Source organism: Notechis scutatus, unplaced genomic scaffold (assembly GCF_049901735.1).
Source record: "Notechis scutatus isolate UNSWTSFEM ecotype Mainland unplaced genomic scaffold, rNotScu1.2 NSCUCTG33, whole genome shotgun sequence".
Lineage (NCBI taxonomy): Eukaryota > Metazoa > Chordata > Lepidosauria > Squamata > Elapidae > Notechis > Notechis scutatus.
The window spans coordinates 29,856-174,034 of NW_028263113.1; the positions used below are offsets into that span (position 1 = coordinate 29,856).

General features: G+C 36.9%; 4 protein-coding genes across 5 annotated transcripts; all 4 read left to right on the forward strand.

The window, feature by feature from the left end:
* Positions 1-24,097: 24,097 nt before the first annotated feature.
* Positions 24,098-55,184, forward strand: LOC113427481 (vomeronasal type-2 receptor 26-like). 2 transcript variants are annotated; one of them, XM_087948655.1, is made up of 4 exons: positions 24,098-24,188; positions 27,276-27,391; positions 52,522-52,648; positions 54,153-55,184. In XM_087948655.1, the coding sequence occupies exons 2-4, from the start codon at positions 27,278-27,280 to the stop codon at positions 55,049-55,051; spliced, it is 1,140 nt and encodes a 379-aa protein (XP_087804781.1). In that variant the 5' UTR covers positions 24,098-24,188; positions 27,276-27,277; the 3' UTR covers positions 55,052-55,184. The 2 variants fall into 2 exon arrangements, with proteins under 2 accessions (XP_087804781.1, XP_026545787.2); XM_026690002.2 differs by lacking the exons at positions 24,098-24,188; positions 27,276-27,391 and adding an exon at positions 51,185-51,329.
* A 10,266-nt stretch (positions 55,185-65,450) lies between these two features.
* On the forward strand, positions 65,451-83,387 carry LOC113427482 (vomeronasal type-2 receptor 26-like). The gene is made up of 5 exons (XM_026690003.2): positions 65,451-65,626; positions 70,575-70,800; positions 79,020-79,244; positions 80,516-80,642; positions 82,483-83,387. The coding sequence occupies exons 1-5, from the start codon at positions 65,451-65,453 to the stop codon at positions 83,385-83,387; spliced, it is 1,659 nt and encodes a 552-aa protein (XP_026545788.2).
* Positions 83,388-104,243: 20,856 nt separating this feature from the next.
* Positions 104,244-113,079, forward strand: LOC148128655 (vomeronasal type-2 receptor 26-like). Its single transcript, XM_087948652.1, has 6 exons — positions 104,244-104,591; positions 105,692-105,866; positions 106,486-107,331; positions 108,340-108,567; positions 110,541-110,667; positions 112,178-113,079. Exons 1-6 carry the CDS (start codon positions 104,380-104,382, stop codon positions 113,077-113,079), a joined length of 2,490 nt encoding a protein of 829 aa, XP_087804778.1. The 5' UTR covers positions 104,244-104,379.
* A 6,364-nt stretch (positions 113,080-119,443) lies between these two features.
* On the forward strand, positions 119,444-125,517 carry LOC113429995 (vomeronasal type-2 receptor 26-like). The gene is made up of 5 exons (XM_087948653.1): positions 119,444-119,471; positions 119,571-119,914; positions 120,826-121,053; positions 122,551-122,677; positions 124,616-125,517. Exons 1-5 carry the CDS (start codon positions 119,444-119,446, stop codon positions 125,515-125,517), a joined length of 1,629 nt encoding a protein of 542 aa, XP_087804779.1.
* Positions 125,518-144,179: the final 18,662 nt, after the last annotated feature.

Consider the following 144,179-nt stretch of genomic DNA (forward strand, 5'->3'; position numbering starts at 1 on the left):
TTTAGCTGATAATTTTACTAAAGCCCAAGGTGCCAGTAAGCACCAGGAGAGTTGTGAAAACTATGGGATTAGATTGTAAAGGTATTATATATTTATATCACCCAAAAGGGGAGTATGTTAGGTATAACATTGATACCAAATATAGTTTGGGTGAATAAATATATAAAACTTAGATATCATGGTTTAAGTGCTTATCACTTTAAGCACAATGCTGAAGGCAATTTGCCAATTAAGGGTGCGGTTACAAGTTACAATATAAGGAAGCACCAGAAGCTGGAAAGCTTACTGCGACTAACTGTGTCTTACTGCGACTGCCTCTGTGTTACTGTGACTGTGCCTGTGACTGAGATGTTCCTGTCTGCTACTGTTTGCTGATTTACTGCATAATTCTACTGTTCTACTGTTTGAACTTCTTGCTGAATATCCAGCGTTTGTTCCTCTGGAGAGAGGCACCGGAGGAGGAGAAGATATCTTTATCGGCTGATAAAGATATTGCAAGGACTCTTAACTTGGACTATACTAGTGAGTCTTACTGGATGGAAATACTGTGAATGACTTAATGGACTGAATGACAATGCTTTAAACTCTAAATGGATTAAAAACTATTTAAACTACAAACAGTGTTTGTGTTCAGTGTGTGTATACTCTGGGGCCCTTCCACTCTCGTTTGGCTGCCTGGCTTGACTACTGCTGCAATACTCTGCTAGGGGTTAATCCCCAAACACTAACAATGTTTGCTTCTCTAGTGGCACACTTAACATGCTGATAGAATTTAGGGAGCACTGCTTTTAAATCAGCTTGATTAAAGTCCCCTGCTATGATATGCACAGCATCAGGATACTTATTCTGCTGATTACTGACAATGTTATACAAAATCTCAAAGCTATGGTAGTATTGGCATCAGGTAGAAGCATTTGTTTAAACCTCTAGTAAATTCATCACTGAATTTGAAAAGATGAAAATGTTTGGGTGAGTTTTCAATGTAGGAGTAAAACCCAGTCAAATATTTAACTAAAAATCTGAGATATTATGAGGCCATGATTCTTTTTAAGTTTGCAAATTGGAATTTGAGGATCTATTGATTTGATTCATCCTATTGAAATAATTCAGACTTAATTTGAAAACACACACACATGGACAGAATATAAGCTCAAGCTAACAAACTTTACAAATCTTTTCCATAGGAAAGTATAAAAATGCCTAATTCTGCAACATTTTTTGAACGATGGGATTTTTTAAAAAGACAAAAAAGCAGAATAACCTCTAATACTAACCCTGACAGGTTCCACATAAACAGCTTCAATACTAAGAAACATATCTGAAGCATTAACTAGTTATTCTAGGAATGATGGATTAGACATCACCAATTTGACCTGAAATGAACTGTCATTGTATTCAATAGATGTAGCATCCTTCTAATGCCAAGTTTAATTTAATTAATATGCCTGCATATATAACACTATCCAGAAACCAGAGAGTTAAGTAAACTGTAATGGTGATGTAGCTTCTTATTTTGATGGAATGGGATGGGATGGGATTGGAATGGGATTCTTAGATTATTTTAACATGCTCTATGTGGGGCAGACCTAATGAGCATCCCAAAATCATATCTGGTCCAAAAAATGGCTGGATGAGCAATTTTGAGTTTCACATAGTTGGTTCATATTACACTGTGGCTATATCAGCTATACTGGCTTGCAGTTTCTTTCTCGATACAAGTCAAGGTTGCTAGTTATCACCACATTTCTTCCCCAAGGGTATCTGCCTATTATACTGCCAGAGTAGATCACTTTATGTTTCATTGCTTAAATATCATCATGAAGCACATTGGCTTCAAGCCTCTCAATGGCATCCTCATTCTTTGGAATACCCTTTCATGAGAATTAGCAATCCCTAAACCTGGGTTTTCTAGAAAGCTGAATGACCTAACTATTTCCGTAAGCCTTGAGATAGTATGAAACTGGAACTCTGTGAAGTTCCGAACTCAGATCATTCAGCTTTCTGGAAGACCCAGGTTTAAAGGACTGCTAAATCTCATGGAAGGTTATCCCAAAGAATGAGGCTTGACCTTCCCAAAACAGGAAAGGATATAACTGGTGTACAACTCATACTTGTACAAAGGCTGTTCTGGGAACAACTGTCTCCTGTTCCTCAAGAAGGAGAATGCCCTCATGTCGCACCATGTCTGTCTGGGCAATGCAACCCCATTCACAACCAATGATAATAATTCTCCAGGAACCAAATGCCTGAACCTAAAACAGTTAAGTCTTGCTGGAATTCAGTTTTAATCTGTGGTCTGCATACAAATCTCAATTGCTTTTGGACACCAAGAAAAGATAGTTGTGACAGGGCTTAACGCACATGGACAGAGATGTAGAATAGAAGATAATCAGCATACAAATGATAGCTCATTCCTTGGTGATGGATGATTTCACCCAATGGCTTCTTGCAGATGTTTAACAGCAGAGAGAAAGCACTGTGGGATCTTGCATAGCAGGATTGAAAGCCCTATATTTAGATCTGAATCCCAGTTGAAAAGGATACAGATAATTTATCCTGGAATTGCAGCATGACCATCTCCTGAACAGCCTTCCCAGAACAGGAAGGTTGGAGACAGAATGACAACCCAGTAATGTATTCTTAAGGAGGGGCATAGCATAGCATCAATATTATATTCTGCTCACTTTTCAATCCTATCCAGACAAGTGAAACTGTTGAGCAGAGGTGGTATTCAGCAGGTTCTGACCAGTTCTGCAGAACCGGTAGCAGAAATTTGGGGTAATTCGGAGAACCGGTGGTAACCTTCCCCCAGGAGTGGGGTGGGAATGGAGATTTTACAGTATCCTTCCGCTGCCATGGCCACCAAGCCACGGCCACAGAATTGGTAGTAAAAAAAATTGAATCCCATCATTGCTGTTGAGGTCTTGTTGCAATGCCTGGAGGCTCTATGACTGGGAAAAAAAACAACCCCTGGCTCAAAACTAATGAGGCTCTGACTCATGATTGTGGACACTGGGCACTCTCCCCTACATCTGAGGACTTTTCATCCACAATCTTGGTTTAGGTTGCATTTCTCAATTCAAGAGGACCCCCCACAAACTGGGGGTCCTCTTGGATTCACAAGTATTGGTCAAGGAGCAGATGGTAACTGTGATTAGGGAATGGGAGTAGTGTGTTCCATCTGTTGTGCCAATTGCATCCTTTCTTGAATTGAGAGGTCTTTCTGTTGGGCACTCATGGCCCTAAGTGTTGTTTTTTTAAACAAGTTTTATTTTTTTAAGACAGACTTACACAAACAAGACATAAAACATAAAACCATCATCAAATTACGTACATATGGTATTTTGTGCTTCCTCTCTGTAGTCATCACTTATCATTTGTATAAATTCTCATATTATCAATCTACTATATATGTGTACATTATTATCAATTATTAATCACTTATTTGACTAAACTGTTGTTCACTCATTTTATACGAGATGTTCTATATTTGCTATAAATTTATAGTATGCATTTTTCCAATGGTTATACATTTTTATACATATATTCTGTCTCATTCTATTACCTTTAAGGCTTTCTAATATATTTCATTTCCATGTTTTTTTATCTAACCATTGATAAAATAGATCCCATGTCTTATAAAATTGTTTATCTTCTTGTTCTCTAATTTCAAATGTCAATTTATTCATTTCAGCACATTCCATAATTTTCTTAATGACTTTCTCCTGCATTGGCGTTTTTTCATTTTTCCAATTTTTCGCAAATACAATTCTAGCCGCTGTTAATACATTAACAATCAAGTATTTCAGTTCTTTATTGTATATTTCTGGTATGATTCCCAATAAAAATATCTCTGGTTTAAAGTCTATGTATTGTTTTATCATTTTTTCTACCCATGTGTGGATTTTAGTCCAATATCTTTTTGCATCTGAACATGTCCACCACATATGGTGATATGAACCCAGTGTCTGATGACATTTCTAACATTCTTGCAATTCTTGTTGGGGGTAGATCCCATCTGTAAAACATCTTATACAAATTTTCTTTATATGCAGTTGACATTGTCATTTTATAATTTTGAGATCACAATTTTTGCCATTTCTCTAGTTCTATCCCATATCCAAAATTTCCCCCCAGCAATCATCATTTCTTTAACTTGCTCTTCCTCTAATTTAAACTCTAATAAATGTCCATAAAGTTTTTAAATCACTTTTTCATCAGTACTGGTCAAAATTTTATCTAGGTCAGTCAACTTATCATAAAAACCTTCTGGTTTGATATCTTTATCAAATCTAGAATGTATTTGCGCATATGAAAACCAATTCATCCTTATACCTTGCTCTTCCAATTCTTGCATAGATTTCAGTTAACCCTTTCCATTCAGTATCTCCCCATATCTAACTGTTTGTTCCTTTTTATATATTATTGGATATGAAAAAGCTTCAATGGTAGATAACCAAAGTGGAATTTTTAAGTAATGTTGCTTTTTAGTCTTCTCCCAGTTTAGTAACAATGCTTCTTGGATATAATGTCTTCTAAAATACCCCTGTGTATTGGTTCCCTTGTACCAGAGGAAAGCATGCCATCCCTACAGCAAATCATGTCCTTCTAAAGTCAATAATCTACTGTTCCTTAGCATTATTCATTCCTTTACCCACATCAACTTTGTCGCCAGATAATATAATTCCCAATTAGGCAAGCCAAACCCTCCTTGTATTCTTGCATCTTGCAACAGTTTAAGTTTTATTCTTGCTTTCTTTCCCTGTCAAATATATTTCAACACTGTTTTATTTAAATCTTCAAAATACTCTTTCCCTAACCTGATTGTCTGGAATAAATATAAAATTCTAGTTAATATATTCATCTTAATTGTTGATATCCTCCCAATTAATGATAATTGTAATTTTTCCCATTTTACCAAGTCTGTCACGATCTGTTGTTTGAGTTTAAGATAATTATCCTCTTTAAGTGTACTACATCTTGCTGTTATATGTATCCTTAAATACTTAACCTTATTTGTGACCTGGATTCTCAGAGCTTCAGCCAATTCCTCCTTTTGTCTTACTAACATGTTCTTTGTTAATATATTTGTTTTATCTTTATTTATTTTTAAACCTGCTACCTTTCCATACTCTTCTATCTCTTCTATCAATTTGGGTGTTGTTTCTAGTGGATCCTCTAATATAAAAATCAGGTCATCTGCAAATGCTTGTAATTTATATTTTTTCTTTTTAATTTTCATTCCTTTTATTTATTTTTTTCTTCTCGAATGTTCCTATTCAACACTTCTAATGTTAACACAAAGGCCCTAATTGTTAAGACAGTCCTGTGAGATACCTTGAGAAGTCTGATATTGAAATAAAATAATATCAGCTACTGTTACTGGTCAGCATCAAGACATAACAGTATTTTTAAAATGAATGTAAAAGTTATAAATTGGGCCTGGCTTTAGAGTCGAGCACATATTCATTGGTAATTTCTGTTCCTCATTTTTCATCTCATGTATTGTGCAATATTTGAGGACTGTTCTCATGTCTCAGTCCTGTTGTTTGATTAATAGATGGAATTGCTAATACTGTGTTCAGAATAGAGAAGCATATTCTTAATTCTACAGAGTAATGGCAATTTCAATGTTGCACTTTTCTTCACCCCCCCTTATAATTAGCAAAAAGATTATTATTAACCTTGTTGCTTCTTAAAGTTCTCAAAGATTGACAGTTTAATTATTTCATATGTTTTGAAAAGCATTTATTTAGAGTTTGGGGACAGGTAAGGTCATTACTGGAATGTTGTCTCAGAATAATTTTTATTCTAATGTTCAGAACCAATTGGAAGTTATGTGAGAAATAGACAAATTTATTTATTGTCTATTCTTGGAAGTTCTCAAGTATTACATGAAATGATAGAAAGCTTGTAAACTAGACCATGGTGATATTGATTCTTTTGCTATTATTGCCATATATGTCTTGCAAACCTCAAACAATCACATGCAGAATCCAAGCCACTATCCCAATGGTTCATAAATATTTGCAAGCAGGTGACCTCATCACTGGTGGTATTACTTCATTCATCTTCATAAGTAAAGTTGTAGAACACTTTGAGGAGGTTCCTAAGAATTCTGCTGTTGGTGAACCATTGTAAGACATTATTATTATTGGTAGTGGCTTGTTGCACAGTCAATCAAATGTTCAGACTGGATTTGGCATTTTTGTATGCCTGTCAAGTCATTCCCAAGGACCTGAGATAGACAGATATTTGATGGTGTTGGAAGCATTGCTTCAAAATGCAAATGGTTACGAGTAAAGCTGCCTTTTTATAATTATTACTATTGTTATTTTCTTTGTATTGTTATACCAATGTATATCAAATTCTTTTATACACTTATTCTGTGTGTTATAGTTAATTCCAATGTTGCATGTATACATTTTAAAATTTAAATGAAGTAATACTTTTCAACCCACATATTTTCATTGTGCTTTTTAAAGGAAACCAATAGTGAGACTCTGTGTTCCTTTAAAAAAAATGGGGGGTTTTCCAAAGTAATTATTTAGTCTTTCATGACTAAAAGATTTTACATATTTCTGTGGATTACACATTAGGTTCTCAAAGAAAGAAAAAATATAATTAGCTATTGGAATAATACTGTTAAGTCAGAGGTGCAGTGTATTTTACCCTAATAAATAAAACACCAATAAATAAATTTGCTTGTTTGATCATGCATTGAAGTTTTTTGGGAGTTGGGAGATGAGAAATATATGGCTTGGGATAATTTGATTAGTAAAAATCTAATTTGCTTTTGTAATGTTTTTAGAAATCCTGATTTCAACATTATATGAAGTTCTTACAGCTAAACTAATAATGGTAATACATCATTTTGCTAAAATTATTTTTAAGATAGAGAAACCTTTGGATTTTGCTTAAATTGGCTTTTGCATATTATGGGATTTTAAAGTGCTTATTAAATTACTTACTATAGATATAGTATAATGAGCTGCAACCTATTTTGTACCTGATAATATGTTGCTGCTAAAAGAATAATAATTTTTGTAGATTATGGAACAAGGACTTAGATATTCTCCTAAGAAAAGGTAAAAGAAATCAAAGCCAAAATCAAAATTGTTTAACAAATACTCTAATGAAAAGCCATCAATGATTCTATTGAAAATTGAATAGTAATTAATTAATCAGTTAACATTATTCTTATGGAATTTCACTGCCTCTTTTCAACACAATACTTTATTTGACCCAGCATCTAATTGCCATTGCAGAGTTCTGATCAAGTTTTATCAGCATATTTTGAGCTTGATATTTGCTGTGAAGAAGATCAATGAAGACCTTCAGCTCTTACCTAACATCACCTTGGGCTTCAGAATATATGATAGTTATGGTGGAGAGTATTCATATCATGCCACAATGGAACTTTTTTCCAGTCAGAACCAATTAATTCCTAACTACAAATGTGGCATCCTGAACAAACTCATATCTGTTATTGGAACTCTTGATCCAGAATATTCTTTTACTATTGAAGACATTTTAGGCATTTACAAGGTTCCACAGGTAAGATTCACTAATAGTAAGTTTCCCATACATTGTTTTATATTTTCAGATGTATTGATTGCAAGACATTAAGATATATTTAATTTAGTATACGTTTAACTAGGAAGTATATTTAAGAAAATGTATTCATCAAAGCAGAACGTAAAGTGAATTTAATTTCAGAATTTGATATGATAGGTCAATTTCAAAAATTAATAATTAATAATAATTAAACATTCCCTGTTATGTAAGAGCATTGGATCTCCTCCCAAGGAATTTGCTAATATGATGAACACAAAAAAAAGATGTAAAGTTTCTGGACTGTGTTTATTTATGTTGTTAGTCTCAGATGCATTCAGATGTTCATGGAGTTACACGTAGTATTTCTTCTATATTTCTCTCCAACTACCAGTGTGAAAGACCATGAAGTGCCCAAACTTTCACAGGGAACTCCTTTAACTAACAATAAACTTCATCTGCCCATAATCACTGCTCTATCTTTCTTTCACTCTTTCCATGATTGACATAGACTTGAACCTGGGTCTTTCCACTCCTCATCTACCCCTTATTCACTGTATTTTTTGCAGCAAGGCTCATAAAACAAGAAGTGGGATAGATAGCACCACCACCAGATGGATTTGCAACTGGCTGGCAAACCATACTTAATGATTTAATGGGTCTAAGTCTACATGGAGGGAAGCAAGCAGTGGGGTACCAAAGGTTCCATCTTAGGCCCAGTACTCTCCAATATCTTAATGACTTTGATGAGGGAATAGAAGGGAAACTTACCAAATTTGCAGATGATACTAAGCTAACACCCAAGAAGATAACCTCAAGATCCAGATGAATCTTGACAGACCAGAATCCTGGGCCATATCTAACAAAATGAAATTCAATAAAAAGAAAAGTGAAGTCCTACACTTAGGCAAGAAAAATCAAAAGTACACATATAGATTGGGTGAAACCAGGCTCAATAGCAGTAACTGTGAGAGGGATCTTGGAGTCTTTGTGGACAACCACTAAAAAAGATGTTGAAACTCTAGAAAAAGTACAGAGAAGAGCAACCAGGATGATTATTGGACTGGAGACTAAAACATATGAAGAACGATTCCAGGAACTGGGCATGGCTAGTCTAGTGAAGAGAAGGAGGAGGGGAGACATGAGAGAAGTATTCCATGATAGCAATATTTGAGGGGCTGCCATAGAGAGGAAGGGGTTAAGCTATTTCTAAAGCACCTGTAGGCTAGACAAGGAACAATGGATGGAAACCAGGGGTGGGATTCAAATTTTTCAACAACCAGTTCTATGGGCGTGGCCTAGGTGGTGGGCATGGCTTGGTGGTCATGTGACTGGGTGGACATGGCTTGGGGGTCATGTTATTGGCTGGGTGTGGCCAACTCAATATCACTCACATCAAGGCACGCATCTCCTCGCCTGGCCTCTCATAACTGTAGGGATGTTGCAACAGTCGTAAGTGTGAAAAATGGTCATAAGTCACTTTTTTCAGTGCCATTGTAACTTTGAATGGTCACTCCACACAAGCAAAGTACCAGCAAAGGAGGGGAAAAAACTCCAGAGACATTCCTGAGACAGGAAGTCTAGTCCTGCCAAGAATGTAATATGGGTTAACGCAGAGGCAGTTTCTGTAAGCAACACCAGAATGTTTCCTTCCTGCCTTCCTTACAGGATTAAGCCAGTAATTTCTTCTAACAGCCAGTTCTCCGAACTGCTTAGAATGTTAACAACTGGTTCTAGCGAATAGGTGCGAACTGGTAGAATCCCACCCCTGATGGAAACTGAACAAGGAGAGATTTAGCCTGTCAGAAAGTAAGAACAATCAACCAATGCAATAGCTTGCCCTCGGAAGTTCTGGGAGCATCATCACTTGAGACTTTCAAGAAAAAAATCTTTATATATATATATATATATATATATATATATTTCTTAAGTTTTCACGGGTACTTACATGTATGGCATTCAGCTTTGTTCGGGTATTTTCCCACGTCATTGTAGTTGTTCTTTTAAAGTTGTAGCAACGTTTCAGCAGAATCTCATCTGCCATCATCAGGCTTCTGTATAGTGTTCATCTGTGAGTCAGACTTTTACAGTGGTTTCAGATTTAAATTTGGGGCAGCCTATTGCTGTGCCAGAATGGTTTTGTCTTCATCCTGATTGGTTGGGAGTCTTGGTCTGTGTTTATTGGTCTTGGAGTTTGCTGTGTTCTGCTTGATTGGTGTTTCTAATATCTTCTGTCTGTTTTTTCGCTCTTTTTGTATCTTGATTGGCTGGCAACATTGTGTTACTTTATTGGAGGCCTTTAGTGCAGCTTGGCTCCGGGTAAATATATATTGGCAGCACAAGATGCTTACAATGTTCTATGCTTCTACAACTATATGAACCACATTCAAGGACAAAGTTATTTTTATTGTTGAAGAAGAAGAAGTAACGTAGAAGTTCAATAGAAAGGGGATGGAGAAAACATTCAGTTGGACAGATGAAAGGGAACTCTACAATCATTTACTGCAAACCTACTCTTACAAATATTTCATACACATACATAGTTTGAAACATATCCTGAAATATTTTAATTTGCAGAAGATGCATATCAGTTTTGTCAATCATTTTTGTCTATTTTAATGTTCCTATAGTTCCTTTATGGTCCTCCTCCAAGTATAGATGGTAAAACTGATATCCCCATCTATTACCACATGGTTCCAGGTGAAGACTTCAATTTTAGGGGAATTCTTCATCTACTTGTCCATTTCAAGTGGACCTGGGTTGGGATTTTAGTGAAAGGAGAAATTGGAGCAAAATTTGAACAACTGATTTTTTCATGGTTTTCTCTTCATGGTATCTGCATTGCTTTCTTAGAGCAGCTCAGGACAATTTATATCAGTAATATGGATGATGGTCTGAAATGGTTTGTGGAGATATTTCACCATTTCATTAACAGCAAAGCTAATGTTATAATAATCAACGATAAATATGTTTTATATTTGAGGTGGTTGTTATATCTATCTGAAATGGAAATGGTTTCTATAAAGCCAAAAGGTACAGTATGGATTGTGCCTTCCCAAATCAGTATCGCATCATTCTTTTACCAGAAAAGCTGGGACATACAGGTTCTCCATGGTACACTGTCTTTGGCAGCTTATTCAAATGAAGTTGAAGGATTCCAACATTTTCTTCAGACAAGAAACCATTTCTCATTCTTTCCCCAAGATGGTTTCATTAAAGATGTATGGGAACATGCATTTGGCTGTGTATTTCCAGACTCATCTGTAAATGTGGAAACTGAGAGTATCTGCACTGGAAAGGAAAAACTGGACAGCCTTCCTGGGGCTTTTTTTGAAATGAGGATGACCAGTCCCAGTTACAGCATATACAATGCAGTGTATGCTGTGGCACATGCTTTACATGCCATACAAGAGGCTCAACAACCACATAGGGGATCGTTGAGTGGCAGAAAACCTAATCTTCAGGATGTACAGCCATGGCAGGTAATTTTCTCAAGTGTTAAATAATAATTAGGGGATTGGAGGCTAAAACATACAATGAACAGTTGCAGGAACTGGACTTGGCTAGTCTAGTAAAGAGAAGGACCAGGGGAGACATGATAGCAGTCTTCCAATATTTGAGGGACTGCCACAGGGAGGAAGGGGTCAAGCTATTTTCTAAAGCGCCTGTAGGCCAGACAAGGAAAAATGGATGGAAACTGAACAAGGAGAGATTTAACTAGAAATAAGGAGAAACTTTCTGACAGTGAGAACAATCAACCAATGGAACCGCTTGCCCTCGGAAGTTGTGGGAGCGCCATCACTTGAGACTTTCAAGAAGAGATTGGACTGCCATTTGTCAGAAATGGTGTAGGATCTCCTGCTTGGGGGGAGGGGGTTTGGACTAGATGACCTACAAAGTCCCTTCCAACTCTGATTATCTGTTATCTGAGGGAAATGAGACATGCATTTTAAATTAGAAGTGCGATTGTTCTGTGAATAGAAAGTCAGAATTTATCTTGTGTTCTTTCTTTAGTATTTTTTTTACTTCTTGGGAAAGTTGCTAACCTCAGAGTAGTTTGCTCCTGCTTTAGTCTTCAAACTTATCTTCTTCTCTAAGTCCTTTCCTGAGCAATTTGATCCTTAGATTCCTATTCTTCAGGAACACCCTTAAATAGCTTCTGTCAAAAACTAAGTTAGCTAAGAAAGTCTTGACAGTGGATATGGAGAGACATTGACAGTCCCCTTGACATAGAGAAAGTCCTCTAATAAGATAATTTTATTTTTTATTTTTTAAATTTCTTTATTTTGTCAAGCATGCATTTGATAATATATATAAGTATAAACATGATTATTAATAAATTAAATAGATACAAATAAAAGGGAACATTTAAGACAGGGATGGTAGGCATGATGGTGTGCTTATGCACGCCCCTTATAGATCTCTTAGGAATGGGGTAAGGTTAACAGTAGAACAGGCTGAGGTTATAATGTTTGGGGTTAGTGGAAGAAGCCACAGAGTCAAGTAGAGTATTCCAAGCACTGACAACTCTGTTGCTGAAGTCGTATTTCCTGAAATCGAGTTTTGTGCAGTTAACCCTGAGTTTGTATCTATTGTGTGCTCGTGTATTGTTCAGGTTGAAGCTGAAGTAGTCATTGACGGATAGGACATTGTAATGGATAATTTTATGTACTATGTTTAGATCAGACCGAAGGCAGCTTAGTCAGGGGTGGGATTCAATTTTTTAACAACCAGTTCTGTAGGCGTGGCTTAGGTGGTGGGCATGGCTTGGTAGTCATGTGACTGGGTGGACATGGCTTGGTGGTCATGTTATTGTCTGGGCATGGCCAACTCAATATCACTCACATCGAGGCACGCATCTCCTTGTCTGGCCTTCCATGACTGTGGGGATGCTGCAACAGTTGTAAATGTGAAAAATGGTCATAAGTCACTTTGAATGGTCACTCCACATAAGCAAAGTACTAGCAAAAGAGGGAAAAAAACTCCAGAGAAGTTTCAGAGACAGGAAGTCTAGTCCTGCCAAGAATGTAATAAGGGTTAACGGAGAGGCAGTTTCTGTAAGCAACACCAGAATGTTTCCTTCCTACCTTCCTTACAGGATTAAGCCAGTAATTTCTTCTAACAACCAGTTCTCCAAACTGCTTAGAATGTTAACAACCAGTTCTAGAGAATAGGTGCAAACTGTAGAATCCCATCCCTGTTCTAAGTTTTCTAAGCCTAAAATTTCAAGTCTGGAGGCATAGGGTATTCTTTTGCAAGTATATGTAAGGAGTGGAGGTCTCTTCTCATGAAATATTTCTGGACTTTCTCAATTGTATTAATGTCTGATATATAGTGCAGATTCCAAACAGATGAGCTGTATTTAAGAATTGGTCTAGCAAATGTTTTGTACACTCTAGTTAGTAGTAAAATATTACTGGAGAAAAGGTTTCGCAGGATTAGGTTAAGAACTCTTAAGACCTTTTTGGCAATATTGTTACAGTGGGCTGTAGCACTTAGATCATCAGAGATGAGAACTCCAAGTTTCTTGACAGAGTGAGGGTCATCTACAAGGTCTTGTCATTCCATCTTGTATTTTATTTTCTGATACCAAAACTTTCTTTTGATTTTTTTATAGAAACCAATTTTCTAGTTCTGCTCCTTCACCATCACTCACCTGAGAAACTTTATTCTAACATCTGATCTATTCCACTTCATTTCATTCCCATACTTTGGGTGCAAATAGCATCCTGGTACCCTACCTTCCACCACTTAGAGACACAATTACAATTCCAGTCATATGCTAATGGAAATCTACCACTCTGTGCAAAAATTACCCTTATAGGTCCTAGTTTGGAAGGTGACTGCTTGACATCTAAGTGACCAGCATTAAGTTACCCTTCTAACTTAGAAATCAGGTTTGTGAGGAAAATGTATTGCTGATAAACTGTTAAAAAACCAATACTTAATGGATTGCATCAATTTGCAGTTGGGACATTATCAGCACTAAAGAGCAAAAGGTGATCTGGAGTCCTAGTCTCTGCGATTCTATAAGCCATATCCATGTCCATCTTCTCATTCAAGTTGTATTGTGTTCATGCAATCTAGCTAGTATACCCTATTGGTAATAAATGCTTCAATGCCCTCGATGAGGCAGAAACTCCAGATCAGATGCATGTGGGATGAATTGGTAACTTAAGTTGCAAATGTATTGGTTGACCTGGGAGAGGTCCTCAATGGGGGATTGGATTCTAATGACCATATCCTCTATGCATGGCACAAATATCTCCTTCCCAGCCCTGAGGCCAAAAAATTCTTATTCACCCATTGTCAAAAATCAGAAATCAATAACTACAAAAGGGTGCCTGGTTACTAACTATGTAATAATCCTAGGAGACCTTATTCCTTTTGCCAATGTTCTAGTAATCACCTCACAATCTTGTTCCATTAAAATGCTTATTCAAAAGACACATGCTGAGGAAACATTTTCTGCCAAGCCAAGTGGACTCCCATCTAAATCAAATGATACCTCAGATCACCTACAGTACTTTCAGTCTGACATAAGCTGAATCTCCTGATGCATTCATGAAAAATTACAACATCCTTACACCAGCAAGTATCCCATAATAATAATGTACTTTGAGACAAGTATTCACAATCCCAAACTATGGTTTCACTAGATTAGAGGTGTTAAACTCGTGTCATCATGGCATCATTATGTGATATATCATTTTTCCCCTTTGGGTGGGCTGTGAGTTGGACAGCCCTGCACTAGATGTCTGTTAATATCAAAAACATCTTTTGCTACCACTTACAAGTTTTAGGTATTTGTTGAACTGGATAGTATCAACAACTGCTTGCATGCAAGATAAGGAAAGTCATAAAAACACTTTCAAGTAGCCAGTTCTAATGACTCAGCCTCATTCACAATTCTGGCATATCACAAAAATACTTGGTACTGTTTTTCTTTTAGGGTTGCTATATTTGTAAAAACTCAGTCAACCATTAGATAGCAGCAAAAAGCCTTTTCTGTGTCTCTCTATTGCCAACAAATGACTAGTTAGATTTTTCAGACATCCAGACATGGAATGCAGCAAGCTACAATTATAGCTGCAATAATTGTGTCTATTATATTATTTGTAGATCTATAATTTTGTATCAGAATCTTCCCTGATTTGCATATCTCTAATAATAGCTGGGAAGAATATTTCTATTTAGTGCTGGCAAAATAATAGTACAATCGTTATCATCTTTATGTGATAAATAACACCTGCCTATCCAATTAAGTATACTTTTGAGAATTAAATTCTCCTAGATGTACTTTAGTAGGGTGGGATGTGGGTGTTAAATTTCTTTTATTACCAAATAGTTGTAAGCTATGGTAAAATATTTTTATCAATAATGCCATATAAGTAAATCTGGTGGACCACAAGAACATTGAACATTATCCCCTTCATTGTTTTGATCTGTCACATAATTCTTTATCTTAACCATGCTTTCTCACTGACTTCTCTTTTTCACAAATATGTTCAATTGTTTCTATATTCAGCTTCACTTTTTTTTGAAAAGAATTGCATTTAACAACAGTGCTGGAGATGAAATTTCCTTTGACAAAAAAGGAGAACTGGTTACAGGACTGGATATTGAGAATTGGGTCACATTCCCCAACCAGTCCTTGCATCGAGTGAAAGTGGGGAAGATGGATCGCTGGGCTGCTGAAGACCAAATGTTCACCATTCATGAGGAAGCCATCAGCTGGCCTAGCAATTTCAACCAAGTAAGTTTTGAATGAAGGTGATTTTGTTTTGATGTCTGGATTAATACTTTCTTACCATTCATAATTAGAGCCAGCAACTTTGTTGCTAAATGATAAAATTACTGCCCTGGCTTACACTAACAGTTCCAACTGTGAACATTAGCAAATCACCCATTGTCATTAAGGGGGGACAATGCGACTTCATGCCAGCTTCCCTATTGACTTTGCCTATCAGAAGCCAGTTGTGAAGTCACCAAGTGACCATGGGGACACTGCAATAGCTAGAGCTTTGAAGATCAATCATTCATATTTGTTCAGGTTCTTCGTAACTTTGAGCAGCCACTAAGAAAATAGTAAGGACTATTTTCCTTGTGTGCATTGACACCTCTATATCTTTTAACAGAGAAAGAAGATAAAAGATTGATTCTTTCAGTTGATATGAATCTGCCTATAACTGAGAAGAATTAAAGGAGTATAAAAATTAGATTTATGAAAATCAGTAAACTTTAATAGTCAGTAGATCTTGTGATAGATCAGATGTGTGTGTGTCAAGTGAAGGTCTTGTGATGGGTCTTGTGATGGGGAGGTCATGTCAGGTGTTGGTCACTGGGATGGGAAATGCTGTTTTTTTGGGGGGGTTGTATGGGTTGGTTGAGGTTCAGTGCCATCACTGGTTGGTTGTGTGATTGATTTGAATTATGAGGGGTTCATAGGCTGACTATAGGTCAATGTTTCTATTGATGGAATTGCTTATGGAGGACCAGACTTTGATGAATTCACACATGTACTGGTGGTAGCATGGACAAAGATTCTGGTCTTAGTCCAAGTGATGCTGTGGGTGTGGGTAGAGATTAAGGATTTCTGATCTTGGTATTTGACTTCCAGCTGATGTTCATGTATTTTGGTTTTTAAGACCATCACAAAACCTTCTCTTGACAAATCCATATCTGATCACTCAGAAGATCTACTGGCCACAGAAAGCCTTTATAAGCAAAAACAAAAACAAAAAAACCCACACAGAGAGAGGCATCCTCTAAATTCTGCTGTGGATGTTACCTAGCATGGTAATAAAACATTGAAGCTCAGAGAATGAGCTCCACCCTCAACAAGAGGTTCTCCTGGGGGATGTAGGAATTGGATGATCATTTAAAGGGCCATTACACCTTGTTAGGTATAACATTGATACCAAATATGGTTTGGGTGAATAAATATATAAAACTTAGATATCATGGTTTAAGTGCTTATCACTTTAAGCACAATGCAGCAGGCAATTAGCCGATTAAGGGTGCGGTTAGAAGTTACTATATAAGGAAGCATTAGAAGCTGGAAAGTTTACTGTGAGTTTACTGTGATTACTGACTGTGAGTGCCTGTGACTGAACTGTTTTTGTTTGCTACTGTTTGCTGAATATCCAGCGTTTGTTTCTCTGGAGAGTGAAACCGGAGGAGGAGAAGATATCTTTATCGGCTGATAAAGATATTGCAAGGACTCTTAACCTGGACTATAATAGTGAGTCTTACTGGATGGAAATACTGTGAATGACTTAATGGACTGAATGACAATGCTTAAACTCTAACTGGATTAAAAACTATTTAAACTACAAACAGTGTTTGTATTCAGTGTGTGTATACTCTGGGGCCCTTCCGCTCTCCTTTGGCTTCCTGGCTTGACTACTGCTGCAATACTCTGCTAGGGGTTAATTCCTCAAACCCTAACATTGGTTATGGGCCCAGCAGCATAGTCTAACTAACCAGGATATAGCAGAGAGAGTTGGTGTGAGTTGCACATTACTGTAAAAACAAACTGTTTTAATTAGTTTAAAATAGTCAAAATATCTGATGAGCAATGGCACAAGTAAATTTGTCACAACTGTCCATGATATCCAGGCTGGATGGAACAAACTATGTTTCATGGTCAATGAAATGTAGTTTACTTCTACGCAGAGAAGGTTTGTGGGACATTATAGCAAACCCACCAGATGTGAGTAGCTGGGATCCTGCTAATGATGATGATAAAGAAAAGTTACAAGACTTTAAACTGAAGAATGAGCAGGCTTTATGCATCATAGGACTGACTCTCTGTGATCAGCAGCTTGTCCATATTCGTGGAGAAGAAAATGCTGCAAACTGCTGGGAGAACCTCAGGAAGATTTATGTTCGGGACAGTGTAGGAGCACATATAAATCTTACACGGAAGCTTTTCGAGCGCATCTTCAGAGGAATGGAGATATGTTAGTTCATTTAAACTGTATGAAGAGCATTTTTCAAGAATTGCAAGAAAAAGAGCTTATATTTAATGAACTGCAACAAGTCTACATAATATTATCTTCATTAGATCAAAGCTATGATGACTATGTGACTTCGTTAGAAGTATTGCCAAAAAAAAGCCTCTCATTAACCGAGATTACAGGCAGGCTACTAGAAGAAGCCAGAAGAAGGCGTGGCGTGACGAGCTGAGAGAAGATAAGAAAGAAAAGAAATTATCTTCAAAGCTTGAAAGAAACCAGCAAAGCAAAGTAAAGCACCTGGAAGAAGAGAATTTATCTTCAACAGCATACACAATTAAAAAGTGTTTTAATTGTGGAGGCAGAGGACATTTGGCAAGGTTCTGCAAAAAGAGAAAAAGCCAGAATGTAAAAAAGCCAAAGAAAGCATTTGAACTAGCCACGTTTGGCAACTCTGATGTGAAGAATAATTTATGGGTGGTTGACAGTGGCGCATCCCACTGCATCACAAGAGATAAGACAAAATTTATAAAAATGTCTACAAGCTCTCAACATATATCTCTTGCCAACGGCTGGAACCTGAAAGCGAAAGGTCAAGGTTTTGCACGTTGTCCGTACATAAACCAGGATATAAAAATGTTGTATGTACCACAACTAAAGTTTAATTTGCTTTCAGTAAGGGTATTAGATAAATTAGGTTATGTAATTACTTTTAAGGATAATAATTGCATAATTGAAAAAGATAACAAAAGGGTAACTGCAGCTTTAAATGGAACATTATATGTCTTAGATAATAGTAAGAAAGGGGAGGCTCAAACTGTATTTAATAATATAAAGCCTCATGATGAATGTATCCATTTATTGCATAGGCGTTTGGGGCATGTAAATTTTAAAATGCTAAAACGTACAGTTGAGTTATCTGAAGGAATAAGGTTAAAATCTTGTGATAAATATTTGCGTTGTAATGTTTGCTGTGAAGATAAGAGCAAAGTATTGCCTGCAAATAGGCTAAATGGTTTCAAAACAAAAGAACCTTTAGAAGTGGTATTTGCAGACATAATAGGTCCAAAGAAACCCAGTATGGGAGGTGCTAGATATATACTGAGCATTATGGATCATTATTCTAGATATGGGTTTTGCTATTTAATGAAAAGCAAAACTGAAACATATCAACATTTTTTCAATTGGCTTAGGTTTGCTGAAAGAAAGTCTAAACGACAACTGATAACCCTGGTGACAGATAATGGTACGGAATTTATTAATAACAAATTCCAGAACAGACTTAAGGTAGCTGGAATAGAGCATAAGAAGTCTGCTCCATACAGGCCAGAACATAACGCTTTTATTGAAAGAAGAGGCCAAACACTACAGGCAATGGTTAGAACAATGTTAAATGATTCTGGGTTACCTGATTCTTTGTGGGGGAGGCTACAATGTGTGCTAATAACATATTGAACAACGTTGTTAATACAACAACAGGTGAAATACCATTTACCAGGTGGCATGGCAGGAAACCTGACCTAAGTTACCTGCACACATTTGGTGCACCAGCATGGGTGCATATTCCTGCACAACTCAGAAAAAAAAGGGCAACATAGAGCTAAAAGATTTTTCTTCGTTGGTTATCAGGCAAACCATAGGGCATATAGATTTTGGGAGAAAGGCACATCTAAAGTGTTATGTAGTGCTAGTGCCCAATTTCTAGAACATGAAGGATGGGAGAAATTAGAACAGGATGCCAATAAAGATGTAATTATTGAATCCTATAGAAATCCCATTAGTTATCCCTGTAACTTTAAAAATAAAGTAAAGAGACAAATACAGGATGAAATAGTGCCCATAAAGGAAGAAACAGATTCAATAGCTGAACAGGATGAGGAAGATGAACAGGTAGTAGTTCAACAAAGTCCTCCTGTAAGCCCTGTAATTCCCAGAAGAACTACCGTGTATCTAGACCGCCTGATAGGTACCAGGCTAACACAGTGTGCCAGATTAATCAAGTTCCTAATTCTGTAGAAGAAATTAAAAGTATCCTACTAAGGAAAAAGAAAGATGGTATGCAGCAATGAATAAGGAACTGAAATCATTAAGTGATATGAAGGTGTATGAGAATGCCAAATTACCTGTAGGAAAGAAATCCATTGGCTGCAAATGGATATTTAAGGTAAAAACAGATAAAGATGGTAATTTAATCCATAAGGCAAGGTTAGTAGCCCAAGGTTTTAGGCAGAATGCTAATGACTACGATGAGGTGTTTGCACCTAGTCTTAAGGCAGCAACCTTGAGGGCAGCTTTAGTGTGGGCAGCTAGTAAAAACTATATAGTTAACCATTTAGATGTGGAAACTGCTTACTTGCACGCCCCATTAAAACATATTATTTATATGAAAAAACCTGTTGGTATTAAAAGTGAAAGTAAGAATAATAATGATTGTTGGTTGTTAAAGAAAAGCCTCTATGGTCTTAAACAATCAGGCTATGAATGGAACCAGTATATTGTAAAGGAACTAGACAATATAGGATTTAAAGCTGGTTTAGCCGATCCATGTCTGTTTAAGAGGGAGACAAATGGGAAAGTATCATTATTATTACTATTCACAGATGATATTGCATTGATTACTGAAACTAATGATGAAGCAAATAAAATAATAGCATCATTAGGAAAGAGAATAAAGATCAAGCAATTAGGGGAGATAAAGAAGTATCTCGGTTTGAATATAAAGAAAACAAGGAAAGGTTTTAAGATATCTCAGGAAGATAAGATAAGCAAATTGCTAAAAGATTACAAGATGGAGCTTTGTAAGCCAGCTAAGACTCCAATGAGTCAGGAGTTTAGCAACACTGATGAACAAAGCCCGGAGTTTGATAAGGTGATTTATCAATCTTTAATTGGTAGTTTGAGTTATATTAGTAATTGGTCTAGACCAGATATATCGTACTGCGTGAATCAGTTGGCTAGATTCAATTCTGCACCATGTGAAAGACACTGGATTGCAGCTAAGAGGATATTAAGATATCTTAAAAGACAATGAATTATTCATTGTATTTAGAACCAAAGGGTGATTTAATTTTGAGTGCTTATGCAGATGCTAGCTTTGCATCAGAAAGAGACACTAGAAAGTCGACTTCAGGAACAGCCATAATGCTGGGTAATACATTAATAGGCTGGAAGTCAATAAGACAACAGCATATAAGTTTGTCTACTATGGAGGCAGAATTCTCCTGTTTATCATTGTTATGTACAGAGTTAATAATGTATAAACAAATGTTAATTGATATAGGTATAACTGTAGATTATCCTATAATTATACATGAAGATAATCAGGCAGCAATTCAAATGGCCACAAATATTGGAGTAAAAACAAGGAGCAAGCATACAGATCTAAGATATCTAAACGTGAGACAATCTGTAAGAAGTAAGATGATTCAGCTAGAGTACTGTATGTCGGAGGACAATTTAGCTGATAATTTTACTAAAGCCCAAGGTGCCAGTAAGCACCAGGAGAGTTGTGAAAAATATGGGATAAGATTGTAAAGGAATTATATATTTATTTCACCCAAAAGGGGAGTATGTTAGGTATAACATTGATACCAAATATGGTTTGGGTGAATAAATATATAAAACTTAGATATCATGGTTTAAGTGCTTATCACTTTAAGCACAATGCAGCAGGCAATTAGCCGATTAAGGGTGCGGTTAGAAGTTACTATATAAGGAAGCATTAGAAGCTGGAAAGTTTACTGTGAGTTTACTGTGATTACTGACTGTGAGTGCCTGTGACTGAACTGTTTTTGTTTGCTACTGTTTGCTGAATATCCAGCGTTTGTTTCTCTGGAGAGTGAAACCGGAGGAGGAGAAGATATCTTTATCGGCTGATAAAGATATTGCAAGGACTCTTAACCTGGACTATAATAGTGAGTCTTACTGGATGGAAATACTGTGAATGACTTAATGGACTGAATGACAATGCTTAAACTCTAACTGGATTAAAAACTATTTAAACTACAAACAGTGTTTGTATTCAGTGTGTGTATACTCTGGGGCCCTTCCGCTCTCCTTTGGCTTCCTGGCTTGACTACTGCTGCAATACTCTGCTAGGGGTTAATTCCTCAAACCCTAACACACCTGATGGATAAAGTCACTCAAATCTATTCTCAAATTGAGTACAGGCATGGATCAGGACCATTAAAGATGTCCATGGAATGGACTCACCTGATTTTCTGGGAACAGATTTTCAGATTAACAGAATTGGAAGGGTCCTTGTAGGTCGTCTAGTCAAACCCCCCACTGAAGCAGGATCCCATATGTATGCACAGTTTCTATCCAGGCTTCTACTTCTCCCTCTTAGAGATGGTGTAGAAAAATGGTTCCATTTGAACTCCTAAATATCCTGGATAAAACAGATTATCACTTGGGTTTCGGGTTTGATGTAATGGAAAGAGCATTGGTCAAGCTTGTGGATAATCTTTGATAAGAATGGAATAAGGATAGTGCATCCATACTTGTGTCAGTGCTGCAGGTAATGCACCCATTGAAAAATACTACTCCAAAACAGGTAGATTCCTCAAAGAACAATTTATTGAATAGGTCATTTTGGCACAACTGGTGAAAACCAACTCTGAAAGTTCCCATAGTTTTCACCTGATTAAAAAAAATGAAAGTTTTCCCCTTCTCCCAAGTCATCAGTCACATTGTCCAGTTGAGGTGCTGGCCAGTTGTTTGGTTACTTCACTCCTCCTCTCCCAAACACCTGGAATGACCTTGGTTCCCAAAGGAAAACTTTTTGTTTTTACTGCAAAGCCCCAGTTAACTATATCCCCTCCCTGTCCTCTCTTTCTGCCTTATGGCAATCTTGAAGCCACAAAGATGGCCTCAGTCCAGTCCATTTCAAGGTTGACACCTTGCTCCCTTTGACCTCTCAATGGGTTTCTGTATAATGACTATGGTATCCTTTTGGGCCAACAGCAGGATTTGGCACTCAGTGGTGCAGTACTTCACTGATTTGACTTCTTTCTCCAAGGCCATTTATAGCCAATGTTAATATGAAGGGATGTCCAGTCTACAACTATTACTTTGCAAGGTGGCATAGAGCTAGGTATTCTCTCCACTGCTTTAAAACATCTTCATAAACATTTGGCACCAAGGATGAGATATCATAGTATGCAGATGATACTCAGCTTTACATCTCTATTGCTGGTGATATAATAATGTAATGGTTCACCTTTAGAGAGGCCTGGATACTGTAGGGGTCCGGATATGGCTTCAGCTGAACTTTCATAAGATGAAGTAGCTGTGGATTGAGGAGACTTCAAGATCCTTTTGTTTATCCTCTTTAGTTATGGATGGTGTTGCACTTCCTTAAATTTACCTGGTGCACACACTTGATGTTCAAAGAGCAGGTGGCAATCTTGGTTAGTAGGACCTTTGTGCTACTTCATGTTGTACAACCCTTATGTCATTATATGGATTGTGAGGCCCTTCACATATTCACTTATGCCCTGGTCATATCTCATTTGGATTACTGGATTGTACTCTATATAGTGGTATCCTTGAAGAGTACTTTGAATTTACGTTGGTACGAAATGCAGTAATCCACAGTTTTGGGGCGCCTAGGGTGGTACACATAATACCACTGTTGTGCAAGTTGAATTGGTTACCAGTTTACTTCTGGGTCCAATAAAAGATGCTATTACATTTAAAGCCTTATGTAGCATGGTTCCAGGATATCTGAAACTAACCCACCCCACTTATTCCGGCAGAAGGGGTTTGCTGTGTATCCCATGTGCTAAGGAATTTTGATAGGTTTGGTGAAGGAGAAGAGCTTTTTTTATTTAGAACCATGGCAATGTGGAATGCTCTATTACCAAAGGTAGGAACTAATCTCATTTTGTTGGCCTTCTGGATGAATATCAGAACTTGGTTCTGCTGGTTGTCCTGGGGCTCCAAGAAGAGTGCTCACTGCTGGAGATGGTTAATGGGGGCAAAACAAACTTCTCTCCTGCCTTCCATTCCTTGGTTTTGGTGTCCTTATACTTTTTAAAATTTTAACTGATTTTATATTTGTCTTTTATTCTTTGTAAGCCACATAGTCACCCTATCAGTGAGATGGGTGGCACATAAATTAATAAAAAAGAAATATTAAACAATCATGATTTTTAAAATCTTTTTTTCAAACACCAGAGTGAATACTAATATTTCCCTTCTTATTTTACTTATTGAGTAGACACTGCCTATTTCAGTGTGTACTGAGAGCTGCTCCCCTGGTAATTTCAAAAGAAAGCAGGAGGCAAAGCCGTTTTGCTGCTATGATTGTCATCCATGTCCCAAAGAGAAAATATCAAGCCAGAAAGGTAAGTGGCAACATGAACCAAATTGCATTACAGCTCTACAGAAAGCTGAGTTATATTATTTTGTTTGTTGAGAGACTATGCTATCCTCAAAACTTGGGAGAACCAGTATTGATAATTTGGCATGGGTCGCCAAACAGGTAGTGACTTCTGGCTGGCCACGCCCCCGAACCAGTTCCCGGTCACAGCTTGCTCACTTACCCTGCCCTAGGCTCACCCTGCCCAGTCACTCCTCACTCCACACTGGGTCCTCATGGCTTAACCTGCTTTCCCATATGGTGCCTGGCCCTATGTCCCAACTGAGCAGCTCTGATCTTCCTGCTGAAAGGTAAGCCTGCAAGTTGTGCTAGCCCTCCCCAGCATCCCCAGAGCTTTTCCTTCCCTACCATCCCCTGAGCTTGCCAAGGCCCCCCCCACCATTCCTGGGCCTGCTTGGCTTGCTTCGTTGCTGGCGTGGCCTAGCTAGCATGTGTGTGTGTGTGAGTGTGTGTATGTGTGTGTGTGTGCGAGAGAGAGGGGGCTGGAGTGAGGGGGCGCCACCCATTTCTTCCTTTTCCCTCACCCGCTGCTGACTGGAGATCATCCCAGACCAGCCAGGTGTGTGTGTGTGTGTGCGCGCGCGCACGCACGCTTGTGTGTGTGTGTAACAATGCTATCATGTTTCCCCCTAGTTCTTCTCTCTGCTGGTAGATGTTTCTTTTCTTCTTTGGGGGAAAAAATATTACGGTTCCTTTCCCTACAAACTATGGAAATTGGATGGTAAAAAATAAATAAATCAGGATGATGGCTTTATCTTTGTGAGTGTGTTTGCATTTCTGCATTTGTATGAAGGTGAAAGAAATCCCTCCTCTCATTCTGTTGCAACTCCTTTCTACAGCTCCTTTCATCGCCTCAGTCTGTCCCTGATAAACAAGCTGGCTGGTTAGAGCGTTCCCACCCCTTCTCTTCTAAACTATTCAGACTCTAAACTACTCGGTTGACATTGATGACATTTTTGTTTTGATGAGGCTATCTCTTCCGTCTGCAATCACACTGCTGTCGAGCAAGGATTCCACTGAGCCCGACAGTTTCATTATTTATCATATGTTAATATTTTACACTGTCCCTACACTACATCTAGAGTGATTTTACTGCCTTTTTTTGCCCAGAGCTACCACATATTTTTCAGGTATTTATATCAATGTCTAGTTCAGAGCATAAATATGTGTGTGTTTATTTTGCACATCACGTTGCATAATTCCAGCTTAATATGCTATTTCTCATATGTGATATTTTGTATACATACAGAGAAAGAAGCACTCTTATGATCTTTGACTTAGGCTTGCTGTCAAACATCAGCCATAATAATTACTGTTTTGAACAATATTCAGGTTGTATTACATGAATGGCTATTTTAAATGTGGAATTATGAAATAAATTTGAGTAGAGATCCTGGGAAAGTGTCAGAATAACAGAATAACACTTAGAGGGACCTTGCGAGAAACCTATACCAGTGGTCCCCAACCACCGGGCCCCGGACCGGTACCGGTCCGTGGATCATTTTGTACTGGGCCGCCTACTTTGCTTGGCCGCCGCCATCTTGTTTCGACGGCGCTTGAGAAAGTGCTTCCGGGTGAGCTTGTCGGTCGTCGGTTGGATGGAAAGCGGCATTTGGGTGCTGAAGGAATCCTCGCGCCTTAGTTTCGTCGAAGGGGGGGGGGCAGCTTCAAATGAAGAGCCATCCCGATGGCAGTGGAGTCTCATGTTACTCAGGAGGAGATTAAGAAAGAGCCCGAAAAGCCCATCGACTGCGAGAAGGTACAAAGGAGGAGTTGAAGATGGCGGGGAGAAGTGGGGGACGGCTGGCTGGCCGGTCGCTCGGCTCACCTTGCCTTGGTCGTGCGTGCTGATGCCAGTACCGGTCCATGGATCATTTTGTGATGCCGGTACTGGGCCATGGTACAAAAAAGGTTGGGGGCCACTGCCCTATACCATTTCAGAGAAATGGCTGTCCAGTCATTTCTGAAAAACTTCCAGTGATTGAGCACCCAGAACTTCTGAAGACAAGCAGGTCCACTGGTTAATTGTTTTCACTGTCAGGAAGTTTCTCCTCAGTTTTTGGTTGCTTCTCTCTTTGTTCAGTTTACATCCATTGCTTCTTGTTTGTGTTCTGCTTCTTTGGAAAATATATTGCCCCCACTTCTTTGTTGCAGCCCTATAAAGCCCGTTGCCTATCACACTCTTGGGCAAAGCATGTGAGCCATTTCCTTCTTTCAGTGGTCCATGAAAGTACATCTATAGTATGTAGATAATAAAGTCAAAAAAAGGTGAATAACATTTTTACAAAACTATAGATATGTTGAGGGTGGGTGTGATAAGGAATGGTTGGGAGAGGAGGGGCCTGGTGAGGCATCCCTTGATGTGAGTGACATTGAGTTGGCCACACCCTCCCAATCACATGATCACTAAGCACACCCACCTAGTCACATGACCACCAAGCCACACCCACCAAATAAGCCATGCCCACAGAACTGGTACTAAATTTTTTTGAATCCAAGCACTGCCTCAGAAGGAAGGATTCTTTTACCAGCTGAAAAGAAGACTTAAAGCAAAGAGTTAAGCATTTAACTATGGCTCTTGTTTAACAAACAGACAAAAAGAAGCAAACAATTAACTGAATAATTAAAATAATATTGAAACTCCCAATTTCCCTTACAGTGGGATTATTTTGTCATTTCTGTAACTGTGTATTATTTGTTCTCCCATAAAATCTTTGCCACATGAATGCATTGAAGATATCTGGAAAAGAGTCATATCTTTAACTCTTTTCCTTGAATGTTACTTGCATTTATGGATATGAACGCACATTTTATCCCACAGGAACGTACAAAATGAACAAAATTCAGTATAAATGAAGTGATAGAAGCACATTCCTATTATGTTTATTTTTATTTATATTATTCACAGTAATATTCAGTAAGCACTTAGACCATTTTACAAAGCTTTTCAGCCCTGTCTAAGCAGTTTACAGAGTCAGCCTATTGCTCCCAACAATCTGGATCCTCATTTTACCCACCTCAGAAGGATGGAAGGCTGAATCAATACCGTTAAAAAGATATTGTAGCAGGTTGCTTCCAATAAAGAAAAGATGCAATTGTACAACCATACAAATATATAGTTAATGTGTACAATAGATAAGAAGTAGTAATAATATTAGAAATATTAACTAGAATCCTATGGAGATAATTGCCTTGTTAAAATCCAAATATAAAATCCAAATATATGAGTAATGTCAGTGCTATTTTTGCTGTTAAGAAAAACAATTTAATATGCTACAATAATATTCATAGAATAATCACAAAACACAAGCAGAATTTTTGATATATGCACAAATGCATGTATGTTTATATATGATACATGTATATTTTAATTCCAGACATGGATGACTGTTCCAAATGTCCAGATGATCAATATACAAATAAGAACCAAGATTCATGTCTTTCCAAGAGAATTTCTTTCTTATCCTTTAAAGAGCCAATGGGAATATGTCTAGTGAGTCTGGCAATGTTCTTTTTTCTCTGCACAGTTGTGGTTCTGGCAACATTTTTGAAATATCACCATACTCCCATTGTCAAGGCTAATAACCGAAATCTCAGCTATGTTCTTCTCACCTCCCTCCTCCTCTGCTTTCTTTGCTCACTGCAGTTTCTTGTTGCACCAGGTGATATAATATGTCTCCTCCGACAAATTAGCTTTGGCATCATCTTCTCAGTGGCTGTGTCTTCTGTACTGGCAAAAACTATTATTGTGGTTCTGGCTTTCATGGCCACCAAGCCAGGATCCAAGCTGAGGAACTGGATGGGAAGAGGATTGGCCATGTTCATTGTTCTTTCTTGTTCCCTGATTCAAACAGGCATCTGTACAGTGTGGCTGTTCACATTTCCCCCTTTCCCTGATATTGACACTCATTCAGAAATTGAGGAAATTATATTGCTTTGCAATGAAGGCTCATCTGCCATGTTCTATTGTGTCCTGGGCTACATGGGCTTTCTAGCATCTGCCAGTTTCACAGTAGCGTTTTTCTCAAGGAATCTCCCCAGCAGTTTTAATGAGGCCAAATGCCTCACATTTAGTATGCTGATCTTCTGCAGTGTGTGGATCTCTTTTGTTCCATCGTACCTGAGCACCAAAGGCAAATACATGGTGGCTGTGGAGGTTTTCTCCATTTTGGCCTCCAGTGCAGGTTTGCTTGTCTGCATCTATTTTCCCAAATGTTACATAATTATCTGTAGACCAGAGCTAAACATTAGGGAGCAGCTCATTAAAAGAAAAGGTTCATAAAATACTAACCAAACTTTCCTATAATGATTTCTCTATTTTAGAAGCATTTGTTTAAATCTCTAGTAAATTCAACACTGAATTTGAAAATGTTTAATGAGTTTTCAATGTAGGAGTAAAACCCAGTCAAAATACCACTCATTTAACTAAAAATATGCGATATTAAGAGGCCACAATTCTCTTTAAGTTTGCAAATTGGAATTTGAGGACCTATTGATTAGATTCATGCTATTGAAATAATTCAGACTTAATTTGAAAACACACACACGGAGAAAGAAAATAAGCACAAACTAACAAACTTTACTAATCTTTTCCATAGGAAAATATGAAAATGCCTACCTCTGCAACATTTTTTGAATGATGGGATTTTTTTAAAAGAAAAAAAGCAGAATAACCTCTAATAACTTCTAATACTAACCCTGACAGGTTCCACATCAAGAGCTTTTATACTAAGAAACATATCTGAAGCATTAACCAGTTATTCTAGGAATGATGGATTAGAGATCACCAATTTGGCTTGAATGAACTGTCATTGTATTCAATAGGTGTAGCACCCTTATAATCCACATTTAATTTTAATTTGAAATGATTTGGTGAGTTTTCAATTCAGGAGCAAGGCCTGGTAAAGTTAGCCTTCATTTATTAAAATGGAAGTTGTTTTTACTTGTTCCCTCATCTGTACAGTATGGCTCAACACATTTCCTCCTTTTCCTGACATTGACACTCATTCAGAAATGGAAGAAATCATATTGCAATGCAATGAAGACTCAGCTAGCTTGTTCTACTGTGTTCTTGAGTTTCCTGGGCTTTCTGGCAACTACCAGTGTTGCTTTTTTCTTCTGGAAGCTCCCTAGCAGTTTCAATGAGGCCAAATGTTTCACATTCAGCATTTTGATTTTCTGCAGTGTGTGGATCTCTCCTTTTTTTTTATCTTACCTGAGCATCAAAGGCAAATACATGATGGCTGTGGAGGTTTTCTCCATTTTGGCCTCTAGTGCTGTGTTGCTTTCCCCAAATGTTACATTATCATTGTTTTGCCACAGCTTAACAATAGAGAACAACTAATTAAGAGAAAAAGTTAATATATAACTAAACTCTTCTTTAATTATTTCTGTCTTTTGACAGCCTTTGTTTAAAGCTGTAATAATTTTGCCACTATTTTTGGAGAGATGGAAATTACTAGATGAGTTTTCAGTATGGGAGCAAAGTCTGGTCATATTAGCCCTCATTAAGTTTTAAATGAAATCTCAAAAATTAAAAAAACATGATTATTGTTAAGCTTACAATTTTCATTCTGTAGAGAAATTGATTTGATTCAGATTGCCTAAATGACTAAGACTGAATCTTAACTAGAAAGGACACACTATAAACATATTACTCATAGCCTATAATGTGAAAGCATGAAAGTTCTTTGCTTGGCATCAGTTTTTGGAATGATTGAATTCTTTTAAGACAAAGAAGCGGTTATGACTATGCTGCAATTAACATTTGAAGGGGAAATGATGTTTTGAAACATACATGTTTACAAATATTGCTTATCTTTTTGAAAAAAAGAAACATTGAATGAAGGTATATATAGTAATCAAGTTTTCTTTACAACATTCTCTAAATATGTTTTCTGTATTAAAAAAAAATAGAACAGGATTTATTTTTATTTAAAACCATGACCATAAACTACTGTGTTATAAGTATCACAGATTATAGCTGAGAGTGACTGGCCCAAAGTTCCCTAGTTGTTTTTGTACCTAAGACACGAGTAGAGCTCCTGCAACCGTAAACTGCCCACACTTATCCTATCATAAGATGGGTTGATCTTATAAATCAATAAAAATAAATAAACTCACCATTTCATAGCTTATAAACTGATGCCATAACTGCCATAAATTCCCAGACTGGTAGAAAATTATTTCAATCTATATACCAAATTCCTTTTTTTTTTTTTTTTTGCTAGATTGCTAGGGCATGGAAGTTGCCACACCCACCACCACCCAGATGTCCTCACTTCCCCTAAACATTTATTTGCCTACCTGATTTCCAGCTCCATCACATTTCTCTGTCATGTTTCTCCATAGCGTTTCTTGCTGTTGTGTGCAGGGAAACAAAAGGGATTGTGTGCAAGGACTAAAAAAAAAAGTTCTATCAATCAATTCCAACTTCACAAGATATTTTTTTTTTTGCAAGAAGTTAGAATTGATTGATTCAATTTTTTGGCCTTCCCTGTACACAATGGCAAGAAACACAATGCAGAAATAAGACAGAGCTGGAAATCAGGTAGACAAAGACATGAGGGGAAAAATAAGGGTAGCTAGGTGCCCATCTCTCTCCAGCAGCTGCCTAGGCCCACCAGAGGAAAGGCTGACATCTACCAGCACTTAAACACAGCAGCATTTCAGCTTTGGCCATGAAGGGGCAGCTGGCATGGGTGCTGCGGGCAAGATGACTACTTGCCTCCCTGATCTTCTGATGCTCTGCAGGTGCTTTGGCCCGGGGCTGCTGCCTTATGTGCAGGCCTTGCCTCCACTGCCTGAGACAGTTTTCACCTGAGTGATATGGTTGAAGGTTCCATCGCTCCTCTCTTGGACTTTTGGGGGAGGGTTATTTTTTCTGACTGGAAGGAAGTTGAATAAAAACCAGACATGTTAAAATATTTGAATGTACAGAGATGAAAAAGTGAACATTGGTAATCAAAGAAAAAGAAGAAATGGAATATTATATGATATGGGATTTATTTTATCAATGGAGGGAAAATAGAACAAATTAAAATGAATTAGATGAATATATAAAGAAATAAGTTAAAATTGTTAAATAATAACAGATATATCCAATAATCGCTATAAGAAAATGTGATCATCATTATATTGGTAACAAAAGTACCAATTATAATTGTAAGCACAAAATATATGTACCCAGTTGACACATGGTTTGAAATGAAAGATGGAATTATTATAAGTATAAAATAAAAAACCTTTTCCAAAAAGAAAAAGAAAAAAAAAGAAAACCAGACATGTTCTGGAAAACACAAAGTTTGTGGAACACATCTAGCCCTTTGCAGAAGTCAATAAAAATTTAGGTACCAGTGAACTGGCTGTATCCCACCATTGGTTCCAAGTCCTAAATACAGCTATTCTGTGAAAGAGAAGGAGAAGCTCTACAGGCCTCCCTGGTCCTCGCCTAGCTGTCTCTGGGCTTCCCTGTGGTTCCCGTGCCTCACTCAGCCCTCCCCAGCCCTCCCAAGGCCTCACCCAGCCATCTCCGGGCCTCCCCATGGCTCCTTGGCCCTCACCCAGCCCTCTGCGGGCCTCCCCCATCTTGCATCCATCCTGAGCCTTCTCCCACCTGGCCACCTGCTTCTTGACATGAACAGAGGCTGCTGGTTGGAGCACAGAGAATTGCAGTGCTGGGCTCCCAATTCTAGCTATGCCTCCCAAGGGCATACCTAGAATTAGAAGAGGCTGCGTGCTTTTGGCAGAAAGAACCAGAGCTCCATGATGTGACAGCAACTACCACCTCGCTTGTGCCTGCTCATCAAATATGCCAGGTGTTGCCCCAGTTCTTTCCGCCACAGCCACACAGCCTTTTATTCCAATTCAACTCCAACCAGCAGCTTCTGTCAAGAAGCTGGTGGCCAGGTGGGAGGAGGCCAAGGTGGGCACCGTTTCCAGTCCAGTCCAGCCGGTGGATGGGTGAGCAGGCAGCCTTCAGGGTGATGCAGTGATGGCAGCAGCCAAAGCATGCCATGGCTGTACGCTTTCTCTGCTGTGCTGGGGCTGATCCTGATCCTGAGAGGGGTGGTGGAGGTGCCCCAAAAGGGAGGGCGGGAACTCCTGGGGCTGTTTCCTACCGCTTCTCCCCTCCTGAAAGGGAGGGCGGATGGATGTTCTGGGATTCCTGCTTTTTTCATTCTCCCACCACCCACTGCTCTGGAGGAAGGAAGGAAGGAAGGAAGGAAGGAAGGAAGGAAGGAAGGAAGGAAGGAAGGAAGGAAGGAAGGAAGGAAGGAAGGAAGGAAGGAAGGAAGGAAGGGCAAGAAAGAAAGAGCAAAAAACAGCAAGAAAGAAAGAGGAAGGGAAAGAAATAAAGAGCAAGAAAAAGAAAGAAAAAGAAACAGTAAGAAAAAAGACAAAGGAAGAAAGGAAGGGAGAGAGAAAGAAAGAGAGAAAGAAAGAAAAAGAAAGAAAAACAAATAGGAAGGCAGAAAGAAAGGAAGGAAGGAAGAAAGAAGGAAAGAAAGAAAGAAAGAAAGAAAGAAAGAAAGAAAGAAAGAAAGAAAGAAAGAAAGAAAGAAAGAAAGAAAGGAAGGAAGGAAGGAAGGAAGGAAGGAAGGAAGGAAGGAAGGAAGGAAGGAAGGAAGGAAGGAAGGAAGGAAGGAAGAAAGAGAGAGAGAGAGAGAGAGAGAAAGGGAGAGAAAGAAAGAAAGAAAAACAAAGAGGAAGAAAGAAAGAGGAAGGGAGAAAAAGAAAGAAAGAGAGAGAAAGAAAGAAAGAAAAAAAGAGAGAAAGGAAAGAGGGAGAGAAAGAAAGAGCAAGGAAGGGAGAGGAAGGGAGAGAAAGAAAGAGAGAAAGAAAGAATGAGCAAGAAAGAAAGGAAGGGAGAGAAGAAGAAAGAAAGAAAAAGAAATAGAAAGAAAGAAAGAAAGAAAGAAAGAAAGAAAGAAAGAAAGAAAGAAAGAAAGAAAGAAAGAAAGAAAGAAAGAAAGAAAAGAAAAGAAATAAGAAGGAAAGGGGGAGAGAAAATTCTGTGCTATTATTTTTAATTGTTCCATTATTTATCATATATTAATATTTTACACTGTCCCTATACCTGGAGTGATTTTACTGCCTTTCTTTTGCCCAGGTATTTTTCAGGGTTTACAATATGTGCATTCAATGTCTATAGTCCAGAGCATAAATACATGTGTGTTTAACAGAGTTGAAAGAGATTTTGGAGGTCTTCTAGTCCAACCCCTTGCTCAGGCAGGAAAACTGAGGGTGCCAAACTCTGAGTAGAGATCCTGGGAAAGATGTCAGAATAACAGAATAACACTTAGAAGGGATCTGGGGGGGGGACTCTATACCGTTTCAGAGAAATGGCTGTCCAGTCTTTTCTTAAAAACCTCCAGTGTTGGAGCACCCAGAACTTCTGGTGGCAAGCAGTTTCATTGGTTAATTGTTCTACTGTCAGGAAGTTTCTCTTTAGTTTTAATTTGCTTCTCTCTTTGTTCAGTTTCCATCCATTGCTTCTTGTTTGTCTTCTGGTGCTTTGGAAAATTCATTGCCCCCCCTTCTTTCTGACAGCCCCTTAAAAGTCTGTTGCCTATCACACCCTTGGGCAAAGCATTTGAGCCATGTCCTCCTTTCAGTGGCCTATGAAAGTACATCTATAGCATGTAGTAAAAAAAAAAGTCAAAAAAAGATGAACATTTTTACAGAACTATAGATAAGTTGTGGCTGGGTGTGACAAGGAATGGCTGGGAGGAGAGGGGCCAGGTGAAGCACCCCTTGATGTGAGTGACATTGAGTTGGCCACACCCACCCAGTCACATGACCACCAAGCCACACCCACCCAGTCACATGACCACCAGGCCACACCTACAAATTAGGCCATGCCCACAGAACCGGTTGTTAAGAAATTTGAATCCCACCCCTGCATGGATGGAATAATGTCCATTGATTGACTGAGCACAGATCTATTCGTGAGAGTTGACATAATTTAATCCTCCTAAATACTTGGTTTCACAGAGTACCAGACTGGTTTGCTATTTTGAAATCAATAGCTTCATTTAGTAGGTAGGTAAGGTAAACAGATAAGTAGCATCCTGGAAGCCACAACATCCAGGATTTCCAAAACTGTGTGGAAAATATGTGTTCCCATCTTCAATTCTCAGATTACTCACATTCTCAGTTGCAAGGCTTGGCATGTTATTGTTATTCTTGGCAACCATTTCCTTATATCTATGGCCCAGATGTACACTGCCAAGATGCCCTACGATAAGTTTAAATGCAACCTAAACTTCCAGGGCTTGGGAAGGCTTATTAATCTGTTAATAATGGATTGCTCCTCTGAATAATAGATATTATCCTGTAGTAACATCCCTGAAAGGAGTGCCGGAAGTCTTATAGACTGTGAGGTAAAGGTAGAAGGGGCCCAAAGTGTTGCACATATAGGCAGGGAGTAGGCAGTAAAGAATAAATGTTAATTAATCATGCTGTGAAATTACATGAGAGAGAACATTTGGGCTTACCGGGGAGATAGAGATAAGGTAGGCTAACAATGAACTATGAGTTATTCAGTGGAACAATTCGGCATATTGGCACATAGATGTTGTTAGAGAGTAGAAGACATGGCCAGAAATGTCTGGCCCCAAGACAAATTGCTTAGGTACTGAGCTTCTTTTCTAGGCTTCAGTCACTGAGGACAGGAAAAAGAAGAAAGAAAAACCACATGACTCAAGGGCAGCAGGCATGAGAGTCTAACCTCACTTTTCCAATCACTGCAAAGAGACTTGATAAAAGAGCAAGTGAAATCTGAAAAAAAGAACTGATTTAGCAGGTGTAGGTAATGGACTGCAGGTTCTCCTTCATATGATTTCTTGTTTTCCTCGTGCCAATTCTTTATTGCAACTGTTATTGGAGACTCACAAATCAGGATTGTTAAAGACAGTATTCAGAAAGCAAACTGACACATAAGAAAGTGAGAATCACAATTTTAAAAATACACTATGGAACATAAAAGCATGCAGGTAGACGCATCAAATCTGAGTTTTTACTGGGTGACAAGATACGTTACTTCATCACTTGCTCTGTAAAATAGCTGCTACCATACTGTGACCTTCCCCCCACCCCCGCCCAAAGATTCCACTCTTTGTAAAATGGATAACATCCTTTTAAGTACACATGCACACCCAAAGGAGTGTTATGAATACTGAGCCTCCACATGCATAGCCTTTTCTATGAAATTATCTGGATGGCATTTTGAGTTGATAGTCTCCTTTGGATATTCTGAAATACTCTGGATACTTTATTTATTTTATTTATTTGATTTGCCAATTGTTAACAAGATAATAAGTATAAGTGTATACATAGTTGTGAATACATGAAATGGGTACATATAAGAAAAATAAAAGAAGAATAAGAGAAACAATAGGACAGGGACGGTAGGCACGTTGGTGCGCTTATGCACGCCCCCTACAGACCTCTTAGGAAAGGGGTGAGGTCAATAGTAGACAGTCTAAGGTTAAAGTTTTTGGGGTTTGGGGAAGAAACTACAGAGTTGCCGAGGGTTTCAACTAGGAAGGTGAGGCTCTCTCTCCTGGAGCACTATCACCCTTTAAAGCCACCGCCTGCACCAGAAATCACCTTCAAAGCTACCACCTGCGCCAGAAACCGTGAGTAAACTGGAGCCCACCCCAAAAATAAAAATAAAAACGCTGGATTCCGAAGCCCTGGGCCCTTATCAAGCCAGCGGAGCTCCTGCTAGCAGGGCGCTGAATTCAAAAACGTAACAACACTGAATTCCAGAGCCCTCCCCAGAAGCAGAGCTCCTTCCTCGATCCCTATTAAGCACACCGGTGGAACTCAAGCGAGCTGGAGCCAGTGGAGCACAAACAACGCACCTTCATTTAAATCCCACACAGCTAATCAGAGAATCTTCCATGCCAGACAACGTGTCCCATTTCAAATCCCCCAGACAAGTTTCCCCGGAGCCAGTGGATAGCTGGCAGGGACAAACAAAGAGGGGGAGAGAGAGGCAAAGACTTGAGGAGAAACGGAGAGAGATAAGAGCCTGGACGAGCTGTAATTTATGAGTGTGTGATTCAGACACTTACAGAGAGACTGATTTTGAGCCATTCAATGAGCTGTGACTGGTGGGCAGTGTGATTTTAAGCTGCAGAGAAAGAGCGGAACTGACAGAGGGTGTGATTCTGAACGGCTGTTAATTATGGAGAACTGAGGTCCATTAAATCACCAAAAATCAATCACTTTGAAGCCATTTCAAACAATAAGAAACCACATGCCTTCCACATCTACCTCACCAAGATCAATCCTAGTAGAAAATCACTCCAATTCCTGCAGTGGAATTTTCCTTGGAAAGTCGAACTCTAAGAAGGAAAATAGCTACGATTAACTCTGGCATTACTACCAGATTTAGTTGGAAGTAAATGACAAATCGGATAAGTAAACCCAAGCCACGTGACTGTATTTTCTCCTACTACTCAATTTGAACAGCTTAGGAAAGTTTTTCACTGTTTCAAAAACCCTTTGAGCATCGTATTACAGTCTTGTTTACAGAGTAATAGCAATCTACTATTACAAAGAGCAACAATTTCCTCTCAGTCAACAACAGCATTAACCCTTTCCTTGCAGACTCTTAATACTAGCTCATTACTTTAATCAAACACTGATTAACTCAATACCTCAAAACTTACAACTTTTCTACCTCATCACCTATATCTACGGTTAGATAATCAATTTCTATAAAATATTTTATTAATGGTTCAATTGATTTATGGTCCTAATTGATTAGTGTGACTAGAGTGTTTAGTGCAAATAGTGTTATTACTGACTAGTTGAAAAGATCAATATGCATGTAATTTTAATCGAATAGTAAAATCAATGATTTAGTGAATTTAAATGAACAGTGTGATTAATGATTAGTGTAATTAATTGATTAGTGTTTAGAATATTTAATTGATTAGGCTGATTGTTGCCCAGAAATATTATCTGACTAGAGAGATTACTGCAATTGATGATTGATTGGTGTGATATTGTTCCATTAATTAATTTAATCAACGTACCATCTTAACAAACCTACCATGACAAGAAAAAAATCCTATGCCAAAGCACTACCTACAGAGAACATAATCCCCACCAATGATCCACAAGACTCTGCACATGCCTTAAATGCTACAAAAATCTAAAGGATAATGAAAACTCCATCAAATGTTCTCTGTGTAAGAAATACACTCATCATGACTGCTTGGGATTAACCGAGCAATTTATTCAATACCTGGAATCATCCAATGAGTTTCCATATTACTGCAATTCATGCAAACCCAAACTGGATCTGTTGGAAAGAATTGATACCATTGAAACCATAGTAGCATCCCTGGACGCATGCAAACCCAAACTGGATCTGTTGGAAAGAATTGATACCATTGAAACCATAGTAGCATCCTGGACGCCATAAAAGAAAGAATATCCAACCTTGAAAAAAAAGAAACAACGCAAAAACTTGAACTTCCAATAGCTACAAACCACATCTCTACCCAACAACCACAACCCAATCCAAAACCCAATCCACAAATAAACACAACCCAGACAAATATTGATATCCCAATCCTCATCAGAGAAGCTGTTGAGCGTGAGCGGAAGCGTCCAAGCGCCATCTTATTTGGTCTAGAGGTCACCAATAACAATGATGACATCACAACTGTCGAAACATCATCAGGGATTATCAAGCATCAACCATCTCCGCTGATGAAATACTTGACATTTCACGCATTGGCGAGAGCTCAATAACAGTGACGGCTCTGTAGCCCCACGCCTGTGCAGAGTCATTTGCAAAAATGAAACAAGCAAACGTAAATTCATTTATACTATAAACTCACTCGCCAAAACCAACACCAACCATAAGAACCTCCGTTGCCGCCTGACCTAACCATACAGCAACGTGCCCGCTCCCGTGTACTCCGCATTGAACTCAAAAACCGTCTAGACAATGGAGAGAAGGACCTGTACATTGACTACCATGCTGACTGTATCAAAAGTAAGCCACGCAACCCAATACTCAGCTTTTACCCTCAACCACAACCCTACCTCAACCGATCCACCATCACCCAAGACTAGGCACGCACGCCCCCAACTACCTCAATTCCAACTACTGCCGGCCTTAAATGCAAACTACTCAATGCAAGAAGCCTCGTGAATAAAATACCTGAATTTCTCATCCTCCTAAATATGGCTAACTTTGACATTATATTTGTCTGTGAAACATGGCTCAATGCATCTCTCCCGACTCCATTACCACAGTAAGAGACTATCATGTTTACCGATCAGATCGTGAAAATCGTCGAGGAGGTGGTGTTGCTATCTTCTATAAAAAATCCTTACATCTAAAAAATATCCAAGTTACCCAGGAGCTTGCTCTTCCTGAGACCATCATCTGTGAACTATCCTTAAATATCACAATTCGATTCTTACTATGTTACAGAGCACCTGATTATGACATCGAACATGTAAACAAGCTAAATACATTACTAACATGGGCTGCATCCTGCCCATACCCTTTTATCTTTCTTGGTGATTTCAATCTACCTCATATTGACTGGACCCTAAATGATTGTACAACTGAAATCATACACACAACCTTCTACAATGCTACTACAAATCTGGGACTGGAACAACTAGTAACCAACAACACTAGACTAAACAACTGCCTCGATCTCATCTTCTGCAATAGTTTGAATTTAATTTACGAATACAAACTAAAGAACCCTTTTCCAGTAGCGACCACAATATGATTGACTTTTGTCTCAACATACGTCCACACAAAAATCACCACAATGATGTAATTCCCAATTGTAACTTCAAAAAGGCAACTATGATCTTATACACAACGATCTCTCATCCCTTGATTGGCAATCTCTATTCACTGGATGCAATACTGTTGAAGACCATTACAACATATTTTTACTTGAAGTCAAAAGAGTCATCAAACTATATGTACCAACAACAACTCCCAAAACAAAACAAAAAAGCAGATTACCCATATCAATAAGGAAACTTCAATCCAAAAGAGATCACTCTGGCGGAAAAACAAATCTGGTCACGTTGCCAATTTCAAAAACCGATACAAAAATTTATGCCACCAGATAAAGACCGAATGCACCAATTATCACATTAAACAAGAGGAAAACCTTCTAAGCACCAATTCCACCCGTGCTTTTTACAATTTTGTAAACAACAAACTAAAAGACTCAAGGTCCATCCCTCCCTTGATAGGACCTGATGGTAAAGACTGCAACGACGACACCATTAAAGCCAACATCTTTAACACATTCTTCGGCTCAGTATTTGTAAACAGCAATGGATCATGCCCAGTATTTCCTAGCCGTACCACAGATAACAACAATGATCTAATACATATCGATTTCACAGAAGACAATGTTGAAAAAGCACTACGCAACCTAAAACCATCTCTATCTATTGGACCGGATGGAATATGTGCCTACTTCTTAAGAAAGCTATCCACTGCCATAGCCAAACCTCTAAGCATAATCTTTGAAAAATCTTTCAGAACCAGCTCCTTGCCTAACCTATGGTCACAAGCCACAGTCATCCCCATCTTCAAAAGGAGACCCAAGCCTAGTTGAAAATTACAGGCCAATCTCCTTATGCTGCGTCACCTGTAAAGTCATGGAATCAATTATTAACCAATCCATCATCCTTCACTTAGAGACAAATAACCTACTCTCCAATAAACAATTTGGTTTCAGAAAAAAACTATCCTGTAATCTGCAACTCTTACACTGCAAAAACATATGGACGACACAACTCGACCAGGGCAAAGCAATAGATGCAATCTACATAGACTTCTGTAAAGCCTTTGATTCAGTGGTACACGACAAACTACTCCTAAAAATAAAATCCTATGGTATCTCTGGACAACTGAATAACTGGATAGAAGCATTCCTGTCAAACAGACAACAAATGGTCAAAATCGGGAGCGTACTATCAAATCCAGTACCTGTCAATAGTGGTGTTCCCCAAGGCAGTGTTCTAGGACCAACTCTCTTCATACTCTACATAAACGACCTCTGTGATCATATTAAGAGCAATTGCGTTCTCTTCGCTGATGATGTAAAGCTGTTCAATACCACAGACAATACTGCTACCCTACAAAAGATCTTGACTATGTATCAGAGTGGTCAAACAAATGGCAACTTCAAATCTCAACAAATAAATGCTCTGTCTTACATATTGGCAAAAAAAATCAGAAAATAAAATACAAGCTGAATAGTCAAGATCTTGTTGATGACTCAAGCTCTGTAAAGGACCTTGGAATACTCACCTCTAATGATCTAAGTGCTAGAGCCCACTGCAACTACATAGCCAAAAGGCATTAAGAGTTGTTAACCTAATCCTACGTAGCTTTTTCTCTGGTAATATCACACTACTAACCAGAGCATACAAAACATTTGCTAGACCAATACTCGAATACAGTTCATCAGTCTGGAACCCACACTACGTATCTGATATTAGCACAATTGAGAAAGTCCAGAAATATTTCACAAGAAGAGTTCTCCACTCCTCTACTCGTTGTAGAATACCTTATGCCACCAGACTTGAAATTCTAGAACTTGAAAACCTTGAATTACGCCGTCTTCGGTCTGACTTAAGCATGGTATATAAAATCATACATTGCAATGTCCTACCTGTCAATGAATACTTCAGCTTCAACCATAACAACACAAGAGCACACAATAGATACAAACTCAAAGTAAACCGCACCAAACTTGATTGCAGGAAATACGACTTCAGCAATAGAGTGGTCAATGTCTGGAATACTCTACCCGACTCTGTAGTTTCTTCCCCAAACCCCAAAAACTTTAACCTTAGACTGTCTACTATTGACCTCACCCCTTTCCTAAGAGGTCTGTAGGGGGCGTGCATAAGCGCACCAATGTGCCTACCGTCCCTGTCCTATTGTTTCTCTTATTCTTTTATTTTTCTTATATGTACCCATTTCATGTATTCACAACTATATACATTTATACTTATTATCTTGTAAACAATTGGCAAATCAAATAAATAAATAAATAAATAAATAGAGTCGGGTAGAGTATTCCAGACATTGACCACTCTATTGCTAAAGTCGTATTTCCTGCAATCAAGTTTGGTGCGGTTAACTTTGAGTTTGTATCTATTGTGTGCTCTTGTGTTGTTATGGTTGAAGCTGAAGTATTCATTGACAGGTAGGACATTGCAATGTATGATTTTATATACCATGCTTAAATCAGACCGAAGACGGCGTAATTCAAGGTTTTCTAGTTCTAGAATTTCAAGTCTGGTGGCATAGGTATTCTACAACGAGTAGAGGAGTGGAGAACTCTTCTTGTGAAATATTTCTGGACTTTCTCAATTGTGCTAATATCAGATACGTAATGTGGGTTCCAGACTGATGAACTGTATTCGAGTATTGGTCTAGCAAATGTTTTGTATGCTCTAGTTAGTAGTGTGATATTACCAGAGAAAAAGCTACGTAGGATTAGGTTAACAACTCTTAATGCCTTTTTGGCTATGTAGTTGCAGTGGGCTCTAGCACTTAGATCATTAGAGGTGAGTATTCCAAGGTCCTTTACAGAGCTTGGGTCATCAACAAGATCTTGACTATTCAGCTTGTATTTTATTTTCTGATTTTTTTTTGCCAATATGTAAGACAGAGCATTTATTTGTTGAGATTTGAAGTTGCCATTTGTTTGACCATTCTGATACATAGTCGAGATCTTTTTGTAGGGTAGCAGTATTGTCTGTGGTATTGAACAGCTTTACATCATCAGCTAAGAGAACGCAATTGCTCTTAATATGATCACAGAGGTCGTTTATGTAGAGTATGAAGAGAGTTGGTCCTAGAACACTGCCTTGGGGAACACCACTATTGACAGGTACTGGATTTGATAGTACGCCCCGATTTTGACCATTTGTTGTCTGTTTGCCAGGAATGCTTCTATCCAGTTATTCAGTTGTCCAGAGATACCATAGGATTTTATTTTTAGGAGTAGTTTGTCGTGGTACCACTGAATCAAAGGCTTTACAGAAGTCTATGTAGATTGCGTCTATTGCTTTGCCCTGGTCGAGTTGTGTCGCTCCATATGTTTTTGCAGTGTAAGAGTTGCAGATTACAGGATAGTTTTTTTCTGAAACCAAATTGTTTATTGGAGAGTAGGTTATTTGTCTCTAAGTGGAGGATGATGGATTGGTTAATAATTGATTCCATGACTTTACAGGTGACGCAGCATAAGGAGATTGGTCTGTAATTTTCAACTAGGCTTGGGTCTCCCTTTTTGAAGATGGGGATGACTGTGGCTTGTGACCATAGGTTAGGCAAGGAGCTGGTCCTGAAAGATTTTTCAAAGATTATGCTTAGAGGTTTGGCTATGGCAGTGGATAGCTTTTTTAAGAAGTAGGCACATATTCCATCAAGTTCAATAGATAGAGATGGTTTTAGATTGCGTAGTGCTTTTTCAACATTGTCTTCTGTAAAATCGATATGTATTAGATCATTGTTGTTATCTGTGGTACGGCTAGGAAATACTGGGCATGATCCATTGCTGTTTACAAATACTGAGCTGAAGAATGTGTTAAAGATGTTGGCTTTAGTGGTGTCGTCATTGCAGTCTTTACCATCAGGTCCTATCAAGGGTGGGATAGATCTTGAGTCTTTTAGTTTGTTGTTTACAAAATTGTAAAAAGCACGGGTGGAATTGGTGCTTAGAAGGTTTTCCTCTTGTTTAATGTGATAATTGATGCATTCGGTCTTTATCTGGTGGCATAAATTTTTGTATTGGCTTTTGAAATTGGCAACGTGACCAGATTTGTTTTTCCGCCAGAGTGATCTCTTTTTGGATTGAAGTTTCCTTATTGTTATGGGTAATTTGCTTTTTTGTTTTGTTTTGGGAGTTGTTGTTGGTACATATAGTTTGATGACTCTTTTGACTTCAAGTAAAAATATGTTGTAATGGTCTTCAACAGTATTGCATCCAGTGAATAGAGATTGCCAATCAAGGGATGAGAGATCGTTGTCTATAAGATCATAGTTGCCTTTTTGAAGTTACAATTGGGATTACATCATTGTGGTGATTTTTGTGTGGGCGTATGTTGAGACAAAAGTCAATCATATTGTGGTCACTGCTGGAAAAGGGTTCTTTAGTTTGTATTCCATAAATTAAATTCAAACTATTGCAGAAGATGAGATCGAGGCAGTTGTTTAGTCTAGTGTTGTTGGTTACTAGTTGTTCCAGTCCCAGATTTGTAATAGCATTGTAGAAGGTTGTGTGTATGATTTCAGTTGTACATTCATTTAGGGTCCAGTCAATATGAGGTAGATTGAAATCACCAAGAAAGATAAAAGGGTATGGGCAGGATGCAGCCCATGTTAGTAATGTATTTAGCTTGTTTACATGTTCGATGTCATAATCAGGTGCTCTGTAACATAGTAAGAATCGAATTGTGATATTTAAGGATAGTTCACAGATGATGGTCTCAGGAAGAGCAAGCTCCTGGGTAACTTGGATATTTTTAGATGTAAGGACTTTTTATAGAAGATAGCAACACCACCTCCTCTACAATTTCACGATCTGATCGGTAAACATGATAGTCCCTTACTGTGGTAATGGAGTCAGGAGAGATGCACTGAGCCATGTTTCACAGACAAATATAATGTCGAATTTAGCCATATTTAGTAGGAGGAAAAATTCAGGTATTTTATTCACGAGGCTTCTTGCATTGAGTAGTTTGCATTTAAGGCCAGTAGTAGTTGGAATTGAGGTAGTTAGGGGCGTGCATGCCTAGTCTTGGGTGATGGTGGATCGGTTGAGGTAGGGTTGTGGTTGAGGGTTAAAGCTGAGTTGCGGGTTGTGTGGCTTACTTTTGATACAGTCAGCATGGTAGTCAATGTACAGGTCCTTCTCTCCATTGTCTAGACATTTTTTGAGTTCAGTGCGGAGTACACGGGAGCGGGCACGTTACTCTGAAAGTTCATGACTTTGCAGATGAAAATAAAACTTTCCTAACACCCCTTTCCTTGAAATGTTTTTTTTCTGCATTCTATTGATTTCTAACTCATTGGCTCATTTACTACTAATGTCCTTTGTTGTTCTAGTCCCCTGATATGTGATGTACAGGGGAGAAAAAGCTTCAAGTATCACAGAGAAATTGAAATGTAATGACAGTTCTTCCGGGCATCTGTAATTATCCAAACTACTGTTATTAATTTTTCTGTTGCTAACATTGCTTTGGCAAACTTATAACCAACAAGGACTGAGATGCTTTGAAAAATATAAGTATTAGCTGGACCTCCTCATCTATAGCTTGAGAGTAAAAACAGATGAAATCCTGTCAGGTTTATTCCAAATAAGGTGAATTCAAGGTTTCAGAATATTTGTGAATAGTGTGATAGTGGGGTAGTCAGGCTCCAAAAAAATAATATATTTTTGGATATTCTTAATAATTAGTAGACAAATTCTGCTGTAGATATACATCAGGCATAATGATTATGATCATTTTTCTCTTACTTTTATCTCATATGATTTGGAAATGTGACATGGAAAAATGCATTATTGGTGATCCTCTCCCTATTTCTCACAACTATTTCCAACCTGGTGATTTCATCATTGGTGGCATTACTTCTCTTATGTTCATGCCTACAGAACTAGAAAGCTTCTTGGAAGATCCCCATCTTTCATTTAATGGTGAAGTCATGTAAGTGTATCACCTCACCATGTGGGGCAAGAGATTTCAGATTATATCTGTATTTGTGAAATCTGAAGCAGACTAAAACTAATTAGAATGACAAAAGCATATTATTTGTCTAGTTCAAATATTTCATCCTATTTAATTTCTATGGGATACTTAAAGGAATTAGAAAGAACTACTTCAATTTACTAACTGAGTATTAGAGGATCATGACAATATGTCACAGAAATCCTGTTGTTCAGTGAACCAACATTTTTAGCAGGAAAAAAATAAAATAAAAGGATCTTCAAAGAATCCGTATTTCTACAGAAATATCTCTAGAATATGTAGAATATTTTTAGGTGCCTTTTTACTGTTGTAATTATGAGTTCCTTTTTAGATGCACTGATTTGTTCATAGAATATATATTCTTTTTTATCAATAAAGTCAGAAATCCATATTTTTTATTTTTATTTTTATTTATTTTTATTTGTCAATCGCTTACAAAATAGTAGGTATAAGTACTTATAAGTAAGTATAAACATGAGTAAGAATACAGAAAATAGGCACGATTAAATGGGGACAATAGGACAGGTAAGAATAGAATAGAGTAGAGTACAATAGGGTAGAATAGAATAGAATAGAATAGAATAGAATAGAATAGAATAGAATAGAATAGAATAGAATAGAATAGAATAGAATAGAATTCTTTATTGGCCAAGTGTGATTGGACATACAAGAAATTTGCCTTGGTGCATATGCTTTCAGTGTATGTAAAAGAAAAGATACATTCATTGAGAGTCGAGAATTATAATGTACAACACTTGATAATAGTCATAGGGTATAATAAGCAATCAAATCATTTATTTATTTATTTGATTTGTCAATCGCTTACAAAATAATAGGTATAAGTATAAACATGAGTAAGAATACAGAAAACAGGTACAATTAAATGGGGACAATAGGACAGGGATGGAAGGCATGATGGTGCACTTATGCATGCCCCTTAAAGACTTCTTAGGAATGGGGTGAGGTCAATAGTGGATAGTTTGAGGTTAAAGGAGTGGGGGTTTGAAGATGTAACTACAGAGTCAGGTAGTGCATTCCAGGCATTGACCACTCTGTTGCTGAAGTCATACTTTCTACAATCAAGTTTGGAGCGGTTAACATTGAGTTTGTATCTATTGTGTGCTCTTGTATTGTTGTGGTTGAAGCTGAAGTAGTCATTGACAGGTAGGACATTGTAGCAGATAATTTTGTGTACTACGCTTAAGTACAACCATAGGTGGCATAGTTCAAGATTGTCCAAGCCCAAAATTTCAAGTCTGGATATATAGGGTGTTCTGTTGTGAGCAGAGGAGTGTAGTATTCTTCTCATGAAATACTTCTGGACTCACTCAATTGTATTAATGTCTGATATACAGTGCAGATTCCAGGAAGGTGAGCTGTATTCGAGTATTGGTCTAGCAAAGGTTTGTATTCCCTAGTTAGCAATTCAATATTTCCAGAGGAAAGCTTTGTAAGGTTAAATTTACAACTCAATGCCTTTTTGGCAATGCTGTTACAGTGAGCTCTGGTACTTAGGTCATTAGATATGAGTACTTCTGGGTCCTTGACAGAATGAGAGTCATCAATGAGGTCATAACTGCCTAGTTTGTATTTGGTGTGCTGATATTTTTTACCAATGTGTAGGACAGAGAATTTGTTGGTCGAGATTTGGAGTTGCCAATTGTTTGACCATTCAGACACATAATCAAGGTCACTTTGAAGAGCAGTAGCATTGTCGGTGGTGTTGAATAGTTTTACATCATCCGCAAAGAGGACGCAGTTGCTTATAAGAAGATTGCAAAGGTCATTTATATAGAGTATAAAGAGTGTGGATCCTAGAACACTGCCTTAGGGGACACAGCTCTTAACTGGAGCAGGGTTTGATAAAGGACTCCCTATTTTTACTATTTGTTGCCTGTTTGACAGGAATGCAGTAATCTACTTATGAAGGGATCCGGAAATGCCATAAGAGTTTAGTTTTAACAGTAGTTTGTCATGTACCACTGAATCAAAGGCATTGCAGAAGTCTATGTAAATTGTATCTATTGCTTTACCCTGGTCGAGTAGTCCATATGTTTTTGTAGTGTAGGAGTTGTAGGTTGCAGAACAATTTTTTCCTGAAACCAAATTGTTTTTTGGAAAGTAGGTTGTTTAACTCTAAGTGGAGGGTGATGAATTGGTTAATGATTGATTCTATGACTTTGCATGTGTCACAATATAGTGAGATTGGTCTGTAGTTTTCAACCAGGCTGGGGTCACCTTTTTTGAAGATGGGGTGACCGTAGCTAAGGACCATAGGTTCGGTAAGGAACTGGTTCTGAATCATATACCATATATAATGTTTAGGGATTCTGCTATGGCAGAGGAGAGCTTTTTTAAGAAGTATGCACATAATCCATCGGGGCCAATAGATAGGGATGGTTTTAGATTATGTAAAGCCTTTTCTACATTTTCTTTTGTAAAGTCAATATGTAGTAGATCATTGCAGTTAGTTGTGGTACGACTGGGAAATGTAGGGCATAAGCCATTGCTGTTAACAAAGACTGAGCTGAAAAATGTGTTGAAGAGGTTGGCCTTAACAGCTTCATCGCTGCAGTCTTTCCCATTTGGTCCCTCTAGAGGGGGGATGGTTCTTGAGTCTTTAAGTTTTGTGTTTACAAAATTGTAGAAGGCACGGGTAGATTTTGTAGGTAGGAAGTTTTCCTCCTGTTTGCAGTAATAATTTGTGCATTCTGCCATTATCTGTCAGCATAAGGTGTTGTATCTGTTTTTTAAGTTTGCTACATAGCTGGTTTTGTTTTTATGCCATAGTGATTTTTTTTTATTGTAGTTTTCTTATTGTTATGGGTAATTTTTTTTTTTGTATTTAGGGTTATTAATGGTACATATAGTTTTATGACTCTTTCAAGTTCAAGTAAGAATGCATTATAATGGTCTTCTGTAGTATTACAGTTAGAGAACAGAATGTGCCAATCAAGAGATGTTAGGTCGGCATCTATGAGATCATAGTTGGCTTTTTTGAAATTGTATTTTGGAGATCCATCATTATGATCTTCTTTGTGAGGGCATAAATTGAGACAAAAGTCAATCATACTCTGGTCACTGTTTGAAAAGTAAGTCAGATTATGAAAAAAAAAAAAAGTATTGTCAGAAGCTATATTTTCTGTTCAGAAAGTATACAAAGTTAAAGCATATTAGGCCAAACCTTGGACATAATACATGACACATGGATTATAGATTTCAAAAACAAAACATTTGGATGAAGCATATATGTGTTGCAATGTTTTCATTAAGTGTAAGAAGTTACTTTTATAACCTATAATTGTTATTCCAGAGTCCAAACTAAGTTTTATCAGCATATTTTGGCTTTAATATTTGCTGTGAAAAAGATCAATGAAAACCATCAGATCTTGCCCAATATAACTTTGGGCATCAATATTTTTGATAATTATGGTAGAAAGTGGATTTATCATGCTACAATAGAACTTTTTTCATCTCTGAAGAGAATGGTCCCCAATTATAAGTGTGGAATTAAGAACAACTTGGTCTCAGTCATTGGGGCTCTTTATTCTGAAATCTCCATTGATATGGCAGATATCTTGAGGATCTACAAACTTCCACAAGTAAGTTCTGTTGTGAGCTGTGACATCTTATGAAGGCATCATAATTTTAACGAACTTTTTACATCTGTGCAGTTTGGAAACATAGTATTGTGTGTTTTACATGTGCTTAGTTTGCATTAATGAATAAACTGCATAAAGAAATGTAATGTACATTATGTACCAACTTGAAATTCAAGCATGTCTCTAAAACATAGTATCATCAATAACACATATGTTATATAAGTATAGAAAACAATATTTTTGTTTTAAAAAGGCTACTAAAATAAGTTTTGACAGAAACTGAAATTTGCTAGATAGCTATGGATTACCTCCCAAAATAAAACAGCTTTGATATGGCTGCTATTTTATTTTATTTTTTTCATTTCGTCCCCTTCTCTAAGTTCCTAATGATTTCCTAATTCCTGTAGTTTATATATGGGTCACACCCAGAGATGCTGGATCAAAGTGAGTCATATTCCTTCTACCAAATGGTCCCAGATGAAAATATGATATACCAAGGACTTCTTCAGCTGTTTGCTCATTTCAAGTGGACTTGGGTTGGGATCCTTGTGAGAGAAGATGATGATGGAAGATTTGTTAGGATGGCCTTTTCAACTTTTCCTCTTCATGGCATTTGTATTGCCTTTTTTAAAAGAATGAAACCATTTTATATCAGTACATTATTCAAGGAACTGGCCTGGCTAGTAAAAACATTTTATGTTTCTATGAACAGTAAAGCCAATGCAGTAATAGTCTATGAAAAAACACTTATGCTTCTAAGGTTGTTATTACATCTTCCTAAAATGGAAGATTTGTCTATGGAGCCAAAAGGTAAAGTGTGGATCATACCCTCCCAAATGGATCTTGCATCAGTGTTTTACCAAAGGAGCTGGGATATTCAAGATATCCATGGTTCCCTGTCCTTTTCACTTCACTCCAATGAAATTCCAGACTTTCAGCACTTTGTTCAGGCAAGGGACCATTTCTCATCAAAAGAAGATGGCTTTATCAAAGATGTATGGGTACACGCATTTGACTGTTCCTTTCCCAGTCCTTTGGTGAATGACAAAGATAATGGCATTTGCACACTGACAGAGAAATTGGAGAATGTTCCAGGTGCTTTTTATGAAATGAGCATGACTGGACACAGTTATAATATATACAATGCAGTTTATGCTATAGCTCATGCTTTACATGACATGCAGATTGAAAACACACACAATAGAATGCTTAATGGTGGGAAACTGAGTGTTCAGGAACAACAGCCATGGCAGGTACTAAACATTTCATATATATAAAACCAGCATGCATATACAATCTACTATTTTTTCAAACAAATCAGAGTAAACCAAAATAATGAAGGGATGAGCTATAATAGAAATGGGAGATAGTGGTAAATTTAGTTTACCTCCACAGTATTATTCTATAAACTTTCTGTCCTTAAAACCATCTTAGCTTACACCCATACATTCCTCTGTTCATGAATTCCCCTTTCTCTTTTTCCATTCATTCCTTAATAAACTTTTTCTCTAATTCAGTTTTCCTTTGTTCTCAATGGTTCAACTTATCTCTATTTTCATCTCTTTACTTCTATTTAATCCATGTTCATTTGGATCCTTCTTTCTTGACTCTTTCATGTGTTTCAGCAAACACATTCAACTCCCTGTTCTATTTAAGTACCAAGGATGCTCTTACACACAGATACTTTGTTTCTTTCAATAAATATTATGACTCCATATTACCCTCTGCTTTCCTAATAGCATTTTATCTTTAAGGGTTTTTTTTGTCAAATTTTTATTTTTGTATTTTTTTTTTACTAAATTCAACTATCTGCTCTATTTGTTCACCATTTATACATGACTTGTATACAGTTGTTCATGCCATTTCACCAGTCAACCACATATTTTGTGGCCTTTGTTACACCATTTTTCAGATTCCTATTCTGTTTGCATTTTACAATTTAAATGCCAAGTGCAGGAAATGAGGAATCTGGAAAGTTCAAAAGAATATAGATTTAATGTATGGTACAGCTCTCTACAAGAATCTGAACTACCAATGGTGAAAGCAAATATGTGATAGATAAGAGGCAATGGAATTCAAGGTGGACTGGATATAGATCTCTTGTGGGTATGAAGGGACTTGAGACTGATGGCACATTTGACCCCTCACTTGGGCTCAACCTGACCATGTTCTATATCACCCACCCCTTCATCTTGGCCTCCCTCTTCTTCCATGGGTTCTTTGATGCTGGTTTCCCCCTACTGCATCAATTCTTTGAAGTTCCAGTTGTTGTAAAAGTTCCAGTTGTCATTGTCCACTTGGCAAAAATAAGAACAAAATTGACTCTTAAGAGACTCATATATTTTAAAAACCAAGGATAATCCTACATACTCTGATTTCAGACTGATTGCTTTTTGTTCAGTTTTTAAATAATTTTGACTACTGATAGTAATATTTGCTAGATAAGAAATATGGTTTTGCCATATGACAGGAAATTATACTTTTTTTCTTTTAGCCACTCAACGCAGTTGGCTTAACAGTTTTATAGTTTATATTGTTTTTAGATAGCATTTTTTAGCATGAAAAATTTTTGAATCATTTAAAATTACATTGAATTCTTTTAAATTACATTGGGACGTAAAGATGGTGGTTGCTTCTGTAGGAAAATTAGTTTGTCAGTGTGTACTGAAATTAAATAATGGGATTGAAGGAATGCATCAAATGCTGAGGACAAATAAAACATCTGCAAAAGTTGTAGCTGTTGTGAATGAATTATGCAACTGATTGCAAAAATAGCATAATTCCTGATTCTATTTTCTTACTGTTTGTATATTCACTGATATTCAGCTCCACCAGTTTCTGAAAGAGATCTCTTTTAATAACAGTGCTGGGGATAGAATTCAATTCGATGAGAGGAGGGAATTGATAGTTGGATTTGATATTATAAACTGGATCACATTCCCAAATCAATCCTTCAATAGAGTGAAAGTGGGGAAGATGGATCCCTGGGTTCAAGAGAAAAAAATAACTATTCATGATGAAACCATCACCTGGCACAACTCTTTCAACCAAGTAGGTTCTAATTTTTTATTTATTTTTTTTTGCTTGCATGACTGGGATGATAACCAAAAAAATAACTGTATATCATTTAACATAGAAACAATGTCATTTAACATAGAAATAATTTTATATAAATTATTTCAACAAATAAGGTCTTGGCTTTTACAGTATTTATAACACTGGCTATTTGAAATAACATTCAGAGAGGGGTATTTTAGAAATAAAGCATTAAAACATCTAAAAGAAAACACTCTTGATTATTTATTTGGAACAAAATATACTAAGAATTTAAAAAGGAGATCACAGATTGGTAAATGAGTTGATCCAGATTCAATGTCAAGCATACTTGATGAAGACCCTTATAATATTGACATGTTGGCTCCTGACCACCTGGCAGTTAAAAAGCATGCAAAGCAAGTAGACAAATAGGTACCACTTCAATGGGAAACAGCATTTTGTGTACCTTGACATATAGTCATGCTTATATCCCTGCCCTGTATCCCTACCTTTATATTCCTACTCTGTAAGAATTAAAATTTTAATCTGGCAGGAAAGAACAATCATGATCCGAATGAGCATGTGCCCATCCAGATTTCAGGGATTGCATGAAATCCCAGGGCAGTATAAGAAGAAACTGTAATAAATGTAATAAATTCTTTTGCAGACATTGTTCCAAAAGTAATTGATTGTGATGTTTCATACCTGAACTTGGGCTCATGAGACAGTTTGCAATTGAATTTTCATTCAAAGTTTGCATTTTTTAAATATAATTCCCTCCTTTATCTCTATCATTGTCATATGTATGACACCCTCTTGTAAAGGCTTTCATTGTATACTAGCATTATTTTTTTAAAAAATAAACCTATACAATATAGGTGACAAGAAAAAAATACTTACATTATTATGAATCCCACTGAATTAACTTCATCATCATTTAAGCCTAATATATTTCTCAGTTCAGAAGAGTACAGAAAATAGCCACAAGGGTAATTAGGGGGCAGGTGGCTAAAACATATGAAGAATGGTTGCTAGAATTGAATACATCTAATCTAGTGAAAAGAAGAACTAGGAGTGACATGATAGTAGTTTTCTGATAATTATCACCTTAATTTGAGAAGTATCAATTAATCAAGATATTTAAACTCTTTTTTCAAATACCAGATTGAATGCTAACATTTTCCTTCTTACTTTACTTACTGGGTAGACCTTACCTGTTTCAGTTTGCACTGAGAGCTGCCTTCCTGGTTATTTCAAGAAACAACAGAAGGGGAAGCCATTTTGCTGCTATGATTGTTTTCCATGTCCTGAAGAAAAAATTTCAAGCCAGAAGGGTAAGAAACATTATAAGCAGAGCTTATTTTAAGGTGGTAAAACCACATCAGAATATACTGTAGCCTATGTAGTAGAGTACTGTACATATCATAGTAAAAAACATTTACTTGTTCCGTTTAGATTTTAGTATAAATGTTTCTATATCTTAAAAATGGTCTTGATCTGGTTTTATATAATTCAAGTATTTACATGATTTGATCAAAATAATCCTAATGCTTTCAGTTTCTCTCTCTTTCCTTTCCTTAACTGTGTATCAAATTATCCATTACCAGTATAAGACCTGTTGTACTTGTGACTATGCACATTTATTTATTTTTACCCTAGCACATCTTTATTTTATTCTATTGTATTAATTTATAAAATTATGTCAACTGTCTTATACAAGAATATTTTGTGGCTCAAAGTAATGTTAAGTAAAAAAAAAAGCAATTTTTTAAAATTTTAATTTAATTTTATTTATTTTATTTATTTTGATTTGTCAATTGCTTACATGATTATAGGTATAAGTATATACATATTTATGAATACATGAAATGGGTACATATAAGAAAAATAAAAGAAATTATCCCCAGAACAGCATCACATCTTCAAAACACAGTGATGGAATGTCACAGACGCTCCTTGGTAACTACATTAATTGAGCTCACTTCTAATCAAAGCATGATTGAAGAGAAAATTCATAAAATTGAAAGAATGAGCTGATAGCAAAATAGTCCACTGTATGATTTTGTGATATTATTTTCAATAAAACTATCTAGAAAATCATACTGAATTCTGCCCATATAAATCATGACAAAAGAAATAAATACTTAGATAAAATGTAAGGAGCAAAATAAAAACCATGAAAAAAAGTCTGTTAAAAGAAAGAAAATCACATTCTAACTTTTCCTTATTAAGTCATAAATGCAACAGTAGAAAGTGAATTGGACAATAGAAGTTTGGATACCAAGGTGCATAATAATACCAGTGTCACTTTCTAAAAAGCATTTGTCATGTATATTTGTTGATAATGTATGTGTAGGAGAAGAGCAGGCAGATAGGAGGGTGGAGTTCAACATGTCATCAGTTTGAACTCATTGCATTGTCATAAGAAACCCAAGTCTTACTCTCCTTCAATTCTGTTGAAAATTATTTAGCATCAATTTACCCTGACCATTAGTTGACCAGATTCTTCTGTACAGGTTGCAGTAATAAACTCTTCTGTTGTTTGAATCTAATGAATGATCCTGATTATCTGCAACTGACAGCATATATTTCTATCATAATTATTTTTCTGTTGTGTTTCTTTTTTCTGTTCCTGTTATTATTTTAAAAGCAATAAAATAAATACATAAAATAATTATATAATACAAAATGGATTTTGTTGATAATGTATCTACTTCTATCATGATAACCTTTCCATTTTTCTCTTTTGTTATTATTTTACAATAAATAAATGAATAAAACTAATAATAAAATAACTATAGAAAATAATCATAGAAAAATTATATACTTATATTCCAGACATGCACATTTGTTCTAAATGTCCAGAAGACCGATATCCAAGCAAGGACAAAGATTCATGTCTTCCCAAGAAAATATCTTTCTTGTCCTATGAAGAACCAATAGGAATAAGTCTAATCGTTCTGGCACTTTTTTTTTCTTTCTGCACACTTGTGGTGCTAGCAACATTTTTGAAGTATCACCATACTCCCATTGTCAAGGCCAATAACCGAAATCTCAGTTATATTCTACTCATCTCCCTCCTCCTCTGCTTTCTTTGTTCACTGCAGTTCCTTGCTGCACCTGGAAATCTAATATGTCTCCTCCGACAAGTTAGCTTTGGCATCATCTTCTCAGTGGCTGTGTCTTCTGTGCTGGCAAAAACCATCACTGTAGTTCTGGCTTTCATGGCCACCAAGCCAGGATCCAGGATAAGAAAATGGGTGGGAAGAGGACTGGCCACCTCCATTGTTTTTTCTGGTTCGTTTGTTCAAGCTGGTATCTGTACAGTGTGGTTGTTCATATTTCCCCCTTTCCCTGATATTGACACCCATTCGGAAATTGAGGAAATGATACTGCAATGCAATGAAGGATCAGATATTATATTCTACTGTGTCCTGGGCTACCTGGGCTTACTGGCAATGGCCAGTTTCACTGTAGCATTTTTCTCAAGGAATCTCCCCAGCAGTTTCAATGAGGCCAAATGTCTCACATTTAGCATGCTAATCTTCTGCAGTGTGTGGATCTCTTTTGTTCCATCCTATCTTAGCACCAAAGGCAAATACATGGTAGCTGTGGAGGTTTTCTCCATTTTGGCCTCTAGCATTGGATTGCTGGGCTGCATATATTTCCCAAAATGTTATGTAATCATTTTTAGGCCAGACCTAAACAACAGAGAACAACTCATTAAGAGAAAATAATAATAATAACAATATTAAGAATAATAACAACAAGAGCAATTTATCAGACTTGAATACCATGGTTCTGCAAAAACTACCCTACTTGGAACAACTTCTATTGTCCAATGCTACCTGAACAGTTCCTAGGTCTTTGGTTATGACTCAAGCTGTTGAGCTATCAACCAGCCCCAAAGGCTGTGAATCTCACTAAAGATTAAATAATAATAATAATAATAATAATAATAATAATAATAATAATAATAATAATAATAATAAGAACAAGAACAAGAACAAGAACAAGAAGAAGAAGAAGAAGAACAAGAACAAGAACAACAAGAACAAGAACAACAACAACAACAACAACAACAACAATAGTGGTAGTAGTAAATAACACACAAAACTCATCTTTTTAATATTTCTGTTTTATTGACCCTCCTTTGAAATTACAATTATTTTCATAATTTATATTTATTCCTTATGAATAATTTTATCAGGTGAAGAATGAGTGGATTATTTTTAAAACCAGAATTATCCCATTTTAGAATATATATATACAGTGCATTCAGAAAGTATTCCGACCACCTTCACTTTTGTCAATTTTGTTATGCTGCAGCCTGATTCTACAATTGTTGAAATTCATTTTTTTCTCATTAATCTACATTCAGTATCCCATTAGGAGAAAGTGAAAACAGAATTTTAAAAATATCTGTAAATTTATTAAAAAGAAAATACTGAAATATCATGTTGGTGTTATATCTTCCTAAAATGTCAATCCTTTACATTTACTCCTATTTAATTCCTGGTGGAATTTAACAGCCAAGACTTGCCAGCAAGCCAGAAAACAGCTCCATTCCTCAGCAAACTCTCAATTCAAAAGTACTCGGAGATCTCCAATTCCTCTCATCCTTGACCAGCATGCCAGTAAAGAACTCATTCCTCGGTGGGCACTAAGTTTAGGAGCACTCTATTCAAAAGTGCTCAACGATCTGCGACTTGACCCATCCTTACTAGAAGGTAAGGCAGTGGGGCTCGCCAGTACTGGGGGGCTCAACGATCATCCTTGCAGGGCAGTGTGATGGTGAGATTCATCCCATCCTTGCAGGGCGGTGAGCACCGGGAGCTGTGAGTTGGTCTTCAGACGTTTGCAGCCAGGGTGTGAAACAGACTGCTTCCCCCCACTGCCTCTCCTTCCCTCTTCCCTCTTCACCCAATTGCTAATCCAGACTTCCTCTTTAAAAGGAAAGTAACTTTGGACTTTCAATAAGTAGGGAAGTATTGTTATAACTGAACTCCTGTGAAGATTGGAAGCAACTTTATTTCCTGTGATAGAAGCAGAAGTATTTTGAAGCCAGGAGCAAATGCTCAATAGAAATCTGAGTCTACATAGTAAAAATATAAACTGTTCAAATTGCCAGTGCAAGGCTATCTTTCTTTCTCTTTCTCTTAAAAGCAACAAACTTTGAAAGTGTATTTAAATTAACTAGGAGGGGGCCAGAAATCACATTCATCTAGGAAAAACAAAACAAAAAGTTTCTTGTTGCCTCCCAGTGAATTGTTCTGTTTATCTCTGCTGAAGAAAGAGCCAGAGATCCCCACTTCAACATCTTTGCATCTTTACTATCTCAAAAACTCAATCTACAAAACAAGAAAGAGAGTTGCTCATTGATTGTTTTCAAACAGCCCAGGAAAGGAGACCTCCTGCCAGTTTATCAAGGGTTATAAACCCATTCTCAGATATCAGCAACAGCTAAGCAAAACAAAGCAAAGCATTAACCCTTTACTTACCAACTCTCAGTACTACTTCATACTACTTCATTACTTTCATTATCTCCAAAAAAATAATTTGTTTAAAATAATTAATTTTTATGAAATGATCAATTGATTTATTGTTTTTATTCCTTAGTATGATTGAGTGTTTCATGCATAGAGTGTAATTACTGAATATCTGATTAGTAAAATCAGTGATTTAGTGAATTTAATTGACCAGTGTGTTTAGTAATTACTATAATAAATTAGGCTGTTTGTTGCTTAGGAAAATTTGAGTGATTTGAATAACCAATTGATTTATGGATTGATTTTTTAGTAATAAGCAACCTTACTTTTGATTTGTTCTCTAACATATCAATTAACATTTATTAATTACCAACATCCATTAAGTAACTGTCCACCTATCACATTAACTAGCTATTGTAATTGATTACTGTAATATTGCCATTGACCATGCCAGCCAAAAACTATGTTTTTAGTAATTACTATAATAAATTAGGCTGTTTGTTGCTTAGGAACATTATTTGATTAGAGTGATTTGAATAACCAATTGATTTATGGATTGGTTTTTTAGTAATAAGCAACCTTACTTTTGATTTGTTCTCTAACATATCAATTAACATTTATTAATTACCAACATTCATTAAGTAACTGTCCACCTATCACATTAATTAGCTATTGTAATTGATTACTGTACTATTGCCATTGACCATGCCAGCCAAAAACTCCAAACCAAAAAAAAAAAATCTCTACCAATGACTTCCCAGACTCCTGCACATGTTTCAAATGTCCTGAAACCATCAATGAAAGCGAAATCTACATCAAATGCCACCTATGCAACACCTATGCTTAAATGCAAACAAAAGCCTAGCTGATATGGTTAAAAATTCAGATACATTCTTTTATCTATGTCCATCATGCTCTCCTAAGCTAAACAAACTGAGTACCCTACCTGACAAAGTTGAATTCAATAGAATTCACTCAATAGAAGAACGCTTAGCAACATGTTTTGAAACAACCATACAAGGAAGCCTAATTTCTCTTGGAAAAAAATAATACAGCACAGATAAGTGAGTACCTATCAGCTCAAAATCAAATCCCACAACAACCACAACCACTACCTCAATTACAATCACAACTACAACCAAAAATAACCACCAAACCACAGCCACAAATAATTACTATCCCTTCAAATAATTCCACAAATAATATCTCCTTACTCATCAGAGACACCATGGAACTTGAACAGAAACATCCAAATGCCATCTTATTTGGTCTCGAAGACACCAATGAATCAGATGACATCACCAAAGTTCGTGATATCATAAGCAACTCTAATACAACAAACATCTCTCCTGAAGATATCATTGAAATAACCAGAGATGGCCATGCATACAAATACAATGATGGCTCTGTGGCCCCAAGATTTTGTAGAGTTGTATGCAAAAATGAGTCCAGCAAACGCATATTCATTCATACAATAAATGCCATTGCAAAAACCAATCCCAACCACAAAAAACTTCACTCAAGACCAGACTTATCCATACTGCAAAGAATCCGTTCCCATGAACTCTGTGCAGAACTCAAACACCATCTAGACAATGGAGAAAAGGACCTATACATTGACTACAGAGCTGATTGCATCAAAAGAAAGTCAGACAACCCACAACTCTGCATCCAACCCCATCCCATCCAATCCAACATCACTCAAAACTAGGCATGCATGCTCCTAACTACCTCTATTCCATCCACAACTGAGCTTAAATGCAAGCTACAAGAAGCCTTGTAAATAAATACCTGAATTTCTCCTCTTACTAAATACGGCTAAATTTGACATTATATTTGTCTGTGAAACATGGCTCAATGTATCTCTCCCTGACTCCATTACCACAGTAAGAGACTATCATGTTTACTGATCAGATCGTGAAATCCGTAGAGGAGGTGGTGTTGCTATCTTCAATAAAAAGTCACTACATCTAAAAAACATCCAAGTTACCCAGGAACTTGCTCTTCCTGAGACCATCGTGAACTGTCCTTAAATATCACATTTTGGTTCTTACTATGTTACAGAGCCCCTGATTATGACATCAAACATGCAAGCTTAATACACTACTAACATGGGCAGCATCCTGTCCACATGCTTTTATCTTTCTTGGTGACTTCAATCTACCTCATATTAACTGGACCCTTAATGAATGTACAACTGAACCCACGCATGCAACCTTCTACAATGCAGTAACAAAACTGGGACTAGAACAAGTACTAACCAACAATACTAGACTTAACTGCCTCAATCTCATCTTCTGCAATAGTTTGAATTCAATTTATGGAATACAAATTAAAGAACCCTTTTCCAACAGTGACCACAACATGATTGATTTTTGTCTCAACATACGTCCACACAAAAATGATCGCGATGATGGAATCCCCAATTATAACTTCAAAAAAGGCAACTATGATCTTATAAACAACGATCTCTCATCCCTTGATTGGCAATTTCTATTCACTGGATGCAATACTGTTGAAGACCATTACAACATTTTTTTTACTTGAATTCAAAAGAGTAATCAAACTATATGTACCAATAACAACTCCCAAAACCAGAAAAAACAAATTACCCAAAACAATAAGGAATTTCAATCCAAAAAGAAATCACTTTGGCAGAAAAACAAATCTGGTCACATTGCCAACTTCAAAAGATGATAGAAAAAATTATGCCACCAGATAAAAACTGAATGCACCAATTATCACATTAAACAAGAAGAAAACCTTCTATGCACCAATTCTACCCGTGCTTTCTACAATTTTGTAAACAAGAAACTAAAAGATTCAAGGTCCATCCCACCCCTGAAAGGACCTAATGGTAAAGACTGCAATGATGATACTATTAAAGCCAACCTCTTTAACACATTCTTTGGCTCAGTATTTGTAAATAGCAATGGATCATTTCCTAGTCGAACCACAGACAACTACAATGAACTAATACATATCAATTTTACAAAAGACAATGTTGAAAAAGCACTACGCAATCTAAAACCATCTCTATATATTGGACCAGACAGAATAGGTGCCGATTTCTTAAAAAAGCTACCCACTGCCATAGCAGAACCTCTAAGCATAATCTTTGAAAAATCTTTCAGGACCAGATCCTTGCCAAAAACTATGGTCATAAGCCACAGTCATCCCCATCTTCAAAAAGGGAGACCCCAGTCTAGTTGAAAATTACAGACCAATCTCTTTATGCTGCATCACCTGTAAAGCCATGGAATCAATTATTAACCAATCAATTATCCTTCACTTAGAGACAAACAACCTAATCTCTAATATTTGGTTTCAGAAAAAAACTATCCTGTAATCTGCAACTCTTATACTGCAGAAACATATGGATTACACAACTCGATCAGGGCAAAACAATAGATGCAATCTACATAGATTTCTGTAAAGCCTTTGATTCAGTGGTACATGACAAACTACTCCTAAAACTAAAATCTTATGGTATCTCTAGACACCTGCATAATTGGATAGAAGCATTCCTGTCAAACAGACAACAAATGGTCAAAATTGGGAGCATCCTATCAAATTCAGTACCTGTCAACAGTGGTGTCTCCCAAGGCAGTGTTCTAGGACCAATTCTTTTCATACTCTACATAAATGACCTCTGTGATCATATCAAGAGCAACTGTGTTCTCTTCACTGACAATGTAAAGCTATTCAACACCACAGACAATGCTGTCACCCTTCAAAAAGAGGTTGACTATGTATCAGAATGGTCAAACAAATGGCAACTTCAAATCTCAACAAATAAATGCTCTGTCCTATATATTGGCAAAAAAATCAGAAAATAAAATACAAGCTGAATAGTCAAGACCTTGTTGATGATCCAAACTCTGTCAAGGATCTTGGAATACTCATCTCAAATGACCTAAGTGCTAGAGCCCACTGTAACTACATAGCCAAAAAGGCATTAAGAGCCGTTAACCTAATCTTACGTAGCTTTTTCTCTGGCAAGATTACACTAATAACTAGAGCATACAAAACATTTGCTAGACCAATACTCAAATACAGCTCATCAGTCTGGAACACACATTATGTATCTGATATTAACACAGTTGAGAAAGTCCAGAAATATTTCACAAGAAGAGTTATCCACTCCTCTACTCATTGCAGAATACCTTATGCCACCAGACTCAAAATTCTAGACCTAGAAAACCTAGAACTACGCTGCCTTCGGTCCAATCTAAGTATAGTATATAAAATCATACATTGCAATGTCAATGAATACTTCAGCTTCAACCATAACAACACAAGAGCAAACAATAGATACAAACTTAAGGTTAATCACCCCAAACTTGATTGCAGGATGTACGACTTCAGCAACAGAATGGTCAATGTCTGGAATACTCTCCCTGACTCTGTGTTTTTTTCCCCAAACCCCAAAAACTTTAAACTTAGACTGTCTACTATTGACCTCACCCCTTTCTAAAAAGATCTGTAGGGGGCATGCAATGCCATACATGTAAGTACCCGTGAAAACTTAAGAAAACAAATATATATATATATATATATATATATATATATATATATATATATATATATATATATATATATATATATATGTGTGTGTGTGTGTGTGTGTGTGTGTGTGTGTGTGTGTATGTATATGTATATGTATATGTATATGTATATGTATATGTATATGTAATATAAATATAAATATGATAAAAGAAACTCTTGAAATCATCAAAAATAAATACCAACCAGCTAAACACCTCATGGAACTAACAGAACACTGCTTAACCAACACATATTTCATAAACAAATGACAAAGATACAAGCAAATTGAAGGAGTCCCTATGGGTTCACCACTGTCACCCGTCATTGAAAACCTGTTCATGGAAGAATTCAAATCCAGAGCCCTGGTTAATGCCACCCACAAACCCAAACTATGGTTAAGATACATCGATGACACATTTGTGATTTGGCCCCATGGAAAAGAAAACCTAAACAATTTCCTAACACACCTAAACAGCACACACCCCAAAATCAAGTTCACCATGGAAACGGAAACAAACAAACAACTACTATTCCTAGATGTAATAATCTACAAAAAAACAGATGGCACACTAGGACACACCATATACCAGAAGAAAACACACACCAACCGCTACCTCAACACCCAATCCCACCACCACCCAGCACAGATAAACTCCGTGGCCAAAACACTAATTGCTAGAACCAAACGCCTGGCAGACAAGACACACATAAAGACTGAACTATGCACCCTGACTAAAAGTACTGACAGCCAATGGCTTCCACAAAAGCAAAATCACCGGCTTGATCCACAAAAACACACTGAGACATAATGGAGACCTAGAAGATGAACAGACCTATGGAACAGCTGTCCTGCCCTACATAAGAGGTACTACAGACAAAATCAGTAAGATACTACACAGGCATCACATCAAGACTGCCTTCAAAACAGACAGAAAAATAGCAGCCATCCTTAGAAACCCCAAAGATAAAATTGACCTGGAAAACCAAGGCATATACGAAGTCCCCTGTGCATCATGCCCGGCCACATACATTGGACAGACCAATAGAAGAATAAGTACCTGGATGAACACAAAAATACAGTAAAAAAGCTGGAACACACTTCCTCACTAGTCCAACACATGAAAGCCACAGGTCATAGCATCAATTTCAATGGAACCAAAACCCTAGCCACTATAGAAAACCCCAGCCACAGAATTGTCAGAGAAGCCATAGAGATTGAAAAAAGACCTGAAAGCATGAATAGAAGAGATGATTCCACCAGACTGTCATTTATTTGGAAGCCTGTACTCACAAACAAAAAAATCTCCACACCACTAGCCAGGCAAACACCTGGGCACAAACAGATCCCCCCTGATACCTCCAGCTCAAACACACCCCAACCAGGCACCCAGATGAAACCTAGCTTCCTAATAAATGATAGCCGTCCATTTACTTGGAGCCAAGCTGCACTAAAAGCCTCCAATACAGGAACACAATGTTGCCAGCCAATCAAGACACAAAAAAAGCCTCAAAACAGACAGAAGATATTAGAAACACCAATCAAGCAGAACACAGCAAACTCCAAGACCAATAAACACAGACCAAGACTCCCAACCAATGTTTCGGCAGAATCTCATCTGCCATCATCAGGCTTCTGTATTGTGTTCGTCTGTGAGTCAGGCTTTGGGCGTTGAGGTAGCGGTTGGTGTGTGTTTTCTTCTGGTATATGGTTTGTCCTAGTGTGCCATCTGTTTTTTTGTAGATTAGTACATCTAGGAATGGTAGTTGTTTGTTTGTTTCCGTTTCCATGATGAATTTGATTTTGGGGTGTGTGCTGTTTAGGTGTGTTAGGAAATTGTTTAGGTTTTCTTTTCCATGGCCATATAACAAATGTGTCATCGATGTATCTTAGGCATAGTTTGGGTTTGTGGGTGGCATTGGCTAGGGCTCTGGATTCGAATTCTTCCATGAACAGATTTACAATGACGGGTGACCGTGGTGATCTCATAGAGGCTCCTTCAATTTGCTTGTATCTTTGTCCTTTGTATATGAAATATGTGTTGATTAAGCAGTGTTCTGCTAGTTCCATGAGGTGTTTGGGTGGTTGGTATTTATTTTTGATGATTTCTAGGGTTTCTTTTATTGGGACTTGAGTGAATAGTGAAACCACATTGAAACTTACAAGCAGATCTTTTTGTTCCACGTGTAGATCTTTGATCATTTCCAAGAGGTGGTATGAGTTTTGTACATGTGAAGCTGCTGCTTCAGCATGGGGCTGTAGCTGCTTTGCTAAGTGTTTGGCTAGGTTTTGTAGTGGTGCTCCTCTGGAGCTGACTATGGGTCTGAGAGGTATGCCTTCTTTGTGTATTTTGGGGAGACCGTATAGTTTGGGGCATCTGGAAGATTTTTCTCTTGGGATGATGTTCTGTTGGATCTCTTCACTCATGTTGCTGCTTGTGATTTTCTTCTTGGTTATCTTTTCCAGATAAGTGGTTGGATCTGTGTTTATGGGTTTGTATGTGGAGTCTTGGAGTAGGTCTGTCAATTTTGTTTCATAGTCTTTTCTATCCATTACTACTATGGCATTATCTTTATCTGCTGAAAGTATGATTATGCTGCTGTCGTTCCTTAGGGCTTGCAGGGCTTTTAGTTCCTTTTTGTGTACGTTGCTTTTGGGTGGTTTGCTTGTGCATAGGATGTTAGTGACTTGGTGTCTTATTCTATCAGTTTCATCTGTATTTAATTTAGTTAGGCTGGATTCCACTCTGCATATGTTGGATTCTGTGGGGATTTTTTTGGGTGCTATAGCATAATTGAATCCTTTGGTTAGGACATCTGTTTCTGTTTTAGTGAGTTCTCTGTTGGAAACGTTATATACTAATTGTTTCAGGTGTTGTTGTGAGTTGTTGGGGGCTTTCTTGTCATGTTCTTTTTTCTTTATTTTCTTCAGGATTTTGTCATTTTTGTAAGTGGTTTCAGTTTCAGCTTTCCAAGTTGTAAGTTGTTTTATCTTGTCCCAAAGTAGAGGGTGAATTTTGTTGCTCAATTCCAGGTGTAGGGTTAGGAAGTCTTTGTTTAACTGGTCAAGTTGGAATCTCTTTCTCTGGAGCTCGTTCCTGAGTAGAGCCATTTCAGTTCTTCTCAGGATACATTTGGTAGCTGCTGTGCTGTGATGAAATGTTAGTTTGAAGCTGGTTGGTGTTGCATTGTTGTCTCTGCCACTGCGTAATAAGAAAATAAATATCAGACCTCTACAGGGAGGAAATAAACAGCCAGACCAAAACCTACAAGAAGCTGGAAGTTAAAAGAGCAGGAATACTATGTGACCTCAAATTCCTACACAGCTGTGGAGATTGAAAAAAGACCATAGAGATTGAAAAAAGACCTGAAAGCATGCATTCATAGCTATGTTTTTAGTTATACCTATTATCTTGTAAGCAATTGATGTCAGGGTAGCTGAAATCCCCCATTATTATTGTGATGTGCTTCCCCATACCATAGTTAGCTGACTAGTAAAAAGTTCAACTATTTCCTGTTTGGTTGGGTAGTTGATTTATAACATCTCACAACTCACCACATAACTTACCTGTGGAAGTTGGTTGTTCCCCAAAATATCTGCCACATTTATAATTGGGAATAATTCTCTTCAGGGGTGAAAAAAGTTCCATTGTTCCATTTTAAATGGATCTGGGTTGGGATGATATTGAAAGACTTCTTCTTCAAAAAAAATTCTTCAGATACCACAGAGAAATGGAAATCTAAGAACAGATCTTCCCACCATCTGTAATTATCATAAATACAGTTATTAATTCTTCCTGATGCTGAAGTCTTTATGGCAAATGTATAACCAAAAAGGATTCAGACCATATGAATACTACCAATATTTGCTGCCTGTGCTGATCTGTAGCTTGAATCAAAATACAAATGAAGTCCTTTCAAGCTTATTCCTGAAAAGGTGAATTCAGGGTTTCAGAATATTGTCAACAATGTGATGGTGAGGTGGTAAGGCAAATCATGCTAATATATTTTTGGAGACTCTTAACCATTATTAGGCAAACTCTGTTCTATATATACACTCAGCACAATGACCATGACAATTTTTCTCTTGCTTTTATCTCTTATGGTTTCAAAAAGTGACATAAGAAACTGCATTATTTGTGATCCTCGTCCTATTTCTCACAACTATTTCCAACCTGGTGATCTCATCATTGCTGGCATTACTTCACTAATGTTCATGCCTATAGAGCTAGAAAGCTTCATGGAAGATCCCCATCTTTCATTTATTGATGAAGTCATGTAAGTGTTCCCCACCCCATTGTGAGGTGCAAGAGATATTATATTATACTTGTATTTAGGATAATGCTACATATACCAGAATTAGTTGTAGTGAAAAAATATCTTTTATCTAATTCAAATGATTCAACCTTGATTAATTTCCCAGAGGTTCTCAAAAGAATTAGCAAATAATGCTTCAATATACTAATTGAAGAATAGAGGATCCTGATCAGAGATGGTATTCAGCAGGTTCTGACCAGTTCTGGAGAACCAGTAGCGGAAATTTTGAGTAGTTTGGAGAACCAGCAAATATACCTCAGATTGGAGATTTTATAGTATCCTTCCCCTGCCACACCCACCAAGCCATGCCCACAGAACCAGTAATAAAAAAAAATTGAATCCCACCACTGATCCTGATATTATGTCACAGAAATCTTGATGTTCACTGAACCAACATTTTTACCAGAATAAAAAAGATCTTTAAAAAATCCATTGTTGTACAGAATTTTTAGAGTATTTTTATAATTGTAACTATGATTTTCTTTTTGAGTTCCTCACTTTACTTATAGAATTTATATCCTTTTCCTTAATAAATTCAGAAATCCCTTCTTCTTACAACTTGTTCAGATCAGTAATAAATTATTATATTGTTACAATTAGTGATTGCTATGATTTTTCAGATTAGAAAAAGTTCAAATCTTTGTTTAAATTGAAGAGCATTTAAGACACTAAGATGTTTGTGTTTTATGTTCAAAAACTATACAAAGCTAAATCAAATGCTATACATTTCACACAATGTGTGTCATGGGAATGATTGCTTTCAAAACCAAAATATTAGGATCTACCATATATTTGTTGCAATGTTTTCTCTAAGATAATAAGCTCTTTTTATCATGTACAATTATTATTCCAGTGTCCAGACTAAGTTTTATCAGCATATTTTGGCTTTCATATTTGCTGTGAAAGAGATAAATGAAAACCATCAGATCTTGCCCAATGTCACCTTGGGCATCAATATTTTTGATAGTTATGGTAGAAGATGGATTTATCATGCCACAATGGAACTTTTTTCACCTCTGAAGAGAATGGTCCCCAATTATGAATGTGGGATCCAAAACAACTTGGTCTCAATCATTGGGGCTCTTTATTCTGAAATCTCTATTGACATGGCAGATATCTTGAGGATCTACAAATTTCCACAGGTAAGTTGTATGATTGATTTGAGATCTTATGAAGTCATCCAGATTTTTATGTATATGTTAGAAACATTCATGTGTGTTCCTGATATTTACTTATGTTACGTTAATTAGCAAAACTTACGAAGAAAGAGAATGTCTTCAAAACTGAGACAATGTGGTTAATGAATTTGATGTTATTGGATGATTTTAAGGCTTTTATGAAAGGATCATGATGTTTAGAAGAATGCCCCAATGAAATAAGAAAAAAAGACAGTTGCATAATTCAATGGTTTTTATGACAATCCCAAATTATTTTGAACTGGAATACTTTACATTGAATGAACAAGAGAAGATTATAAATCACATTCAAAGGAGTATGTTCAATCAAGGCAAGCTATAGTGTTAACTTCTGGTTCAATAAGCTTTACCATGCAAGGCTTCTCACTTTTCTGTCTTCAAGTGATGAGACTAAGATCTACTCTTTATTTATTTAGTTTAGTTTGTCAAGCATGTATGAGAAAACAAGTATAAGTATGAACATAACCTATAAACATATAAGTATAAATGGGTATAAGTATATACAAAATAAATGAGTACGAAAAAATGGGAACAGTAGGACAGGGACACTAGGCACGCTGGTGTGCTTATGCACGCCCCCTTACAGACCTTTTAGGAACCGAGTGGGGTCTATGGTAGACAATTTAAGATTAAAGTTTTGGGTGTTTGAGGATGTAACAACAGAGTCAGGTAGTGAGTTCCAGGCATTGACCACTCTGTTACTGAAGTCATATTTTCTGCAATCGAGTTTGGAGCAGTTTACTTTGAGTTTGTATCTATTGTTTGCCTGTGTGTTATTGTAGTTGAAGCTGAAGTAGTCATTGATAGGTAGGATGTTGTATCAGACAATTTTGTGTACTAAGCTTAGATCAGACCATAAGCAACATAGTTTTAAGTTGTCTAGATCCAAAATTTCAAGCCTGGTGGCATAATGTTATATGGTACTGTGGTAATCATTATAATAGGATTTATTTCTTATATTTGTAGCCAATGTATGCCTGCATGTAAGTTTTTTGCTCACTGTTGTAAGGTGACTAAGCCTAAGAAACAGAAAGTAGCAGGAAAACATTTAAGCTAGTAAGAGGTTAGGCTTATGTTGAGAGTGATAAATGACCATTCCCAGGTGTTAAATGGTATCAAAAAGGAAAGGTTGGATTGTTATATATGGAAATTATATATATTGTAAGTTACACCTGAGAAAATGAAGAACAGAAGAGATTCCATGTTTATCCGATATATGACCTGTACAATGATTACTGGACAATTATATAACTGTATCTAACAAACATATTATGTTTTGTAACTTGTTATGTTTTCAAGTTCTTGGCTGGAATGGGAGTTTGTAATCTTGGTTTAAAGATTAATGCTAGGTCATTCTGACCTAACGGACGCCTGTTAATGATTCATTGTGTTTAGATGGATATAACAGGAAGACATGGTCATGAGAAGAAGATAGTTTCCCAGAGATGATGGTTTGGGCAGAGTAAGGATGGAAAACTATCCACAAAAAGCCCCTAAAACCCCTGAGCAAGCATAACAGAAACAATTATGTAATCACAGAATATGATATTCTATAAATGCAGTAACCATTTTAAGGGTAGTGTCTTCATCTCCTGCTTGTTAGGGAGATGGGATCCTATTCACATATTTGCAAATATTCTGAATAAACTGAAGCTTTTTATGGTTTCTTTGGTTGTCAAGTCTGCTTTTTTATGGTGAATCTCACACATAAGGTATTCTATTGTGAGTTGAGGAGTGAAGTACTCCTTGTGAAATACCTCTGGACTCATTCAATTGTATTAATATCTGTTATACAGTATGGATTCCATGCAGATGAGCTGTATTCAAGAACTGGTCTGGCGAAGGTTTTGTATGCCCTGGTTTGCAGTTCAATGTTACTGGAGAAGAAGCTTCACAAAGTTAGGTTAACAACTCTTAATGCCTTTTTGGCAATGCTGTTACAGTGAGCTCTGGGGCTTAGATCATTTGAAATGAGTACTTCTAGGTCCTTGACAAAGTGAGGGTCATCTACAAGGTCATATCTGCCCAGTTTGTATTTAGCATTCTGATTTTAGTTGCCAATGTGTAAGACAGAGCATTTGTTGATTGAGCTTTGAAGTTGCCAATTGTTTGACCATTCTGACATATCATCAAGGTTGTTTTGTAGGGCAGCAGTATTGTCAGTGGTGTTAAATAATTTTACAGCATCAGCAAAGAGGATGCAGTTGCTTTTAATATGAATGCAAAGGTCATTTTTGTAAATTAGAAAGAGAATGGGTCCCAGAACGCTGCCTTGGGGGACACTGCTGTTAACTGGTGCTAGGTTTAATAGGGCACTCCTTATTTTGACTACTTGTTGCTTTGACAGGAATGCAGCTATCCTGCAGCTATTTGTGCAGTAATCCAGAAATGCCATAAGAGTTTAGTTTTAACAGTAGTTTGTCATGTACCACTGAATCAAAGGCTTTGCAGAAGTCTATGTAAATTGTGTCTATTATTGGTCAACTTGTGTAGTCCAAATGTTTTTGCAGTGTAGGAGTTGTAGATTACAGGACAATTTTTTTCCTGAAACCAAACTGTTTGTTACAGAATAAGTTGTTTGTCTCTAAGTGGATGATGATTTTCAATGAAAAACAAATTAAACTTTTATTCATCAATTGATTGATCAATCAATCTATTAATGGATCAATAGTTGTATTTAAAAAAAATCCTGGAAAACATTATTATGAGAAACACAATGCCAACACCAATTTGAAATTCAAGTTTTTCACTGAAATGTAATATTTTAATATAGCATGAGAACACCACAAATCTGTCCGCTGATGAATACAAAAGGCTGCTTATATAAAGAATACAAAAGGCTGGTTATATAAGTTCTGAAAGAAACTAAAATGTACTTATTTATTTATTTATTTATTTATTTTATAGTTCATATTTCTTAACCACACATCTTCCTCTGAGAGGGGTTCTGGTTGGTGTACAATAATTTGATAGACGAATGAGAATGACTTCCAAAATTACAACAGATTTGGTACAGTTGCTATTTTAACAAACATTTCTCCATTTCTTTCTCTTTCTCTAAGTTCCTATTAATTGTTTTCATTCCTATAGCTAATATATGGGTCACACCCAGAGATGCTGGATCAAAGTGAATCATTTTCCTTCTACCATATGGTCCCAGAAGAAAACAAGATGTACCAAGGACTTCTTCAGCTGCTTCTGTATTTTAAATGGATCTGGGTTGGGATACTGGTGAGGGAAGATGATGGTGGTAGATTTGTGCAGATGACCTTTTCAACTTTTCCTCTTCATGGAATCTGCATTGCCTTTTTAAAAATAATTAAACAGTTACATATCAGTAACCTACTGCAGGAATTGGATTGGCTAAAAGAAACATTTTATCTCATTATGAAAAGTAAAGCCAATGCAGTAATTGTCTATGAAACAACGCTTCTGCATCTGAGATTGTTGCTATATCTTCCTAAAATGGAACCATTGTCGATAGAAATAAAAGGTAAAGTGTGGGTCATACCCTCCCAAATGGATCTTGCAACTGTAATTTACCAAAGAAGCTGGGATATTCAAGACATCCATGGTGCCCTGTCCTTTTCAGTATACTCCAATGAAATTGCAGGATTTCAACAATTTGTTCAGGGAAGAGATCCTTTCTTGTCAAAAGAAGATGGCTTCATCAAAGATGTGTGGGTACATGCATTTGAATGTGTTTTTCCCAGTTCTTTGGTGGATGAAAAAAATGATGACATTTGCTCTCTAAGGGAGAAACTAGAGAACCTTCCTGGTGCTATTTATGAAATAAGCATGACTGGCCACAGTTACAATATATATAATGCTGTTTATGCTGTATGTCATGCTTTACACGCCATGCATATTGAACAAAAACACAAAGAAATGTTGTGGAAAAGAGGAAAAATAAATGTTCAGGAGCAACAACCATGGCAGGTAGTAAATGCTTATTCCTTTTTCTCACTCAATATGCAAACCTGCATGCATACACAATTTACTCTTTGATACAAATCAGTTATGACCAAGGAAACAAAGGGATGATACAATACAAATGAGGGACATAAGTAAATCTAGTTTACACAAACTATATCATTTTGTATCTTTCTGTCCTTCAAACCCTCCCAGCTTTCACTCAGGTTCATGTACTGCTTCATGCATTGCTTGTTGCTCTTCAGCTCCCTTTAGCTCTCTATTTTTAAGTATCTCATGAACTCTCTCCACAAAGTTCTCTATCTTCCCCTTCCTCTCATTATATTCATTCTTCTTAATATATTTGTTCAATAATTCAGTTCACATTTATTTTCAATCTGTCAAATTATGTTTAATTTCTTATTTTGTTCTGGCATTAAATCCATGTTCATTTAGCAACACTTCACTCTTGAGTCCTGTTTTAGCATAACTACTTAACTCTCCTTTCCATATAACAAGTAAGAATGTTCTTATGCACAGTAAATGTATATTTTTCTTTCCATAAATATTCAGACTATGTATTAGCCACTACATTCCTAGCAACACATGAATGTTTTATATTTTAATCTGATTCTTATCTTTAGCATATATTTCAATAAATACATCTCCCTGCTCTAGGTATTTGCCATTTATACTGTGCATGATGTGATTTTTTTTCACACATTGTCCAGTCAAGCAAAAGTACTGTATTCTTTGTTATACTAATTTTCAGATTCCTCTCTTGCTTGGACTCTTAAAACATCATTAAATCAATGGTATAGAAATTTGTTTTAATGGAATTATATGGAATTCCATGAAAGCAAATTGTGGGAAATCTATATAATACTTGCCAAGGAGCAAAACATAAGAACAAAAAAAAGATGCCTTTTAATACTATTACTTAACAAATTAAAGCTTCAATCCAGAGAATGGAAACAATCATCATCTTGAGGTAATCAACCAGCTCAAGACACCTTGTGAGAAATTGTATAAACTTACTCTTTTGATCTCTGGAACTAGCTATACTGGGGAAGTGAACTATAAACCACAGTGATGTAAAGCAGTTAAATCAGGATTTAAGCAATCTTTTTATGCCAATAGTTTCAGTTATTGTGCTTCTGATGAATTCAGCAACTCTAGTCAGGAATAATATGGAAAGTATGGACTATTCTTGAGTCAGGACATCTTACATTAAAAAGAGAAATACAATATTTAAAATTAGTAGAATAATAATGGCTGGATTTGAAAAAACAAACAAACCCCAAACTTCCTGTTTTGGGGAGGGAAAGATGTGCCTCTAGTAATATTTCCAGTGTTGGCCAAGGTGCATTTGACTACTGAGGGCTTCATTTTAACAATTGTCTTCAAGGAGGCTTCTTCCATGTACCCCATTGTAATGATCAAAAACTGGTTTAGTGGAGAATTTCAGTAGAACTTTGGATGTCATGATCAAAAGAAGGTAATGCAACACATAGAACTTAATAAGGCCATAGATGTATTTACATACAGGATATTTTTTTTAGACTTCAGCATGGGAGAGATTTCAAAGATTTGCTGGATCTGATATATTGGGATAAGAACATTCCAGCCAGTTAATATCAGTATGAAAATTAATTGATTGATTGATTGATTTTGTCAAGCAATTATAAGACAACAGGTATAAGTATAAACATGGTTATGGATACATGAAATGGATACATATAACAATAAAAAAGAAACAATAGGACAGGGATGGTAGGCAAGTTGGTGCGCCTATGGACACCCCCTACAGACCTCTTAGGAAAGGGGTGAGGTCAATAGTAGACAGTCTAAGGTTAAAGTTTTTGGGGTTTGGGGAAGAAACCACAGAGTCAGTTAGAGCATTCCAGACATTGACCACTCTGTTGCTGAAGTCGTATTTCCTGCAGTCAAGTTTGGTGTGGTTTACCTTGAGTTTGTATCTATTGTGTGCTCTTGTATTGTTATGGTTGAAGCTGGAGTATTCATTGACAGGTAGGACATTGCAATGTATGATTTTATATACTGTATTTAGATTGGAACAAAGGCGGCATAGTTCTAGGTTTTCTAGGTCTGGAATTTCAAGTCTGGTGGCATAAGGTATTCTGCAATGAGTAGAGGAGTGGATAACTCTTCTTGTAAAATATTTCTGAACTTTCTCAACTGTGTTAATATCAAATACGTAATGCGGGTTCCAGATTGATGAGCTGTATTCGAGTATTGGTGTAGCAAATGTTTTGTATGCTCTCATTAGTAGTGTGATATTACCAGAGAAAAAGCTATGTAGGATTAGATTAACAACTATTAATGCCTTCTTGGCTATGTAGTCACAGTGGGCTCTAGCACTTAGATCATTAGAGATGAGAACTTCAAGGTCCTTGACAGGGTTTGGGTCATTAACAAGGTCTTGACTATTCAGCTTGTATTTTATTTTCTGATTTTTTTTTTGCCAATATGTAAGACAGAGCATTTATTTGTTGAGATTTGAAGTTGCCATTTGTTTGACCATTCTGATACATAGTCAACCTCTTTTTGAAGGGTGACAGTATTGTCTGTGGTGTTGAATAGGTTTACTTCATCAGCGAAGAGAACGCAGTTGCTCTTAATATGATCACAGAGGTCATTTATGTAGAGTATGAAGAGAGTTGGTCCTAGAACACTCCACTGGGGGACACCACTGTTGACAGGTACAGAATTTGATAGGACGCTCCCAATTTTGACCATTTGTTGTCTGTTTGACAGGAATGCTTCTATCCAATTATGCAGGTGTCCAGAGATACCATAGAATTTTAGTTTTAGTAGTAGTTTGTCATGTACCACTGAATCAAAGGCTTTACAGAAGTCTATATAAATTGTGTCTATTGCTTTGCCCTGATCAAGTTGTGTAGTCCATATGTTTTTGCAGTGTAAGAGTTGCAGATTACAGGATAGTTTTTTTTCTGAAACCAAATTGTTTATTGGAGAGTAGGTTGTTTGTCTCTAAGTGGAGGATAATGGATTGGTTAATAATTGATTCCATGACTTTACAGGTGACGCAGCATAAAGAGATTGGTCTGTAATTTTCAACTAGGCAGGGGTCTCCCTTTTTGAAGATGGGGATGACTGTGGCTTATGACCATAGTTTTTGGCAAGGAGCTGGTCCTGAAAGATTTTTCAAAGATTATGCTTAGAGGTTCTGCTATGGCACTGGGTAGCTTTTTTAAGAAATCGGCACCTATTCTGTCTGGTCCAATATATAGAGATGGTTTTAGATTGCGTAGTGCTTTTTCAACATTGTCTTTTGTAAAATTGATATGTATTAGTTCATTGTAGTTGTCTGTGGTTCGACTAGGAAATACTGGGCATGATCCATTGCTGTTTACAAATACTGAGCCAAAGAATGTGTTAAAGAAGTTGCCTTTAATGGTGTCGTCATTGCTGTCTTTACCATTTGGTCCTTTCAGGGGTGGGATGGACCTTGAATCTTTTAGTTTGTTGTTTACAAAATTGTAGAAAGCGCGGGTAGAATTGGTGCATAGAAGGTTTTCTTCTTGTTTAATGTGATAATTGGTGCATTCAGTCTTTATCTGGTGACATAAATTTTTGTATCGATTTTTGAAGTTGGCAACGTGACCAGATTTGTTTTTCCGCCAAAGTAATTTCTTTTTCGATTGAAGCTTCCTTATTGTTATGGATATTTTGGTGGGGGGGTTGGGAGTTGTTATTGGTACATATAGTTTGATGACTCTTTTGAATTCAAGTAAAAATATGTTGTAATGGTCTTCAACAGTATTGCATCCAGTGAATAGAAATTGCCAATCAAGGGATGAGAGATCGTTGTTTATAAGATCATAGTTGCCTTTTTTGAAGTTATAATTGGGTATTCCATCATTGTGTTGATTTTTGTGTGGACATATGATGAGACAAAAGTCAATCATGTTGTGGTCACTGTTGGAAAAGGGTTCTTTAATCTGTATTCTGTAAATTGAATTCAAATTATTGCAGAAGATGAGATCGAGGCAGTTATTAAGTCTAGTATTGTTGGTTACTAGTTGTTCTAGTCCCAGATTTGTTACAGCATTGTAGAAGGTTGCATGTGTGGGTTCAGTTGATATGTTAAGGGTCCAATTAATATGAGGTAATAAGGGTCCAGTTAATATGAGGTAGGTTGAAGTCACCAAGAAAGATAAAAGTGTGTGGGCAGGATGCTGCCGTTGTTAGTAGTGTATTTAGCTTGTTTGCATGTTCGATGTCATAATCAGGGGCTCTGTAACATAGGAAGAACTGAAATGTGATATTTAAGGACAGTTCACAGACGATGGTCTCAGGAAGAGCAAGCTACTGAGTAACTTGGATGTTTTTTAGATGTAGGGACTTTTTATAGAAGATAGCAAAACCACCTCCTCTACGGATTTCACGATCTGATCTGTAAACATGATAGTCTCTTACTGTGGTAATTGAGTCAGGGAGAGATGCGTTGAGCCATGTTTCACAGGCAAATAAGATGTCAAATTTAGCCGTATTTAGTAAGAGGAGAAATTCAGGTATTTTATTCACAAGGCTACTTGCCTTGAGTAACTTGCATTTAAGGCCAGCTGTAGTTGGAATTGAGGTAATTGGGGGCATGTGTGCCTAGTCTTGGGTGATGGTGGATTGGTTGAAGTGGGGTTGGATGCTGAGTTGTGAGTTGTGTGACTTACTTTTGATACAGTCAGCATGGTAGTCAATGTAGAGATCCTTTTCTCCATTGTCTAGATGGTTTTTGAGTTCTGGTAGCGGATTCTTTGCAGTATGGATAAGTCTGGTCTTGAGTGAAGTTTTTTATGGGTGGGATTGGATTTTGCAACGGCGTTTATTGTATGAATAAATATACGTTTGCTGGACTCATTTTTGCAAACAACTCTACAAAATCTTGGGGCCACAGAGTCATCATTGTATTTGTACTCAGGGCCATTTCTGGTTATTTCAATGATATCTTCAGGAGAGATGTTTTTTGTATTTGAGTTGCTTATGATATTGCAAACTTTGGTGATGTTGTCTGATTCATTGGTGTCTTCGAGACCAAATAAGATGGCATTTGGATGTTTCTGATCATGTTCCATGGTGTCTCTGATGAGTAAGGGGATATTATTTGTGGAATTATTTGATGGGATAGTAATTATTTGTGGCTGTGGTTTGGTGGTTATTTTTGGTTGTAGTTGTGATTGTAGTTGAGGTAGTGGTTGTGGTAGTTGTGGGAATTGATTTTGAACTGATAGATAATCACTTATCTGTGCTATATATATATTTTCAAGAGAGATTAGGCTTGCTTGTATAGTTTTTTCAAACATCTTGCTAAGTGTTCTTCTGTTGAGTGAATGAGTGATTCTATGCTTTCAACTCTGGCAGGCAGGGTACTTAGTTTGTTTAGCTTAGGAAAATATGATGGACATAGACAAAAGAATGTATCTGAATTTTTAACCATATCAGCTAGGCTTTTGTTTGCATTTAAGCAGGCAGGTTGGGCTTGACTGTTGCACAGGGGGCATTTGATGTTAATTTCACTTTCATTGATGGTTTCAAGATATCTGATACATATGCAGAATTTGGGAGGTCATTGGTAGAGATATTATTCTTTTGTTGTTTGGTAGTGGAGGGTTTGGAGTTTTTGGCTGGCATGGTCAATGCAATAGTACAGTAATCAATTACAATAGCTAGTTAATGTGATAGTTAGACAATTACCGTATATACTCGAGTATAAGTCGACCCGAATATAAGCCGAGGCACCTAATTTTACACAAAAAAACTGGGAAAACTTATTGACTCGAGTATAAGCCGAGGGTGGGAAATGCAGCAGCTACTGGTAAATTTCAAAAATAAAAATAATTAATTTGGGAAACGATCTCACTATCATGAAAGGTTTAATTGATTCACTAACCCAAAAGAAGAAGATGATGATGACAGCGGGAGGCAGGACTCACTCTCTTCCCCTCCCTCGGAGGCCCCCTGAGTCAGGAGTCACTACCGCCGGCGCGGCCCCAGTCCCGCCGCCTCGGGAAGGGAAAGGCAAAGCGCTTTTGCCTTTCCCTTCCCGGCTGGGGCTGTTGGGAGTCGCTGCCGCCGGAGGCCGTGACTCCACACCATTTTTTTTTTCAGAGGGGAATCTGACTCGAGTATAAGCCGAGGGGGATTTTTTCAGCACAAAAAATGGGCTGAAAAACTAGGCTTATACTCGAGTATATACAGTACTTAATGAATGTTAATGATATGTTAGAGAACAAATCAAAAGTAAGGTTACTTATAACTAAAAATCAATCAATCGACTAGATAATCGATACATTATTAAATCTCTATCAATTCAATGAATCGGTAAATTAGTGGTCATTTAACAATTAATTATTATACTATGAGATGATAAATCAATTATTTTAGACAAATTGCTTCATCAGTATAGTTAATATCACACCAATTAATCAATTTTAATAATCAATTTATCAATTATTCCAATCACTCTAATCAAATAATTTTTCTAAGCAACAAACAGCCTAATTAATTACATTAATCACTGATCTCACTGGTCAATTAAATTCACTAAATCACTGATTTTACTAATCAAATAGTTCACAGGAATCACTAATCATTTACACTAATCAGTAGTCACACTATATGCACAAAACACTTTAATCACACTAATCAATAAAAACAATAAATCAATTAATCATTTGATAAAAATTAATTATTTTAAAGAAATTGATTTGGAGACATCATTATCTAATCTTTGATTTAGGTCTTGAGGTAGAAAGTTATAAGTTTTGAGATAATGAAAGTAATGAAGTAGTATTGAGAGTCAGCTAGTAAAGTGTTATTGCTTTACTAGCTGTTGCTGATATATGAGAATAGGTTTATATCCCCTAATAAACTGGTCGAAGGCCTCTTTTCCTGGGTTAGAGGAACAGCAGTTTCTTTGTGTCAAATAGGTTTTAAAACATGAACAGGGGAAACGCTTTCAAGTCCCACTTAAACTGTTTCCCTCTTTCCTCTTGAAAACAATCAGTGAGCAAGGGTTTATACTGTCTTTTTTGTTTTGTAAATTGGATTTTTGAGATAGCAAAGATGCAAAGATGCTGAAGGGCCTCTTCTCTTTGAATTTAAACAAGTTTGTGGTTCAGAGAGAGAAAATAATTCAGGGAGAGAATTCAGGCAATCTGATTACTTATAACTTTGCTTTGATTTATTGCTGCTGTTTTCTGATCTGCTGGGGACACTCATTGTAAAAACTGTAGGTTTGGAATGTGCTGATATAAGAGCAAAACACGCAGCTGACTCTGTTCAAGAAAGGACTGGAAAATTCCTTAAAGTCTTGGTCTCTCTCTCTCTCCTCCATCCTTATTTCTCCCTGCCAGCTGTCCGATGTGGATATGGGGAAACTGTGTGGGAGATATTAATGGAGACATATTGTCTGGTATGGAAGGTACTTCGATCAGCTGTGTGGGGATTTAAATGAAGTTGCGTTGTTTGCGCTCAACTGGCTCCAAGTGACCCAGTTCAAGAGCTCCACTGGTGTGATTAATAGGGCTCGATGGAAAGAGCTTCGCTCCTCTGGGGAAAGAGAGGAGGGCTCCGGATCGGCTAGCAGAAGCTCCTATGGTGTGATTGGGGCTCCAGGGCTTCAGAATCCAGCATTTTTGGGGCTTGTTTTTTGGGCTCTGGTTTACTCATGGTTACTGGCACAGGCAGCAGCTTTAAAGGTGATTTCTGGTGCAGGTGGTGGCTTTATAGGGAGATAGTGCTCCAGGAGCAAGAGCCTAACCTTCCTAGTTGGGCACTGCCATCTTCTATGTATCTTTAATTTTAATCTTTAATTTAAAAGGAAATAATTTAATCTGGTTTGTTTACACTTAGCTCTATTTCCAAAAGGGACATACAAAAGTTGCTAATGTGAAGAAAGTAAAAAAATAAATGCAGAGCACATCATGAGAAAGGCAGGACTAGATGAATCACAAGTTGGAATTAAGATTGCTGGGAGAAATATCAACAACCTCAGATATGCAGATTATACCACTTTAATGGCAGAAAGTGATGAGGAACTTAAGAGCCTCTTGATGCAGGTAAAGAAAGAGAGTGCAAAAGTTGGCTTGAAACTCAACATTAAGAAAACTAAGATTATGGCATTCGGCCATCTCAATTCCTGGAAAATAGATGGGAAAGAAATGGAGGTAGTGACAGATTTTATTTTATTTTATTTTATTCAGCTCCACCAATTCCTGAAAAGGGTCTCATTTAATAACAGTGCTGGGGATATGATTGTGTTCAACCAGAGAAGGGAATTGATAGTTGGATATGATATTATAAACTGGGTCACATTCCCAAACCAATCCTTCCAACGAGTGAAAGTAGGGAAACTGGATCCCTGGGTTGAAAAGGAAAAATTCACCATTCATGATGAAGTCATCACATGGCACAGCACTTTCAACCAAGTAGGTTCTGATATTTTTACTTGCATGATGAGGTGTTATCCAAAAATAACTCAACCAAATAGGTTCTGATATTTTTGCTTGCATGATGAGTTGTTATCCAAAAATAACTCTATTATTTTTACAAATAAGTTTTGAGCTTTTTCTTGTGGCACAAGCTATTTGAAATACAATTTATAGAGAGTTATTTCAGAAATAAAGCATGGTGATATTCAATAAAAAGTTTAAAAAGAAAGACTAGTTGCTGATTTATTTGAAAAACAATTAAACATTTAGAAGAAAAAAATATAAGAAGTTTAAAAGAAGTTGAAAGACTACCAAAATGAATTAGTTCAGATTCAATGTCAAGTCTGATTGATGAATTCCCACATAATATTACATTAGTTTTGTATTATGATAATAATTAATGAGCCAAATTGTCTTTATTAGACATAGATGAGGAAATTTTGTGGCTGTGGGGAGGAGAGATGAACCTACTGGCTGCTTCCATAAGCGTGCTGCTAGATTTAGTTTTTGATTTCCATTATTTAAATTCTACCTAAACTTTGAAATATTATCATATTCTGAGAGCAGATGTTGAGAAACTTTAATTTCTGTTTGTTTCTCGTGAAGGCCGGATCCCACCATAATAATCCCTGTGCTAATATTTACATCCTGTAACAACTTCATATTTAATCTGGCAAGGAAGGATAGAAAAGATTAAATGTTTCCTCTTTGAAATATGTCCATCCAGATGTTGAATTTGGCATAAGTTGCAAACCTTATGCAGGAGAAAAGCTGTGATGTGAAAATTCTGTTGCAAATCAGAATCTGGGTTCACAAATTAGGTGTGGTGATTCAATCCTGAATCAGAGTCTTGGGATCAAGCTGTCACTGCATTTTCATTTAAAAAGTGTAATCTCTTTTAAATATGCTCTCTTTAAGGTCATCTTTATCTATATACCAACCCCTTGTAAATGTCTTTATTATATGCCACACCATTGTATTAGCATATAAAGTATGTAAAGTGACCAGAAGAAATTTTAGCTATGAGTACAACTAAGTTAACTTTAGCATGCTTCCAGCTTAGAAGAAACAATATTACTGTATATAACTTCTCCTATTAATAGAACAGAAGAAAAAAAATGATTCTTGAATAATTTTGATGATAATGTTGATGACGAAAAAACCTCACAATTAGAATCCTATTATTTAAAATGCCAATTAATCATGATATTTTAATTATTTTATCAAAAACCTGATTGAATGCTAACTTTAATTCAATTTTTGGGCAGACACTACCTGTTTCTGTGTGTACTGAAAGCTGCCTTCCTGGTTATTTCAAGAAAAAACAGGAAGAGAAGCCATTTTGCTGCTATGATTGTTTTCCATGCCCCAAAGAGAAAATATCAAGACAGAAGGGTAAGAGGCCTTGTGAACAAAATTCATCTTAATAGTGTGAAACCACACCAGGATTTAACATAACACATGTAATTGTAGGGAACATTTAGTTGTTTATTTATGTGGTTATTAATTTATTTAGACTTCATATTTAATCCAATTTTGGTCATCACAATATAAAAAAATGTTGAGACTCTGGAAAGAGTACAGAGAAGATGATCGGGAGGGTAGAGTTTAAAACATATGAAGAATGGCTTCAGGAATTGGGTATCTCTAATTTAATGAAAAGAAGGAGTACATATGACATGATGGAATATTATTTACTGGCCACGTGTGATTGGACACACAAGGAATTTGTCTCTGGTTCCTAAGCTTTCAGTGATAACAGTATTCCAATCTCGAAGGGATTGCTAACAAAGATGAGATGGTCAACCTATTCTCAAAAGCACTTTAAGGCAGGACAAGAAGCAGTGGATGGAAACTAATCAAAGAAAGAAGATACAAGAAGAAAATTCCTGGCAGTTAGAATAATTAATCACTGGAACAGTTTCAGAAATTGTGGATGCTCCATCACTGGAGATTTTGAAGAAGAGATTGGACAACCATTTATCTGAAATGAAATAGGGTCTGATACTTGAGGAAGGGATTGAACTAGAAGACCCCAAAGGTCCCTTCCAACTCTGTTATTCTGTTAGCATTCTTATTTCTATACATTAAATGCTATCTTGATCTGGTTTACAAAATAATTCAAGCAATTAATAGATTTGGTGAAAGTAACACTAGTGCTTTTGGCTTCTCTTCTTTAACTGTGTTAGAAAATATCCACTATAAGCTCTGTTTTACTTGTGAATATGAATATTCATATGGTTTTATTCTATTTTATTTTTTAGAAGCTTACATGCTCATCTGTCTTATATAATACTTTGTGGCACAAAGTAATATTAAATTAAAAACCAAAACAGAATAAATAAAGCAAATGAACCCTTTAACAACCTGCATGTATTCCAACCACAGACATCCAAGGTCACATACTCTTCCACAGTTAAAATATTAGCTGGGGGTCAATAACAAACATGCAGCAAATTTTACACCTGTTAAATAGAACAAGCAAACAAATGAAAACATACACAGTATAAGAACAGGGTAATAATCATGAAAAGGGGTCTTTTAAGAGAATAAAGCATTTTCTGAATTTCCTCAGCCTGATCTTCTAAGTAAAAACAATCCTTAACTCCATTTGGTGAGAAAGGTATAGTTAACTAGAAGTCAAGTGAATTACAGTAATGCAAGGCCAGAACTGAAGACACAAAAACCTTCCAAGTCAAACTGTTTCTTCGCTTAGGTGCTCCCCCATACTGACTCTCATATCCAATTGAATTCAAAAAAGATGTTTTTAAAATGGACATCTCTAGTAAAAGCTGATATGCATCTATTTTCCATCCACCCAACCTTGAGAGCTGTGCCTCAGGAGATACAGTGAGTTTTATTACCCTGGAAACCCCCATTCCCCACCAAGTTTATGGCACATAGTGATAGCGAAGCAAGAATGAAGTGGCAGCTGACAACCATTCTAAATTCTCTTTACTAAATCATTAATGCCACAGTAGAAAATTAGATAAACAATAGCAGCGTAGGGTATCAAGGTACATTGTAATGTCATGACCAATTTTACTCTGTTCTGTTGTTCTCTTTTTATTTCTATCATTCTCATTTTACAAAAGAATTTGTTATGTATTTTTGTTAATAATGTATTTCTATCTTGATTATATTTCTCTTTTGTTCATTTTTTTCTTTATCATATTACAAAGATTATATATACACACACACATTGATTACTGAAAAAATATATTCTTAAATTCAGACATGCAGGATTGTTCTGAATGCCCAGAAGAACAATATCCAAGCAAGGACAAAGATTCATGTCTTCCCAAAAAAATATCTTTCTTATCCTATGAAGAACCAATGGGGATAACTTTAGTCATTCTGGCACTTTCTCTTTCTTTTTGCACTTTTGGAGTGCTGGCAACATTTTTGAAGTATCACCATACTCCCATTGTCAAGGCCAATAACCGAAATCTCACTTATGTTCTACTCATCTCCCTCCTTCTCTGCTTCCTTTGCTCACTGCAGTTCCTTGTTGCACCTGGAAATATAATATGTCTCCTTCGACAAATTAGCTTTGGCATCATCTTCTCAGTGGCCGTGTCTTCTGTGCTGGCAAAAACTATCACTGTGGTTCTGGCTTTCATGGCCACCAAGCCAGGATCCAAGATGAAGAAATGGGTAGGAAGAGGCTTGGCCACATCCATTGTTCTTACTAGTTCCTTGATTCAAGCAGGCATCTGTGCTGTATGGCTCATCACATTTCCCCCTTTCCCTGAAGTTGACATTCATTCAGATTTTGAAGAAATTGTACTGCAGTGCAATGAAGGCTCAGCTACCATGTTCTACTGTGTCCTAGGATACATGGGTTTTCTGGCAGCTGCCAGTTTCACAGTAGCTTTTTTCTCCAGGAATCTCCCCAGCAGTTTCAATGAGGCCAAATGTCTCACATTCAGCACTTTGATCTTCTGCAGTGTGTGGCTCTCTTTTGTTCCTTCCTACCTGAGCACCAAAGGCAAATACATGGTGGCCGTGGAGGTTTTCTCCATTTTGGCCTCAAGTGCTGGGTTTCTGATCTGTATATATTTCCCAAAATGTTATGTAATCATTGTTAGGCCAGAGTTAAATAAAAGAGAACAACTTATTAAAAGAAAAAAATGTTAATAAACACACAAAATTATTTCAACATTTCTGTCATGTATTATTTCTCATTTGATATATTTGTTATTTGTATCATTTATATTCATCTCTCATGTATTGTTTTGTGAGGTAATAAATAAATGGAAAATGTAAATATTTAAACTGGAATTATTCTGTCATAGAAAATATAATCGTAGTCTGTGAATCAGCCTTCATTCCATTTGTTTTGAAGAGAGTGTGATTTTATTTATTTTGCAGACTGAAATTTATTTACAATCCAAATTGATTCAAACTATTTATTGATTCAATATTCATTTTTATAAAAAAATGAGCTGTTTATAATAGGAAAGCATGAAGATCCACAATCAGATTTAGTAGATTGAGTCACAGCCAGAATCCTTCCTTCTTTTCTCTCTCCCTTCCTCCCTTTCCTCTCTTCCTATCTTCCATACCCTTTACTCTTGTTATAAACCAAGTTTCAATATCCCATATCCCATATCTGTTACTAAATAGGTTACTGTCACTGAATTTTTAGGAAACTACCATGTTTCTCCAACAATACGGCCTCCACCAATAGGAAGCCCCAGCATGATTTATTGGCATAAAATCAAATTAAGCCCCTCCCCCCAAATTAAGGCCCATATTAAACATGCGAAATGGGGGGAATGGCGAGGGGGCTTGCCGTTAGAAGTACTTTGTTGCATGCCCGGATATGGTGCTGCCTGCGTTGGTGGAGCACTTCATATCGGGAGACCTTCCGCCACCGTTAATTTCCCTTCTCCCTTGCTGCTGTGGCGTTACAGCAATGCCGCGGCGTTTGGCGTAGCCACGTGCAGCCAGTCAGGGCTCCTCCCTGCAACCGGAGCCCTGAGGAGACACCCAGCTTCAGGCGCTCCTGTGGCCGCCTTCCCTTTGCCTTCGATGGTAAAGTGAATTATTTTAAAAACCTCCGCTCATCCTATCAGGGCCGTGCGAGCTGAGCAGAGCCGGGAAAGCAAGCGCGGGTGTTTCCTGGTTCTGCCCAGCCCGTACGGCTCTGGCGGATGAGCGGAGGTTTAAAATAATTCACTTTACTTGCTCGGGCAAAGGAAGCCACAAGCGCCTAATAATACCAACAACAAAAGGCAAATCCTCAAGGTGGGCTAGAGGAGGTGGCTACGTGCCCCCGGGCTGCTTCAATGCAAGGTCCTGACTTGCAGCATCCTGCCGTTGCCGCCGCGTCCTTTTGCCGCCACCTCCCTCTCCGACTGCAAAACTCGTGTGCTTCGCCAAACGCTCTGAGCGCGGCGAGCTCTTTCATACATAGAGAGGGAAAGACGCCGACGTGCTCCGAGAGGCTGGCTCTTTTCTCTAGCCGAGGCTGACATCTGACTGAATCTCTATCCCGCTCCTTTATCCTCACGACGGGTCGGCAGTGGCGCTCTCTGGTGCGGCCACCTCAGCTTGCCAGCCTTGCCCGCTATGAGGCGATACTGTGACAGCCGCTGCTGCCGCACTCCCTTCTCTTTCCTCGCCTCTCCTCCCTTCGCCGGCAGGAGTGTGTGCGCCTGCTGCCACTGCCGCCGCTCCTGAGGCTATCTGGGGCGGGCAGGTGGGAAAGCAAGCAAGGTGGCTGCGCTGTCTTTTTCCCTCAGCGGCGCCGCCGCTTGCCGCCGCCACCGCCACCTGCGATGGGCGAGGAGGCGGCGGAGGCACGAAAATGTCACCAAGGCAACGAGTGCCTCCCGCCGGGCCCTCCGCTCATCCCGCCAGGGCCGTGGCAGAGCGCGTGCGCTGGGCAGAACCAGGAAACACCCACGGCTTGCCTGCCACGGCCCTGGAGGCACTTCCTGTCAGCCTCGGCTAGAGAAAAGAGCCAGCCTCTCGGAGCACATCGGCGTCTTTCCCTCTCTATGTATGAAAGAGCTCGCCTCGCTCGGAGCGTTTGGCGAAGCACACGAGTTTTGCAGTCGGAGAGGAGCGGCGGCGAAAGACGCGGCGGCAACGGCAGGATGCTGCAAGTCAGGACCTTGCATTGAAGCAGCCCGGGGCACGTAGCCACCTCCCTCCAGCCCACCTTGAGGATTTGCCTTTTTGTTGGTATACTTGGCTTCAGGCGCTCCTGTGGCCGCCTTCCCTTTGCCTTGAAGGTAAAGTGAATTATTTTAAAACCTCCGCTCATCCCGCCAGAGCCACGGCAGAGCCGTGCGGGCTGGGCAGAACCAGGAAACACCCGCGGCTTGCTTTCCCGGCTCTGCTCAGCTCGCACGGCCCTGATAGGATGAGCGGAGGTTTTAAAATAATTCACTTTACCATCGAAGGCAAAGGAAGGTGGAACCACAGGAGCGCCTGAAGCTGAAGTGTCTCCTCAGGGCTCCGGTTGCAGGGAGGAGCCCTGACTGGCTGCACGTGGCTGCGCCTAAACGCCGCGGCGTTGCTGTAATGCTACGGCAGCAAGGAGAAGGAAATTAACGGTGGCGGAAGGTCTCCCGAACATCCAAGCTGTCGCCGCCCGCCCACCCGAGGATGCAAGGGGGAAATTAGTCACCCCGAAAAGACGGCCTAGCCGGTTTTTCGGGGGTCAAAAAAATATAAGGCCCGGCCTTATTATGTGAGAAACACGGTAGAAGCAGTTATTTTTTTAAATTGGTAGCTTTTATTGCTGGTAAGTAATTTTTGTTAGAATAGGGGCTGTCTACAAGACAGTAGTTCTGGCTTTCATGGCTGGCGAGCCAGGATTCAGCATGCAAGAATGGGCAGAAAAAGGACTGAAAATCTACATTGTTCTTTTCTGGGGGGAGGGTTCCAAGTAATTATTTGTATTGTGTGGTTGTCAACTTCTTCCACCTTTCTAGGTGTTGACATATGTTCAAAATTAGAAAAAACTATGCAGAAATATAATGAAATTTCATTTGTTATATTTTAGTGAATGTTGGATTTCATGGGCTTATATTTTATAATGGTTCTTCTAGCCAAAATGCTACCTAGCACTTTCAAAAACCTAAATTTACCAGGTGCAATATGTTGCCCTTTTGCAGTGCTTGGCTATCCATTGTTCCAACTTACCTTGACATTAAGGGAAAATATCTAATAGCTGTGCAGGTTTTCTTCATGATGTTTTCCACTGCTGGATTGCTGGGTTACATATTTTTACCAAAATGCTACAAAATTATTTTGAGGCCTGAGCTGAAGAACAAAAGAAACCAATAAGAAACCAATAATTCAAACAGTAATGGAATTCTTTTTCAGTTTCCCGCCTGTTCAAAATGTCTATTTTCAATTTAGGATTTAAAACAAAATATTTGCCATTTCTCTGAATGGATTACGTGAAGTATTTTTAAAGGAATATTTAAAGTCATCTTTTTTTCCTTTTCCTTTTATTTTCTTTTTCTCTCAGGTGGGAAGGATAGGATACCTTCCACTTACTGCTGACTTATTATGACTATCTGGCTAGTCTAAAATGCATTTTTTTTTTTTTTACTGAATATCTAACTAAGCTCATCTAGCTTAGTTCTGATATTATTCAAAAAGAGCTTGATTTTAAGATTCCAAGCTAATCACCAAAGTACATTTCAAGCCAATTTGAGAGTCAAGATTTGAAAACTGTTTCAGGCATGGATTATTATGAGAAAACAGTAATATGTATGGCTGTTATGTGACTGCCTTCTCCTCTCTCTTTTCTCCTTCTTTTGCAAATTATATAAAAATAATGTGGATACAAGCTTCAAAGCCATATTCTTTTCCTGCTTTTCAGGAAAAGAAAACAGCAATGGGGATTAAAGAATGGCATATATTTGCGACGTGACCAACAAATTGTGTTCAGAAAAGATTTCAAGTGACAAGTAGTGCAAAAAATTTTTTATATATATGCAGAATTTTATTAAGTGAATGACAAAAGATTAATATTAATATAATAAAATTATAACAAAAAGGGAAATGTAGGGAGATGAAACAACAGCAAAAAATTTAAGTCACAAAACAACAATAACAAAAACTCTTCAATATGGATACAATTATAAGATATAATACACTTATTTTAGTTTAACAAGTACTCATACAAAATTAAAATATAATATGCATTCCTATCAAACAAATGAAGAATAGAACTGTACACGATATCATTATCTTTTAATCTAAATAAAATAAATAATCCATAAATGAATCATAATTCCATAAGCATCTATAATATCCAATATATAAAATATAAAAATAATTAAAGTAAAATGTATGTCTTTTAAACTCCAACAATGCACCATAATACTATAGTCAAAACATGTAATCATCAAATCCCAAAGTCAAGACTTGGCTTTTTTTTAAATCAAGCAAGAAATCTAAATCATGCAGAAAGACTAGCAGTCAAATCATTAACTTTATGTAATCAATTTTGCCATCTCTGCTGATCCCATTAAGTTCACATATCTTCCCATCTTTGTGCATATAGAAGCCTTGCAGCAATTGTCATATATAAGGACCAAGTCCCTTATTTCTTTGTTTTATCAATCCTACAAGGAAAATTCTGGTTTTCACTATACATCAGCGTTAAGAATCTTGTGGATAAGCAAACCAACTTGATCCTAATATTTCTTAGTAATTTTAAAGGTCCATGATAAATGTTAAAAAATACTGTACATTGGTTATGTTTCGGATATTTGTTTAACTTTTCAATATATATGTTTAATCATTTTTCAGATGTTAAATACCAACAGTACATTATTTCATATAAATGTTTCTTTCAAATTATAAAACAATGCAAATTGTCTACATATTATCCAAATGGTCAAGCATAATAATATATCAATTTTCCAAACTGACACATCTTTTTTTCCAGGAGTGTCAAACTCAATTTCATTGAGAGATGCATCAGGGTTGTGTTTGATCTTGGGAGTGTGTGTGACCAAGATGGGCATGGCCAGTTCAACATCACTTAGGGGTACCTGTGGTGGCCTGAGCACTCTGCTAGTGAAAACAGGCTCCCAAGCTCCATTTTTGGCTGTGACAGCATCCTGCAATCCTCTGCCAGTGAAAATGGAGCTTGGGAGAGCAACACACACAGCCCCCCCAAGCTCCATTTTCACTGGCAGAGGCACCACAAGCCATTCTTTTGCTGTTTCCAAGGCAGTCCTGCAGACCAGATCTAAGCACCCTGCAGGCTGGATCCAGCCTCGGGCCTTGAGTTTGACACCCCTGTTTTTTTCTATTAATCTACTAGCAAATATATGTATGTACAACTGAGAAAACACATTCTTCACATAACACAGAGAAATGAAAATCTAAAGACATTTCTTTCCACTATCTTTTATTATCAAAAATGCTATTATTAACACTAAGGGGTTCCCTAGCAATTTATAGCCAACAAGATTGAGGCTTTATGAATAATATCAATAATCCCTCGCAATACTCATCTGTTACTTGAATCTAAAGACAGATGATGTTTTTCAAGTTTATTCCTGATAAGGAGAAGTCAAGATTCCTGAATACTGTGTCAAGGTTTGTGAATAGTGTGACGATAGATAAGGCAAATCATACTAGTATATTTTTAAAGATTTTAAACCATTATTAAACAAACTCTGCTACTGATATACAATTGTCATACTGACCATGATTATTTTATTCTTGTTTTTATTTCACATGGTTTGGAAATGTGAGATGAAAAATTGCATTATTGATGATCCTGTCCCTATTGCTCATAATTATTTCCAACCTGGTGAGTTCATCATTGGTGCCATTACTTCCCTTATGTTCATGCCTATGGAACTAAAAAATTTCTTGGAAGATCCCCATCTTTCATTTATTGGTGAAGTCATGTAAGTGTGTCTCCATCCCATTGTTTGATGTAAGAGATTCTAAATTATATTTACATTTTTGATACTCTTACACATTCTAGAATTACTTTTAGTGACAATTTCTCTCTCTCTCTCATTCAAATATACATGCCTTGCTTTATTTATCTAGGGTTCATAAAGGAATTAGAAATAATTGCTTCAATTTACTAGCTGAAAATTAAAGGATCCTGAGAATGTGTCATAGAAATCCTGCTGTTCAATGACCCATTTTTAATCAGTTAAACAAAAGAAAGGATGTTAAAGTGTTAAAAAGAAAATGGATTAAAAGGAAAATGGATTTCAAAACAATTCATGTTTGCATCAGAATATTTCAAGGATATGCTAAGAGTTTTAGGACATTTATCATTGCAATTTTTTTGAATCCCTTCCTTTGTTTAGAGACTTAATATTCTCTTTCTTAATAAATTTAAAAAACCCATTCTTCTCACTAGGCCAGACTATTAATAACACATTTTATTGTCACAATTTATGATTGTGATTTTTCAGATGAGGAAATCTTCAAATCTTTATTAAAATTGAAAAGCATTTAAGATATTGAGAAATTTGTGTTTTCTGTTCAAAAACTATGCAAAGCTAAACTGTATGAAATACTTAGTATACAATGCATGTGACACTCTATTATTGCTTTCAAAGGCAAAATATTTGGATGGGCCATATATTTTTTAGAATGTTTCTCTTATGTATAATATGCTTCTTTTATCACCTACAATTGTTATTCCAGTGTCCAGACTAAGTTTTATCAGCACATTTTGGCTTCGATATTTGCTGTGAAAGAGATAAATGAAAACCCTCAGATCTTGCCCAATGTTACCTTGGGCATCAATATTTTTGACAATTATGATAGAAGATGTATTTACCACGCAACAATGGAACTTTTTTCACCTCTGAAGAGAATGGTTCCCAATTATAAGTGTGGCTTTCGGAACAGTTTGGTCGCAATCATTGGGGCTCTTTATTCTGAAATCTTTATTGACATGGCAGATATCTTGAGGTTATACAAACTTCCACAGGCAGGATATGTAGTGAATGTGAGTTCTTATAAAGTCATGTGGATTTTTCTGAACTTTTTACATCTATGTAAATTCTTTTTTTTTTCAGGTTATCATTTTTTTATTTATGATTTTTCTTTAACATCCATAAATACCTGGTGTACAGTGGACTATCTGGGTCAATATACTTTACGTACAATTATTGTAAAGATATGACCATTTAGATATACATAATCATAATTTTTTAACTTCTAACATTTGTGTAATACATAGTAATTATAATATGCCCTATTATATTTCAGTATATATAATATTGTTTTCCCAATTTTTACTTTCTACTCTTTTTTCTAACAGTTAATAAAATGGCCACCATGTTAAAAAGTATTCTTTATCTATCCATCATCTCTTGTTCTTTTTAGAATTTCAATTCTTATTGACTTTTTGGTAAATCTCTCATGCTTCTCCTCTGATATCTTGTAGCTCCTTTTATCTTGTTTATTTAATCTAAATATTTCTTCTGCCACAGCATCTCTATCTTGCTGTTGAATCTCTAGAGCACACATTCGCAGTTCCCCCCTCATTTTTAAAAATTCTTTTTCTTTATTCTCTTTTCTATTTTGAATTCTTAAAATATACTCTATTTGTTCCGTTGGAAATTATTGCTATCTCATCCATCTCTTTGTCTGCTTGTATCATTTTTGGAGTTATCTATATCTATGTAAATTCTACACATGCTAATTTGTGCTTGATATTTACTTAGTTTATATTGATTAATAAAGCATATAAAGAAAACAAATTATTAATGTTTGAAGCAATATGAATAATAAATTTGGTTTTATAGACTAATTGTAAGGAAAGGACCATGATCTTTACAAGAGTGCCCCAAGGAAATTAGAAAAAGGTTTTAGTAACAAGGAATTTTATTACAACACCAAATTATTTTGAACAATTTATAGTGATTGAATCAGGAAAATAAGATTATAAAATATTCAAAGAAACATGATATTCAATGAAGGAGAGCTAGAAAGTATCTTCTGACTCAGTAAGCTTCATCATATACAGCTTTTCATTTTCCTTTTTCTGAGGTAGGTGACCAGGAGTTATTCTTGAAGATGGTTTTCAATTGAAATCAAGTTAAATTTTGATTTCAATTAAACCATTAAACTGCTAGAATACAGAGAACAAAACCCCAGCCTTATTATCACTGGTGAGACTAGCTACAGTAATTTGGATATTTAAATGCCTGCTAAAAATCAACCAAGGTCAAAGAACTCCTGGGATCCCTCAAGCTAAATTTTAATTAATCAACCAAACAACAACCAAACAACCAGTCAGACATCCAGACAACCAACCAATTCAGATGTATTTTAGAAAGTTCCCAGAAAACATTATTTTGGGAATTCTAATGTACCAATTTGAAATGCAAGCATGTTATTGAAGTGTGATATTATCAATTATACAGCATGAGAATATAAGGAATCTATCCTCTGATGAATAAAAAAATAATGTTTTTATTCTTATAAGGCTGTTAAAATAAGTCATATACAATCTGAAATTTGCTAGATGCTTGAGAAATATCTCCCAAAGTAAAGCAGCTTTGTGCACCTGCTAGTTTATAATATTATAAAGTAAAATAGTAAGTAAATATTTCTTCATTTATTTTTGTTCTCTAAGCTTCTATTAATTTTCTTATTCCTGTAGTTAATCTATGGATCACATCTAGGGTTGTCAGATCAGATTGAATCCTTTTTCCTCTATCACATGGTGCCAAATGAAAATATTATATACCAAGGATTTCTTCAGTTGCTTGTTTACTTCAAATGGACCTGGGTTGGGATCCTTGTGAGAGATGATGATGATGAAATATTTGTGCGGATGATTTTTTCAACTTTTCCTCTTCATGGCATTTGCATTGCCTTTTTAAAGATAATTAAACAACTGCACATCAGCAATGTATTTGTGGAACTGGAGTGGCTTGTGGAAACATTTTATCTCACTATGAACAGTAATACAAATGCAATAATTGTCTATGAAACAACACTTCTGCATCTGAGGTTGTTGCTAAATCTTCCTAAAATTGAATCAGAATCTATGGAGCCAAAAGATAAAGTGTGGGTCATACCCTGCCAAACGGATCTTGCAACAGTAATTTACCAAAGGAGTTGGGATATTCAAGACATCCATGGTGCCCTGTCCTTTTCACTTTATTCCAATGAAGTTCCAGGATTTCAGCAATTTGTTCAGGAAAGATACCATTTCTCAGCAAAAGAAGATGGCTTTATTAAAGATGTGTGGATGCATGCGTTTCAATGTGGCTTTCCCAGTTCCTTGGTCAATGGGGAAGAGAGTGACATTTGCACAAAGAAGGAGAAATTAGATGACATTCCTGGGGCTCTTTTTGAAATGAACATGACTGGTCATAGTTATAATATATACAATGCAGTGTATGTTATAGCTCATGCTTTACATGCCATGCATATAAAACAAAAGCACAATAGAAAGTTGAATTGGAGAAAACTGAATATTCCAGAGCAACAATCACGGCAGGTACTGAACATTCACAATCTATTTTCCATACAAATCACATAAAACCAAATAAATGAAGGGTTGAGATACAATATAAATGGGGGACATAGGAAAATCTAATTTATACCCACTATATCACTCCATAACTTTCTATCCTTCAAACACACTAGCTTTCACCCTTGCCAATGCACTGCTTCATGCAATGCTTGTTGTCATTCAACTATATTACCTCTCTCTTTTATGGATGTCATTAACTCTCTTTATGAATTTCCTAGTCTTGTTCTTTCTCTTACTGCATTCATTCTTTAATAAATATGTTCTGTAAATCATTTCTCATTTTTTCTCAATCAGTCAGATTATCTCAATCTCCTTGCTTTGCACTATTATTTAATCCATGTTCATTCAGACTCTTCTTCCTTGATTCTTTCGTATGTTTCAGCATACATATTTCATTCTCTTTTCCAGGTAAGAAACAAAGATGCATTTATACATAGACATTTTGTTTCTCTCAGTAAATATTTAGGCTATATGAAGGAATATACCAAATGTTGAGGGCTAAGAAAACTTCAGCAGATGTTGTTGCAACAATTGATATGAAACATTTATTGATTACTGATACTGTATTAATATCAATTTTGTGTCTTCATTGATATTCAGCTCCACCAGTTTATGAAAGGAATCTCATTCAATAACAGTGCTGGGGATAGGATTCAGTTCAATCAGAGGAGGGAATTGATATCTGGATTTGATATTATAAACTGGGTCACCTTCCCAAACCAATCCTTCCAACGAGTGAAAGTGGGGAAGCTGGATCCCTAGGTTAAAGAGGAAAAATTCACCATTCATAATGAAATCATCACCTGGCATAACAGTTTCAACCAAGTAAGTTTTGATTTTTTTTTCTTGCATGATTGGGATAATATCCAAAATAACTTGTGTACCATTTAACACTGAAATAATATTACAGAGGTTTTTTAAAAATAAGACTTTGAGAGGTATTTCAAATTGTTGTATTACAACTAAATGCTCAAAATCTTATTTTTGATAAGAACATATATCAGTCCTTGATAGGTAGTTTATCTTATCTCAGTAATTGGTCAAGTAATTGGTCAAGGCCAGATATAGCAATCAATTAGCGAGGTTTAATGCTGAGCTGACTGAAAGGCACTGGCAAGCTGCTAAGTGTGTGTTAAGATATCTGTAACAAACAATGCATTATGCATTGTATTTGGAGCCTAAAGATGAACTAAGTCTAACTGCATATGCCAATGCAAGTTTAGCTACAGATATAAATACACGTAAATCTACATTGGGTACGGTAGTATTATTGGGAAAAGTGTTGATTGGATGGAGGTCTATTTGACAGAAACATTTAAGTTTGTCAACAATGAAGGCTGAATTCTCATGTTTGTCTTTATTATGTAAAGATTTAATTTGTTATAAGCAACTATTAATTGATATGGGAATTGATGTAACAGATTCGATTGTTGTTTATGAAGACAACCAATCAGCAATACAGATGACTTCAAATATTGCTGTTAAGACAAGAACAAAACACACAGATTTAAAATATTTAAATGTGAGACAATGTGTGCAAAGTAAGATGATTAAGCTGGAATACTGTATGTCAGAAAACAACATTGCAGATCATTTTACAAAAGCCCAAGGCTCTGTAAAGCATAAGGCTTGTTGTGAGGATTATGGACTAAGAATGTAAGGTTGTATATATTGTCCTACCCAAAGGGGAGAATGTTAGGAATGTAAGTCACCTAACAGTTAGTTGGGTTGGAAAATATATAAACCAGGATAAACATTTTAATACTGTCTCTTTAAGAGAACGCTAAAATTGTAATTGGGTGTGGTTCCTCAAATGGCTATAAGATGGAGCCAGAAACCTGGATTGTGTTTCGTTCCTGTTCTGGTGTTTCTGTAGAGTGTTGCCGTTCCTCAATTTTTCCCTATTGACTGTTATTCTTGGGTTTGATGTAAGTCTGTTACTGAACTGTTTTTGATACTGGACTTTGATATTTGCATTATCCCTGGACTGGAAAACTGACTGCTTTAACCGTGAATGACTTGGACTGTTTTGTTGAACTTTGCTTAAATGTTTATTGGAAGTAAAAACCTACATTTTACTATACAGTGTATCTTTGTGCTAGTTGTGTGTTATTCTTCACCACTCTCACTACGTCTCCCTGTATGTGCTCATTCTCCTAATGGGGAATTACCTCAACAGTAATCCACAAAGGATATCAAGCAAATTATGAATCACCAAAAAGGAGAGAAGAAGGATAAAAATCTTCACTTGCTGTATAAACAAGTTCTATTCTTTTCCAGTTCAGTTGCTCAGTTTATATTCAGACAGAGAGCTACAATGCTTAAAACTTACACTGTTTCCACTCTTTTTCACTGCAGTTTTCTCTGTAAACAGTTCCCAGAGGCAGGCATCTTGTAACAATGTTTTTTTAATAAACCACCCAAGGTCAATTGTTACACTCCCTTTCTTTTTTTCACTTTCACTATGTTTTTTGTGGCCAGCACTGTTGCACTATTTCTCTTGTTTTTACATACCTCCTGAGGCAAATATTAGTACTGCACTTGCATATTTGCATATTACAATAAACAAATAACTTAAGGCTTATCCTGATGGGGCTCATATAATAACTGGTGATTTTAATAAGGCATGTTTAAAGACTGTATTTCCTGAATTTACTCAGTATATGACATTTGCCACCAGAGAAAACAACACACTTGATCATGTGTATTCTAATATAAAACATGCATATAAAGCAGTGTCCCTTTTACATCTGGGACTTTCAGATCATTTATTACTGTTCCTTATACCAGCATACACACACACACACACACACTCAGAAGGAAAGCTAAGCCTGAAATCAAACTCATCAAGATCTAGCCAGAGGGAGCACTTGATCAGCTGCAGGATTGTTTCTCAAATACGAATTGGAATTTATTTGAACAAGAGGATTTGGAAGAATATACAAAAATTTTACTGTTTTACATCTTGACCTGTGTGGATACGGTTACTGTGAATAAGTGCATCCAGATTTTTCCAACTCAGAAGCCCTGGATGAACAAGGATGTGCAATTACTTCTCAAGACACATGATATGGCATTCAGGTCTGAGGACAGGGTTTGGTATAACAAGGCAAGAGCGGAACTGAGGTGGGGCATCAAGGAGGCAGAAAAGGACTACAAAGGGAAGATTGAGGACTACTTCACAAATAATGATCCATGATGGGCTTGGCAGGGAATTAAACACATCACTAATTACAGGGGCAGCAACCCCATATCGATCAAAAAGGATGCATCACTAGCAGAAGAATTAACTGCTTCTTTGCCCGATTCGAACTGAATAGGTCTTCAAACACACTGCCTCTACAAACCACTGGTACTCAGCTGTTCCCAGTATAAGAGTATGATGTGAAGCAGGTGCTTAGAGCAGTGAATGTAAAGAAGGCTGCTGGCCCTGTTGGAGTACCTGGGAAAGTACTCAAAGCATAGGCTGACCAGCTCGCAGGTGTGTTTACAAATATTTTCAATCTTTCTCTTACACAAGCCATTTTTCCATCTTGTCTCAAAACTTCCATTATTATTCCAGTTCCCCAAAAGCCCTCTCCTGATACTTTAAATGACTATAGACCAGTAGCTCTCACAACCCATAATTATGAAGTGTTTTGAGAGACTGGTCTTAAAATATATACAAGATTGCCTCCCATCAAATCTTAACCCATACCAGTTTGCCTATCGGAATAACAGATCCACAGAGGATGCTATTGCTATGGCTCTCCACATTGCACTGAACCATCTGGAGCATAGTGGGAGCTATCTACGGATGCTTTTCATTGATTACAGCTCGGATTTTAATACCATCATTCCAGATATACTGATTAAGAAGTTGCTAGAATTGGGCCTCTCCTCTCACATCTGCTGTTGGATAAAGGACTTTCTTACTAACAGACCCCAGGCTGTTAGGATTGACAGCTATTTTTCCTCCACTCTTGCTCTCAGCAGTGGCTCTCCATAGGCTTGTGTGCTGAGCCCCCTTCCATTCACTCTACACCTACGACTGCACTCCCTCTTGTCCCACTAACTCTATAGTAAAATTTGCAGATGACACCACATTGGTGGGGCTCATATCAGAAGAAGACAAAATGGCCTATGGGTCAGAGGTTCTCAGACTGGTCTTGTGGTGCAAGAGTCATAACCTCGCCCTGAATATCAAAAAGACCAAAGAATTGATTATAGACTTCAGACAATGTGAAGCAGAGCCTCTCCCACTATATATCAATGGAGATTGTGTGGAAAGAGTTCATAGTTTTAAATTTCTAGGAACTAATATTTCTGACAACTTTACTTGGTTGGTCCACACTATGGCAAAGGAAAGGAAAGGAAGGAAAGGAAGCCCAACAGCACCTGCACTTTCTGAGGCTGCTGAATAAGAATGGTCTGGGTGAGAAGTTGCTAGTTACTTTTTACCGTTCTACCATCGAAAGCATTTTGGCATACCGTGTAACAGTGTGGTATGCTGCACTTCCGGTTACAAGGCTTCAGCGGCGGCAGGAATCCATGTTGCTGCGGGTCCCTGCTGCGCTCGCCGCTGAAGTACCCCCGATCCAATTGGATTTGGGGGTTGTCGCTACCCTGGAGGGGTAGCGGAAGATAGAGGAGATCCGGCTTGGGGTATGGGGGTATCGCAACGCCCCTCCCCAGCTGGCTAGACTCCTTTTTCTGGAGGCGGTGGAGCGGCGGTCAGTAATGGCCGCCACAAAGAAATCTTGAACCGGGCAAGGCTGTGCAGGAGGAAGTGTTGAAAAGTGAAAGTTTTCTTGGCTGAACCGGGACACTAAGACACTCAAATATCCTGGAACCCTGATTTTTTGAAAGATACTTTGTTTCCAAAGGAGTTTCTCAAAGCGGTGAATGGAAGTGCTGAAAGGGAAAGTTCACTCTCCTTCCTTACGGAGATAACAAATGGACATCGAAAAACCTGCTTTTGCACAGAAGGTAAAAATTCAAAGCTCTTTGTTACAAGTGGGAAGGGAGAGGACAAAAAAAAATCTATATTAAGACTTTGTTGGAGGAGATGCCTTGAAGATTATAAGATCAGAAATTAATTGTAATAAGGCTTCAAAATACAGTTTGGGACTTTGTAACTGATATTGCCCCAGGAGGAGAAAAAGGAAGAACTCTGTGTTTGTTTGGATTGCTTGATGACTTTTGGACTTTTGGAAACTGCTCTAAGTTTAAAAACATCTTGGTTGTCTTAAAAAAAGAAAAAAGAAGAAAAAGGAAAAGCTTTATAATGGCATTATCTGTGGATGATTTAAAAATGGAATATGAAAAAATAAAGGAAGAAGAACAAGAAAGTGAGGGCTTAGTGGGAGCTGTTTGTCACTTTTTAGAAATGGTGATTTCTACTTACCAGCAACTACAACAGCAGGAGGACTGGAAGGAAGAAGAAGAAGAAGAAGAAGAAGAAGAAGAAGAAGAAGAAGAAGAAGAAGAAGAAGAAGAAGAAGAAGAAGAAGAAGAAGAAGAAGAAGAAGAAGAAGAAGAAGAAGAAGAAGAAGAAGAAGAAGAAGAAGAAGAAGAAGAAGAAGAAGAAGAAGAAGAAGAAGAAGAAGAAGAAGAAGAAGAAGAAGAAGAAGAAGAAGAAGAAGAAGAAGAAGAAGCCATCTTTAATGGACAAAATTTCAACTAAGAAAGAAAAGAGGAAAAGGGGAAGGAAAATGAAGAATTTAAGACTTAAAAAAACAACCAAGAAAGAGAAAAATAAGTGCAAAATCGATACAATGTTAGAAAGCAACAGAAAAGAGGAGTACAACAGAGAGGGGAAGTTAAAAAGGCGGAGGTTAGGATATGGAGGGGTAAAAAGGCCAGATCGGATAAGAAAGGAAGGCAAAAGAGGAAAAAAAGCCACAAAGGCTTGAAACAAGATAGAAAAAAGCAATTTTTTTTCAGAGATAAAGGGTAAAGTACAATTAAAAAAAAAAGATTCTGCAAAAGTACATGAGATAGTATTGTAGTATTTGTATTTGAAATAGAAAATTAGAGGTGTAAAATGTTTAGTTTTATAGAGTTTAATTGGTTATTGTGTCAATGTTATTATAAATTTATTATTATATTTTTTTATTTTAAAATAAGACATTAAGTAGAATAAGAATGAAGCATACAAGACTGTTTTGTAGTATCTGTCTTTGAAATAGATTGGAAGATTTAATAAAATATTAAAATATTAAAATGCTCAATTTTGATGATAGATTCTAAAGAGAATGTGTAAAATGGTTAAGATTTAATGACAGAGCTTATTACAAATTTATTATTTCTTTTTTTATTCTCTTATTTTAAAATGTAGTATTGAAAATGTATTAAAAAATCAGAATGGAAATTATATATTTAAATATTTTATAGATTTATTATTATTATTATTATTATTATTATTATTATTATTATTATTATTATTATTATTATTATTATTATTATCATTATCATTATCATTATCATTATCATTATCATTTTTTTACTTTAAAATTTAGTATTTAGAATGTACTAAGCAGAATCAGAATGGAAATTATGTATTGTTTTAAATGTCAAATATAGGGGAATGATAGAAAGGCGTCATACTTCAATTAGTGATTACAGGAGAATTTTTTTGCTAAAGAGAAAGAGATAAATGGATAATTGGGAAAAAACAGACAAAAGATACAAGTATAATGATTCGAATTAAGATGAAATAAACTAAATAGAATTAAGAGAGTGAAAAGTAGGGGGAAGATAGATAGAAAATATAGAATGGTAAATAAGATAACTAATGGTATACAAGATGACCATGAATTTGATTTAAGTCTGTACAAAAAGATGTAACCTGGGGTTAAGCCACTTTCCAAAAAGAAGTTTTATGTTTTTTGTGTTTTGTGTGTTTATGTCTGATTGAGATTTAATAAAACCTTGGAGGAATGTTAGAAGAGAATCATTGTAAACAAGCCAGATGAAAATATAAGTATAATGAATAAAAATATATAAAATAGATAAATATAGAAAAGAAATATAATTGAATAAAAGCAAAGGGAGAAATAATGAGAAATTTGTTAAAAGATATATATGTGTTTATATGGAAATGGGATATGGAAATGGGATAAATTAGAATTATGCTGTATAAAACAATGTTTTATTTGCTTTGTAAAAATTTACACAGAAAGGAGGTTTTATGTTTTAATGTTTGATGTTCTATGTTTTGTTTGTCCTTGAAAATTAATAAAATTTGTTTTAAAAAAACAACTTTGTGGTATGCTGGATGCTCTGCAGTGGATAAGAAGATGCTCCAGAGAGTTATAAACACAGCACAAAACATTCATTGGTTGCTCTCTTTCTTCTTTGGAAGAGATTGCAAATACCAGACTCTTCTCTAGAGCACTAAAAAAATCCACAGACCATTCTCATCCTGGTCATTCATATTTTGAATTGTTACCATCATGGAGACATTATAGGTCTATAAAATGAAGACTAATAGACTGAGAAACAGTTTCTTTTCCAAGGCAATAATTGTCTTGAATCAAACAGTACATTTGTGATTTAGACCTATGTATAAAGTGGCATTTTTAAACTGTCTAACTTAATATATCTTTAAATAGGTTTTAGATTAGGTTTTTAATTATTATTATTACTTTAATTAATTTTATTTTTAAATACTCTGTAGTGTGATTGTGATGTGGTGTTTGGGGCACTGTGCTGGAGCAGCTTTCAACTTTCATTGTATTTTGAATGCATTCTATTCTATTTTCTTCTTCTTCTCTTCTCTTTTAACTTCCTTTAACACAGGGGTGGGCAAACTTTTTGGCTCGGGGGCCGCATTGACTTTTAAAATTTGACAGACGGGCCGGGTAAGCACAAGATTTTTTGGGGAATCGCCCCCCACCCTTCCCCCTCTTCTCCTCCTTCCCCTCCCCTCGGAGGCCCCTGAGTCAGGAGTTGCTACCGCCGGCGCTGCTCAGCGCTGCTCCAGTCCCGTTGCCTCGGGAAGGGAAAGGCAAAAAGGAAGAGCCGCGGGCGGTGCTTTGCAACGGGAGCAGTGCCACCGGAGGCTCAGGCTCAGCGGCTCCTGGTTTTGCCTTTTCCTTCCCAAGGCAACGCGGGACTGGAGCCGCATCGGATCTGCGCCGGCGGTAGCAACTCCTGACAGCTCCCAGCTGGACACCTGAGCGGAGCCCAGGCGAAACTGCCTGTTGCTGCTGCGGAGCACCGCCGGGTCGCTCCTCCAAGCAGCCTGCCCGCCCACCGGGCTTCCTCTGCCACGCCCTCGGGGCCAGGCGCGAGCGCCCGCGAGTTAAAAGGAAGCCGAAAGTTGCTGGGAAGTTGCTCAGGTGCTGGGAGCAGGCTTTTAAAGTGCCGCCCGAGCAAAGTTTAAGCAGCCCGCCTGCCCGCCGGGCGGAACCCTTCCCACTCCTTGGCGGGAAGACGCTCCAGCCTGCAAACTTTGCCTTTGCAAAGCCCTGAAGCCCGGAAAACCGAGCAACTTCCCAGCAACTTTTGGCTTTGTTTTAACTCGCTGGTGCTCCCGCTTCGCCCCGAGCCGCACGGTGGAGGGGAAGCCCGGAGTGCCGCCGGTCGCTCCTCCAAGCAGCCCGCCTGCCCGCCCGCCCGCCGGGCTTCCCTCCGCCGGCTCGGGCCAGGCACGAGCGCCAGCGAGTTAAAACGAAGCTTAAAGTTGCTGGGAAGTTGCTCGGGTGCTGGGAGCAGGCTTTTGTGCCGCCCGAGCAGGACCGCCGAGCCGGAAACGGGCACCAAGGCAGGGCAAGGCTCCACCAGCAGCGGCCTAGCTTTAGGTGGCTCCAAGCAGCCCGCCCCGCCCGCCGGTGGAACCCTTCTCGCTCCTCGGCGGAAGACGCTCCAGCCTGCAAGCTTTGCCTTTGCAAAGTTTAAGCCTGGAAGCCCTGGAAAAAGGGGGATCGCGGGACTCACCTTCGGAGAGATCGCACTCGAAGGTGATTTCGAACTCCCAGCCGAGGTCTTTGCAAATTTCTTTTCTTTCCTACCCCTAGATCGCTCCGCACTGTTTTGCAGCTTGGGGGCCACGTGGCACAGGGCAATACGCCACGCCCAGCGATTTTTTTTCAGGGGCGGGCTTGATTGGACAGACCAATGGCAGCTATTTTTTCAGGGGCGGGCCGCATTGGACAGACCAACGGCCGGATGTGGCCTGCGGGCCGTAGTTTGCCCACCCCTGCTTTAACATACAAGCTGAATCTTTTCCTTTTTAGGGGCTCCAGAGCCCAAGTTTCATATTAAAAAAAAGTTTTAGTTCAGTAAAAATCCAATTAATAATGTCCTTAGAATAATCAGTCAAATTTTCCTCTTTTAACTCTTATTCTCTCAAATAGCTCAAATAGTTCAAATTTCTTATCCAGATCTATTTGGGCTTTGTGCTTGTTCACTGCTATTCTCAGGGGGTGGCAGATAAAGAAATCCACCCCCTTCTTTTACAGTCCAACTGTCATTCAGGCCAGTTTTAAAAGGGGCAAATTCCTCTACAGAAGTTGGGAAATTCTCACCCAGTCACCATCCTGTTCCTTCTCAATCTTCACTCATTCTTCTCCAGTCAGGCTGTTACAGCCTCGTACAGGCATGCAATGGCCATCTTTTTCTTCCTGCCAGATTGAGAGCCTTCCTCCAGATCAAAAAGGAGTTTGCAATCTCCTTGTGATCTACGGAGTGTGCTGTCTTTTTCACCACCCCTCCAAGGTGGCTTAGGTCCATCTGGACTCTCTGGTAGAAGGAATTCAACAAACCTCCATAGATCCCCATGGAGAGTACGGCATATTGCTGCGACATCAGTTCCTCCTCCCTTGGTTAAACTTCCGTTGTGAATATATACTGTCAACTTTGCCAATGCTGTATATTTTCCAAGTTTATGTTGGAGATATTGTTGGAATTGTATCTTTCTTCTGATGTTGGGCAAAGTTATTACTCATGTGAGCAGAATAGCAATAGCTATAGCACTTAGACTTACATACCACTTCACAGTACTTTACGGCTCTCTCTAAGTGTTTTACAGAGTCAGAATATAACTTCTTTGTAGGGATTCCTGGCATATGACCTCCTTTAGTGCAGTCTTGATAGATATTGAACCTAATGGACGACATGTTAAACAGATAAATATAGTTTATCAAAATAAATGCAGACCACCTCAATACATAGAAAGATACATACATACATTTATTCACACTTATTGAAGTGGAATAAATTATTATTCAGTCACAGTTTTGTTCCATACAGCATCAACCTTGAGAACTCTCAAGTTCTCTCCCCCTCCCTCCCCTCCCTCCCTCTCTCTGTGCATACTATATGTAATACCATGTTTATATGTGTGTTATGTATGGATATGGGTAGATACATACTTTCTCTTGAGAGTAGGCAATAGAATTTCATTTTTAATATGCTCCAGTGTGCTGACAGTAAAAAAATGACAATAAGATTCTGTTCTCCTATCCCCTCCCCACTCCTGTCCCCTCAAATCAACTTATCTTATCTTATCTTATCTTATCTTATCTTATCTTATCTTATCTTATCTTATCTTATCTTATCTTATCTTATCATCTTACCTTGTCTTATCTGATCTTATGATGCAGACAAACCAAGAGGAGATGAAAGATATAGAGAAGAGAGTTTGTTGTGATGTGACTTTTTTGCTTAGATTTGCTAAAAACAGTGGTCTCAAACTGACAGTCCATGGGCCAGATGTGTCACATGCAAACTATAATGACCCAAAATCCGTGAATGGGAAAAAAACATTGTGATACGTCATGTGACAGCAACATGATGCTACAGGTTAGATACTCATGGCTTAAAAGAATGGATCCTTGAGTCATATCAGTAACATGATCCTTTTTTTTTTTTTTTGGTTAATTAGTATCTTTTAATAAAAGGTAATGGTAAAGTTTTCCCTCGCACATAGTATAGACAAAATTAAACAAAATAACCTTTTTAATCTAGAAATCATAACTGTTTTACAATGACTACCAGTCCAGCACCTTAAAAAATTAACAATTAAAAAATTGTTTTCAAGCACATGTGTACATTGAAGGATTTTGAACCTCCACATGCATTAACTTTGTTCTGAAAATGCACCCTAATTGGAGACACAGCCATATTTGGACATTCTGACTTAATACTCAGTATAAGTGCAAATAAAGAAGGAAAGTTCCCTGTTTCCCTCAGAAATGTTCTTTCATTCATAAATTGAAAATGACATTTATTAGCCAGATTGGAATAATCAGTATTTACACATGAGATAACATTTTTTCCACAATACTATAGAGAAATAAAAATGTAATTATTGCCATTTTCTCTCCATATATAATTAGCATCACTATTATTAATTCTGAATGCTGGTTGCACTTAAAGATATTGAATATTTATGCAATAGCAAGAACAAAATATAGTGTTTATGAAAACAGTACATCTCTGTTCCCCTTTGGAGCTAGACTCTAGTTATAGCTAAATGCTATCAGAATAATTCCTGAAAATTAGGACTTGTTCTAAGAGTTTCAGTAGAAATGAGGCCTTGTGGGGAGTATGTGACTGCATAGTTCCTTCATACGTAAACTTGAAGATTCTAAAGCTTTATCCAACAAATTCTATTGTGGACATAAGTTTGGCATAATGATCACGAACATTTTGCTCCTATTCTTGACTGACATGGTTTACAAGTCTGACATGAAAAATTGCAAGGTTCATGATCCTCTCCCTATTCTTCACAATTATTTCCAGTCCGGTGACTTCATCATGGGTGCTATTACTTCTCTTGTCTTAATGCCTCAAGATCCAGCTACCTTTTTTGAAGATCCCCACCATTCATTTATAAGAGAACCCATGTAAGATGTCTACATAATAATGTTTAGTATTCCAGATTGCATTCTGGAAAATAATCTCCAAAGCAATAAAATTAGTTACAGGGTGAAATAAGTAATTTTTTCAGATTAACCATTAATGAGGTGATTAGTTTTTTTTAATTCCTTTTCATTTTCACTGGACTTCTAGGAAGAATTAAATTAAATGATTTATTATTTCGAAAAATGGTTTAGTATTCCAGATTGTATTCTGGAATAATAATCCCCAAAGCAATAGATTTAGTTACAGGGTAAAATAAGTAAATGTTTTAGTAATAAATTAGCTGATTTATCATTCCTAACAAAGAAATAGTTTAAACCATGAGTTCACTTAATTAAATGATTGGATTTGGTATAGTAATAGCAATATTTAAGGAAATGGCCAGCAATTCTTATCATGGAAAAGGAATTCAAAACAACCTGATTTAAGATGTGCTGAAATTTGAAAAAAAAAATAGCTAATTCTAAAAATGTTTTTATATTAAAATCTTGTTTTTGATTGATATTATACATCATACTCACCAATTTACTGTGTAATAATGATAAAATGTGATGTTGAAAGCATCTTAGGCAGGAAAATATTTATATTTTTTAAAAAAAATTTAAGTGCATTTTTAATAATCTATGGTAAATATTCCCTGTAAGATTAATATAGGTGGTTAAAATCATTTATAGCTCAATAACAGTAAGGTGGCACATAAACACACAGTGTAGAAACTAAAAATGGCATGAACCAGAAAATGTAACTTAGACTTTGAAACATTGCAATATTAGAAGAAATGTGAACTGATCCAGTGTCAGTCCACAATGTTACTACTTGAGTGACATTGCGATTTTGCGATAAAGTATATTCCGTGGGCAATGCAAATCAAGCATTGCATTCAAGAACGAATGATTTGATGGACCATACTTTTGCTGCAATAGTTTTTTGTTAGATACAGATTATCTCTTATAATGCTTTTTAATTGCAGAGTCCAGACTAAGTTTTATCAGCATATTTTAGCTTTAATATTTGCTGTAAAAGAGATCAATGAAAATGCTCAGATCTTGCCCAACATCACCTTGGGTTTCAATATTTTTGATAGCTATGATGTCAAATGGACTTATCATGCCACAATGAAACTTTTTTCACCATTGAAGAGACTAATCCCGAATTATAAATGTGGCTTCCAGAACAATCTGGTCGCAGTCATTGGAGCTCTTTATGCTGAAACTTCTCTTTTCATGGGAGATATATTGAAAACGTACAAAGTTCCACAGGTAGGAGGTGTGATGAGCTACAGGACCATATGTTGTATTTGATCTATTTACATTTCTGTAACTTGGAAATATTATATATTTATCCTTCAATAAAGTGAATAAAGTATATAAGTTAATAAAAGATTTTTTAAAAAATTAAAATTACATTGTCCAGTGGTGCAATCATAAAATATACAGTGAATTAAGGATATTTATTTAAAAATGGAACTATTCAGGGTATGCAAGATCGATTTCAAAAAGTTCATTAATCACATTTCCCTGTAGTAGTTATAATAAAATATTGTTTTTCTTATAAGCTAAGGAAATAAACCTTCATTCTTATACAATAATAACTGATGATATTTCTGTCATTTTTTTTCTTTAAGTTAGAAGATTTTATTCTAAAAGGGTAGCCTCCTGAGATTTTTTTAATTATAAAAACAGCCTAAAATGCCTAATTGGATATCATACAAAATGCAATTTTAATTTTTGAATACAATGGCAACCTTTTTAATTTTAATTTTAGGAAATCTCAATCTGTCAGTTATTTATTTCCTCAAAAAAAAAAACCAAAAAAAAACCACACACCACTAATTTCCTTCCATTCTCCTAATTTCTCCTTATTTTTTTATTTGTATAGATTATATATGGGTCACATCCAGAGATGCCAGATCAAAGTGAGTCTTCTTCCTTCTATCAAATGGTCCCTGATGAAAGTTTTGAATACAAAGGTCTGTGTCATCTGCTTTTGCACTTTGGATGGACCTGGGTTGGCATTCTTGTAAAAGAAGATGATGACGGAAGGTTTGTGAGGATGACATTTTCAATGTTTCCTCTTCTTGGTATTTGCATTGCGTTCCTAAAAAAGATAAAACCATCTTATATCAGCAGTATTTCTGATGATCTAGAATGGTTAGCAGAAACATATTATTTTTCAATGAACAGCAAAGCCAAAGCAGTGATTGTCTATGAAAGAACACTTCTGCATTTGAGGTTACTACTACAGCTTCCTAAAATGGAACTAGTGTCCTTAGAGCCTAAAGGTAAGGTGTGGATCATGGCTTCCAAGATGGATCTTGCATCAGTGTTCTACCAAAGGAGTTGGGATATTCAAGTTATCCATGGTTCCCTGTCCTTTTCAGTTCATTCCAATGAAATTCCAGGATTTCAGCACTTTGTTCAGACAAGAGACCATTTCTCATCAAAAGAAGATGGCTTTATCAGAGATGTGTGGGAACACACTTTTGACTGTTCCTTTCCCAGGCCCTTGGTGAATGACAAAGATAGTGGCATTTGTACTCTGAGGGAGAAATTGAAGGACGTTCCAGATTCTTTTTTTGAAATGAGCATGACAGGACACAGCTACAATATATACAATGCAGTGTATGTTGTAGCTCATGCTTTACATGCCCTGCAGATTGAACAAAAACAGGAAAGAAACCTGTGCAGAGGAATATTAAAACTTAAGATTCAATACCCATGGCAGGTATGGACTTAAGCTCTCATCCTTTCATCTATTCAGTATCTTTATATATATCCATACATATACATATACATACACACACACACACACACACACATTACATTATACATATATAGAGTCATAAAGATTGTTTCATGTAGTCAATAAATTTGTTATACTACTAACTTCCATTACAATTTCGTAGGTGTACAAATTTACTAAGAATTTCTGCACATTTCAGGATGTTTTTCCTATCTTTGAACCTCAAGCAATGTCCAAAATTGTTTTAATAGTTTAATGAAATACAGTGAAGATACCTGTAAGAAAAAGGAGAGTATGTAAAGTTATAAAATCAAGACAAAAATATTATGCATATTAGGAGAAAGATTACACTGAAAATAAATTCCAAATAAAATTTTCCCACAATATATGTGACTATTATGTGGTTCTTGCTTTTTAAAAGATCTCCAACATATTCTAAAACTTTATGCATTCAGAGGTCTGCCCCACAAAAAAATTAGTAATACTGAAGCTAAAACCTTAACCCATTCTCTCTATAAATATCTCAGAATTATATTGTGATAGTTCATTCATAATCTGGAAGGTTAAAATCTTCCAATAGGAGGTAGCACTCATGAAAATTAAGAACTATTGTTTATACCCATCAAGTTTCCCTAAGCTTCTTCTAATCGTCTGTGAGGATTCTTAGAAGACAGAGAGGCCTTTCAAGCCAAACTATCCATGCTTTCAGACATTATTCCAGATTCTCAATTCTAATTAGGTTTTCTTTGGAAGACAGAAAATGTCTCATTTGATCTGCATTAAATAAAAAGTGATAGGGAAATGTAGACTATCTTGGGACCATTTTTTTGATAAAAATGGAATTTTAAGAAAATTGTAATGTAGTCAGGAAAAAAATATAATCCTATCAGAATATTGATAATTTCTTAATGAGATGTTTTTATATATCAGGAAATTTTATTTTATTAATGACATTCTGATCATTCTTTTTGTATATTACTTGATATTCAGCTCCACCGGTTTCTAAAAAGTATTTCATTTAATAACAATGTTGGAGATGAGATTTTGTTTGATGAGAAGAGGGAACTGATAGTTGGATTTGATGTTATAAACTGGGTCACATTCCCCAACCAGTCCTTCCATCGAGTGAAAGTTGGGAAACTGAATCCCTGGACTTCTGAGGGAAAAAAGCTCACCATTCATGATGAAGCCATCACCTGGCACAGAACTTTCAACCAAGTAGGTTCTGAACGCAGATAATTACATCTGGATGTTATTTAATATACAGGTGGTCCTTGTTTTAAACCTATCCATTTAACAACTATTAAAAGTTACAGGGGCACTGAAAAAATGTAATTTATTACAGCTGTCACACTTATGATTATTGAAGCATTCCACACAATCATGTCATCAAAATTTGGGTGCTTGGAAACTGAGATCTAATTATGATTCAAGCTGTATCCAGGGTCATCATTGGGGACCTTCCCACACAGCTTCTGACAATCACTCAACTCTGGATACATTTAATGACTGACTAATTCACTTAACAACTGCAGTGATTTCCTTAAAAGCTATAAGAAATTTGGGCATGATGCACTTAACAACCACCTTGCTTAGCAAGATAAATTCTTGTCCTGATTGCGGTCATAAGTCAAAGACCACCTGTATAACTAAAACATAAATGTACTATTTCTGTATTTTTGGTGTTGCATAAAATCTTGAAAAAATTGTAAGCAATATCACTAAGGGAAAAGAGGTAGCAGTAGGTCTGTTGCGCCAGTTGCATCCATACCCAGACTGGGAGGCCCTGACTAAGTTAGCTCATGCCCTTATAACCTCTATATTTGACCATTGTAACGTATTCTACAAGGACACACACACACCCCGGAAGACCATTTGGAAACTACAACTGGAGCGGAATACAAGTAATAATTGGTGCCAGATAAATGGCACACATAACACCACTTCTCACTCCTCAGTCAGTACACTGGTTGCCAGTGTGTTCCCAGGTGCAATTCAAAGTTCTGGTGGTTGTCTATAAAGTCCTACATGGCTTTGGACTAAGTGCCCTTTGAATGAGTGCCCTTTTTGCTTGTCTTTTCTACTGTCCAACCAGGTGAAATAGGATGGACATGCTGTACATTCCATCAGCCAAAGAAGGTCAGCTGGCTGGGATTAGATGGTTAACTTTTTCTGCAGTGGCCACTGCTCTGTGGAATATCCTCCCTTACAATGGCCCCATAAAGTTCTAAAAGCCTGGTTGAGTCTGATGAGGGGCAAATGACATGGGTTTTACAATTTGTTAACTAACATAGTTACTTTGTGTTTTAATTTGATTTATTTTCTCTCTTTTAAAATGATGTTCAGGTTTATTAGCTTTAGCATTCCTAAACTGATAAAAAAGCTGGAGTCTAGCTCTAGATTTGAAAAAAGTTTGTTCTGGCTTTCCTTATAATTATGCCCCATCTGATTCCAGACCTCATTTTAATAAACGTGTGTGATATTATGAGATGCAAATATGTATCATGTTTGACTACATGTAACTAGTTTCCTTTGCAAATGGGAGGTCACTTTTATTCTCTCCAATCAACTTTCTTCTTGCTTCTTTCTTGTGTTAACTATAAAAAGGAGTAAAACATGGGGTTCAAGATTGTTTCTTTCTTTTTCATAGATAGCCCCAAATATATCAAGGTACCCTAATAAACTGCTTTAAAATGACCTTCTGACTCAGTTGCTTATTGGCAAGGTATACTGAAACAGAACCTAGGGCCAGATTTGGCTTTCATGTGTGCCACGATAGCTACTCCCTCACTATATTGTTAATGAGACAGATATCTAGCTTTTGTACGTACTACAAATTAGACAGTTTTTTTTACTGATTTAATGTTTTTTTACTATTTTCATTGGTTTAAAATTTAATTGTAGTATATGCTTTGAATTGTGAGATATTACCTAACTGAATACATAAACATCTATAAGAATACAACCAAGCTCCAAGAGCACCAAGGGCTCCACATAACAGAGAGTTTTGAACTTATTTAAAAGTTGCCTGCTAATGAGTTTCAGATTGCTTGGTAAACTTGGTAAACTGACTACCTCTTAATTGTACAATAAAGAGCCATATGACTTTTTTTTCTATCAATATATTTTTTCTGTATGCTAATAACTTGTGAGAATGCTAATACATACATTTTCCCCTATTTCTGGGCCAGACATTACCTATTTCTCGATGTACTAAGAGCTGCCTCCCTGGTAATTTCAGGAGAAAGCAGGAGGGAAAACAATTTTGCTGCTATGATTGTGTTCCATGTCCTAAACAGAAAATGTCAAGTCTGATTGGTAAGAGACATTATGAAATAAGATCTTTTAATTATGCAGGATATACCAAGCAGATCCATCAATATGTAAATATGGATATTGGGTAATATTATTTTATAGGCAGTCCTCAAATTATGATGACAATTGAGCCCAGCATTTCTATTGCTAAGTGAGATAGTAGTTAAGACGGTTTTGCCCCATTTTATGACTTTTCTTGCCACAGTTCTTAAGTGAATCGCTGCATTGTTCAGTTAGAAAGTGAATCTGGCTTGCCCATTGGCTTTGTGTGTTAGAAGGTCACAAAGGTGATCACATGACCCTGAAAAATTGGAAGAGTCATAAATATGAAGCAGTTACCAAGCATCCAAATTTTGATCATGTGTCCATGGGGATGCTGCTACAGTCATATGCATGAAAATAGTCATATATCACTTTTTAAAAACTCCATTGTTAACTTTCAATGGTCACTGAATAAATACTTGTAAATCAAGGAGAACCTGTATTTATCAGCAGTATTTGCCCCTTGACTTTCTCCTAAAAAGAAAGGAGAAAGAATAATTAAAGGAAGTTTAATTTCCTTCAATTGTATTACTGGAATTGGGCGTTGTGCCTTTCTCACTATGTCAACTTTTAAAACAGCCCATCAACTTACCTTTTACAACATTTGCTTTAAGGGAATGGAAATGCTTGAGAAATTTTTCTTCTCAGTTGTTTAATGACAAACCAATCTCTCATCTTTCCTTCAGCAAAAAAAAAAAAACCTATTTTTTTTTATAGAAAATTTATATGGCCACACACTCAGTCTGAATGAGATACAGTGACTCTGGATGGCTTACAAAAAATAAAAATCTGATATACAATAATAAAAACAATAGCCCCATTAGCCACCTGATGACAGCAATCAATAAAACAATTTGATGAACTCCATCCCACTCTGGGTTCCCCAAGTCTATTGGCAAAACCCAATCTTCAGGACCTTGTGAAAGAGTGTCAAAATTGGGACCTTAGGGAAAGATTTTCCATAGTGAGGGAGCCACCATGAGGGAGAAGACTCTTCTTCTGGATCCCACCAAATGTATCTCCTTAGGAGAGGAGAGATACAATTTTCTGCCCCCCTGCTTTGGTGGGTTGTGTGGATGTAATCAGGGAGAGACAATCCTTCAGATAACCTCATCTCAATCTCATGTAAGGCTTTCAAAGTAACAGCAAGTACCTTAAATTGTACTTGTACAATTGTACTTGTACCTTAAAGTCATATCAAGAGAGTTACAACTATGCTATTAATTACATTTTATCCCAAATAATAAATAAAATGTAGCTCCCCACATTACTAGCTTTTTAATTTTCATTTATTAACCTGTATCCCCAAAGTTTAAGAATAACAATAAGACAGTACAAAGACAAATTGAAAATATTGGTGCTATGAATGAAGCCATGGATGAAGAAAAAAGACAGGGGAAAATCATATACAAAAGAAGGAATAATGAAATTATAATACAGGAATAAAAAGATTTTTAAAAAACTCTTACAGATATGGATGACTGTTCTGAATGTCCAGCAGACCAATATCCAAGCAAAGACCAAGATTCATGTCTTCCAAAGAGAATGTCTTTCTTATCCTATGCGGAACCAATGGGAAGAAGTCTAGTTATTCTGGCTCTCTTTTTTTCTTTTTGCACAATATTGGTGTTGTCAACGTTTTTGAAGTATCACCATACTCCCATTGTCAAGGCCAATAACCGAAACCTCACCTACGTTTTGCTCATCTCCCTCCTCCTCTGCTTCCTTTGCTCACTGCAGTTCCTTGTTGCACCAAGTCATATAATATGTCTCTTCCGACAAAGTAGCTTTGGCATCGTCTTCTCAGTGGCTGTGTCTTCTGTGTTGGCAAAAACCATCACTGTGATTCTGGCTTTCATGGCCACCAAGCCAGGATCCAGAATGAGGAAATGGGTGGGCAGAGGCCTGACCACCTGCATTGTTCTTACTTGTTCCCTGATTCAAGCAGGCATCTGTATGGTGTGGCTCTTCACATATCCCCCTTTCACTGATGTTGATAACCATTCAGAAATTGAGGAAATGATAATGCAGTGCAATGAAGGTTCAGCTACCATGTTCTACTGTGTTCTTGGCTACATGGGCTTTCTGGCAGCTGCCAGTTTCACAGTAGCTTTTTTCTCCAGGAAACTTCCCAGTAGTTTCAATGAAGCCAAATGTCTCACATTTAGCATGCTGATCTTCTGCAGTGTGTGGCTCTCTTTTGTTCCATCCTACCTGAGCACCAAAGGCAAATACATGGTGGCTGTGGAGGTTTTCTCTATTTTGGCTTCCAGTGCTGGATTGCTGGGCTGCATTTATTTCCCCAAATGTTACATAATTATTTTTAAGCCAGAGCTAAACAACAGGGAACAACTCATTAAGAGAAACTCTTAATAAATGAAACATTTCTTTCTTTCTTTTTCTTCTCCTTTGAAATCTTTAGTTCTTATTTAGTAGAATAGTAATTTTTTTCTCATTTTTCTCAGTGGAATTTTAATATTAAATTTAATACTAAACATTAAACATTAAGTGTAATAGGTTTGTCAACTGATCTCTATTTTCTATATAGGTACAGTAATGAAGTAAATTGTAGAATATTATTTTTGTATGTTATGACTTTATTTTGATTAAATATCAAGTAAAATTTCTGGAAATCCACAATTAATTGCAAGAAGCTTTTAGAATTAGGTACATTAACTTCTTTATAAACATAATTACAATACCATTTGTAGATTCTTTAAACATAACATAAGCAAAAACACAAGCAGCAGCAACTCAAAGCAAATATCAGTTTCAGCAAGCAAGCTAGTTAATTTTATTTTAGAGCAGCAAGAGACTAGAGCCACACCCAGGCTAATTCCAGTTTCAGTTTCTACCCATTAGCTGGTCTGTTGTCATGCCTACTCATTTGCTGACTTTGTTACTAAGTTCTATTCCAGTTCATGAAAATACTCTGACAATCTCATCTTCTCTTCTTTTATCTTATCCTATTTTGTTTTATGATGCATCAAAACCAAGAGGAGATGAAAGTTATTGAGCCCTAAAGTCAGGAAATATAAAAAGTGCAGACGTAGACAGGCAAGGGAGAGCTAGATATGCAGAAGAGGATTTAATGTGGATTGTTTCACAAAATTTCTGAGTTCCAGAAGACTATTTTCTGTCTAAGAAAATAGACTCAATATTTATGGGTCTTTTCCCAGTTACTAAGCAAAGAAACCCAGTAGAATTTGATTCACAATTGCCAGCATCAATGAAGGTTCATTATATATTCCGTTGCTCCTCATTTCTGTAGGAGGCAGCTCCTGCATTCTGAGTTCACAAATATTCCCTTTTCCCATATTTGTAAATATATGGAAGAAGGAGAAAAAGTACAAGGTGAAGGTGGTGCTAGACACAGATGGAAATGAGCTGAATACTCGATACATTGGAAAGTTACCCAGAGTCTGAGAATCCATGGTAGGCAGCAGTGGATGTAAATGTACTACAGTTGGTGCACTGCTTTCACAACCAAATATCCAAACAAACCCCTTTTTGATAACTACTAGCCTTCCAGGACTTAGTCACTGGCCAAGATGAGCAGGTGGAGTTCCTCTATAGGATAGAAGATACCTCAGGGATATCAAGTTGGGAGAGACGTAAGTAATGGGACTGGGAAATAACCGAGATATTTCCATATCAGGCATATAGATTTTGGGAAGCAGCGGGGTGGTAGAGGGAGACAATCAGATTCACAATGAAGGGTGGCAACCATCTCTGTAGGCACAGTTGAGTTACTGGATACCTTGTGCCATTTTGGGAGTTATTGACAGAAGATGGAATGACATCACTACAGTCCAATTCATAGCCCACAAACAGTTTTCTCTGAGACCTTGAGAATGGCAGATGAGACTGGAGGGGTGGGGGGTGATGTAGGTAAGAAATTGGGAGACATGGCAAAGAGTTGCTGCCTAGGGAACGGTCAGATAAGAGCTAGGATAAACCACAGCTGCATAGAATGTGGAATAAAAGGTTTAGAAGGGACTGTCCCTAGTCATTGGGTTGTAAAAGTGTCAATAGAAGAATTTACTTTCAGGCTTCCAAGGTTGTGTTAATGTAGTTTTACACTAAAGCAGAATTGGGTTATTGGGTTTGAATTTCCTGGTCTACCTGATATGGCTGATAGAAATTGACATAAAATGGAAGAAATTAAAATTGTCATTGTTGGGGAGAATCATTATCAATATTTTGCCAATAATTATGTTTTTGTTTCAGGCAATACCTGTTTATAAATGATACAACTGATGTATTATTTAAATAATGGCAAAGAGATATATCTAACTTTATATAGCAAGGAAAAACAGAAGATTAACAAGATTAACATAATCTTATATGAAACTTATATTTAACTTTATATTAATATAAAGTTTAAAGATAAAGTTTAACAAGAAGAAAATAAAAGAGATGGAGTGACATTTATTGGACTTGAAATTGTATTTTGCTGCTCATTGTTAGTCAGGATGAAAGAGTGTTGCTGAGAAACTAAAGATTTAAAATTAGAAGGTCATGATCTGAAATTTGGGTGCCATGATATTTATGGTGTGATGAATTTAAAATTAACATGGATTTTAAAGAATATTTTATTAGATGTGCCATATTGAGAATATCAAATAGATATGAATCTAGATTGTGTCTGAAAACAATTTTATGAATTGCAGTTCAAGATACATGTCATAAAAAAGAAACAGTAGATAAAGACAAATGTTGACATACTATGCATTATTGGAATATGTATGTATGTATGTATGTATGTATGTATGTATGTATGTATGTATGTATGTGGAATCACCATTTTATCCATTGCCAATCCACTGCAGGATGTAGTTATCTTCTGCATTTTTCTAACCAATACAGTTCAGAGTTGTTCAGAGTTTCTTTTGCCAATAGCCCACAATGCTTGAGATGTTGTTGTTTTAGGTTTCTCTTGTGGATGCTTTTTATCAAATGGGATCCATTCTATGACTGCCTTGGTCCACCTGCTATCAATTCTTACTGTGTGACAAGCCCAGTTACATTTAAATTCTCTTGATGATATCATATACTTTTGTTTAGTTACATATACTCACTCAGCATGGTAACATACTCAGAATGCAGTCATAAAATGCAGAAAACTAGCCTTAAATAGCAATCATTATAAAAAGGAACTGTACTTTCATGTTGATTTAGGACAATCATGTGACTTTTTTCTAGTATGTAAGAAAGATGTTTAATTAAACATTCCAAGTTGAGTGTCTAAGTAGTTTCTACGGGATTTCATCCAGGGAGCCTGACAATGTTATTCGGACTAGTCATAGCATTGCTAGAAAAGGTACGGTAGCTCTAAGAAAACAGATTTACTGAAAAGAATGGATCTCTGAGTCATATCAGTAACATAATCCTTTTTTCTTTCTTCCTTTTTTTGGCTAATGTGTATCTTTTATTACTGGTTGCCAATTATTTTACAATAGTGGCTTTCTGAAAACAGCATAAGCTTACTATAGAGACAATTGAAAAGTATAACTCTCCATCTAATCTAGAAATCATAACTGTTTTACAACTGTCAAGCACCTTAAAAATTAGAATTGTTTTTAAACACATGTGTACATTGAAAGGTCCTGAAGCTCCACATGCATTAACTTTGCTTTGAAATTGCACCCCAAATCAAGACAAAACCATCTTTGGACATTCTGATTTAATACTCAGTACATGTGCTAATGAAGGGGAAAGCTCCCTATTTCTCTAAAGTTCTTCCATTTCATAAATTGATTTCTTTTGAAGTTGATTCATTTGAAAATTACATTTATTAGCCAGATTGGAATAATAAATATTTACACACGAGACAACATTTTTTTCACAATACTATAGAGAAATAAAAATGTAATCATTGCCATTTTCTCTCCATATATAATTAGCATCATTATTATTAATTCTGAATTGCACTTAACGCCATAAATAAATATATTGAATATTTATGCAAGAGCAAAAACAAAAGTTAGTGTTTATGAACAGTACAAAATATCTCTGACTGTTCCCAGCTACAATCTAGTTATAGCAAAATGCTATCAGAATAATTCCTGAAAATTAGGACTTGTTCTAAGTGTTTCAGTAGAAATTAGATGTTGTGTGGAATGGGTGACTGCATCGTTCCTTCTTATGTAACCTTGAAGATTCTAAAGCTTTATCCAACAAATTATATTGTGGACATATGTTTGGCATAATGATCGTGATCCTATTTTTGACTGATATGGTTTACAAGTCTGATATGAAAAATTGCAAGGTTAATGATCCTCTCCCTATTCTTCACAATTATTTCCAATCCGGTGACTTCATCATGGGCGCTATTACTTCTCTTGTTTTCATGCCTCCAGATCCAGCTACTTTTTCTGAAAATCCCCACCATTCATTTATAAGAGAACCCATGTAAGATGTTTACATAATAATGTTTAGTATTCCAGATTGCATTCTGGAAAATAATCTCCAAAGCAATAAAATTAGTTACAGGGTGAAATAAATAATTTTTTCAGATTAACCATTAATGAGGTGATGAGGTTTTTTTTATTCTTTTTCATTTTCACTGGACTTCTAGGAAGAATTAAATTAACTGATTTATTATTCTGAAAAATGGTTTGGTATTCCAGATTGTATTCTGGAATAATAATCCCCAAAGCAATAGATTTAGTTATAGGGTGAAATAAATACTTTTGGATTAAATTTAAATTAGCTGATTTATCATTCCTAGCAAAGAAATAGTTTAAACCATGAGTTCGCTAACTGAAGTCTTTCTCATTTAATTGAATGGTTGGATTTGGTATAGTATAGTTAAGGAAATGGCCAGCAATTCTTATCATGGAAAAGGAATTCAAAACAACCTGATTTAAGATGTGCTGAAACTTGAAAAAATAGCTAATTCTAAACATGTTTATTATATTAAAATTCTGTTGTTGATTGATATTATACATCATCCTTTTAGTGTATGTACATTTACTAAGTTATCAGCTATAATGATAAAATGTGATGTTGAAAGCATGTTAGGCAGTAAAATATTTATATATTTGTTAAAAATTAAAGTCCGTTTTTAATAACCTAGGGTATATATTCCCTGTAAGATTAATATAGTTCTTAAAAATATTGATAGCTCAATAACAGTAAGTTGGCACACCTTTCAAGGCCTTCTCAATAGTCTTGAAGCCAATCTTTAACCATTTAACTATGCTGACCTCAAAATTCAAGAAGAGGCAGAAAATACTATTAGTCATTGAGATGTTTGTCCTGAGAAAGTCTATGGAACTTCAAAATGCATGTCTTTTTCTTCAGCTAACTTAATTATGAAAACAAAACAAATAGTGTAGAACCTCAAAATGGCATGAACCAGAAACTGTGACTTAAAGAGTGACATTGAGATTTTGTGATAAAGTATATTCCATGGGCAATGCAAATCAAGCATTGCATTCAAGAACTGAATGGTTTGATGGATCATGCTTTTGCTGCAATACTTTTTGCTAGATCCAGAATATCTCTTATAATGCTTTTTAATTGCAGGGTCCAGACTAAGTTTTATCAGCATATTTTAGCTTTAATGTTTGCTGTAAAACAGATCAATGAAAATGGTCAGATCTTGCCCAACATCACCTTGGGTTTCACAATTGTTGACAGCTATGATGGAACATGGACTTATCATGCCACAATGAAACTTTTTTCACCATTGAAGAGACTGATCCCGAATTATAAATGTGGCTTCCAGAAGAACTTGGTCGCAATCATTGGAGCTCTTTATTCTGAAACTTCTCTTTTGATGGGAGATATCTTGAAAACTTACAAAGTTCCACAGGTAGGAGGTTTGATGAGTCATGGAATCATACTTGATCTTTTTACATATCTGTAACTTGGAAGCATTATAAAATATTTTTAAAAATTGAAATTAAAGAGTCTAGTGGTCCAATCATAAGATATACAGTGATTTAAGGATATTTATTTAAAAGTGGAACTATTCACAGTATGCAAGATCAATAAAAAAGTTCATAAATCACATTTATTTATCAAAGATATAATTTAATATTTTTCTCAGAGACAACCTTCAATCTTAAACAATAACATAAAATAATATTCTTTCATTTTTTTCAAATTAAAGGATTTTTCCTAAAATATAGCCTTCCTAGTATTTTTTTATTACAAAAACCAGCCAAAATGCCTATTTGTATATAATACAAAAAGAACATTTAATTTTTATATACAATAATGACCTTTTACATTTTTAATTTACATTTAAATTTTAGCAAGTCTTAGTCTACCAGTTATTTATTTCCATGGAAAAAACACTAATTTCTTTCCATTCTCCATATTTCTCCATTTTTGTTTTTTACTTTTGTAGATTATATATGGGTCACATCCAGAGATGCCAGATCAAAATGAATCTTTTTCCTTCTATCAATTGGTCCCTGATGAAAGTTTTGAATACAAAGGTCTGTGTCATCTGCTTTTGCACTTTGGATGGACCTGGGTTGGTATTCTTGTAAAAGAAGATGATGATGGAAGATTTGTTAGAATGACATTTTCAATGTTTCCTCTTCATGGCATTTGTATTGCCTTCCTAAAAAAAATAAGGCCAATTTATATCAGCAGCTTTTCTGATGATGTAGAATGGTTAGCGGAAACATATTATCTTTCAATGAACAGCAAAGCCAAAGCAGTGATTGTCTATGAAAGAACACTTCTGCATTTGAGGTTACTACTACAGCTTCCTAAAATGGAACTAGTGTCCTTAGAGCCTAAAGGTAAGGTGTGGATTATGGCCTCCCAGATGGATCTTGCATCAGTGTTTTACCAAAGGAGTTGGGATATTCAAGCTATCCATGGTTCCCTGTCATTTTCAGTTCATTCCAATGAAATTCCAGGATTTCAGCACTTTATTCAGGCAAGAGACCATTTCTCATCAAAAGAAGATGGCTTTATCAAAGATGTATGGGTACATGCATTTGACTGTTCTTTTCCCAGGCCCTTGGTAAATGACAAAGATAGTGGCATTTGTACTCTGAGGGAGAAATTGGAGGATGTTCCGGGTGGTTTTTTTGAAATGACCATGACAGGACACAGTTACAATATCTACAATGCAGTGTATGTTGTAGCTCATGCTCTACATGCCCTGAAGATTGAACAAAAACAGGAAAAAAGCCTGTACAGAAAAAAACTAAATTTTCAGATTCAACATCCATGTCAGGTATGGACTTGAACAGTCATCATTTAATCTGTTCTGTTTCATTATATATACATACAGATTGATTCATTTAGTCAATAAATTGGTATTAGATTTATTAAACTACTGACTTTCAATACAATTTTATAGACATACAAATTTACTAAGAATTTCTGCACATTTAAAGAAGCAAGAAATAGAAGTTTTTCCTATCTTTAAACCAAAAAATTGTCCAAAAAATTGTTGTAGAAGTTCAATGAAATATAGTGAATATACCTATGAGAAAAAGGAGAATATGTAAAAATTATAGAATCAACCCAAAAATATTAGTAAAAATAATGGACATTAGGAGAAAGAATACATTGAAAATAAATTTCAAAGGACTATTTTCCGTAATATGTGTGGATTATTATGTGACATTTGATTTTTAAAAGATCTCCAACACATTCTAAAAGTTGATGCATTCAAAGGTCTGCCCCCACCCAAATAGTAATGCCAAAGCTAAAACCTTAAGCCATTCCCACTATCTAAGAAAAACTCAGAATTCCATGATGATAGTTCATTCATAATCTGGAAGGTTAGAATTTTCTAAAAGGAAGTACCACTCTTGAAGATTAACCACTATTCTTGATTTCCATCAAGTTTCCTTCAGCTTCTTAGAAGACAGAAAGCCTTTTCAAGCCAAGATTTTCATTGGAATACAGGAAACGTTTCATTTTATCTGCATTAAATAAAAATTGATAGGGAACTGTAGACTATCTTGGGACCATTTTTTAAAAATGAAAATTGAATCTTTAACAAAATTGCAATCTATTCAGGGAAAAATATAACCCTATCAGAATATTTTAAATTTCTTGATGAGATTCTTTTATATATTAGGAAATTTTATTCTTAATGACATTCTGACCAATTTTTGTGTATTATTTGATATTCAGCTCCACCGGTTTCTAAAAAGAATTTCATTTAATAACAATGTTGGAGATGAGATTTTGTTTGATGAGAAGAGGGAACTGATAGTTGGATTTGATGTTATAAACTGGGTCACATTCCCCAACCAGTCCTTCCATCGAGTGAAAGTTGGGAAACTGAATCCCCGGACTTCTGAGGGAAAAAAGCTCATCATTCATGATGAAGCCATCACCTGGCACAGAACTTTCAACCAAGTAGGTTCTGAATGCAGATAATTACATCTGGATATTATTTAATATACAGGTGGTCCTCCATTTACAACTATCCATTTAGAGACTATTCAAAGTTACAGGGGCACTGAAAAAATTATTACGGCCATCACACTTATGACCATTGAAACATTCCCCACAATGATATCATCGAAATGTGGTTGCTTGGAATTATGATGGTTGCAGCATCTCAAGGTCATATGAACACCATTTGTGACCTTCCCAGACAAGTTCTGACAAGTACTCAATGCTGGATACACTTAATGATTATCTAATTCACTTAACAACTGCAGTGATTTGCTTAAAAACCATGGGAAAAAACTAGTAAAATTTAGCATAATGCAGTTAACAACCATCTTGCTTAGCAAGAGAAGTTAGAGTCCAATCGTGATTATAAATCAAGGACCACCTGTATAAATAAAAGATAAATTTACTCTTTCTGTGTTTTTTGCTGTTGCATGAATCTGGAAAAAAATGTAAGCAGTGTCACCAAGGGAATAGCAGGCAGCAGTAACCAGGAAGGCCTTTGCACACCTTTAGGTGGTACTCCAGTTGCTTCCATACCTGGACTTGGTGGCCTGATCACATTAGCTCATGCCCTTGTAACCTCTTGCTTGGACTACAATAACACATTTTACAGGGAGCTGCCCTTGAAGACCATTTGGAAACTTCAACTGGTGCAGAATGCAGCTGTTGGGGTAATAATTGGGGGCAGATATATGGCACACATAAAACTACTTCTCACTCTTCAGAGTCAGCTACACTGGTTGACAGTGTATTCTCAGGTGCAATTCAAATTTCTTGTGGTTAACATAGGTTTGGACCAGGTATCTGAATGAGTGCCTTTTTTGTATAGTCTTTTCTACTGTCCAACCAAATAAAATAGGATGGGCATGCTCTAAGTTCCATCAGCCAATGAATGTCGGCTGGCAGGGGTTAGAGGGTTAACTTTTTTTGCAGTGACACTGTTCTGTAGAACATCCTTCTTTCGAATATCACAATGCCCCCAAACCTGTTAGCCTTTCTTAAAGCTCTAAAAACTGGTTAATCTTTTGAGCCAGGAGTACTACATGCGCCAAGATCACACACCCCCAACTATATTGTTAATGAGACAGATATCTAGTTTTTTTTCTGATTAAATGGTGTTTTTTTTACTATTTTCATTGTTTTAAAATGGTTTTAAAATATAATTGTAGTATATGTTTTGAATTGTGAGATATTACCTAACTGAATACATAAACATCTGTGAGAATACAACCAAGCTCCAAGAGCACCAAGGGCTCCACATAACAGAGAGTTTGGAACTTATTTAAAAGTTGCCTGCAAATGCTTATGAGTTCAGATATATCAGCTGCTTGGTAAACTGACTACCTCTTAATTGTAGAATTAAAAGTCATATGATTTTTTTATACATACATTTTTTTCTGTTTGCTAATAACTTGTGAATGCTAATACACACATTTCCCCCTATTTCTGGGCCAGACATTACCTATTTCTCTATGTACTAAGAGCTGCCTTCCTGGTAATTTCAGGAGAAAGCAGGAAGGAAAACAATTTTGCTGCTATGATTGTCTTCCATGTCCTAAAGAGAAAATGTCAAGCCTGATTGGTAAGAAATATTATGAAATAAGATTTTTTAATTATGCAGGATATACCAAGCAGATCCATCAATACATAAGTATGGAAATTGGGTTATATTCTTTTATGGGTAGTTATTGGATAGTTGTTAAGTGAGTTTTACCCTATATTATGATCTTTCTTGCCACAGTTATTAGGTGAATACTGCATTGTTCAGTTAGTAAGTGAATCTGGCTTGCAAATTGACTTTGTTAGACAGTTGCAAAAGATGTTCATATGACCCTGAAAAATTGGAAGAGTCATAAATATGAAGCAGTTGCGAAGCATCTGAATTATGCATTAAAAAATGGCCACATGTCACGTTTTCAGGGCTGCTATAACTTTGAGTGGTCGCTAAAAATGGTTGTAAGTCAAGTACTACCTGTAATTATTAGCAGAATGTCCCCATCAACTTTCTCTTAAAAAAGAATAGAGAAAGAGTTATTAAGGGAAGTTTAATTTCCTTGGATTGTATTACCTGAATTGGGCATCTCACCTTTTGCACTATGTCAACTGATAAAACAGAGCACATCAATTACCTTTTACTACATTTGCTTTAAGTGTCTGGAAACACTTGAGAAACTTATTTTCTGTAATTTAATGACATGCCAATCTCTCATGTTTCCTTCAGCAAAAAAAACACAAAAAACCTATTTATTTTATTTGGAAAATTTATATGGCCACACACTCAGTGATTTTGGATGGTTTACCAAAAAATAAAAACCTGATATACAATAATAAAAACAACAACTCTATCACCTCCTTGGTGGCAGTAATCAACCAAACTACTTGATAAACTCCATCCCACTCTGGATTCACCAAGTCTATTGGCAAAACCAGATCGTCAGGACCTTGTGAAAGAGTTTCGAAGTGACACCTAGGGAATGATATTCCAAAGTCAGTGAGTCACCATGGAGAAGGTCCTTCTTCTGGATACCACTAGATTACCTCTTTAGGAGAGAAGAGATACAATATTTTCTGCCTCCCTGCTGTGCTTGATTGGATGGATGTAACCAGGGAGAGACAGTGCTTTAGATAACCTGATCCCAAGCCATGAAAGGCTTCAAAAGTAGTAACAAGTACCTTAAATTGTACCCAGAAGCAAATTGACAGCCAATGAAGCTCCTGCAGGAGAGGAGACACATATGTACAACTGGGCCTGCCCAAAACCATGTAGGTTGTTGCATTTTGAACCAATTGGAGTTTCTAGATGCTTTTCAATGAGAGCCCTGTGTAGAATTGCCAATGATAAGATTCATTTGTGCCTCTCAACTGATGATTATTAGAGATTTTTCCTCCAAAAATTATGATTCAAAAGCAAAAATAAAATCTAGAAAAGTCAAGATTTTTTTCCCCACATATGTCTGCCTGAAATGGTGTAATACAGATATATTATCTCCAATTGATCAGCCATTTTGAAATCTTATTTTCCCAACATCAATAATATTTTCATTTCCATGTAGACTTGGGGATTAATATTAAGTATTTGCTCAGTCTGTCTAATAAAATTCTTCTACACGCATGGAAGGCACAGTTTAGAACTTTACCTACATTGTTTCTATTAAATTTTTTATTAAAATTTGAATAGAAACCATATAGGAAAAAATACAGTAGATACTGATCTTTGGTCACCTAAACATGAAATCATATTAAAAGAGTTTGGGGATTAAAACTGTACTATTAATTAAATTTTATCCCAAATAATTAAAATTGAATTTAGATTCCCTCCCCATTACTACTTTCTTGATTTTCATTTAATAACCATTATACCAAATATTGAAAGATACCAACAATAGAGTACAAGGACAAGCAATAATGGAAACATGGATGAAGCCATGAATGAAGAAGAAAGAAGGGAAACCATATACAATAAGGGGTATATTGGAATTATAATACAGGAATAAAAAGATTTTTAAAAAACCTCTTGCAGATATGGATGATTGTTCTGAATGTCCAGCAGACCAATATCCAAGCAAAGACCAAGATTCATGTCTTCCAAAGAGAATATCTTTCTTATCCTATGCAGAACCAATGGGAAGAAGTTTAGTTATTCTGGCTCTCTTTTTTTCTTTTTGCACAATATTGGTGTTGTCAACGTTTTTGAAGTATCACCATACTCCCATTGTCAAGGCTAATAACCGAAACCTCACCTACATTTTGCTCATCTCCCTCTTTCTCTGCTTCCTTTGCTCACTGCAGTTCCTTGTTGCACCAAGTCATATAATATGTCTCTTCCGACAAATTAGCTTTGGCATCATCTTCTCAGTGGCTGTGTCTTCTGTGTTGGCAAAAACCATCACTGTGATTCTGGCTTTCATGGCCACCAAGCCAGGATCCAGAATGAGGAAATGGGTTGGCAGAGGTCTGACCACCTGCATTGTTCTTACTTGTTCTCTGATTCAAGCAGGCATCTGTATGGTGTGGCTCTTCACATATCCCCCTTTCACTGATGTTGATAACCATTCAGAAATTGAGGAAATGATAATGCAGTGCAATGAAGGTTCAGCTACCATGTTCTACTGTGTTCTTGGCTACATGGGCTCTCTGGCAGCTGCCAGTTTCACAGTAGCTTTTTTCTCCAGGAAGCTTCCCAGTAGTTTCAATGAAGCCAAATGTCTCACATTTAGCATGCTGATCTTCTGCAGTGTGTGGCTCTCTTTTGTTCCATCCTACCTGAGCACCAAAGGCAAATACATGGTGGCTGTGGAGGTTTTCTCTATTTTGGCTTCCAGTGCTGGATTGCTGGGCTGCATATATTTCCCCAAATGTTACATAATTATTTTTAAGCCAGAGCTAAACAACAGGGAACAACTTATTAAACGAAACTCTTAATAAATGAAAGAAACATTTCATTTCTTTTTTTTCTTCTCCTTTGAAATCTTTAGTTCATATTCAGTAGAATAGTAATGTTTTTCTCAGTGGAATATTTAATATTAAATTATTACTAAATATTAAACATTAAATGTATTAGGTTTGTTAGGAATAACAATGTTACCTAACGTAGTTTGGGTAAAATAATATATATAAACTATGATAGTAAGTTTAAGTGTGTTTCACTTTAAACTGCAAAGCATGTAATTTTGGGTGCGGTTGTAAAACCGCCATAAGAGGGAGCAAGAGAACCTGCTGGCTTGCTTGCTTGCTGACTATGCTGGATTGATGGTTTGCTAACTGCGTGTTCCCTGCTGCTGAGTTTTTGAATGTCAAAGGAAGAAAGGAGGTTTGACTTCTTTATATCTCTACTGCGAGGAGATATATTACTGGACTGATATTTGTAAGTTTACTGACCTCTTTTTCGACACTGGACTTTGCAACTGAATAATCCCCGAACGGACTGAACTAGTGAATGATATATGGACTGTTTGACTATGCTAAAACTCTTACTGGAATAAACTATTTAACTAGCACAGTGTATCTGTTTTACTGAGTGTAAGCTACAAAAACGTTTATGTCACATATTTGTCTGCCTGCCGTGCACATTCTGCTAGGGTGTATCCCTAACACTGGTTATGGGCCCAGCTGCACAGTCAGACTAACCAGGATATAACAGGCTTATATAAAGTGAGAGTTAGTGTAGTTACACAATACTGTAAACAGACAGCTGTGTTTTATTAATTATAGTTTCATATCCAGAAAAAAATGGCACAAGTCAATTTACCAAGTTTGTCTCTAATATCCAAACTGGATGGAACAAACTATGTTTCATGGTCTATGAAATGCAGCCTACTTGTACGCAGAGAAGGTTTGTGGAGTATAATTCAAAACCCACCAGAGGTAGATGCTTGGCATCCGGAAGATGAGGATGATGCCCAGAAAATACAAGAATATAAACTGAAGAATGAGCAAGCTCTCTGTATAATAGGACTGACATTCTGTGACCAGCAGCTTGTACATATTTGTGGAGAAGAAACAGCTGCAAAATGTTGGGAGAATTTAAAGAAGATTTATGTTCGAGACAGTGTAGTAGCACATATAAATCTTACACGGAGGCTGTTCAGAACACATCTTCAAAAGAATGGAGACATGTTCACTCATATAAACACTATGAAGAAGATTTTTCAGGAACTGCATGAAAAAGAACTTACCTTCACAGAACTCCATCAGGTTTATATAATTTTGTCTTCGTTAGATGAGAGTTATGACGACTATGTAACTTCACTGGAAGTACTGCCAAAAGATAACCTCACATTAACTGACATTACTGGCAGATTAATTGAAGAAGCCAGGAGAAGGCTTGAAACGGATCAACTGAGAAGGGAACAACCACAAGAAGAGAAAGAATCTTCGACAGCCTATACAATTAGAAAATGTTTTAATTGTGGAGGAAAAGGACATTTGGCTAAATTCTGCAAGAAAAAAAAAACGCCACAATGCCAGCCAGAATGCTAAAAGGCATCAAAAGGATGAAAAATGTTTAGAGTTAGCCATGTATAGCAACGAAACTGTGAATAATAATTTATGGATTGTAGATAGTGGAGCATCGCACTGCATAACGAAAGATAAGAAAAGATTTGTTAAGATGTCCACGAGTTCACAGCAGATATCATTAGCTAATGGCTGGAAAATGAAAGCAAAAGCTGAAGGTATTGCACATTGTTCTTGCATAAAAGAAAATGTAAAAATGTTATATGTACCACAACTTAAGTTTAATTTGCTTTCGGTTAGAGTTTTGGTTAAACTAGGTTATGTAGTTACCTTTAGGGGAGAAAACTGCATAACAGAAAAAGAAGGTAAAAAAGTGACTGCAACTTTAAAAGGTGAATTGTATGTGTTAAATGATAATCAATTAGAGGTGGCTAACACAGTGTATAATAACGTTAAACCTCATGATGAATGAATACATTTGTTACACAGACGTTTAGGGCATATAAATTTTAAAAGGCTCAAGCAAACAGTTGAACTATCTGAAGGTATAAAACTGAAGCCTTGCAGTAAGTATTTGCACTGCAATGCTTGCAGTCAAGAAAAAAGCAAGGTAATACGAGCAAATAGAATAAATGGATTTAAGACTAAGGAACCTCTAGAGGTCGTATTTGCTGATATTATAGGTCCTAAAAAACCAAGTGTGGGAGGTGCTCGTTAAATATTAAGCATAATGGATCATTATTCCAGATATGGTTTCTGTTATTTAATGAAGAGTAAAACGGAAACATATCAGAATTTCTTTAATTGGTTGAAGTTTGCAGAAAGAAAAACTAAAAGGAAACATATCAGAATTTTTTTAATTGGTTGAAGTTTGCAGAAAGAAAAACTAAAAGGAAACTAGTAACTCTTGTAACTGATAATGGTACGGAATTTATAAATAATAAATTCAAAAATAGACTGAAGATGGCAGGTGTTGAACATAAAAAGTCTGCACCATATAGGCCACAACATAATTCCTTTATAGAAAGACGAGGCCAAACAATACAGGCAATGGCTCGTACTATGTTGTCGGATTCAGGATTACCTGAAACTTTGTGGGGAGAAGCAATAATGTGTGGTAATCATATATTGAATAATGTTGTTAACTCAACAACAGGTGAATTACCATTCACACGGTGGCATGGTAGAAAACCTGACTTAAGCTAAATGCACACATTTGGAGCACCAGCATGGGTGCATATTCCTACACAACTGAGACATAAGGGACAGCATAGGGATAAAAACTTATTCTTTGTAGGTTATCAATCTAATCACAAATCATACATATTCTGGGAAAAGGGTACATCTAGCATTTACTGTAGTGCTAGTGCACAATTCCTTGAACATGTAGGATGGGAAAAACTGGAGCAAGATTCAAGTAAGGATGTAATCATAGAAACCTACAAAAGACCAAAACAACATATCAGTAATAAGAAGAGTAAAATTAAAGAGGAAGAACAGGAAGAGCACATAGGACCAGAACAGGAAGAAATAGGTGAACAGGAAGAAATAGATAACCAGGAACAGGTAGTACATTAAAGTCCACCTGTAAGCCCTGTAATACCTAGACGTTCAACACGTGAAACCAGACCATCTGACAGGTACCAAGCAAGTGTAGTTTGCCAAGTTAGTAAAGTTCCAACTACTGTTGAAGAACTTAGAATATATCCAGCAAAGGAACAAGAAAATTGGCATAGAGCAATGGAGAAAGAATTAAATTCATTGAAACAAATGGAAGTTTATGAAAATGTTAAATTACCTCCAGGTGAAAAGTCCATTGGCTGTAAATGGATATTTAAATTAAAAACAGGTAAAAATGGGACTGTTACCCATAAGGCTAGGTTGGTAGCTCAAGGATTCAATCAAACTGCATGTGATTATGATGAAGTATTTGCACCGAGTCTAAAAGCAACAACCTTGAGAGCAGCTTTAGTGTGGGCAGCTAAGAAGAACTATATTATAAATCAGGGGTCCCCAACCGCCGGTCCGCGGACCGGTACCGGGCCGCGGAACAAGCCTTACCGGGCCGCTGGTTGCTGGGCGCCGCCATCTTTTTGGTAAAAAAGCAATTTTTAATCAAAAAGATGGCGGCGCCAGCGCCAGTGAGCTTTTCCGGGTGAAAGCCATTTCTACCCGAAAAAGCTCACCCGCAGCTGCGCCGCCATTTTTTGACGAAAAATCACTTCCGTGACGCCACCGGAAGTGATTTTTCGTCAAAAAAGATGGCGGCGCCCAGCTGACGCCGGAACCGGGCCGCGGCGCCCAGCTGACGCCGGAACCGGGCCGCGGCGTCGAAAAGGTTGGGGATCCCTGTTATAAATCACTTAGATGTAGAAACTGCCTATCTGCATGCACCATTGCAGCACACTATATACCTAAAGAAACCTGTAGGAATTAAGGATGATAAAACAAATAATGACTGTTGGAAGCTTAAAAAGAGTCTCTATGGATTAAAACAATCTGGTTACGAATGGAACCAATATATTGTTAAGGAGTTAAACAATATAGGGTTTAAAGCAGGTTTAGCTGATCCATGTGTATTTAAGAAAGAGACAAATGGAACAGTGTCATTATTATTGTTGTTCACTGATGATATTGCCTTAATTACAAAAACTAATAATGAAGCTACTGAAATAATATCATTATTAGGTAAGAGGATAAAATTAAAGCAATTAGGAGAGATAAAACAGTATCTAGGATTAACAATCAATAAAACCAAAGGTGGCTATAAGATATCTCAAGAGGATAAGATTTATCAATTACTAAAAACATACAAAATGGATCTTTGTAAACCGGCAAAAACTCCAATGAGTCAGGAATTTGGCCACACTGATGCTCAAAGTCCAAAATTCGATAAAACTATCTATCAATCGCTAATTGGTAGTTTATCGTACATTAGTAATTGGTCAAGGCCAGATATTGCCTATAGCGTTAATCAATTGGCAAGATTCAACGCTGAACCCACTGAATGACACTGGCAAGCGACAAAACATATCTTAAGATATCTTAAAAGGACAATGCACTGCATTGTATTTGGAGCCAAAAGATGATCTGATTTTAAATGCATATGCTGATGCAAGTTTTGCAACAGACATAAACACTAGGAAATCAACTTCAGGTACGGCTATACTGTTAGGAAAGGCACTGATTGGTTGGAGGTCAATTAGACAGCAACACATAAGTATGTCCTCAATAGAAGCAGAATTTTCATGTCTATCTTTATTATGTACTGATTTAATTCTGTATAAACAGTTGTTATTGGATATGGGAATAACTGTTAATGATTCCATTGTAGTATATGAGGACAATCAAGCAGCCATACGGATGACTACAAATATTGCTGTGAAAACGAGATCTAAGCATACAGATTTTAGATATCTGAATGTAAGGCAATCTGTAAAAAATGGTTTGATAAGACTGGAATATTGTATGACTGAAGAAAATATTGCTGATCAATTTACGAAAGCCCAAGCTTCAGTCAAACAAAAAGAAAGTTGTGATGACTATGGGTTAAGGTTGTAAATAGATATATATATTATTATATTACCCAAAAGGGGAGTATGTTAGGAATAACAATGTTACCTAACGTAGTTTGGGTAAAATAATATATATAAACTATGATAGTAAGTTTAAGTGTGTGTCACTTTAAACTGCAAAGCATGTAATTTTGGGTGCGGTTGTAAAACCGCCATAAGAGGGAGCAAGAGAACCTGCTGGCTTGCTTGCTTGCTGACTATGCTGGATTGATGGTTTGCTAACTGCGTGTTCCCTGCTGCTGAGTTTTTGAATGTCGAAGGAAGAAAGGAGGTTTGACTTCTTTATATCTCTACTGCGAGGAGATATATTACTGGACTGATATTTGTAAATTTACTGACCTCTTTTTCGACACTGGACTTTGCAACTGAATAATCCCGAACGGACTGAACTAGTGAATGATATATGGACTGTTTGACTATGCTAAAACTCTTACTGGAATAAACTATTTAACTAGCACAGTGTATCTGTTTTACTGAGTGTAAGCTACAAAAACGTTTATCTCACATATTTGCCTGACTGCCTGACTGCCATGCACATTCTGATAGGGTGTATCCCTAACAAGGTTTATCAACTGATCTCTATTTTCTATATAGGTACAGTACAAAGTAAATTGTAGAATAGTATTTTTGTATGTTATGACTTTATTTTGATTAAATATCAGTAACATTTCTGGAAATCCACAATTAATTGCAAGAAGCTTTTAGAATTAGGTACTTGATGCAGACGGGTAGGGTTTCCCCCACCCCGAATTTAGCAATATGAAACAAATCTATATTTCAATTCTACATGAAATAACTCTTTCCAGTTATTATGAAATTCAAACTTTCCTGATAATACTGCTGTTTTACTTTGTGAGTTTCTCTGTTTCTTTGCATAAATATATCAAGAGTGTGTGTTATGATGCATCTAGTATTATAGATATGTGGTATGTATGTATGTATGGGTAGAGGTAGATATATTCATTTGAAGGTAGGCAACGGAATTTCATTTTTAATGTGTGCCAGTATGCTGACAGTAAAATGACAATAAAGGTTCTCTTCTCTTTTCTAGTCTTCTTTTTCTTCTTCTTCCCTTCTCTTTTCTCTCTTCTCACCTAACCTAACTTAACCTCACCTCACCTCACCTCACCTCTTCATCTCATCTCTGTGAGTTTGCAGCAGAAATTCAAGTTCAGAAAACACAGAGATGACTGATTCAGCAGGATCATTAACTTCTTTATAAACATAATAACATAATTACAATACCATTTGTAGATTCTTTCAACATAACATAAGCAAAAACACAAGCAGCAGCAACTCAAAGCAAATATCAGTTTCAGCAAGCAAGCTAGTTAATTTCATTTTAGAGCAGCAAGAGACTAGAGCCACACCCAGGCTAATTCCAGTTTCAGTTTCTATTCAGCTCCCATTAGCTGGTCTGTTGTCATGCCTACTCATTTGCTGACTTTGTTACTAAGTTCTATTCCAGTTCATGAAAATACTCTGACAATCTCATCTTCTCTTCTTTTATCTTATCCTATCTTGTTTTATGATACATCAAAACCAAGAGGAGATGAAAGTTATTGAGCCCTAAAGTCAGGACATATAAAAAGTGCAGATGTAGACAGGCAAGGGAGAGCTAGATATGCAGAAGAGGATTTAATGTGGATTGTTTCACAAAATTTCTGAGTTCCAGAAGACTATTTTCTGTCTAAGAAAATAGACTCAATATTTATGGGTCTTTTCCCAGTTACTAAGCAAAGAAACCCAGTAGAATTTGATTCACAATTGCCAGCATCAATGAAGGTTCATTATATATTCCATTGCTCCTCATTTCTGTAGGAGGCGGCTCCTGCATTCTGAGTTCACAAATGCTCCCTTTTCCCATATTTGTAAATATATGGAAGAAGGAGAAAAAGTACAAGGTGAAGGTGGTGCTAGACACAGATGGAAATGAGCTGAATACTCGATACATTGGAAAGTTACCCAGAGTCTGAGAATCCATGGTAGGCAGCAGTGGATGTAAATGTACTACAGTTGGTACACTGCTTTCACAACCAAATACCCAAACAAACCCCTTTTTGATAACTACTAGCCTTCCAGGACTTAGTCACTGGCCAAGATGAGCAGGTGGAGTTCTTCTATAGGATAGAAGACACCTCAGGGATATCAAGTTGGGAGAGATGTAAGTAATGGGACTGGGAAATAACCGAGATATTTCCATATCAGGCATATAGATTTTGGGAAGCAGTGGGGTGGTAGAGGGAGACAATCAGATTCACAATGAAGGGTGGCAACCATCTCTGTAGGCACAGTTGAGTTACTGGATACCTTGTGCCATTTTGGGAGTTATTGACAGAAGATGGAAGGACATCACTACAGTCCAATTCATAGCCCACAAACAGTTTTCTCTGAGAACTTGAGAATGGCAGATGAGACTGGAGGGGTGGGGCGTGATGTAGGTATGTAGGTAAGAAATTGGGCGACATGTCAAAGAGTTGCTGCCTAGAGAACGGTCAGATAAGAGCTAGGATAAACCACAGCTGCATAGAATGTGGAATAAAAGGTTTAGAAGGGACTGTCCCTAGTCATTGGGTTGTAAAAGTGTCAATAGAAGAATTTACTTTCAGGCTTCCAAGGTTGTGTTAATGTAGTTTTACACTAAAGCAGAATTAGGTTATTGGGTTTGAATTTCCTGCTCTACCTGGTATGGCTGATAGAAATTGACATAAAATGGAAGAAATTAAAATTGTCATTGTTGGGGAGAATCATTATCAATATTTTGCCAATAATTATGTTTTTGTTTCAGGCAATACCTGTTTATAAATGATACAACTGATGTATTATTTAAATAATGGCAAAAAGATATATCTAACTATATATGGCAAGGAAAAACAGAAGATTAACAAGATTAACATAATCTTATATGAAACTTTATATTTAACTTTATATTAAACTTTAAAGATAAAGTTTAACAAGATGAAAATAAAAGAGATGGAGTGACATTTATTGGACTTGAAATTGTATTTTGCTGCTCATTGTTAGTCAGGATGAAAGAGTGTTGCTGAGAAACTAAAGATTTAAAATTAGAAGGTCATGATCTGAAATTTGGGTGCCATGATATTTGTGCTGTGATGAATTTAAAATTAACATGGATTTTAAAGAATATTTTATTAGATGTGCCATATTGAGAATATCAAATAGATATGAATCTAGATTGTGTCTGAAAACAATTTTATGAATTTCAGTTCAAGAAACATGTCATAAAAAAGAAACAGTAGATAAAGACAAATGTTGACATACTATGCATTATTGGAATATGTATGTATGTATGTATGTATGTATGTATGTATGTATGTATGTATGTATGTATGTGAAATCACCATTTTATCCATTGCCAATCCACTGCAGGATTTAGTTATCTTCTGCATTTTTCTAACCAATACAGTTCAGAGTTGTTCAGAGTTTCTTTTGCCAATAGCCCACAATGCTTGAGATGTTGTTGTTTTAGGTTTCTCTTGTGGATGCTTTTTATCAAATGGGATCCATTCTATGACTGCCTTGGTCCACCTGCTATCAATTCTTACTGTGTGACAAGCCCATTTACATTTAAATTCTCTTGATGATATCATATACTTTTGTTTAGTTACATATACTCACACAGCATGGTAACATACTCAGAATGCAGTCATAAAATGCAGAAAACTAGCCTTAAATAACAATCATTATAAAAAGGAACTGTACTTTCATGTTGATTTAGGACAATCATGTGACTTCTTTCTAGTATGTAAGAAAGATGTTTAATTAAACATTCCAAGTTGAGTGTCTAAGTAGTTTCTACTGGATTTCATCCAGGGAGCCTGACAATGTTATTCGGCCTAGTCATAGTGTTCTGTCTCGGAGAGTGGGCACAATAACGGAGACGAGACATCGAATAGTGACTCCAACTCTTTATTTGTTACTTCAGGAAACAGAGCAAAGAGAATGGCAGCAGCAGCTCCTTTTATAGAACTGGCTGCTGTCAAAGCGTCCAATGGTTTAAGTTTGCCGCGCTTGGAGCGTCCAATCGCGGCAGCCCGTTAACTAGCCAATCAGATCAGTCCAGAATGACCAATCACGACCCGCTGTTAACGGACCAATCAAATGTGCAGGATTACGAGCCTGCTTGTGGAAAGGCCAGTCAGGTTCGCAGGCTTACGAGCCTGCTAGTTCGGAACACCCCTCCCCTCTAGGTTCCGTCTCTGGGGTGGGGTGATGTATTCGCGCAGGTAGGCAGGTCTTCGCACCTGTCTACCTGATTTGGCGTTGTTCAACCTGCCTTTGCTCGGATTCTGGTTCTGGTGGATTGTTTAATGGTGACCTGGCTTGTATGCTGGGTATCCTTGGAGGTGACTCGGGGATGCCTTCAACATTACCCTCGTTCCTGTTGTCTGGGTCCTCTGAGCTCGCTGACCCCGCTCGGCTGCTGTTGCCTGAAGAAGTGACCATCTGCCACGGGTCCTCTTCATCAGGTAAGTATGCTGGGCTTGATTGTGCGAACTGTGGGTTTGCGTGTCTTGGAGCAGGTGTTAGTTTGTTTTCAAAATCCTCGGTTTCCCTTCCCCCTCTGGTTTCGATTTCAGAGTTCATGGAGGGGGTAGTTGTCAGCCTTGAACGCAGCTGGTCGATGTGGCGTTTCCACAATCTTCCATCTGTGGTTTCTAATCGGTAGGAACGGGGGCCCGTAATTTGTGTTATCTTGGCAGGGACCCACAATGGGTCACCTGTAAAGTTCTTAGCAAATACGAGGTCTCCTACCTTTTTTTTTTTTAAACAAACTTTATTAATTTTTTTAACACACACAAACAAAACATAGGATGTAGTAACATAAAATATCTTTTCTAGAAGAAACAAATAAACCATCTTATTTGAAAAGAAGATAATTCCAAATTATCACACTTCTATATATATATTTATCTTATCTAATCAACTTCATATCTTTTCAAAACTTTTCTTTATTACTCCCTTTCCTTCTATTTAATCATATTTCTTCTGCCTTAAAAATATATACTCATTGAATATATTTTCATTAGTATTCTTCCACATCCTGTCAGACTTAAACAAACATTACACAAAACATAAATACACAAAACTTCTTTTTGGAAGAAGTTGGCTTACCCCAAGTTAACTCTCTTTATACAGACATCAATCAAAATTTATACTCACTTTATATACTATCTCATATCTTATTTAGCATTCTCTAATTTTCCATATATTTTCTCTCTCCTACTCATTCTTTTAATTCTGTTTTATTTATTCCATCTCAATTAAATAATTATATTTGCATCTTTGGTCCGTTTTCTTTCAATCACCTACTTATCCTTTCTATCTAATACAATATTTCTCCTGTAAACCCAAATTGAAGTATGACAACTTTTTATCTTCCCCCTAAATAACATTTAAAATAAAACATATTTTCCGTGCTGATTCTGCTCCGTACATTCAAAGTATTACATTTCAAAATTATAAAACAAACAAATAATATTAAGTTTGATAAATAATAATAAAACTAAAAACAAGTAAAAAAGAAATATTAAATTTATAATATAGTAAAAACAATGTTTCATAGGAAATTAAATTCTATTATTAATTCTTAAACAATAAAGATAATATTTCATAAGAAATTAAACTCTATAATTAAATCATGACTTCCCTTTAATACATTTTTAAATCATATAATATTCTAATTTTCTAACTCAGCTTCAAATACTAATGTCTACAATGCATTCTTATGTACTTTTGCAGAATCATTTTTTGAAAAAATTATCTCACCCCTTATCTCTGAAAAAAATTCATTTTTTTAGTATCTTGTTTAAAGCCTTTATGACTTCTCTTTCCTTTTCCCCTTTCTTTCTTCTCCATTCTAACTTTTTTACCCCCCCCCCCCCCCATCTCTCCAATTTCACTCTCTTAGTCTTCCCTCTCTGTTGTATTTCTCTTTTCTGTTGCTTTCTGACATCATATCACTTTTTCATCTCATTTTTCTTTTTCTTGGTTGCTTTTTTAAGTTCTAATTTTTTAAGTTCCAAAAAGGCATTAAGAGTTGTTAACCTAATCCTACGTAGCTTTTTCTCTGGTAATATCACACTACTAACCAGAGCATACAAAACATTTGCTAGACCAATACTCGAATACAGTTCATCAGTCTGGAATCCACACTACGTATCTGATATTAGCACAATTGAGAAAGTCCAGAAATATTTCACAAGAAGAGTTCTCCACTCCTCTACTCGCTGTAGAATACCTTATGCCACCAGACTTGAAATTCTAGAACTAGAAAACCTTGAATTACGCCGTCTTCGGTCTGACTTAAGCATGGTATACAAAATCATACATTGCAATGTCCTACCTGTCAATGAATACTTCAGCTTCAACCATAACAACACAAGAGCACACAATAGATACAAACTCAAAGTAAACCGCACCAAACTTGATTGCAGGAAATACGACTTCAGCAATAGAGTGGTCAATGTCTGGAATACTCTACCCGACTCTGTAGTTTCTTCCCCAAACCCCAAAAACTTTAACCTTAGACTGTCTACTATTGACCTCACCCCTTTCCTAAGAGGTCTGTAGGGGGCGTGCATAAGCGCACCAACGTGCCTATCGTCCCTGTCCTATTGTTTCTCCTATTCTTTTGTTTTTCTTGTGTGTAACCATTTCATGTATTCACAACTATGTATACATTTATACTTATTATCTTGTAAACAATTGGCAAATCAAATAAATAAATAAATAAATAACCCCTTTTTCCCCTTTTTCAGTGATGGCCGTCACAAAGAAGCCTGCAGCCGGGTAAGATTTGTGCTGGAGGAAGCTGAAAGTGAAAGTGCTGGCTGAGCCGAGACAATAACAACTCTTAAATACCCTGGAAACTGAACTGTTTGAATTGCCTGAGGATACATTGTTTCCCAAAGAAGATCGGAAAGCTGCGGTGAAAGCTGTCAAGGGGAAGTTTTTTTTTTATTTACTCTCCCTCCCCATAGAAATAACAGACGGAGATCTGGAAAATCTACTTGGGCACCGAAGGTAATTTAATTTGAAAGTTAAAACCAAGGGATAAAGGATTTCTGGACATTGGATTTAAAAAACTTAAAATTCCTTTTATTTTTTACAAGGGGAAGGGAAGAGATAAAGACTCATTATAATATTGTACTGAAGGAGATTGCTTTGAGCCTATAAGAACAGGATTAAAAGACATTAAGACTTCTAGAAGATCATCTTGGAAGTGTGTATTTGAATTCTACCCTAAAGGAGGTGAAAAGATAGAAAGAAGAAAGTGCTAAATGAAACTGTTTGCTCTGATTTGGTTTGCTTTGTGACTTTGAGATTTCTGTGAAAGCTTGTTTTAAAAAAAGGGATTAAAGACATTAGGGTTGCATTAAAAAAGAAAGAAAGAAAAAATGGCATTATCTTTTGAAGGATTACAAATGGAATTTCAAAGACTGAAAAAAGAAGATAAGGGCTTTTCTGGATCTATCTTTCATTTTTTGGAAATGGCGATTTCTACCTATCAAGAAATACGACAACGACAGGAAGACTGGGATGAAGGAGAAGAAGCCATCTTTAATGGACAAACGCACTTAGTGGAGGAAGAAAAGTGGAAGGGGGGCAAGGAAGAGGTCTCCTACCTTAAATGTGCGATGTTTGCTGCTGGAACCCAGGGGCTTTTCTGGGGTGTAGGCAGGGTGTAGGCGGTCCAGATGTGATCTAAGTTTTCTGCCCATCAGGAGTTCGGCTGGGCTTTTGTTTGTGGTGCTGTTCGGTGTAATATATTGGAGAAGGAGCATCCTGGTGACTCTGTCGTGAATGTTTCCTTGGTCCATTTTGTGTAGGGTTGTTTTAGTAAACTGAACCATTTGTTCAGCCCTGCCATTGGCCACCGGGTGAGTAGGTGATGTCAAGGCATGGCGTATCCCCCGGTCCGCTAGGTATTGTTCAAACGCCAAGGCGGTAAACTGCGGGCCATTGTCGGAAACCAAGACATCTGGAAATCCGTGCATTGCAAACAGTCTGTTTAGTTTTTTGATGACCGCTTCTGTGGTGGTGGTCTTCATCTTGTTCACCTCGAGCCAGTTCGAGTAGGCGTCTACTGTTATTAGAAAAGTATGTCCTTTTGTAGGTCCCGCAAAATTGATGTGGATGCGGGACCATGGACCCCTGGGCATTTCCCATTCCATTGGGGGTGCTTTTGGAGGAGCCGAGCGTGTTTCTTGGCATTTGCTACAGGTGGCAACCCAGGCTTCGATTTGTCTGTCCATACCTGGACACCAGGCGTAGCTCCTTGCCAGTGCTTTTATTCGTACGATGCCCGGGTGTCCATCGCGCAGCACTTTCAGGACTCTGCATTGAAGTTTTTCTGGAATGGCTACTCGGTCTCCCCATAACATGCACCCCTTTTGGGAGAAAAGTTCTGTCTGTCTGTTTTTGAAGGGTTTCAACTTGTCATTGGGTTCGATTTCTGGCCATCCCCTCTCCACCCAGCTGAGGACTCATGCCAGTCAAGGGTCTTTTTTTGTTTCTAACGTGATATCCTGCGCAGTTAGTGGAGGTGAGGGAAGCATCTCAATTTGTAGTGTGGATAGCGTAGGAGCTGGGTCGTCTAGGAACTCAGGCAATGGCGAACGTCTTAAGGCGTCAGCATGGGGAATGGCTTTCCCCGGTCGATGTCTTAACTGGTAGTCATAGGTGGCTAAGAACTCCGACCATCGTGTCATTCTCAGTGATAGGATGTGGGGAGTTGGTTTATCCCCTGCTAAAATGCCAAGCAATGGCTTTTGGTCTGTGATTATTGAAAAGGATCGTCCATATACGTATTTGTGGAACCTTTTAATTGAGGATACAATAGCAAGGGCTTCTTTATCTAATTGACTATAGTTCCTTTCAGTTTTAGACAAAGTTCTTGAAAAGAATGCGATAGGCGCCTCCGTACTGTTTGGTAGAACGTGGCTCAGGATGGCTCCTACTCCAAAAGGTGAAGCGTCACAAGTCACAGTCAAGGGTAGTGTCTCGTTATATTGGATTAACACTGCATCAGATGTTAGAAGGTCTTTTGACTTGTTGGAAAGCTTGCTCCTCTCGACGTCCCCAAAACCAGGAAGCCTTCTTGTCGAGGAGCCTATGCAGGGGTTCAGCAACAGTCGCCTTCTGGGGTAGGAAGATGTTATAAAAGTTAATGAGGCCCAGGAAGGCTTGGAGGTCTGCCTTGTTTCTGGATCTTGGAGCGTTTTTAATAGCTGCTAATTTCTTTTCGGTAGGGTGAATACCTTGTTTGTCAAGAAGGTAACCAAGAAATTCAACCCTCTCAGTGCATAATTGGCACTTGTCCTTCTTGACTTTGAGTCCTGCATCCTGGAACTTTTGTAGGACAGTTCTTAGGCATTTTTCTAATTGACTTCGTGTAGGGGCGGCTATCAATACATCATCGAAGTAGGGTACAACTCCTTTTATGCCCTGTAGCAACCTTTCCATCAAACTTTGAAAAATGCCAGGTGCTACGCTTACTCCGAACTGGAGTCTATTACATTTGAACGCACCCCTGTGCATGACTATAGTTTGGGCTTCTGCGGTCTTTGCATCTACTGGCAGCTGCTGATACACTTGGGCCAGGTCAAGCTTAGCGAATACTTTTCCGCCCCCGAGCAAGTGAAGGAGGTGTTGGACCACGGGTACTGGATAGGCGCTCTGTTGAAGCGTGTGATTCAGGGTGGCCTTGTAATCCCCACAGATTCTCAGGGATTCATCAGGTTTTATGGGGGTTACAATTGGGGTCTCCCATTGGGCGTGGTCGATGGGTTCTAACACGCCCTATGCTGTTAATTTGTCCAATTGCTCATCAATTTTCGGTTTGAGAGCAAAGGGAACTCGGCGTGGCTTTAGACGGATGGGTGCGATATCAGGGCAGAGATTAAACGAAATGGGGGACCCCTTGTACTTGCCTAATTGCTCGGTGAAGACGTCTTGAAAATCCCGGATGAGGGCCGCCTCCCAGTCTTCGCTTACAGTCTGGTTGATGCCTGCCAATTCGATTCCTAATGGTGCGAACCACTGTAATCCCAATAAACTGGGTCGGTCTCTGTCAACGACGGTGAGAGGTAGAGTTGCGGTGTGGTGTTTAAACGAAACCTGGACGTGACTGGAACCAGCAACCGGGAATCGATTGCCTTGGTAGTCCTTTAATATAAGTCTCTGGGTGCTGAGATCCTGGCGGCGGATTTCAGGGATCAGTTGCTTGAGAGTTTTCCAGGAGACCATTGATAGGGACGATGCGGAGTCGACTTCCATGATGCACGGTCTGTCTTCGATGGTGACCTTTACCCGGATTTTTTGTGCATACACTGATGAGGCATGGCCGATGGTGATGGTCTGATGTGCCTCCCCTCGTCTGGTGGTGGTGGCAAGCATTCAGTTTCTGTTGTATGGGCTCCACTGGGTGTTTGGGTGGTCCCGGTTTGATGGGTGGTTGCCCGCTGTCTGCCGGAAAGTATTTTCGTTCCTCTTGGGGCTGGATACTCATTTACTTCTGTAGACCTTGGTGATGTGGCCCCTTTTATCACAGGAATGACAGATGGCATCTAGGAACCTGCAATCTGCTCGTGGGTGGTTTCCCCCGCATCCGGCGCATAGAAAATTGGGTTTACGACCTCGCAGGTCTCGCTGGTCGCGCTCTGATCTGAGTCTGTTGACTTCTTCCTCTTCACCTTCTGATGAGGACTCGATGTCTTCGTGGTGGGCTGTTGTTGTGTGTCTCTCTGGGGGTGCTGCAACGTCGCTGGTGAGTTGGTGATTGGACCCATTCGCTCGGCGCATTCAGGCTGCTGACTTCCTGGTTGCTTCTGCTGCAGTAGCATTAGCTATGGCATCTGCGAGGGCGATATCTCCTTTTGCCATAATCTTGCTTTGGATGGTGAGGTCTCTTAGACCCAGGACAATCCGATCTCTCATGGCTTCTTTCAGATTCGTGAAGCCACATAGTCCACCCAAATTTCTTAGGTCAGCTACAAAGTCCCCGATGCTCTCACTTTCCCTTTGGTCCCTCTGGTAAAACTTGTGTCTTCTGATGAGGGTTGGAACTGCTGGGGCGTAACGAGCCCTGAGAATGGGAGCGAGGGTGTCCCAATCCATAGTTTTGACTTCAGCCGGTTTCGCTAGCGCCTTTGCCATTTTGAAAACGGCAGGTCCGCAATGCGTTAGGAACACTGCGCATTTCTTGCTAGGCGTAGCATCCTTCAGATTGTTGGTTTCCAGGAACATTTGGAACCTGTCCATATACGAGTCCCAATCTTCGTTAGCTGGATCAAACGGAGCGGGTGGTATTGCACTGCTGGTCATTCTGCCATTTTCTGCGCATTGTCAGCCATGTGCTCTGTCAATACTTCGCGAGTGTTCAGTCAGCTCTTATAGTCTCCCCATCCCATCCTCGTCGCCAGTGTTCTGTCTCGGAGAGTGGGCGCAATAACGGAGACGAGACATCGAATAGTGACTCCAACTCTTTATTTGTGACTTCAGGAAACAGAGCAAAGAGAATGGCAGCAGCAGCTCCTTTTATAGAGCTGGCTGCTGTCAAAGCATCCAATGGTTTAAGTTTGCCATGCTTGGAGCGTCCAATCGCGGCAGCCCGTTAACTAGCCAATCAGATCAGTCCAGAATGACCAATCATGACCCGCTGTTAACGGACCAATCAAATGTGCAGGATTACGAGCCTGCTTGTGGAAAGGCCAGTCAGGTTCGCAGGCTTATGAGCCTGCTAGTTCGGAACACATAGCATTGCTAGAAAAGGTACGGTAGCTCTAAGAAAACAGATTTACTGAAAAGAATGGATCTCTGAGTCATATCAGTAACATAATCCTTTTTTCTTTCTTCCTTTTTTTTGGCTAATGTGTATCTTTTATTACTGGTTGCCAATTATTTTACAATAGTGGCTTTCTGAAAACAGCATAAGCTTACTATAGAGGCAATTAAAAAGTATAACTCTCCATCTAATCTAGAAATCATAACTGTTTTACAACTGTCAAGCACCTTAAAAAATTAGAATTGTTTTTAAGCACATGTGTACATTGAAAGGTCCTGAAGCTCCACATGCATTAACTTTGCTTTGAAATTGCACCCCAAATCAAGACAAAACCATCTTTGGACATTCTGATTTAATACTCAGTATATGTGCTAATGAAGGGGAAAGCTCCCTATTTCTCTAAAGTTCTTCCATTTCATAAATTGATTTCTTTTGAAGTTGGTTCATTTGAAAATTACATTTATTAGCCAGATTGGAATAATAAATATTTACACACGAGACAACATTTTTTCACAATACTATAGAGAAATAAAAATGTAATCATTGCCATTTTCTCTCCATATATAATTAGCATCATTATTATTAATTCTGAATTGCACTTAACGCCATAAATAAATATATTGAATATTTATGCAAGAGCAAAAACAAAAGTTAGTGTTTATGAACAGTACAAAATATCTCTGACTGTTCCCAGCTACAATCTAGTTATAGCAAAATGCTATCAGAATAATTCCTGAAAAATTGGACGTGTTCTAAGTGTTTCAGTAGAAATTAGATGTTGTGTGGGATGGGTGACTGCATGGTTCCTTCTTATGTAACCTTGAAGATTCTAAAGCTTTATCCAACAAATTATATTGTGGACATATGTTTGGCATAATGATCGTGATCGTGATCCTATTTTTGACTGATATGGTTTACAAGTCTGATATGAAAAATTGCAAGGTTAATGATCCTCTCCCTATTCTTCACAATTATTTCCAATCCGGTGACTTCATCATGGGCGCTATTACTTCTCTTGTCTTAATGCCTCAAGATCCAGCTACCTTTTTTGAAGATCCCCACCGTTCATTTATAAGAGAACCCATGTAAGATGTCTACATAATAATGTTTAGTATTCCAGATTGCATTCTGGAAAATAATCTCCAAAGCAATAAAATTAGTTACAGGGTGAAATAAGTAATTTTTTCAGATTAACCATTAATGAGGTGATGAGGGTTTTTAAAATTCTTTTTCATTTTCACTGGACTTCTAGGAAAAATTAAATTAACTGATTTATTATTCTGAAAAATGGTTTGGTATTCCAGATTGTATTCTGGAATAATAATCCCCAAAGCAATAGACTTAGTTACAGGGTGAAATAAATACATTTGGATTAAATTTAAATTAGCTGATTTATCATTCCTAACAAAGAAATAGTTTAAATCATGAGTTTGCTAATTGAAGTCTTTCTCATTTAATTAAATGATTGGAAATAGCCAGCAATTCTTATAATGGAAAAGGAATTCAAAACAACCTTACTTAAGATGTGCTGAAACTTGAAAAAATGTTCTAAACATGTTTATTATATTAAAATTCTGTTTTTGATTGATATTATACGTCATCCTTTTAGTGTATGTACATTTACTAAGTTATCAACTATAATGATAAAATGTGATTTTGAAACCATGTTAGGCAGTAAAATATTTATATTTTTGTTAAAAATTAAAGTCTGTTTTTAATAACCTAGGGTATATATTCCCTGTAAG

Coding starts and splice junctions, on each gene's coding strand:
- LOC113427481 (XM_087948655.1), top strand. CDS start 27,278: ATGGATGACTGTTCCAAATGTCCAGATGATCAATATACAAATAAGAAC. Junction 27,392..52,521: donor AGCCAATGGGAATATGTCTA/GTGAGTCTGGCA, acceptor CTTACTGGGTAG/ACCTTACCTGTTTCAGTTTG. Junction 52,649..54,152: donor AAAAATTTCAAGCCAGAAGG/GTAAGAAACATT, acceptor CTTATATTCCAG/ACATGCACATTTGTTCTAAA.
- LOC113427482 (XM_026690003.2), top strand. CDS start 65,451: ATGGTTTCAAAAAGTGACATAAGAAACTGCATTATTTGTGATCCTCGT. Junction 65,627..70,574: donor TCATTTATTGATGAAGTCAT/GTAAGTGTTCCC, acceptor TGTTTTTCCCAG/TTCTTTGGTGGATGAAAAAA. Junction 79,245..80,515: donor GGCACAGCACTTTCAACCAA/GTAGGTTCTGAT, acceptor ATTTTTGGGCAG/ACACTACCTGTTTCTGTGTG.
- LOC148128655 (XM_087948652.1), top strand. CDS start 104,380: ATGATCACGAACATTTTGCTCCTATTCTTGACTGACATGGTTTACAAG. Junction 107,332..108,339: donor AGATTCAATACCCATGGCAG/GTATGGACTTAA, acceptor CTTGATATTCAG/CTCCACCGGTTTCTAAAAAG. Junction 108,568..110,540: donor GGCACAGAACTTTCAACCAA/GTAGGTTCTGAA, acceptor TTTCTGGGCCAG/ACATTACCTATTTCTCGATG.
- LOC113429995 (XM_087948653.1), top strand. CDS start 119,444: ATGGAACTAGTGTCCTTAGAGCCTAAAG. Junction 119,472..119,570: donor AGTGTCCTTAGAGCCTAAAG/GTAAGGTGTGGA, acceptor TGTCATTTTCAG/TTCATTCCAATGAAATTCCA. Junction 119,915..120,825: donor AGATTCAACATCCATGTCAG/GTATGGACTTGA, acceptor TTTGATATTCAG/CTCCACCGGTTTCTAAAAAG.